General features: G+C 48.4%; 1 protein-coding gene across 1 annotated transcript; it reads left to right on the top strand.

The window, feature by feature from the left end:
- The first annotated feature begins 21013 nt into the window (after positions 1-21013).
- Positions 21014-96915, top strand: LOC129714580 (adhesion G protein-coupled receptor E5-like). Its single transcript, XM_055664302.1, has 21 exons — positions 21014-21496; positions 54439-54531; positions 55543-55686; positions 56221-56361; positions 58298-58435; positions 61037-61177; positions 62072-62221; positions 66603-66743; positions 68271-68338; positions 72064-72198; positions 74701-74878; positions 76551-76670; positions 77783-77955; positions 78928-79098; positions 82154-82357; positions 83333-83553; positions 88230-88296; positions 89903-89994; positions 90691-90859; positions 92082-92210; positions 95791-96915. The coding sequence occupies exons 1-21, from the start codon at positions 21472-21474 to the stop codon at positions 95818-95820; spliced, it is 2730 nt and encodes a 909-aa protein (XP_055520277.1). The 5' UTR covers positions 21014-21471; the 3' UTR covers positions 95821-96915.
- The last annotated feature ends 23085 nt before the right edge of the window (positions 96916-120000 follow it).

The following is a 120000-nucleotide window of genomic DNA, read 5'->3' as shown; positions in this document are numbered from 1 at the left end:
ATCCGGCTTCTGAACGGCCCTTCCATAAGCTAGGGTACTGTCCGATTCACCTCTACCCCATTGCGGACATTGGACTTTGTCTGTGGAACTGATGCGCTACTCCTGGAGCGGGGCCTAACAGCACTGCCCCGCGCGGCTTGGAATGGCTGCGGGACTCTGCGAGCGCACCCCGGGGTCTTTAACACCAAGACCCGGTGTGCGACCTCGCACCACCCGGCGCGGCTTTAATGGCCGCGGGACAATCGCCATCGCCAGCCGGGGGCTTTGACTTTGACTCTGACATCGGGGGGGGAGAGTGCAGTGGAGAGATAAGTTTTTTTGGCCTCCATCACAGCTATGTGATGGATGTTTATGTAAAATGTAATTATGTTGTGTCTGGGATCTATTTGTGTGTAATGTATGGCTGCAGAAACGGCATTTCATTTGGACCTCCAGGGGTCCAAATGACAATTAAATAGACTATTGACTATTGACTATTGCTGAGAACTGTATTCTGCACTCTGTATCTTCCCCTTTGCTCTACCTACTGTACTGGAGTTTGCCACTGATTGTATCTATGTGTGGTAGATCTGACCTGTTTGGATAGCGTGCAAAACAAAAGCTTTACACTGTAGCTCTGTACAAGTGGCAATAATAAACTTAAAGCATTGGTTTAAACCCATTGCATCATTCTCGTTTGCACATCATTAGAGTCAAGAATGTTTTATTGCCATATGTCCAAGACAGAACAATGACCTTCTTACTTGCAGCAGCACAATACAATATGTAAACACAGTACACTGGGCAGATAGGGTAGTGATGTTTAAGAGACTTTTGGATAGGCGCATGGATAAGGCGTGAATGAAATTATGTGCAGGCCGATAAGAGTTTGTCTTGGCATCATTTGTTCCAGTACTGCACAGTTCGAAGTTTTATGTTCTCTTCTCTGGCTACAGGGAGAACATGCAAACTCCACACAGACAGCACCTGAGCTCAGGATCGAACCCGTGTCTCTGGCGCTGTGAGGCAGCAGCTGTGCCGCCCCCTCCTGTCTTTTCCCTGGACATCAGTCTCCTATCTCTCTGTTACCAGCCTCATGAGGCCTCACCGCCGCCTATGCCGAGGCTCCCACTGTGGCACCGAGGCTCCTGCTGCCACCACGAGGCTCGCGCGTGTAGGATAGTGTTAGTGTGTGGGGATGGCTGGTCGGTGTGGACTCGGTGGGCCGAAGGGCCTGTTTCTGCGCTGTATCTCTGAAGTCTGAAGTCAGACAACATTGAAGTCCGTTAAATTTCGAATCAATTGATTGATGTCGTGCAAACTTCTTTGAAAATAATAATGCGTTTGTGAACACGCACTGTGTTTTGTTCTGTCGTGCTTGTGAGGTGTAACATTTGTCGGGGTTTGAGTAAGAACTGCCCTGTTGTGGAGACCATTCTGCTCACATTAGATAGTTGTATCCTCAGCATGTGAACCAAAGCAGCTAAACGTACTGCACTGTGGGTGTGTACATCACTTTGTGATCAACATCGTCCAGCTTAATCATAATCATATTCATAATCATACTTTATTAGCCAAGTATGTTTTGCAACATACAAGGAATTTGATTTGCCGTACAGTCATACCAATAAAAAGCAACAGAACACACAAAATACATTTTAACATAAACATCCACCACAGTGACTCCTCCACATTCCTCACTGTGATGGAAGGCAAAAGTTGAATCTCTTCCCTTCTTTGTTCTCCCGTGGTCGGGGTCCTCGAACCTTCCGTTGATGGGATGATCTTGGCTCCTGCAGCCAGCAGTTGGGCCCTCTGCACCGGGGCGATCAAGCTCCCGCATCAGGGGGTGGGGGGGGGGAGATCTTGGCTTCCCTGCGCTTGGCGATGGGACCCCTAGTCAGGGCTAGTCGAATGCACTTCGTATTGATCTTATTCCGATTCAAAACCGCAAAGAGGTAAATTGAACAAATGCATTATCTTGCAGTGAGCTAATGCATTCAGACTCTTCTGTAGCAACTCCAAAGGTTCATTTGGTTTGAGTCCAGATAGTGCTTCAGATTACACACATCAGCAAAACAGATCTCAGCATGGAACAAGATGCTGATTCAGCATGTTGAGCAGAGAATCTACAACCTGGAACTTGCCCAAGCCCACAATGCACGGGTGCCGAAAATGATGCCAGGACCAACTGCTACGGTGGAGCAGTGGTAGAGTTGCTGCCCTACAGCACCGGAGACCCGGGTTCGATCCCCACTACGGGTGCTGTCTGTACGGAGTTTGTACGTTCTCCCCGTGACCTGCGTGGGTTTTCTCCGAGATCTTCGGTTTCCAAAGCCGTGCAAGTATGTTGGTTGATTGGCCTGGCCTGAATGTAAATTGTCCCTAGTGTGTGTGGGGTAGTGTTATGCCCCTGTCCCACTTAGGAAACCTGAACGGAAACCTCTGGAGACTTTGCGCCCCACCCAAGGTTTCCGTGCGGTTCCCGGAGGTTGCAGGTGGTTGCCGGAGGTTGCAGGTAGTGGAAGCAGGTAGGGAGACTGGCAAAAACCTTCGGGAACCTCCGAAAACCGCACGGAAACCTTGGGTGGGGCGCAACGTCTCCAGAGGTTTCCGTTCAGGTTTCCTAAGTGGGACAGGGGCATTAGTGTGCGGGGATCGCTGGCTGGCGCAGACTCAGTGGGCCGAAGGGCCTGTTTCCGCACTGTATCTCTAAACTAAACAAAACTAACCAACTCTTATCTGCCTTCACATAACTCCATTCCCTGCATATCCATGTGCCTATCCAAAAGTCTCTGATATACCACTATCGTATCTCCCTCCACCACCACCCCTGGCAGCGCGTTCATGCCACCCCCCACCCTCTGTGTAAAAACTTGCCCCGCACGTCTTTAGAATTTGCCCCACTCACCTTAAAGCTATACCCTCTTAGGTCCTCTTAGGACCCAAGCAATCGTTCCAGGTGCGACAGACGTTTACCTGCATCTCTTCCAACCTCATCTATTGCGTCCGCTGCTCTAGATGTCAGCAGATCTATATCGGTGAGACCAAGCGGTGGTTGGGCGATCGTTTCGCCGAACACCTCCGCTCGGTCCGCAATAACCAAGCTGACCTCCCGGCGGCTCAGCACTTCAACTCCCCCTCCCACTCCGTCTCCGACCTCTCTGTCCTGGGTCTCCTCCATGGCCACAGCGAGCAGCACCGGAAATTGGAGGAACAGCACCTCATATTCCGTTTGGGGAGTCTGCATCCCGGGGGCATGAACATCGAATTCTCCCAATTTTGTTAGTCCTTGCTGTCTCCTCCCCTTCCTCAGCCCCCCTGCTGTCTCCTCCCATCCCCCAGCCTTCGGGCTCCTCCTCCTTTTCCCTTTCTTGTACCCGCCCACCCCCGCCCCCGATCAGTCTGAAGAAGGGTTTCGGCCCGAAACGTTGCCTATTTCCTTCGTTCCATAGATGCTGCTGCACCCGCTGAGTTTCTCCAGCTTTTTTGTGTAACCCTCTTAGGCTTTGATATTTCCACCCTGGGAAACAGGTCCGGATTGTCTGTCAGGGTGGTGCAGCGGTAGAGTTGCTGCCTCACAGCGCCAGAGACCTGGGTTCCATCCTGACGTCAGGTGCTGCCTGTTTGGAGTTTGCACGTTCTCCCCGTGACCGCGTGGGTTTTCTCCGGGTGCTCTGGTTTCCTCCCACATCCCAAAGACGTGCAGGTTTGTAGGTTTATTGGCCCTCTGTAAATTTCCCCTGGTAAATAGGAATAGACAACAGGTGCGGGAGTAGGCCATTCGGCCCTTCGAACCAGCACCGCCATTCAATGTGATCACGGCTGATCATCCACAATCAGTACCCGGTTCCTGCCTTCTCCTCATATCCCTTGACTCCGCTATCTATAAGAACCCTATCTAGCTCTCTCTTGAAAGCATCCAGAGAACCTGCCTCCACCACCCTCTGAGCCAGTGAATTCCACAGACTCACAACTCTCTGTGTGAAAAAGTGTTTCCTCATCTCCGTTCTAAATGGCTTATTCTTATTCCCCTTATTCTTCAACTGTGGTCCCTGGTTCTAGACTTCCCCCATCATGGGGAACATGGATGAGAAAGTGGGATAACAGAGAACTAGTGTGAATGGGCGATCGATGGTCGGCATGGACTCGATGGGCTGAAGGGCCTGTTAGCACACTGCATCTCTACACTAAACAAAACAGAGAGATTCAGGAAGGGAGTTGACGGAGTGGCTCAGACAGCTGCAGCCATGCGCCTGGGGCAGTGTTTAAGAGACAATAGCCAGAGAACAAAGGGTGTAAGGGCTAAAGGTTCCAGGCAGTGGGAGCGGCAATGGTTTGTCGGGAGTTGATGCGAAATTTGACTTCTCTTGTTTACTGTCTGTGGCTGCCCCTGGAACTTTGTACTTTACAAAGTTCCCCACTGGGTAATTCAGCAGGATTGTGGTCAGGTCATTCACCCACATTCTCTTTTCTAGGGCGGCACGGTGGCGCAGCGGTAGAGTTGCTGCCTCACAGGGCCAGAGAGAGACCCGGGTTCGATCCTGACCTCAGGTGCTGTCTGTGCGGAGTTTGCACGTTCTCCCTGTGACCGTGTGGCTTTTCTCAGGGTGCTCCGGTTTCCTCCCGCACTCCAAAGACGCACCTCACAGGCGTGAAGGTTTATTGGCTTCTGTGACTTGTCCCGAGTGTGTGTCGGATAGAATTAGTGTTAGGGGTGATCGCTGGTTGGTACGGACTCGATGGGCCGAAGGGCCTGTTTCCGCACTGCATCTATAAAGTATATCTCAGTAACGTCTCTTGTGGGTTAATTGGCTTCTGAAATAATTGCAAAATTATCCCCAGTGTCTAGAATAGATCGTTCCCTCCCACTCTCCAAAGACGTGCAGGTTTGTCGGTTCATTGGCCTCTGTAAATTGTCCCTAGTGTGAAGTATAATACCAGGGACCCGGTTTTGATGCTGACTATGGGTGCTGTCTGTGTGGAGTTTGCATGTTCCTCCTGTGACCGCGTGGGTTTTCTCTGGGCGATCGCTGGTCGGCGCGGATTCGGTGGGCTGAAGGGCCTGTTTCCGCGCTGGGTCTCTAAACTAGACTGTGCCAAGTGTATCCCACTCACAGCATGGATGCTGTTACTGAAACCCTGGCGAACAAAGAGCTAGAGGGGAGGAAATGTCCGCTGGTGACAGTTGGCACGCACTAACACTGCTTTGTGCTTTTGCATGAGAAAGCAGTGTGCTTGGAGATTTTGCAAGTCACAGGCAGCTGCAGGCCCCTCATATCCTGGGAGTTCCCCAGGCAACTAAATCCTGTTATTGCCTTCAAAGTGTCAGCTCAAAAAACATGTTCACCAAACTCTAATAAACTCAAGTTCATGGAGTTTCATCCTCAGCACGGTGGCGCAGCGGTAGAGTTGCTGCCTCACAGCGCCAGAGACATAGAAACATAGAAACATAGTCAATAGGTGCAGGAGTAGGCCATTCGGCCCTTCGATCCTGCACCGCCATTCAATATGATCATGGCTGATCATCCAACTCAGTATCCCGTCCCTGCCTTCTCTCCATACCCCCTGATCCCCTTAGCCACAAGGGCCACATCTAACTCCCTCTTAAATATAGCCAATGAACAGGCCTCAACTACCTTCTGTGGCAAAGTTCCAGAGATTCACCACTCTCTGTGTGAAAAATGTTTTTCTCATCACGGTCCTAAAGGATTTCCCCTTTATCCTTAAACTGTGACCCTTTGTCCTGGACTTCCCCAACGTCGGGAACAATCTTCATGCATCTAGCCTGTCCAACCCCTTAAGAATTTTGTAAGTTTCTATAAGAAATTACCTAACTTCTAGCGAGTACAAGCCTATCCAGTCTTTCTTCATATGAAAGTACTGACATCCCAGGAATCAGTCTGGTGAACCTTCTCTGTACTCCCTCTATGGTAAGACCTGTGTTTGATCCTGACTGCTGGTGCTGTCTGTACGGAGTTTGCACGTTCTCCCCATCCATGACCAAATGGGTTTCCTCCGGGTGTTCTGGTTTCCTCCCACATTCCAAAGACGTGCGGGTTTGTAGGTTGACACTAAATGCTGGAGTAACTCAGCGGGACCGGCAGCATATCTGGAGAGAAGGAATGTGTGACGTTTTGGGTCGACCCTTCTTCTCTCCCGTACACATGGTTGCACTGAGGCAGGACCGTTGAACCTCAGATCCGTTCTCCCGCAGTCCCGTGGTCTGGGTGATCTCCGGCCTGTTTCTAATGAGGGAGGAATATCACTGCGGGATGTTCTTGTTTGCCCACATCAAGCCAGCTTTGTAAAACATCTGCAGGCCACATGGTGAAACTCACGACACAGTCAATAGACAATAGACAATAGGTGCAGGAGTAGGCCATTCGGCCCAGCAACGCCACTCCACACCCCCACTCGCCTCTCTCACAGTTACCACCCTCCTCAAACACGGTGGCGCAGCGGTAGTGTTGCTGAATCACAGCGCACGAGACACGGGTTCCATCCTGACAGTGAGTACTTGTCTGTGTGGAGTTTGCACGTTCTCCCTGTGACCGCGTGGGTTTTCTCCGGATGCTCCGGTTTCCTCCCTACACTCCAAAGACGTGCAGGTTTGTAAGTTAATTGGCTTCTTTCAATGGTCCCCTAGTGTGTAGTTTAATGCTCATGTACAGGGTGATCGCTGGTCGGCGCGGACTCCATGGACCTAAGGTCCTGTTTCCACGCTGCATCTCTAAACTAAACTAAACTAAACTAAACCCATTGCGGGACACGTCATATTTCACAGGGATGGGTCACGGGTCCATCAGCATTTCACAGAGGGGTGAGACCACATCAAGATCCCCCCCCCCCCCCCCCCCGATACAGGAGCTAGATCGCCCCGACGCGGAGGGCCAGACAGCCGGCTACGGGAGTCAAGATCATCCCGACAACGGAAGGCTCGAGGCCCCCGACCGCTGGAGAACAAAGAAGGGACGAGATTGAACTTTTGTTCACCTTCCATCACAGTGAGGAATGTGGAGGGGTCACTGTGGTGGATGTTTATGGTGAAATGTATCTTGTGTGTTCTGCTGCTTTTTATTGGTATGAGTGGCTGGGCAAATAAAATTCCTCGTATGTTGCAAAAGATACTTGGCTAATAAACTATGATTGTGATTGTATTATTGTGTCGTGTCAAAGAGTGAGGGGTGTATCAGTGTTACAATAAGCACTAAGGAAGACATAAATAATCTGCCGGAAATAGCAGGGGACCGCGGGTCAAAGGAGTTGGAGGAATTGAGTGAAATCCAGGTTAGCCGGGAAGTGGTGTTGGGTAAATTGAATGGATTAAAGGCCGATAAATCCCCAGGGCCAGATAGGCTGCATCCCAGAGTACTTAAGGAAGTAGCTCCAGAGATAGTGGATGCATTAGTAATAATCTTTCAAAACTCTTTAGATTCTGGAGGAGTTCCTGAGGATTGGCGGGTAGCAAACGTAACCCCACTTTTTAAGGAGGGAGGGAGAGAGAAAACGGGGAATTACAGACCAGTTAGTCTAACATCGGTAGTGGGGAAACTGCTAGAGTCAGTTATTAAAGATGGGATAGCAGCACATTTGGAAAGTGGTGAAATCATTGGACAAAGTCAGCATGGATTTACAAAAGGTAAATCATGTCTGACGAATCTTTTAGAATTTTTCGAGGATGTAACTAATAGCGTGGATAGGGGAGAACCAGTGGATGTGGTGTATCTGGACTTCCAGAAGGCTTTCGACAAGGTCCCACATAAGAGATTAGTATACAAACTTAAAGCACACGGCATTGGGGGTTCAGTATTGATGTGGATAGAGAACTGGCTGGCAAACAGGATGCAAAGAGTAGGAGTAAACAGGTCCTTTTCACAATGGCAGGCAGTGTCTAGTGGGATACCGCAAGGCTCAGTGCTGGGACCCCAGCTATTTACAATATATATTAATGAATTGGATGAGGGAATTGAAGGCAATATCTCCAAGTTTGCAGATGACACTAAGCTGGGGGGCAGTGTTAGCTGTGTGGAGGATGCTAGGAGGCTGCAAGGTGACTTGGATAGGCTGGGTGAGTGGGCAAATGTTTGGCAAATGCAGTATAATGTGGATAAATGTGAGGTTATCCATTTTGATGGCAAAAACAGGAAAGCAGACTATTATCTAATTGGTGGCCGACTAGGAAAAGGGGAGATGCAGCGAGACCTGGGTGTCATGGTACACCAGTCATTGAAAGTAGGCATGCAGGTGCAGCAGGCAGTGAAGAAAGCGAATGGTATGTTAGCTTTCATAGCAAAAGGATTTGAGTATAGGAGCAGGGAGGTTCTACTGCAGTTGTACAGGGTCTTGATGAGACCACACCTGGAGTATTGCGTACAGTTTTGGTCTCCAAATCTGAGGAAGGACATTATTGCCATAGAGGGAGTGCAGAGACGGTTCACCAGACTGATTCCTGGGATGTCAGGACTGTCTTATGAAGAAAGGCTGGATAGACTTGGTTTATACTCTCTAGAATTTAGGAGATTGAGAGGGGATCTTATAGAAACTTACAAAATTCTTAAGTGGTTGTACAGGCTAGATGCAGGAAGATTGCTCCCGATGTTGGGGGAGTCCAGGACAAGGGGTCACAGCTTAAGGATAAGGGGGAAATCCTTTAAAACCGAGATGAGAAGAACTTTTTTCACACAGAGAGTGGTGAATCTCTGGAACTCTCTGCCACAGAGGGTAGTCGAGGCCAGTTCATTGGCTATACTTAAGAGGGAGTTAGATGTGGCCCTTGTGGCTAAGGGGATCAGAGGGTATGGAGAGAAGGCAGGTACGGGATACTGAGTTGGATGATCAGCCATGATCATATTGAATGGCGGTGCAGGCTCGAAGGGCCGAATGGCCTACTCCTGCACCTAATTTCTATGTTTCTATGTTTCTATGTTAAGCCTTGCTATATATTAGAGGACATAGAGGGCTATTTTAGAGTGTAGCTTTGCGGAAGATGTGATGTATGTGACCGTGTTACATTTGAGATTTTGATGGAGTCCAGAACCAGGGGCCACACAGTTTAAGAATAAGGAGTAAGCCATTTAGAACGGAGACGAGGAAGCACTTTTCCTCACAGAGAGTGGTGAGTATGTGGAATTCTCTGCCTCAGAGGGCGGTGGAGGCAGGTTCTCTGGCTGCTTTCAAGAGAGAGCTAGACAGGGCTCTTAAAAATAGCGGAGTCAGGGGATATGGGTCCCCTATTATGTAAAATAATATGTGTGTTATGATTGTGTTTATAATTTGTTTGGTTGATTTGTTGTTTGTCTTTTGCACAAAAGTCCGCGAGCATTGCCACTTTCATTTCACTGCACATCTCGTATGTGTATGTGACAAATAAACTTGACTTGACTTGACTTGACTTGGGGAGAAGGCAGGAACGGGGTACTGATCAACGGGGATGATCAGCCGTGATCACATTGAATGGTGGTGCTGGCTTGAAGGGCTGAATGGCCTACTCCTGCACCTATTGTCTATTGTCTATTGAGATATGATGAATGTGAAAGTCTTATTCCGTCAAAGTGAGATATGACAGTGTTAGGAAGTGTGTGGTTAGATCAGGGAGTTTATTTGAGGGAAGTGGGATCCAGCAATGCCAGTCAGAGACGTGGTGTATATCAGAAGGTTACCATGAGGGTTGTGAAGAGCCAGTGTCAAGGGAGTATCACAATGAGCAAGAGTCGAGAGTGTTTTATTGTCATTTGTCCCAGACAGAACAATGGCATTCTTACTTGCAACAGCACAGTAGAAAACATATCCTATACTGTAGACAATATAATAAATAAGAAAAAAAAGTTCAGTATATACACACATACTCACACATTTTAGTTTAGTTCAGTTTAGAGATACAGGGCAGAAACAGGCCCACCGAGTCTGCACCGACCAGTGATCACCCCGTACACAAGCACTATCCTACACACTAGGAACAATTTACAAAGTTTACCTGCCGATTAACCTATAAACCCCCCCGCACGCCATTGGAGTGTGGGAAGAAACCCGCGCAGGTCACGGGGAGAACGTGCAAACTCCATCCAGCCAGCACACACAGTCAGGGTGGAACCCGGGTCTCGTGCGCCGTGAGTCAGCAACTCTACCGCGGCGCCACCGTGCCACGCCACCAGTTCCTGGAAATATTCCAGCGCAAATGATACAGGAACATCCACACTCAAACACAAAGTTAGAAATAGCCATTGAATCATTTCCTGTATTTGAATGCAGTCAAAACAATTCGAGCAACCGCCTTAATAGGGGCAGCACGGTGGCGCAGGGGTAGAGTTGCTGCCTCACAGCGCCAGATACCCAGGTTCGATCCTGGCTACGGGTGCTGTCTGTACGGAGTTTGCACGCTCTCCCTGTGACCTGTGTGAGTTTTCTCCGAGATCTTCGGTTTCCTCCCACACTAAAGGCGTACAGGTTTGTAGGTTAATTGGCTTGGTATAAATGTAAATTGTCCCTAGTGTGTGTAGGATAGTGTTAGTGTGCGTGGATCGCTGAGATGAAGGCCCTATTTCCGCGCTGCACCTCTAAACTAAACTAAACTTATACAAGGAGCTCGAGACTGGTGCACAGACAGCCACCCCACGGTCCTTGACAGATCTGGGTCAGGATCCAGTGGCGTGGAGTCCAAGACGACCGGAGACCCTTTTCTGCTGCAGCCTTCATCCGCCTTCCCAGCCGTCGTGACGCTCCACTCAAGGTCAGCCATCGTCCTCCGCTGTTTCCGCCGTTGAGGTCTTGGTTGGATTGCTCTTTGTCAGAGACCTCCCCCTCGACCTTACCGCCATGGGTGGCCCGACCAGGAGCGTAGCTCCAGACGGCATCGCTCTCAGGATCTCAGTTCCACACAAGCTTCTCCACCACGACAAGGTGACAATCCACGGAGAAGCCCATGAACATATGAACGTGAAAATCGGTCAAATATTTGGAGACGAGCTTTAATATTATCTCTAAACTAGCTGTGACCTTCAGCAGAATGGATGAATTTCGCCGTTATCTCCTTATCAGCCAACATGACGCATTTTTTCTGTCTGCGAGGATTTCTCCTTACTCATTTCAGCTTTGTGTTTATAACGTCTGCTCCTGTCTGGTCCCCGTCCATAGAATCATCCATCAGCTGCCCACTGAGGTGATAGCCATCTCCGCTCTTCCGATAACGCAAGGATGTCCAGATGATTTAAATCAACAGAATCTAATCAGACGTTTCCAGATGACTCTGCGATTGTGGGCTGCATCAGTGAGGGGAGGGGAAGCTGAGCATGGAGGGTGAAGTCCACCACTTTGTTCAATGGCAATAAAGGCAAAATGTTGGAGTAACTCAGTGGGACAGGCAGCATCTCTGGGGAGAAGGAATGGGTGACGTTTCGGGTCGAGACCCTTCTTCTGACGAAGAAGGGTCTCGACCCGAAACGTCACCCATTACTTCTCCCCAGAGATGTTGCCTGTCCCGCTGAGTTACTCCAGCTTTTTGTGTCCATCTTCGGTTTAAACCAGCATCTGCAGTTCCTTTGTCGGGTGGTGTGGGCTGAATCACCTGCAGCTCAACAGCGACAAGACTAAGGAGTTGGTGGTGGACTTTAGGAGGAGAGGGACAGGGTCGCCTCCCCCGTGGCCTAACAGCGAGGATCGGCGCGGCCTTTCCCGGAGACGCGCCCGGGGCTCGGGGCTCCGCGGCGCGGGTGCAGCGTGGACTGTCCGCACGGAGCTGGGGCTCGCTGGAGGGGAGCGCTCCGTTCCGTTGGCCCGCAGCAGACGGCAGCCTGAAGCCGCGGTCTGCACAGCTCCAGCTGGCGCGGTGTCCGCAGCCCGGGATCCCTCGTGGGGGACCCGGAAAAGAAGAAGCTTCCACCGCCGGCCCGCGGCCATCTTCTACCGCGGGTCCGGTATGGACTTAACATCACCCCTGGACACCGCCGGCCCTGCAGACTGCGGTGCTACGGCTGCGACCCTTCGGCCGCCGGCCTGTCCCCTGTCTCCATCAATGGTGTGCATTTGCACTTTACCAAGTGTACCTGGACAGTAAACTGGACTAACACTGAGGCCCTGTACAAGAAGGGACAGAGCCACCTGTACTCTTTGAGAAGGCTCTGCTCCTTCAACATCTGCAGTAAGATGCTGCAGATGGCAGATTACAGGCACGGATCCCGCGTGGGGGGACCCGGTGGAGGAAGATTCCACCGCCGGCCGCGGCCAATGGGGTTCCGGTATGGACTTAACATCACCCCTGGAGGGGAGCGCCGACTACCACTTGGTGGTAGCCAGTGCCATCTTGTTCGCTGCCATGTGCTGGGGCAGCAGGGCGAAGGTCGCGGACACCAACAGGATCAACAAACTCATCAGGAAGGTTGGCTCCACCCTGGGGGCGGGGTTGGAGTTGGAGTTGGGTTCACGGGAGGTTGGTCTTGGAGGGGATGATGCTCCTCAAACTGCGGAGCATCCTGGACAATACAGCTCACCCCCTCCATGACACACTGGTCAACCTGAGGAGCACCTTCAGCAACAGACTGGTTCCACCAAGATGCAGCACAGAACGCCACAGGAGATCCTTTGTCACTGTGGCTATCAAACTATACAACTCCTCCCCCTTCTGTCGTGGGGTAGACTGAGACTGACTCCCCCCCCCACCTCTCCCCAATCTTTACGCATCCCCAATCCTTTCCACTCATCACTTTAATACATGTTTCCTGTATCTTGTTGTGTTTTGTGACTGTTGGCAGATCAACGTCCCTCCTGGGCTATATATAGTTCTGTCGTATTGTCTCGTCTCGTACCGTATCGCTTCGTAATTATCGACACATACAGGGGCTCAGGTGCTAAATTTCTGGATACAGACCTTGCTAGATTACTGTTACAACACGACCTACTTCATAAGATCATAAGTGATAGTAGCAGAATTAGGACGCTGAGTTTGAACCAGTCCGTTCACGGAGGTCGGATTCAGCCGCGGGACTTACCATCACCCGGCAGGGTCGCAATATCAGAAGCCTGGATCGCCTCAACGCAGAGGGAGAACAAGAAGGGAAGAGACAAGGACTTTAAGACTTTTGCCTTCCATCACAGTGCAGAGGTGCCTGGTAGACTCACTGTTTGGTGGATGTTAAATTTGTGTTAAGTGTGTGTTTTGTTATTTTATTCTATGTTATGACTGCAAGGTATACAATTTTGTTCAGACTGAAATGTCTGAATGACAATAAAGGATACTTTTATACTTTCATACCACTCTGCCATTCAATCATGGCCAATCTATCTCTCCCTCCTAACCCCATTCTCCTGCCTTCTCCCCATAACCCCAGACACCCATACTAATCAAGAATCTATCCATCTGCCTTAAAAATATCCACTAACTTGGCCTCCACAGCCTTCTGTGGCAAAGAATTCCACAGATTCACCACCCTACAAAGAAATTCCTCCTCATCTCCTTCCTAAAAGAACGTCCTTTAATTCTGCGACCTCTAGTCCTAGACTCTCCCACTAGTGGAAACATCCTCTCCACATCCACTCTATCCAAGCCTTTCACTATTCTGTACGTTTCAATGAGGTTCCCCCTCATTCTTCTAAACTCCAGCAAGTACAGACCCAGTGCCGACAAACGCTCATTCATGGGGTATAACACCTGGGCTATACCTGTTCTATTATACCTGGATAAGTGTTCAACCAAGAAAACCATGCCCAATGCCAAAGCAGTATCTAAACTGCCCATACATACTCATGCTAAAGGTAATAACTAACTTCATATACAGCCACTTTAACTCCCCTTCGTATTCCCACACTGACCTTTCTGTCCTGGGCCTCCTCCACTGTCAGAGTAACTGAGGCTCAACGCAAATTGGAGGAACAGCATCTCGTATTCACCTCAGCAACATAGCACATCAACCCACGCGGTCACGGGGAGAACGTACAAACTCCGTACAGACAGCACCCGTAGTCAGGATCGAACCCGGCTCTCTGGTGCTGTGTGGCAGCAACTCATATACAACCCAGCGTTGTCTCTATCACCAACTAACCCTGGCTTTCCCTCTCTCCATCTCTCCCCCACTCTAGTACTCTTACTTTTTCTGTCCTCTTGATTAAATATTGCCTCGTTGTCACCTTCCCCTCAGCTAACAGTGAGCCATTCTGACATTTTCCTTGGATCAACATCCCCTTTGTTCTCCCATTTTCACACCTTACCCATCCATATCTCCACTGTCTCCCTCTCCCCTGAGTCTGAAGAAAAGGGTCTTGACCCAAAACGTCGCCCATTCCTTCTCTCCAGAGACGCTACCTGTGCCGCTGAGTTACTGCAGCACTTGGTGTCTTAAATTGTAGTGTTCGCTCCTCTTTTCACAGATGCTGCCTGACCTGCTGAGTGTTTCCACTAGTTCCTGTTTTTATCTCAGATTTTCAGCATCTGCAGTTTTTTTAATTTCTGTTTTTGCATTGTTCTACTCGTGATCCTTGCGGTCCCTGCTAGTGAGTGACAGGATGGGACAGCCTTATTCCTTTAGCACTTTCCCAAATTACCAAATTCTTATTTAGTCTCAAGTCAAATATGTTTAGACTGGGAAGCCTCATTAAATGATTTATTAGGACTTCTGTAAATACAAGGCACTGATAATATTGTGCTATAGATTAATATAGATGTACTGGCCAATTTAGAGTCCTAACAAAGGGAATAAGGCCAATTGCAGTTGTAGTTTAGCTTAGAGATACAGCACGGGAACAGTTTCCATGCCGACCAGCGATGACCTGTTCACACAAGTTCTATATTATCCCACTTTCTCATCCACTCCCTACACACTAGTTGTGAGTTACAAAAACCAATTAACCTACAAACCCGCACAACCTGGATAGAGTGGATGCCAAGAAGCCAAGTCACATTTATTTATATAGCACATTTAAAAATCAACTCTCGTTGGCCAAAGTGCTTTACATTTGTTATAAGAATAGTATAAACAAACAAACTACATACATAAATACATATAGTCCTCACACAGAGGACGTCAAGAAAGGCTTGAGAGTAAAGATGAGTTTTAAGTCTTTAAAGTAGTCGATGGAGGGGGCAGTTCTGATGGGAAGGGGGATGCTGTTCCACAGTCTAGGAGCTGCAACCGCAAAGGCACGGTCGCCCCTGAGCTTATGCCTAGACCGCGGGATATTCAGCAGCCCCAAGTCGGCCGATCTGAGGGGCCTGGAGGTGGAGTGGTGGGTGAGAAGACTTTTTATGTAGGTGGGGGCAAGCCCATTGAGGGCTTTGTAGACATGGAGGAGAATCTTGAAGTTTACACGGAACCGCACAGGGAGCCGGTGGAGAGAGGCCAGGATCGGGGTGATGTGGTCCCTTTTTCGGGTGCCCGTCAGGAGTCTCGCTGCGGCGTTTTGGACCAGTTGCAGGCGGGACAGGGAAGATTGGCTGATGAACAGTGTAAAGGAAGTGGAGAGGATGTTTCCACTAGTGGAGGGAAACAAGCACCAGAGATCATAGCCTAAGAATTAAAGAATGTTCCTTCAGAGAGGAGATGAGGAGGAGTTTCTTCAGTCAGCGTGTGGTGAATCTGTGGAATTCTTTGCCGCAGTTGTCTGTGGAGGCCAAGTCAGTGGATATTTTTAAGGCAGAGATAGATAGATTCTTGATTAGTACGGGTGACTGGGGTTATAGGGAGAAGGCAGGAGAATGGGGTTAGGAGGGAGAGATAGATCAGCCATGATTGAATAGTGGAGTAGACTTGATGGGCCGAATGGCCTAATTCTGCTCCTGTCTCTTATGACATGAACATACTGTAGCTTTAATTCCAGTTGTGTAGGAAAGAGCTGCAGATGCTGGTTTAAATCGAAGGTAGACACAAAGCGCTGGAGTAACTCAGCGGGCCAGGCAGCATCTTTGGAGAGAAGGAATGGGTGACGTTTTGGGTGGTGACCCTTCTTCAGATTCAGATTCAGATTCAGATTCAATTTTAATTGTCATTGTCAGGTTCTTCAGACTTGATTAGTACGGAGATCAGCGTTTATGGGGAGAAGGCAGGAGAATGGGGTTAGGAGAGAGCAATAGGTCAGCCATGATTGAATGGTGTAGATTTGATGGGCCGAATGGCCTAATTCTGCTCCTCTGCTGGAGTAACTCAGCGGGGCCAGGCAGCATCTTTGGAGAGAAGGAATGGGTGACGTTTTGGGTGGTGACCCTTCTTCAGACTTGATTAGTACGGAGATCAGTGTTTATGGGGAGAAGGCAGGAGAATGGGGTTAGGAGAGAGGAATAGATCAGCCATGATTGAATGGCGTAGATTTGATGGGCCGAATGGCCTAATTCTGCTCCTCCTATCACATAGATATTATACAAGATGCCAAGAGCAACTCTTATCTGCCTGCAACTGATCTATATCCATTACTCCCCACTCTTTAGTTTCAGTTTCAGCTTTAGTGATGGGGTCACGAAAGAGCGTTCACCTCGCGCGCGGCTTATCTCCACCAATCTTTCCACCACCACGTACAAGAAGCACAAGAAAGACACCACTGTATGCAGATGCCGAGAAGTGTGTTCAGCTCCGGCTGAGCAACTTCAGATTCAGATTCAGATTCAGATTCAGATTCAGATTCAGATTCAATTTTAATTGTCATTGTCAGTGTACAGTTACAGAGACAACAAAATGCATTTAGCATCTCCCTGGAAGAGCCACATAGCAAATGATTTGAATAGATAATAATAAGTGTCTGGGGAGGGGGGGGGGGGTGATTAGCAGTCACCGAGGTACGTTGTTGAGTAGTACAGTGACAGCCGCCGGGAAGAAGCTGTTCCTCGACCTGCTGGTTCAGGCAACGGCAGCAGGAGAGACCTGTAGCGCCCTCCCGGATGGGTAGAGGGGTAAACAGTCCATTGTTGGTCTGGTGAGAGGTGTGAGAACGAAGCAAGGTCTGGCGATGCTGAGCGCCCTCCTACAAGCAGACAGCGCTTGCTTTGGACAGACTCATGGAGGGAGAGTGAGAAAACCCGGTGATGCGTTGGGCAATTTTCACCACCCTCCTGCAATGCCTTCCGGTCGGAGACAGAGCAGTTGCCATATCATACTGTGATGCAGTTGGTAAGGATGCTCTCGATGGTGCAGCGGTAGAAGTTCACCAGGATCTGAGGAGACAGATGGACCTTCTTCAGTCTCCTCAGGAAGAAACCTCTAATCTTGTGTGTGGATTCGATGAGAAGAAGCTTTCGAGATACAGCGCAGAAACAGGCCCTTCAGCCCACCGAGTCCGCACCGACCAGAGATCCCCGCACGCTAACACTATCCTACACCAGTTACATTTATACCAAGCCAAATAACCTACTAACCTGAGCTACAAAAAAATGCTGGAGAGAAACTCAGCGGGTTGTGAAGAACAAGGTGCCAGGGGGCAGCAAGCATGTATGGAGAGCCGAAGGAAATAGGCAACGTTTCGGGCCGAAACCCTTCTTCAAGATGATGGGGGGGACTGCATGTCGTTGGAGGTGCCAGAGAGGGAACTCTCGTCTGAGGATCGAAACCCACGCGGTCATGGGGAGAAAGAACGCTACCAACCGTTCCCGCACTAGAGAAGACGGCCGTGAAGACACCCGTCATGAGAAGTTCCTAGAACTGGCGTGCAACATGTACCACAAACACACCGCAACCACTCACGGCGTTTTCCGCGTGCCCAGTAAGTCACCATTGATCGGTCGCATCGGTGTCGATTATCTCTGCCTACTGTGAGGTCAGTCCAGCCCCCGCTGAACCCTGCGCGTCTAACACGCTCGACGCGGGCACGCTTCCCTTCGGTTTTTGCATAGACCTGGTTTGTTGATCCGTAGAACTGTCGTGGGTGTTGCGCGCCTCAAGTGCTGGTGTCATACGCCCTAATGACTCGAGATCGTGCTTTCTTTTGTCAAGGATGTGTCTCAGCGTTACTGTCATATTGCTGCTGGTCAATACATTGCCGAGTCGAGCTCACTGATGAAACTAGTAACACGTAAACAGCTCACCACTCTTGGTGTGTTCATTGACGTATGTCGTCATCGCTGCGAAGTAGCCCGTAGATAGAGCCATGCTCTGTCTGGGACTCACTAGACATGTCAGATCAGGAAAAACCACGCAGACTACAATGCACTCATTACAAAAATCATTTCTCACACAGCACTCATTTAAAAGCCCGTCACGCAACTCCGTCGCGGCAAAGCATCTCAGAAAGTCCGCGCCTAACACTGGACACGCAATCCACTAGTCGGAGCGGTCACAGGGAACGACGCAGACGATGCAGGATGGAACCAAGGACAGAGACACACTAAGGTATAAGTGGTCTACGGAAGCGAAGCCGCTCCGTAGGCGGCGTGGGTGCGTTCAGGGTGAAGCATCTAGTGGAGAACATACGAAACTGAGAACTTTCCCAGTCGGGACCCTTCATTTAGACCTGATTGTGGTCCGCGTGGAAGTGCAGGTAGACAACAAAGCTCGCGAGGGTCAGTGGATGAAGCCTAGCTGATGCATCAAAGTGTGATAAATGGGATGGATACGGATGAGGTTGGGGGGTGTTTTTTGCAAGGGAAGGAAAGAACTCTCAGTCTGAAGAAGGGCCTCGACCCCAAACATCATCTATTCCTTTCCTCCAGAGAAGCTGCCTGACCCTCTGAGTTACTCCAGGACTTTGTGTCTTTCTTTGGTCTAAACCAGCATCTGCAGTTCATTCCTATACACAGAGTTTTTTGATAGGCTGATGATTGGACAAAGGCCAGATGACAAGACAAAGGGTGTGAGATAAGGATGGAAGAGGTATGAATTGTGAAGCTCGGACTATCTTTAATCGGACTTTACTGGGTTTTATCTTGCACGAAATACAATGCAATACAAATGTATTTGTCACATGCACCAACTAAAGGGCCTGTCCCACTTGGGCGTCATTCATTCGTCATTCACGTGACAGGCCGGCAGTGACAGACGCACGACAGTCGCGTGAAAATCGTCTAGCAGTACGACAGTTGGGCGCCAAGTGCTCTGGAGAGCACTGCTTCTTTCGGGAGCCATTTGCGATGTTGTTCGTACTTAGTCCGATCTCCGTGGCAAGGATTTTCCCAGTGAAAAATTTTCAAAACTCGGCGTGCTTTATACCCGGGTTGTCACGTGGTGCGGCGCTCAAATGAAGCGCAAATGGCGCGCCGACGGTGTACGGGCGACGCATGGTTACGGACGTTGATGCACGGTGACGCATAATAAATGAGCATAGGCAATGTTCGTGCGTCATCGTGCGTAACCATGCATCACCACGCGTTACACATGCGCCGTCGGTACGTCAGCGTGCGCGAGGGATACATCACGCAAGTGGCGGGCGAGGATTTTGAGCATTCCAAAATCCTGGGGTGCCGCGCTTTACCGCGCCTCACCGTATACGCCGCCACACGCCATGTGCGTGTCACCACGTGCCAACCAATTTTTAGGATGTCGCGTAAATGATGCGCAAATGTCTCCCAAGTGGGACAGGCCCTTTGAGGCACAGTGAAATGAATTTGCCATGCAGCGATGCAATTGAAAAAATTATTCTCTTTACCATGTATCTGTACACTGTGGAAGGCTTGATGGTAAACACGTATTGTCTTTCTGCCTGACGGGATAGCAAGCAACAATAAAGCTTTTTCACTGTACCTACCTTCGGTACACGTGACAATAAACAAACAAAACCAACTAAACTCTAGATAGAGGAAGGAATGTAGGGGTGGGGTAGGAAAGAGGATGCACTTCAAGGCGGAGAAGGGAAGAAATGAAATGCAGGGTCCCCCCTCGAGATTCGGAGTGGATTCAGTGGCGTGGGCTGGTCATTTCCACGTTCATAATCCTGCGCACCTATGGCGCGGCGGCAGGCGGGGAGCGGAAGAGGGGAGAGGGGGGAGGACCCCGTGTTCGATCCGGAGGGAGAGGAAGTGTGGAACTTGCACGCTCTTCAGAGACAGTTACCTAGCGGGGAAAGAAAGTGGATTCCCCTCCCCACCCCCCCCCCTTCCCCCCCCCCACTCCTTCTCCTTCCCCTCTCTCCTTTAGGGTTCAGACTGGGGGGAGAGGGAGGGGGATGATAGGTGAGGGATCCCCCACCCCCCGGGAGGGCCGAGGAGCCCCCCCCCTCCCCCCCTCCCCCGTAAAGGGCCCCCCTCCCCTCCTGAGACCCCCCCTAGCCCCCCCCGCTTCTCCCCCTCGGTCGAGACCCCACTGGGAGGTAGGCAGGAGCCCTGCGAGAGGGGAGGCTGCCTCCACCCCTAGAGAGAGAGAGAGCCCCTCCCGAAGGAAGGTTTCCTCCCACACTGCAAAAGATGTGTGGATTTGCAGGTAAAATTGGCTCCTGTAAATTGTCCGTAGTGTGTGATTTTGAACTAGTGTACAGGGATCGCAGGTCGGCGCGCAGCCGATGGGCCGAATGGTCTGGTTTCCACGCTGTATCTCCAAACTAAATGAGGTTGTAAGCAACCCAAGTGGTAGCCTTGACAATAGACACTAAAAGCTGGAGTAACTCAGTGGGGCAGACAGCATCTCTGGAGAGAAGGAATAGGTGATGTTTCGTGTCAAGACCATTCTTCAGGCGAAGACTTGGTTCTGATTAAAATCTCCCCAGTCATAGGGGGAACCCCCTCCTTGGTGACTCACTGGTTAAGTTCCTCTCTCGCGCTAACTTCTGAAATCCTCTCGACTGCCACTAAAATTGTGTAAAATTGTCATAATCCAATAATGAGGATCAACTCAATTACACAAGAAATGACACAAAATGTTGGAGTAACTCAGCGGGACAGGCAGCATCTCTGGAGAGAAGGAATGGGTGACGTTTTGGGTCGAGACCCTTCTTCAGACTGAGAGTCAGGGGAAAGGGAAATGAGAGATGCAGTGGATGATGCAGAGAGATATAGAACAAATATATGAAAAATATATGAAATATGAAAGATTGGTAAAAAAGTCACAATGATAAGGGAAATATTGTTAGCTGTGGGCTAGATGAAAGTGAGTTACAGACAACGAGACTGAACAAGATGAGTAGTAGAAACTGGGTGGGGGAAGGATGGGGAGAGAGGGATGCAAGGGTTACTTGAAATTAGAGAAATCAATATTCGCACTGCTGGGTTGTAAGCTGCCCAAGCGAAATATCAATTGTTGCTTTTGTCAAATGAGTCGGGTGTTGGGAGTGAGTGCTTGGCTGCGTTAAACACTGTCCCACAGCTGTGCTGTGCCCACGGACTTCCTTCCTCATGTCATCCTCAGGACCGCTCGTCAATTCCCCTCCCCTCTCTAACATCTGCGGAGATTCCCCGCACTGATTGCACCTCTATTATTCATCGCGGAATCACAAGCTCATGAATCAAAGGATGATTCTTATGAAATACTCCGGGCTCCGACCTTGCTGCGAGCAGCTTCCTGGTTTCGTCATGGTTATAATGAGAGGATGTGGCGAGCAGCGATTTCATTTAGCACAGGCTGACTCTACAACAGTCTGACCCATACCCTCAGCAGCATGGCATGGAGAGGAGTCCTACTGGGTAAGTACATACAGTATAACTAATACTAAGGTGCCTTTTATCTAAAGATAGGTGTGAACACTGCAGTGTACCATACTATTGAAATTGTTTGCATAGTTTGTATATATTTGTTATTCTGAATAAAACTTACTTTTGAAGTAAAATCCCTGTAAGATTTACAGTAATCCACTTCCCCATCTGGGGAATAATTTTATCTTTCTTTTATTGAAACAAGGCTTCAAGGATAGTGGTTTAATTTTCGATTCACTGCCTTTGCTAATCCATTATGATACTGTATCAAAGGCACATCACTATTCTGAGCATTGGCTCAGCGGGTCTGATTTAGAACAGACTCGTTCTTTTAGATCTTTAAGTATTGTGGAGGCTGGAGTCTGTTTCCAAGTCGGGACAGCTGAGCTGGTGCTGAGAACAGTGAAGCGGATTTTGATATTCTAGAGATGGAGCGAGGATTTTCGACAAGAACGAGAGCAGTAACCAGGACATCGCTTGTTATTTGCTTGTAACTCGGCAACTAGTCGTGATCCGGAATTCATTGCCTTCAAAGTTTCGTGGAAGCAGATTACGAGGAAGAATTAAAGCACTTGGTGGAAAAAACAGAAAGAGCAAGCTGAAATAGCAGGGAAGGGAACTAATTTGCCAGCTCCAAAATAAATGCAAATCTGCTTTGAAATAAAAGATATTTTAATAATGATTTTAATATATGATTTTTCAGTGCTAGTTATTTTTGAGTTTAATTATTTATTGATTCGTCCTTTCTTTCTGTGTGTACGCAGATATAATTTGTTACAGTTTGAGTATTGAATAATATGCTAAGTCTGGAGTTTAAAAGGATGAGAGGGGATCTCATTGAAACATTTAAGATTGTTAAGGGCTTGGACACGCTAAAGGCAGGAAGCATGTTCCTGATGTTGGGGGAGACCAGAACCAGGGGCCACACACAGTTTAAGGATAAGGGGTAAGCCATTTAGAACGGAGACGAAGAAACACTTTTTCTCACAGAGAGTGGTGAGTCTGTGGAAATCTCTGCCTCAGAGGGCGGTGGAGGCAGGTTCTCTGGATGCTTTCAAGAGAGAGCTAGACAGGGCTCTTAAAAATAGTGGAGTCAGGAGATATGGGGAGAAGGCAGGAATGAGGAATGGGGTACTGATTGGGGATGATCAGCCATGATCACATTGAATGGCGGTGCTGGCTCGAAGGGCCGAATGGCCAACTCCTGCACCTATTGTTTATTATCTATTATCTATTTAATGGCAAGTAGTTAGGAAAGTGATAGACACAAAATGCTGGAGTAACTCAGCTAGTCACCTCTTCCTTCTCTCCCCCACACAAGGTCACCCTTTATTCTCTCATCGTCCCCCCCACACCGTGTCCCCATTCTCTTCCCATAGAAGGAATGGGTGACGTTTCAGATTGAGACCCTTCTGTTTAATGCCCTGCATTTCACTTCATCCACTGGCACATGGAGCAGATCTCTCCAGAGAGTGCTACTGGACACGTCTTGTTCTGTTGGCAGGGATCTTGCATTTTTTATGGTGAAGGACTTATAGTTTCCAAATCGCTGTTGTCACTTGGTGTAATGAAAAGCAACTGCAGATGCTGGTTTATACCAAAGATAGACACAAAAAGCTGGAGTAACTCAACGGGTCAGGCAGCATATGGAGGAAACATAGAAACATAGAAATTAGGTGCAGGAGTAGGCCATTCGGCCCTTCGAGCCTGCACCGCCATTCAACTCAGTATCGTACCTGCCTCATCCAACTCAGTATCCCCTACCACAAGGGCCACATCTAACTCCTCTTTAATATACCCAATGAACTTGCCTCGCCTACCCTCTGGCAGAGAGTCCGAGAAAAACTCTCGGAATATAGCCAAACCGAGATGAGAAGAACTCGACTACCCGCAGAGAGTGGCGAATTCCAGAACTCTCTGCCACAGAGGGTAGTTGAGGGCAGTTCATTGGCATATTCGAGGGAGTTAGATTTGGCCCTTATCTAATGGGATCAGGGGTATGGACCCCAGGTACGGGACTACTGAGTTGGATGATCAGAACATGATCTATGAATGGCGGTGCATCGAAGGGCCAAATGTCCAACCCCTGCAGAATTTTGTAAGTTTCTATAAGATCCCCTCTCAATCTCCTAAAAAAAAGTTCTTCTCATCTCGTTTTTAAAGGATTTCCCCCTTATCCTTAAGCTATGACCCCTGGAAACGGATGGGTGACGTTTCGGGTCGGGACCCTTCTTCAGTCATATGTTCATACGTTCCTAATTTACAGGAGCAGAATAAGGCCATTCAGCCCATCAAGCCAGAGGACATAGGTTTAATGTGAAGGGGAAAAGGTTTAATAGGAATCTGAAGGGTAACTTTTTCATACAAAAGGTGGTGGGTGCATGGAACAAGGTGCCGGAGGAGGTAGTTGAGGCTGGGACTATTTCAGTTTAAGAAACAGTTAGGCAGGTACATGGATAGGACAAGTTTGGAGGGATATGGGCAAACCTAGCAGTGAGACAAGTGTGAATGGTTAATGTTGACCGCTATGGGCAAGTTGGGCCGAAGGGCCTGTTTCTCGCTGTTTCGCTGATTGGACTTTGCTGGCTTTACCTTGCACTAAACGTTATTCCCTCATCATGTATCTATACCTTGTAAATGGCTCTATTGTAATCACGTATTGTCTTTCTGCTGACTGGATAGCACGCACGCAACAAAAGCTTTTCACTGTACCTCGGTACACGTGACAATAATCTAAACTGAACTGAACTGAGTCTACTCCGCCATTCAATCATGGCTGATCTACCTCTCCCTTTCAATCCCATTCTCCTGCCCTCACCCCATAACCCCTGACACTCATATTAATCAAAAATCTGCAGTCACGGTGGCGCAGCGGTAGAGTTGCTGCCTTATGCCCCTGTCCCACTTAGGAAACGTGAACGGAAACCTCTGGAGACTTTACGTCCCACCCAAGGTTTCCGTGCGGTTCCCGGAGGTTTTTGTCAGTCTCCCTACCTGCTTCCACTACCTGCAACCTCCGGCAACCACCTGCAACCTCCGGGAACCGCACGGAAACCTTGGGTGGGGCGCAAAGTCTCCAGAGGTTTCCGTTCAGGTTTCCTAAGTGGGACAGGGGCATTACAGCGAATGCAGCGCCGGAGATCCGGGTTCGATACCGACTGTGGGCGCTGTCTGTACGGAATTTGTACGTTCTCCCCGTGACCTGTGTGGGTTTTCTCCGAGATCTTCGGTTTCCTCCCACACTCCAAAGCCGAACAGATTTTTAGGTTAGGTTAATAAAAAATATATATATTGTCCCTAGCGGGTGTTGGTGTGCGGGGATCGCTGGTCGGCGCGGACCCGATGGGCCGAAGGGCCTGTTTCCGTGCTGTATCTCTAAAACTAAAAAGCTAAAACTATAAAAATATCCACTGGTTTGGCCTGATCCGTTCATTATCTATATTCCCCAGAGATGCTGCCTGACCCACTGAGTTACCAGGAATTTTGTGTCTATCTTTACCAGTTCCATTTCCCAGCCCACTTGTCATGTCTCTTCCTTCTGCAAGAAAGAATGAATCAATAAATAACCTGGCTCAAAAATAACTAACAATGAAACATGACATGTTTTGGACAAGAAACGCTATTATCAAAATAACCCCATTGTTCCACTTTGGTGCAGATGACAATTAAATGCTCTTGACTTTTGAACCTCTTGAGGTTTAGGTTTGTTAGTGTCAGATGTACTGAGTACAATGAAAGGCTTTGTTTGGCCTGATCAGACAATGCTACACATGGATATGGGTCTCGACCCGAAACGTCACCCATTCCTTCTCTCCAGAGATGCAGCCAGACCCGCTGAGTTACTCCAGCGTTTTGTATCTATACATAGACACAATCAGATGTTGTTGGCCTTTGCACATCCCATTTTGGGATTGTTTTTTGTTTAATATTTTTTATATGGATTGGTTTATTATGTTCTGCGTTTACAGATCTGTTGTGCTGCAGCGAGTAATAATTTAATAGTTCTGTTTTATTGGCACATTTAATAATTAAACATGCTTGACTCAACGTTGTAACGTGGCAACGTTGTATAAAAAGATACAGACTGTTCCTTCTTGTTCCCGAATGGTGCAGAATAATTCTAGACTAGTTTAGCTTATAATTGTCACTTGTACCGAGTTACAGCAAAGCCCCTGTCCCACTTAGGTGATTTTTTCGGCGACGACAGGCGACAAGGCTGTTTTGACATAGTTGACGCCTGTATGGTCGTGAGTCGTCTCCTCAAGCCGCCTAAAGAGTCGTAACGTTTTTTGGATGCCGCTGGATTTTGAAATGTTCAAAACTTTTCGACGAGTGTGGGCTTGACGTAGTTTGTCTTCTCCTGACGTAGGTGCTGTTGTAGGTTGTCGTCAGGTGACGTAGGTTGTCGCCAGGTGACGTTGGTTGTAGCCGGGTGAATTCCATTGGCAACTACCTATGTCAACTGGCGACAGGTACCGGCGACTGAATTCTCTTCAGTTGTCTCCGGCAGGGTCGTAGCTTGCCGCGGGTGGGCGTGGGTTGACTTTGGTTGTCATAGGTTGTCGCCTGTATGGCCATAGGTTGCCTTGGGCATAGTCGTAGGTGGACGTCCTAATGGGTCGCCGGTTGTCGGCAGCTTGCCGTAGCTTGACTTCGACGAGTTGGTTGGTTGACGTAACTTGTCGTAGACATTGTCGAAGGGGGGGTCCAGTTGCCGTTTTTTCAGGTGACCTGCTACCACTGTGACAGTCGCCAAAAAAATCGCCTAAGTGGGCAGGCTCTTAAAAAGCTTTTCTGTTACATACAATCCAGTCAGTGTAAAGACTTCATGATTACAATCAAGCCACCCACAGTGTACAGATACATGATAAACTTTACTGTGACAAGGCGGAATTAGGCCCTTCGGCCCAACAAGTCCTTGCTGACCAGCGATCATCCCGTACACCAGGGGCGGAAAACCCAGAGGACACGTCCCCCCCATGTTTTGAGAGGTGGGGGATATCCCCACAAAGTTTTTGTAATCCGGATTTTAAAACCCGGTGAAATCTCCGCTTTCCGCAAGACGGTGGCGGTGGGATTGATGATCGAGGGCGCCGATTGGACGTGAGAGACGTCGGTCAGCAGGCAATGGGGGCGGGACATGATAATTCAGCGTGGTGATTGGAGGAGGGAGGGGGGGTGGGACTGAGGATAGAGTGCGGTGATTGGAGGAGGGAGACGTGGCACAGACCTGCGCTTCATCCGCAGCCGGGGTCGAACCCGGCCGGGTCTCCGGCGCTGTCCCGAGTGCCCCCCCCCCACAGGTAGACAGAGAGGTCGGCAGCAAAGATCCTCCGCTATAGGGTCTTTGGTCGGGAGTCAGACGGGCGCGGTGCCCCCAGGCCCACAGCCAGCACAGAGAAGCAGCACTAAACCCAGCTCAACTCTGCCTGTCCCACCAGGTGAGCCTACAGCCCTCCCTGGACTTTGGAGTGTGGGAGGAAACCGGAGCAACCAGAGAAAACCCACGCAGTCACAGGGAGAACGTACAAACTCCGTACAGTCAAGCACCTGTAGTCAGGATTGAACCCGGGTCCCTGGCACTGTAAGGCAGCGACTCTACCCGCTGCACCACCGTGCCACCCTTGCGATAAAGGGAATAATGTTTAACATAGTTAGAGTAGAAATGCTGCTGTTGAAATAAAGATTTAAAAGAGTGGAGCGATTGCAATGAATAATGTAGATCCACATCTGGGAGGAGCAGGAAGAGACTCGCCAGGCTTGGGCGCCATCTTGCACGAAACGTTATTCCCTTCATCCTGTATCTGTACACTGTAAATGGCTCAAATGTAATCACGTATTGTCTTTCCGCTGACTGGTTAGCACGCAACAAAAGCTTTCCACTGTACCTCGGTACACACGTGACAATAAACTAAACTGAACTAAATGAAACTAAATGAAACTCAATTTGGACTGACGATGTTGGAGCGATATTGTGGCACGGATTAGCGGTCATGAGCTTACCGAGAGAACCAACTACCAGATCAAAACCGTGAGTGAGACAACAGAGGTGCAGGTTTGTCGTGAGGTTAGTTGGCTGAGGTTTGTAGCTACAAACCACACACCGGAAAGTGGATTAGGGCGCCAGACTCAAGGAGTGAAGTCCTCCCGTTAGAACCCGGGTATTCATGGGTTCGAATCCCACTCCTGACACCAGACGACCAAACAGCAGTAGGAAGGTTGGGGATAGCATCAAACAGGACATTAGGGATGCGTGTAGCAGAGGTACAGTGGTTATCGTCGGTGACTTCAATCTACATATAGATTGGGCCAACCAAATTGGTAACAGCGCTGAGGAGGAGGATATCCTGGATGGTTTTTAAAACCAATATATAGATGAACCAACTAGAGGGCAGGCCTCACTAGACTGGGTATTATGCAATTAGGAAGGATTAGTTAATGATCTTGTTGTGCAAGGCCCCTTGGGCAACAGTGACCTTAATATGGTGGAATTCTGCATTAGGATGGAGAGTGACACGGTTAATTTAGAGACTAGAGTCCTGAATTTGAATAAAGGAGACTTTGAAGATATGAGATGGAAATTGGCTGGGATAGACTGGCAAATTAGTTAAAGGGTTGACAGTGTAGATGCAATGGTGTAACAATGGAAGAACCGCATGGATGAACTCCAGAAATTGTTCATCCCTGTCTGGCGAAAAAATAAAAGGGGGAAGGCGGCTCAACTATGGCTAACGAGGGAAATCAAGGATAGTGTTAAATCCAAGGAAGAGGCAGATAAATTGGCCAGAAGAAGCAGCAAACCAGAAACTGGGAGACATTTAGAACTCGACAGAGGAGGGCAAAGGGGTTAATTAAGAGGGGGCGGAGGGGAAGAGCATGAAAGAAAGCTTGCGGGGAATATAAAAACCGACTGTAAAAGTTTTACAGAGGAGATAGTTGAGGCTGGGACTATCCCAATGTTTAAGAAAGGGCCTGTTTCCATGCTGTATCTCTAAACTAAACTAAACTGGGCTGCATCTACAACTCTCGGCAATTGGTCAGAGCTGTTCCCAAACCAAGCGGTGATGCAAGCCGACAGCATGGTTCCTCTGGTGCATCTGTAGAGGTTGGCAAGAGTTGCTGAGGTTCCTCATCGTCCTGAGGAAGTGGAGGCTTGGTTAGGCTGGCGGTGACGTCACATGGCGGGACGTGGTCTACACATGACTCAGTGACGTGGACATTCTGCGGAGAACGAGATCTGTATTTGGATCTCGCTACACGCCATCCAACCATTTCCAATCATCTTCTCTTCCCAGCCATTGCCTCTCCATAGACACAAGGAACGGGCGGTCACGGTGGCGCAGCGGTAGAGCTGCTGCCTTACAGCGAATGCAGCTCCAGAGACCCATTTTCTTTCACCTTCATCCCCTTTGATCTCTCCTTTTCACACTTTACCCTTCCATATCTTTGTGTCTCCCTCTCCCCTGACTCTCAGTTTGAACAAGGGTCTCATAGAAACATCGAAACTTAGAAAATCGGTGTAGGAGGAGGCCATTCGGCCCTTCGAGCCAGCACCGCCATTCATTGTGATCATGGCTGATCTTCCCCAATCAATAACCCATGCCTGCCTTCTCCCCTTGATTCCATTAGCCCCTAGAGCTCTATCTAACTCTCTCTTAAATCCATCCAGTGACTTGGCCTCCACTGCCCGCTGTGGCAGGGAATTCCACAAATTCACAACTGAAAACATTTTTTCTCACCTCAGTCTTAAATGGCCTCCCCTTTATTCTAAGACCGTGGCCCCTGGTTCTGGACTCGCCCAACATTGGGAAAATTTTTCCTGCATCTAGCTTGTCCAGTCCTTTTATAATTTTATATGTTTCTAGAAGATCCTCCACCTGAAACATCACCCATTCCTTCTCCCCGGAGATGCTGCCTGTCCCGCTGAGTTACTCCAGCATTTTGTGTCTATCTTCAGTGTAAACCAGCATCTGCAGTTCCTTCCTGCACGACCTATTTGTTCAATGTCCCTTGTTTGTGTCTCCCTCGCTGGTATCATGGTGCTCTCTATGTGGTGTTCCCACAGCTCAACCTATATTGAGTCCCAGACCTCACTTGAAAACACTGTTTATTTTCACATGCTGCATTAAGACCAGCACTCTCCATTTCTAGACACTCTCATTCAACCCACGTAAACAAGCCACAGAAATTATTAAACAAAGTCTTCATCTGCAAGTATATCTTATTTGTCATTGCAGATTTATATAAGAGATTAATTACATTGGCAGCAAACATTGTCATCCAGAGAAAGCCAATCTCCGTTATAAATGCCACATAGACATACAGTATTAAACTGCACAGTAACTTTCTCATTCAATGCACTAACTAGGGTTGCCAACTGTCCCGTATTAGCCGGGACATCCCGTATATTGGGCTAAATTGGTTTGTCCCGTACGGGACCGCCCCTGTCCCGTATTTGACCGCTACTACTCGGGTCGAGGAGACTGTCGGGTCTGAGCGTTGTGTCTGGCCCCGCCTCACCCGTCCCGGCGTAGTGCAGCCCATGGAGTGCAGCAGCAGCAGCAGCAGCGCCTCGCCCGTGGCCCCGTCGGTCGGCAGCCCAGCCAGCTGTCCGACCCTCGGACCTTCGCTTACCACCAACACCACCACCCCTCCTTCTCATGGCCGATCATCGGTTCATGAGTTGGATGGTGCGCCAGACTTTGTACGCACCCGGGCCAAAACTCCTCAGCTGGCCCGCCCAGCTGGGCTTTGTGTGCAGTCCAGCACCCGGGGCCAACTCATCATTCACCCAGCCACGGCCCAGCCGGTCAACGAATTGCCGTCGGGAATTTGTCCCGTATTTTGACCTTTTGTCCCTTAGTTGGAAGTGAGAAAGTTGGCAACCCTAGCACTGACCCATGAAGGCCACCATACCATAGCCTTCATAGTCATAGACTGATACAGTGTGGAAACAGGCCCTTCATCCAAACCTGCCCACACCGGCCAACATATCCCAGCTATATTAGTCCCACCTGCCTGCGCTTGGTCCATATCCCTCCAAACCTGTCCTATTCATGTACCTGAAGGTTTTTAATATGTAAACAGTAATCAGTCCATGAATATTGGATAGAGTGGATCTGATAGAGATTTCAAAGGTTTCAAAGGTCTTTTATTGTCACACGTACCAATTAAGGTACTGTGATATGCGAATTACCATACAGTCATACGGAAAACAAGCAACAATACACACATCTACATAAAAGTTAACATAAACATCCACCACAGCGGATTCCACACATTCCCCACTGTGATGGAAGGCAAAAAAGTACAATCTTCTTCCTCTCTATTGTCCCGCGGTCGGGGCAGTCGAACCATCCGTGGGGGCGATCGAAGCTCCCACAGCCGGCGGTCAAAGCCCCCCTTGGGGCGATCGAAACTCCCGCGTTGGGGCGATCGAAACTCCTGCGGCTTGGAGTTCCCGAAGTCGGTCTCTGACCAGAGGCCGCGGGCTCTGTGATGTTAAAGTCCGCAGGCACCCACAGTTGGAACTCCGAGGTCGATCCCTAGCAAAGGAATCGTGGGCTCCGCGATTGTAAGTCCGTCGGGTCCCCACGGTGAAGCTCACAAAATCGGTCTCCAGCAAAGGCCGCCAACTCCTTAATGTTAGGCCGCAGTTCGAACAAATCGCATCTCCATCGAGGTAAGAGATTAGAAACAGTTTCCCCCAACCCCGCACCCCCCATATAAAACAAGCTAAAGAACATGAAACACATACATTTAACACATACTATTAAAACACAAAGAAGGAAGGGACAGACAGACTATTGGCAAGGCAGCCATTGCTAGCGCCACCTGGTGGTGTTTACATTCAGGTGATCTCATAGAGGTCTACAGAATAATGAAAGGAATAGATCATGCAAACGCACAAAATCTCTTGCCCAGAGTAGACTTAAACCTTCGAGGTAGGATTTACGAGATGTGTTCATCTCTTAAACCCGAGGACCAGAGGACGAGAGCTCAAGGTGAAGGGGAAAAGATTTAACAGGAATCTGAGGGGTAACTTTTTCACACAAAGGGTGTGTGGAACGAGCTGCCGGAGGAGGTAGTTGAGGTTGGGGCTATCCCAACGTTTAAGAAATATTTACAGTAGATGAATACATGGATGGGACAGGTTTAGAGGGATATTGGCCAAACGCAGGCAGATGGGGCTAGTGTAGATGGGACATGTGTGTGTTATGTGTAGATGAATATGTGTGTTATGATTGTGTTTATAATTTGTTTGGTTGTTTTGTTGTTTGTCTTTTGCACAAAAGGCCGCGAGCATTGCCACTTTCATTTCACTGCACATCTCGTATGTGTATGTGACAAATAAACTTGACTTGACTTGACTTGACTTGACATGGTGGCTGTTGTGAGCAAGTTGGGCAGAAGGGGCTGCCTCCATGCTGCATGAGTGGAATTTTGATCTCTGCTTAGTTTTCATGTTCTCCCTGTGAGTGCATGAGTTCCCTCTGGGTGGAATAAACCACAGTGGCAATTTCCGTTGACTTACATGGATATGGAAACACTCCCCATAATAGCGGCGCAGAGGCACGGTAGGTAGAGCTGTTGCCTCATAGTACCAGAGACCCGGGTTCGATCCCAGCCTCCGGTGCTGTGTGTGTGGAGTTTGCACGTTCTCTCTGTTACATAGAAACATAGAAATTAGGTGCAGGAGTAGGCCATGGCTGATCATCCAACTCAGTATCCTGTACCTGCCTTCTCTTATGATTTACGAGGATGTTGCCAGTACTAGAGGGTGTGAGCGATAGGGAGAGGTTGAGTAACACAGAAACATAGAAACATAGAAATTAGGTGCTGGAGTAGGCCATTCGGCCCTTCGAGCCTGCACCGCCATTCAATATGATCATGGCTGATCGTCCAACTCAGTATCCCGTACCTGCCTTCTCTCCATACCCCCTGATCCCCTTAGCCACAAGGGCCACATCTAACTCCCTCTTAAATATAGCCAATGAACTGGCCTCAACTACCCTCTGTGGCAGAGAGTTCCAGAGATTCACCACTCTCTGTGTGAAAAAAAGTTCTTCTCATCTCGGTTTTAAAGGATTTCCCCCTTATCCTTAAGCTGTGACCCCTTGTCCTGGACTTCCCCCAACATTGGGAGCAATCTTCCTGCATCTAGCCTGTCCAACCCCTTAAGAATTTTGTAAATTTCTATAAGATCCCCTCTCAATCTCCTAAATTCTAGAGAGTATAAACCAAGTCTATCCAGTCTTTCTTCATAAGACAGTCCTGACATCCCAGGAATCAGTCTGGTGAACCTTCTCTGCACTCCCTCTATGGCAATAATGTCCTTCCTCAGATTTGGAGACCAAAACTGTACGCAATACTCCAGGTGTGGTCTCACCAAGACCCTACAACTGCAGTAGAACCTCCCTGCTCCTATACTCAAATCCTTTTGCTATGAAAGCTGGGTTCCCTGGGTGCTCTGGTTTCCTCCCACATCCCAAAGACGTGTGGGTTTGTAGGTTAATTGCTGGGGTTTGTAGGGTTTTGTAGGTCAATTCTGTAAATTGCCCCTAGTGTGGATGAGAAAGTGGGATACCATCAAGCCAGTGTGAACGGGTGATCGATGGTCAGCATGGACTCGATGGGTCGAAGGGCCTGCTACCATACTGTGTCTATAAATAAAGAGTTGCGTTCAACACAGGGGCATAGAGAGTAGAGAGACTTCCTCACATCTCCAGTGACTGAACCTTAATCCTGGCCTCGGCTGCTGTCTGTGTGGAGTTTGCACGTTCTCCCTGTGACTACGTGGGTTTTCTCTGGTTTTCTCCCACATCCCAAAGATGTTCGGATTTGCGGATTACTTGGTCACTGTAAATCGCCCCAAGTGAAAGAATCTTGAAGGGATTTAACGGCATGTGGGGAGAACAAAATACATTTAGTGTAGGGTTGGTTTTGAAGGGTGCTTGATGGGCCTGTTTCCATGCTGTACTGTCCTAAGATTAGTATCGGTGTCAGGGGTTAAGAGGAGAAGGCAGGAGAATGGGGTCGAGAGAGGAAGATGGATTGAATGACAGAGTAGACTTGATGGGCCGAATGGCCTCATTCTGCTCCAATCACATGAACTTATCACTTATGATGGTACATTAGAAAATATTCAACTATACTTAAGAACATTACCGCAAAAAACTCCTTCAAAACACTATACTACAGCACATTTGGTTCACAAAGCAATGAAATACATACTGTACAACATAAGTAACAGATACAGGAATATAAAGGACCATTTATCTTGTATCTGGTCATTATTTGTCTGAAGAAGAGTCTTGACCCGAAACGTTATCTGTTCCTTTTCTCCAGAGATGTTGTCTGACCCGCGGAGTTACTCCAGCTTTTTGTGTCTCTCATTGTTTAACAAGATTACAGGGTGATCTATTACCATAGGGTCAATTCCCTGCACTAACCACAGATCCCTTAATGCACAAGCATCTCTCACTCTCTGCTGTTGCCATGTTATCACTTCAACAGGCGTCGTTCAGAGTTGCTACTTCCTCTGCAATGGTGTAACAGGTCAAGATGCAATTGGGCACCACACAAAGTGCAAATAACCTGCTCCTCAACACCTTAAAGACAAAGGAATTAATAATAGACTTTAGGAAGAATAAAACGGACATGGTACCATTGACTATCAGAGGGGGCTGTGTAGAGAGGGTGGCGGATTTCTGCTTCCTGGGAATCCATATTGAGGAGGACCTGACGTGGAGCGTGAACACCACTGCGCTGCTGAAAAAGGTCCAGCAGAGACTGCACTTCCTGAGGGTGCTCAGGAAGAATAACATCACTCAGAGACTGCTGCTGTCCTTTTATCGGTGCTCCATTGAGAGCATACTAACATACTGTGTATGCGTGTGGTACACCAGCTGCACAGCAGCTCAGAGGAAAGCGCTCCAGAGGGCCATTGACAACGCCCAGAGGATTGTCGGCTGCCCTCTCCTTACCTTGGAGGACTTACACAGTTCCCGCTGCATCAAAAAATCCCAGAGCATCATAAAGGACATTTCCCACCCCGGACATTCCCTGTTTGAACTGTTGCCGTCAGGCAGACGGTACAGATCTACAAGGACAAGTACGAACAGACTAAAAAACAGTTTTTACCCCACTGCTATAAAAGCACTAAATGTAGCCGCCAAGGAACGCAGGGGCGATACAGACTAAGGGACTGTGGTAACTGTGAAATCGACAGAAGGATGGAGGGTTGGGTGTTTATGCGTGCTATTTTCGTGATATTTATTTTAGTTGTTTATCTTTTAATATTTTATCTTGTATGTATCGTTAGCTTTTAGAAATGTTTGAATGGTGCACTGACTGGCTGACATTTTTAAATTTCGTTGTACATGGTTCATGTTACAATGACAATAAAGAAACTATTCTATTCTATTCTGCTGGAAGAACTCGGCAGGTCGGGCAGCACCTGTGGAGGGAATGACCAGGCAACGTCTCGGGTCGGGGCCCTTCCTCACTCTGAACAAGAGTCCAGACCCAAAACATCACCTACTGTTGTGTAGGAAGGAACTGCTGATACTGGTTTAAACCGAAGGTAGACACAAAATGCTGGAGTAACTCAGCGGGACAGGCAGCATCTCTGGAGAGAAGGAATGGGTGACGTTTTGGGTTGTGACCCTTCTTCAGACTGAGAGTGGGGGTAGAGGGAGACTTAGAGATATGGAAGAAGGGTCTCTACCCGAAACGCCACCTATTCCTTCGCTCCATAGATGCTGCCTCGCCCGCTGAGTTTCTCCAGCATTTTTATCTACCTCCAATATTAACCAATTTGTTACGATTTCATTATTAAAACAATGTCCTCCCTGTGACCTGGGTTCGATTTTCTATGGGTGCTCCGGTTTCCTCCCACACTCCAAAGACGTGCGGGTTTGTTTGTTAATTGGCTTTTGTAAATGTAAATTGCCTCTTGTGTGTTGCATGCTAGTGCTGGAGTACAGGGTGCTCTATGGTAAGGTGTGGACTCGAAGGGCCTGTTTCTACGCTGTATCTCCAAAGTCTAAATCTGCTTGTTTATCTTGCTATTACATTCTTGCATTCTGCTTTGTATAAATTGGCTGTAGCTTGTCCCATACAAATAATATTGTTTATACTTTAATACGAAAGCAACATAAACTGTTGATGCTCTGGGCTGGATTGAGGAAGCCTATGTAAGTACAAGATGCATGGTCTCCTCTGCACTCAGTCCAACAGTTTTCAAACTACATTCTCATGCTTTTAATCATTGTTTATTGTGTTTATAATCATAATCATAATCATAATCTATTACCCAAGTATGTTTTGCAACATACGATGAGTTTGATTTGCCATACAGTCATACTAATAAAAACTAAAAAGCACCAAAACACACCAAATACATTTTAACAGGAACATCCACCACAGTGACTCCTCCACATTCCTCACTGTGATGGTTAAACTGATCAAAGGTTAGACATAGTGTGTTGGAAGGAACTGCAGATGCTAGTTTACACCGAAGATAGATATACAAAATGCCGGAGTAACTCAGCGGGCAGGCAGCAACTCTGGAGAGAAGGAATGGGTGACGTTTCGGGTCGAGATCCATCTGAAGACTGCGGCCTGTCCCGCTGAGTTACTCCAGCGTTTTGTGTCGATCTTGAGGGTTGGACATGTGCCAGGGCAGCAGAGACAATGTGCCACTCCTCAGTAAGGTACAGTGGGTGGCTCAAACCTCGTGGAAGGGGTAGAGTGTGATCTTGGGGAGATAGGTCAGCCAGAGGACTATAATTTGGGCTGTGACTTCATCCTCAGTTGGATCATGGAGTGAAAGTGATTCACGAAGAGAGACATAAAATGCTGGAGTGACTCAGCGGGACAGTCAGCATCTCTGGAGAGAAGGAATGGGTGACGTTTCGGGTTGAGACCCTTTAGTTTAGTTTAGTTTATATTAGTTTAGTTGAGAGATACAGTGCGGAAACAGGCCATTCGGCCCACCGAGTCCGCACCGACCCCTGTACATTAACACCCTTCACAACAGAATGTAGTTGAGGCCACAGTTCATTGGCTACATTTAAGAGGGAGTTAGATGTGGCCCTTGTGGCCAAAGGGATCAGGGGGTATGGAGAGAAGGCAGGTACAGGATACTGAGTTGGATGATCACCCATGATCATATTGAATGGCGGTGCAGGCTCGAAGGGCCGAATGGCCTACTCCTGCACCTATTTTCTATGTTTTCTATGTACAATTTTACATCCATGCCAAACCTATTAACCTACAAACCTGAAGAAGGATTTCGGCCCGAAACGTTGCCTATTTCCTTCGCTCCATAGATGCTGCCGCACCCGCTGAGTTTCTCCAGCATTTTTGTGTACCTTCGAACTTCCAGCATCTGCAGTTCCTTCTTGAACACAACCTACAAACCTGTACGTCTTTGGAGTGTGGGAGGAAACCAAGGATCTCAGAGAAAGCCCACGCAGTCACGGGGAGAACGTACACTCAAGCACCTCTAGCCAGGATCGAACCCGGGTCTCCAGCGCTGTGAGCCAGCAAATCTACCACACCACCACCTTTCTTCAGACATTCTATCCAGAAAATGCTGCCCGTCCCGCTGAGTTACTCCAGCATTTTGTGTCCACCTTCGGTGTAAACCAGCATCTGCAGTTCCTTCCGACACATGAATTCACTAAGCCCAGCCCCCAGAGTTAAAATCTCAACAACGTTTTAAAGAGGTCAGACAAACTATATTAGTATTGGCCCAGTCCCCAGATGAAGCTATAATACTTGAAATATCATATGTAGTGGTCTGATGCTCTTCCTGTTTACACTGGCCTGTGTCCAGCACTGAACTACTGATCAAAGCCTTCCAGTAATGCACTTGTGTTCCTTCCAGCTCTCTTCCTCCTGGGCATTTTGTCCTTCACTAAATTACTCAAAATCTATACTCACTGATCTGGGGATTAAGTTAAAAATCTGCAGATACTAAAACTTCAGACTTTAAAATTGGCTTCTTGGAAGGCAGCCGAGAGAGATACAGTAGAATTCTTTGCCACAGAAGGCTGTGGAGGACAAGCCAATGGATATTTCTAAAGCAGAGATAGATAGATTCTTGATTAGTACGGGTGTCAGAATTCTCTGCCTCAGAGGGCGTTGGAGGCCGGTTTTCTGGATACTTTCAAGAGAGAGTTAGATATGGCTCTTAAAGATAGCGGAGTGAGAGGATATGGGGAGAAGGCAGGAACGGGTTACTGATTGTGGATGAACAGCCATGATCAAATTGAATGGCGGTGCTGGCTCGAAGGGCCGAATGGCCTACTCCTGCACCTATTGTCTACTGTCTATTGTCTATTGTCTATGCAGATGGGGTTCATCAGCCTGGGAAGGATACTGAGTTGGATGATCAGCCATGATCATATTGAATGGCGGTGCAGGCTCGAAGGGCCGAATGGCCTCCTCCTGCACCTATTGTCTATTGTCTATTGTCTATTGTCTATTGTCTATTGTCTATTGTCTATTGTCTATGGGCAGATGGGGTTCATCAGCCTGGGAAGGATACTGAGTTGGATGATCAGCCATGATCATATTGAATGGTGGTGCATGCTCGAAGGGCCGAATGGCCTACTCCTGCCCCTATTTTCTATGTTTCCATGTTTCTATGTTGTGCACATGGATTTCAGTAAGGCGTTCGACAAGGCTCTGCATGGTAGGCTGCTCCAGAAGATTAGATCCTATGGGATCCAAGGAGAGATAGCTGAATGGATAGAAAATTGGCTCCATGGAAGGAAGTGGAGGGTGATGGTGGGAGGTTACATCTCGGTCTGGACGCCTGTGACTACTGGTGAGCCTCAGGGTTCGGTGCTGGGCCCGTTACTGTTTGTCATTTATTTCTTGTACATGTGCAAATGTCTTTTAAATTAAGTCTACAAAGTGATGGTGTGATTAATTTATTTGTGATTGTGGTTTTTGAGTGAACTGCAGGAGACGGAGAAGAATTGACATAATTTTCTTGGGATTTATTTTCCCTTGGGATTTATTAAATTAACATTATCCAGTTGACAAGGCTTGGATTAATTTGTTGCCCACTAGAGAAACTCTTTCCTTAAATCAGTTCGTCAATTTTTCTCTCTTCTTACAAATTGTCGACTTTACTGTATTTGGTGTGGCACGGTGGTGCAGCGGTAGAGTTGCTGCCTCACAGCTCCAGAGAACGGGTTAGATCCTGGCTACGGGTGCTGTCTGCACAGAGTTTGTATGTTCTCCCTGTGACCACGTGGGTTTTCTCCTGGTGCTCCGGTTTCCTCCCACACTCCAAAGACGTACAGGTTTGTAGGTCAATTGGCTTTTGTAAAAAATGTCCCTAGCATGCAGGACATAGAACGGGGTGATTGTTGGTCAGAGTGGACTTGGTGCAAAGCAAGAATTTCATTGTCCTATCTGGGACACATAGAAACATAGAAATTAGGTGCAGGAGTAGGCCATTCGGCCCTTCGAGCCTGCACCGCCATTCAATATGATCATGGCTGATCATCCAACTCAGTATCCCGTACCTGCCTTCTCTCCATACCCTCTGATCCCCTTGGCCACAAGGGCCACATCTAACTCCCTCTTAAATATAGCCAATGAACTGGCCTCAACTACCCTCTGTGGCAGAGAGTTCCAGAGATTCACCACTCTCTGTGTGAAAAAAGTTCTCCTCATCTCGGTTTTAAAGGATTTCCCCCTTATCCTTAAGCTGTGACCCCTTGTCCTGGACTTCCCCAACATCGGGAACAATCTTCCTGCATCTAGCCTGTCCAACCCCTTAAGAATTTTGTAAGATTCTATAAGATCCCCTCTCAATCTCCTAAATTCTAGAGAGTATAAACCAAGTCTATCCAGTCTTTCTTCATAAGACAGTCCTGACATTCCAGGAATCAGTCTGGTGAACCTTCTCTGCACTCCCTCTATGGCAATAATGTCCTTCCTCAGATTTGGAGACCAAAACTGTACGCAATACTCCAGGTGTGGTCTTACCAAGACCCTGTACAACTGCAGTAGAACCTCCCTGCTCCTATACTCAAATCCTTTTGCAATGAAAGCTAACATACCATTCGCTTTCTTTACTGCCTGCTGCACCTGCATGCCTACCTTCAATGACTGGTGTACCATGACACCCAGGTCGCGCTGCATCTCCCCCTTTCCCAATCGGCCACCATTTAGATAATAGTCTGCTTTCCCGTTTTTGCCACCAAAAAGGTTAATTGGTTTTGGTAAAAAAGAATTGTGTTTTGCTGGTGAACAGGGTGATCGCTGGACGGCACGGACTCAGTGGGACTCTCTAAAATAAACTAAACTAAACTCTATACTGTGTTTGGTCTTTTATTAGAAAATTAATGGTTTCAAAGTAGTTGAGTGTTTACAGTGATTGGGTTGGATAAGACTAATTATTTCCTCTGATGTGGAATCGGATATATATAGGAACATTAAGAGCTGGTTGTGGGACATAGTCCAGTGTCGGCGCTGCCCATGCAGCTGCGGCTCGTCTGCAGTCCGTTTGTTTTTCCTTTCTTTTTGTCCTGTTAAGTGAATGTTTTTAGTTTTAGTTTTACTTTATTTTTAGCTGTGTATATGTGGGGGTGGGGGAAACTTTTGATGTGGGGGGGGGGGGGGGGGTGGTGGGAGAAACCCTATCGAGTCTCCGTTGTTGTTGGGGCCTAACATCGTAGAGCTGGCGGCCTCCAACTTGGGGCTCCAGTCGCAGAGCCTGCGGACTCACCATCGCGGAGCTGGCCGACTTCGGAGCGCTGAGAGCTGCGGTGGCTCGCTGGCTCCGACCCGACTTTGGAGCTTCGGAGGCTTCGGCTGCAGGCCCTGTGGACGGTAACATCGGGAGGTCGTGGGTCCCTGGTGGGAGACCGCTTTTCGGAGCTCACGCAACGGCAACTGCCCCAGCCCGAATCGAGTGGTTTAAATTGACCCGGAACAGGGCCTTACATCGCCCGGCGCGGCTTAAACGGCCGCGGGACTTACGATCGCCTGCCGGGGGCCCTAACACCAAGTGCCTCGATCAGCTCAATGCAGCAGTTTGACTGCTTGACTGCAGGAGAAGAATAAAGAACAGAGAACAGGGAACAGGGAAGAGATAAAACCTTTGCTGATCATGGACTTTAGGAGGGCACATCATCCGAGGACGTACACTCCATTGAGGATAAATGGGGATCCTGTGGATAGGGTGAACTGTTTTAAATATCTGGGAGTCCACATCTCTGAGGATATGACATGGGCATCACACGCCTCAGCACTCGTGAGTAAGGCAAGGCAGCGCCTTTACCACCTCAGGCAATTGAGGAAATTCAGAGTGTCTCCGAGGATCCCCCAGTGCTTCTACACAGCGGCGGTGGAAAGCATCTTGTCCAGGAACATTACCATCTGGTTTGGGAATTGCTCTGCCAAGGACAAGAAGGCTCTACAGAGAGTAGTGCATTCGGCCGAACGCACTATGGGAACTTCACTCACCCCCCTGCAGGAACTATACAACAGGAGGTGCAACTCCAGAGCAAACAAAATCATGGGAGACCCCTTCCACCCCTGCAACGGACTGTTCCAGCTGCTACGGTCAGGCAAACGCCTCCGTTGCCATGCGGTGAGAACGGAGAGGTTGAGAAGGAGTTTCTTCCCAGAGGCAATTCGGACTGTAAACGCCTATCTCACCAGGGACTAACTCTACAGAACGTTTTTCCTTCCATTATTTATTATGTAAAAGAATATGTGTGTTATGATTGTGTTTATAATTTGTTTGGTTGTTTTGTTGTTTGTCTTTTGCACAAAAGTCCGCGAGCATTGCCACTTTCATTTCACTGCACATCTCGTATGTGTATGTGACAAATAAACTTGACTTGACTTGACTTGACTTGACTTGACTTGACTTGACTTGACTTTTGCCTTCCCTCACAGTGAGGAGGTGTTTGGAGATTCACTGTGATGGATGTTTATGTGCAATTGTGTTAATTGTGTGTTTTGTTCTTTTTGCTGTTATGACTGCAGGAATGAAATTTCGTTCAAAAATTTGCTTGTTGAATGACAATAAAGGGCTATTGAATCGAATTGAATTGATAGTCTTGCAAAGTCTGTGGAAATCTGGGCCTGCTCGCCAATTGATAAGGGGTATCAGGACAAGTTGAGTTTACAGGTCTCTGATGGGAAGATGTTTGTTGAGGTGAGATGTCCAGGAGCGTGAAGCAAAAGCAGCGGTTGTGAAAGAGGTTGGTGGGGCCATGTTAGGCTTTAGGCTTTAGAGATACAACATAGAAACAGGCACTTTGGCCCACTGTGTCCATGCCAACCAGCGATCACCCTATACACTAGCACTATCCTACACACTGGTCATCTGAGACCCTCGGACTATCTCTGATCAGATTATATCTTGCACTAAATGTTATTCATGTTATTTCCTTTCTCATGTATCTGTACACTGTGGACAACTAGATTGTAATCATGTATTGTCTTTCCGCTGACTGGTTAGCACGCAACAAAAGCTTTTCACGCTAGCTCGGTACATGTGCATCAGAAATCAGAGGACATAGGTTAAGGTGAGAGGGAAAAGATTTAATAAGAACCTGAGGGGCAACTTTTTCACACAGAGGGTGGTGGGTGGATGGAACGAGCTGCCAGAGGCGGTAGCCGAAGCAGGGACAACAGCATTTGGACAGGTACATGGACAGGAATGGTTTAGAGGGATATGGGCCAAATGCAGGAAGGTGGAATTGGAGTCGATGGAGGGGGCACCTCAATGCAAAGATAGACACAAAAAGCCGGAGTAATTCAGCGGGTCGGGCAGCATCTCCGGAGAAAAGGAATAGGTGTCGAGACCCAAAACGTCACCTATCCATGTTCTCCAGAGATGCTGCCTGACCCGCTGAGTTACTCCAGCACTTTGTGCCCATCTTCAGTCTAAACCATCATCTGCTGTTCCTTCCTACACATGGTGCAGTGGAACTTTGGCAAGGATTGAATAGCAAGGTTGGGTAAAGGCCGGAATGGGACCATCCCCATTCCTGGATCTAAATCCCACAACTAGCCTCTGAACTATGTAAAACGGGAAAAGCCCAAGCAACAATGAATACCCAATGAGGAAATGAAAATAATAACATCGGAAAGGAAGCAAGGAGTTACATAGAAAATAGATAGCATGCCGGCTGATATATATATTCCTGCACCATTGTGTACGTGACATTTATAAATCAGCGTGTCGGGAAGATTTTCCCTGGGGAAAGGACGGGAGCTGGCGTTCATTCCCATGGGAATTCCCATGGGAAGTTGGAATAGTGATGAAGATCCCAGTCAAAGACATGCAGCCAAACAAGTCAGTCTATAATGGTCAGGCATGCAAAGATTTCTATTTCTCTTTAGTCAAGTCTAGTCAAGTCAAGTCACATTTATTTATATAGTACATTTAAAAAACAACTCTCGTTGGCCAAAGTGCTTTACATTTGTTATAAGAATAGCACAACAAAACAAGCTACATACAAATATACATGTAGCCCTCACTCAGAGGACATCAGGAAAGGCTTGGGAGTATAGATAAGTCTTTAGTCTTGACTTAAAAGAGTCGCTGGAGGGGGCAGTTCTGATGGGAAGGGGGATGCTGTTCCACAGTCTAGGAGCTGCAACCACAAAGGCACGGTCGCCCCTGAGCTTATGCCTAGACCGCGGGATATTCAGCAGCCCCAAGTCGGCCGATCTGAGGGGCCTGGAGGTGGAGTGGTGGGTGAGAAGACTTTTAATGTAGGTGGGGGCAAACCCATTGAGGGCTTTGTAGACATGGAGGAGGATCTTGAAATGTATACGGAACCGCACAGGGAGCCAGTGGAGAGAGGCCAGGATCGGGGTGATGTGATCCCTTTTTCGGGTGCCCGTCTTTAGACTTTAGAGATACAGCGCTGAAAGAGGCCCTTTGGCCCACCCAGCCAGCGCCGGCCAGCGATCATCCCGCACACTAACACATAACACTATCCCACACACTAGGGACATTTTACAATTTTACCAAAGCCAATTAGCCTACAAACCTGTACGTCTTTGGTGTGTGTGGGCAGGAAGATTGTTCCCGATGTTGGGGAAACCAGGACAAGGGGTCACCCGCTTAAGGAAAAAACACGCAGAAGAGCCACGGGGAGAAATCTCTAGAACTCTCTGCCGCAGAGGGTAGTCGAGGCCAGTCCGCTATATTTAAGGGGACAGCAGGGGATCCAGGGCTAGGGAGAAGGCGGACTACGGGTCTCTGGCGCTATTGAATGAGGCTTGAGCAGCTGACTACCCTGCTGCCTACCTTCTGTGCCGCTCTCTTTGTTGGGAGGGAAACTTTAAAACCCACGGGCCACTGCAAACTCCGCAGGACAGAATGGCTAGTTCGGGTCTGTTGCTGATAGAATCACCCGCTGCGCCTCCGTGCCGCTTTATAAGGGCCACTCATAGAACAGAATAATTTATTTACATAGAAATCAGGATGTGAGCAAACCGGCCTCAAGGTCATTTGAAACTAGTTTGATTTATTTAGTTGCGTCCAAATCCCCGGAAACCAGCTATAGAAAGGTTTGTACTCCTGCGATCCGATCGATGGTCCAGAATCCAGCTGCTAATCCAGTAACTTAATCTCACCATCGTGGCTCTTAATTGTATAATATGTCACCCAGCAAGAAGACATGTTTATGTGTATCATCTTTCATACAGCGAGAATGATCTAATGGGGACCCAGTTCCCGTCTAATGGAGAACGTCATCCTTTTAATTTATCCTTGGACAATTTCTTTTGAGTACAAGATACTTTGTAGATTGTGCAGTGGGCTGGTGCTATAGACCTGCATGGGAAGGTAGATGCTCCTGCCCCCACAAGTCTCGGGCACATGGGGCTCGTCAGCCTGGGAAGGAGGTTCATCTAGGAGAGGGAAAACTCTGATTTAAAACCTCCACTGCTGCACCACCTTAAGTCAGGTGGCATCTGTGAAGGGAAATGGACAGTCGGCGTTTTGGGTCATTGTATTGTATTGTATTGTATTCAAATTTATTGTCATTGTCTCAATTTGAGACAACGAAATGAATTTCCCTTACAGGCAGTATCATTAAAAATAAAATAAAAAAAAAATAATAATAATAAAAAATAATAATAGATAAATAATAAAACATATTAACAATAAAATTGAAATTGAATTAAAAAAAAAAAAAAGCACAAACACGGAAAGTCCACGACACAACATAACATAAATGGCATCAAGGTGAGGATGGCACCATAGTCCAGCCAGCCTCCCCTCCGTGTTCATCTGTGGTCGGGGCCTTCCGAGCACCCGCAGTCGCCGCCCCGGGTGGCCCGATGTTCAGGCCCTCACGCCGGGCTGGTGGAACGCCGACGCCGAACCCCGACGGTGAGCGTCCTCCTCCTCAGCGGCCCGGACCTCCCGATCAGCCGCCTCCCGCTGCCGGAGTCTGCAGCTCCTGAGTCATGAGCCTTCTTTAGACTGATGAAGACCGTCTCCACACCGCTGCGCCATCGTGCCGCTGTGATACCATAAATAATAACGTGAGATTTGTATTAGGAAATAGCGATTAATCTCGAGCGACTCTATCATCCTCTGGTCAGATGCCCAAACCACTTCCATGCTCCACACAAGGTCAAAAGAGGAACCGAATATCAGTGATTATACAATATTCAATTCCGTTCATAATTATGTCCGTAATATGAGAAGTACCGGCAGGATAGACAGTCAGAAACATTTTCCCACAGTGGAACTGTCAAAGACTCGAGTTTGAGTTCAGTTTATTGTCACGTGTACTGAGGTCCAGTGAAAAGCTTTTGTTGCGTGCTACACAGTCAACGGAAAGACAACACACGATTACAATCGAGCCGTCCGCACTGCACAGATACAGGATAAAGGGAACTGCAGATGCTGGTTTATACCGAGTATAGACACAAAATGCTGGAGTAACTCAGCAGATCAGGCAGCATCTCTGGACAAAAAGACTAGCGAGCGTAGCTTTAAGGTTAGAATGGCAAAAGTTAAAAGAGATATGGAAGGCAGGTTTATTTATACAGAGGGTGGTGGGTTAGGGTTGACAACTGTCCCGTATTAGCCGGGACATCCCGTATATTGGGCTAAATTGGTTTGTCCCGTACGGGACCGCCCCTGTCCCGTATTTGACCGCTACTACTCGGGTCGGGGGGGACTGTCGGGTCGGAGCGCAGAGTCCAACCCTGCTTCCCCGTCCCGACGTAGTGCAGCCCGTGGAGTGCAGCAGCAGCAGCAGCAGCAGCAGCGCCTCCACTGCCTTGTGGCCATATCCAGTCATGGAAAACTCCTGGAGTAAACCTCAAGAAAATCCGGAGTCGGAGCCCCTAAGGCAGTTTGTCGTTGTCTACAACCTCAGCCCTCGGGCTCCTCCTCCTCCTTTTTCCTTTCTTCTCCCCACCCCCCATCAGTCTGAAGAAGGGTTTCGGCCCGAAACGTTGCCTATTTCCTTCGCTCCATAGATGCTGCTGCACCCGCTGAGTTTCTCCAGCATTTTTGTCTACCTCGGGTTTAGAGGGATAAAATGAGAGTCAAACGCAGGTCAGAGTAGGGAAATCTGAGCGTAATAAGAACCTGAGGGGTAACTTGTTGGTGGGGGTGTATGGGCTGCAGGAGTTGGGCCGAAGGGCCTGTTTCCACACTGTATAGCATTTTTGTGTACCTCAGGTTTAGAGGGATATGGGTCAAACGCAGGCAGGTGGGACTAGTGTAGAGGGGGCATGTTGGTCGGCATGGGCAAGTTGGGCTGAAGGGCCTGTTTCCACACTCTATAGGGCCTGTCATACTTGGCAATTTTTTCGGTGACTGCCGGCATCATTGACTGACGCATCAGCGGCGTGATTCGGCGTGACGCGACGTGATGACGTATTAACGCTGGGTGTTATTTCAAGTGTCGCAACATTTTTTTTGTCGCCGCTGGATTTAGAAATGTTTAAAATATGTCGGTGACAGTGATATGACGCCGGCAGTCGCCGAAAAAAATCGGCAAGTGGGACAGGCCCTTAAACCCCTGTCCCACGGTACGAGTTCATTCCAAGATCTCTCCCGAGTTTAAATAAAATCAAACTCGTGGTAAGCACGGAGAATGAACGTAGCGGGTACGTCGGAGCTCTTAGCGGCTCGTCACGCTAACGGCAGGTACTCGGGAAGACTCGCTAACGGCAGGTAAGCACGGGAAGACTCGTGAAGATTTTTCTACATGTTGAAAAAATGTCCACGAGAGCCCCGAGTACCGACGAGTGGCCATTACCGTAAATCTCCGAGTTCGAATCAGGGCAAACTCGGGGAGAGCTCTTGGGATGAACTCGTACCGTGGGACAGGGCTTATATGGCTCTATACAGGCTGCTGGACTAGAGCATGGTCTGCACCTTCCCCCAACACTATCTACTGAATCTCAGCATCATTTCACACCTAGTCACCCACCTTCCTGTCCCACGGACTGTCCACCTCGACAGTAGAAGTTGTGACTTCCTCATGGAACACAAGGCTTAGCCAACACGCATCTCACTCTGATGTATTACAGCCCTGAGCTGCTGGCACTTGCCGCAGGTATAGATGCTATGGGTCATCTTGTTTCCATCAGCTCCAGTTAAGATTCATCCAACCACTGCTATGCATGTCTAAATGTAATCTAATCGCGGAGATAATTTCATTTTAAAAATTAAAGTTGCACCGACGTACTTAGAACATAGAACCTGCCGTAGTTCAGTTCACCAGAGACAGACACAAAATGCTGGAGTAACTCAGCGGGACAGGCGGCATCTCTGGAGAGAAGGAATGGGTGCGTTTCGGGTCGAGACCCTTCTTCAGACCGAGAGGCAGGGGAAAGGGAAACGAGAGATATAGATGGTGATGTAGAGAGAGATAGAACGAATGAATGAAAGATATGCAAAAAAAGTAACCATGATAAGTCACAACACGGGCAGGTGGGATTATTGCAGCTGGGACATGTTGGCCAGTGTGGTTTAGTTGGGCCGAAGGGCCTGATTCCACACTGTATCACTCCATATAACCATATAACAATTACAGCACGGAAACAGGCCATCTCGGCCCTACAAGTCCGTGCCGAACAACTTTTTTCCCCTTAGTCCCACCTGCCTGCACTCATACCATAACCCTCCATTCTCTTCTCATTCATATGCCTATTCAATTTATTTTTAAATGATACCAATGAACCTGCCGACACCACTTCCACTGGAAGCTCATTCCACACCGCTACCACTCTCTGAGTAAAGAAGTTCCCCCTCATATTACCCCTAAACTTCTGTCCCTTACTCCATGACTCTATAATGGAACCAGGCCATTATAAAGAAGTGGGCTGGGTGAAAATGAGTTACAGACAATGAGACTGAACAAGGTGACTTGAAACTAGTACGATGACTTGGATGGGGAAGGTGCGGAGAGAGAGTGGGGATGGAAGGTTCTGGCTGGTTGTCCACTAGCTACAGTCCCATTGGTTACCACTGTATACTGCCTGTTTACCTCTGCAAAGGTCAAGCCACAAGCTTATGAGAGGTCAACAAACAATTACGCTAAGTTAGGCACGTCAATATTTAAACTCTCTCATTGACTGAAGTGTGCAAAAACCGCACTCTATGGTTGCCACTGAGTGGAACTACAAGAGCAAGTGTAAGAGGAGTCTTACGTCGGTGGGGGTGAATTAGTTTGGAGATACAGCACGCAAACAGGCCTTTGGGCCTACCCTGTCCACCCCGCACACTAACACTACACTACACACACTAGGGACAATCTTCCAGAAGCCAATTAACCAACAAACCTGTGGGTCTTTGGAGTGTGGGATGAAACCGGAGCACCCGGAGAAAACACACATTATCACGGGGAGAACGTACAAACTCCGTAGTCAGGATCGAACCCGGGTCTCTGGCGCAGTGAACCAGCAATACCGTTTCGCAACCCTTCTGTTACCAGGAGAATAGATTTTTTTAAAGAACCGGTACATTTGGATTTCTGGAAGGTTCCACATATAAGTCATAGATTCATAGAGTGATACAGTGTGTGAACAGGCCCTTCGGCCCAACTTGCCCACACCGACCAACATGTCCCAGCTATGCTAGTCCCACCTGCCAGCATTTGGTCCATATCCCTCCAAACCTGTCCAATCCATGTACCTGTCTAACTGTTTCTTAAACGTTGGGATAGTCCCAGCCTCAACTACCACCTCTGGCAGCTTGTTCCATACACCCACCACCCTCTGTGTGAAAACGGTACCCCTCAGATTCCTATTAAATCTTTTCCTCTTCACCTTAATGGGTGTAGGAAAGAACTGCAGGTTTAAACTGTTGTAACTCAGCGGGACAGGCAGCATCTCTGGAGAAAAGGAATAGGTGATGTTTGGGGTTGAGACCCTTCTTCAGACTGAGAGTCGAGGGGGGAGGAAAGTAGTGGCATGAAATGGTATGGAATAAATCAGAGCCAGCACTGACAACCAAGGAAAATGTTGTGTTATATTTTAGATTCCACGTAGAAAGTTGTATACCAGATTAGACTTTGGTCTCCTAATTTGAGGAAGGACATCCTTGTGTTTGAGGCAGTGCAGCGTAGGTTCACAAGATTGATCCCTGGGATGGCGGGACTGTCATATGAGGAAAGATTGAAAAGACTAGGCTTGTATTCACTGGAGTTTAGAAGGTTGAGGGGGGGATCTTATAGAAACATATAAAATTATAAAAGGACTGGACAAGCTAGATGCAGGAAAAATGTTCCCAATGTTGGGCGAGTCCAGAGCCAGAGGCCACAGACTTAGAACAAAGGGGAGGCCATTTAAGACTGAGGTGAGAAAAAACTTTTTCACCCAGAGTGTTGTGAATTTATGGAATTCCCAGCCACAGAGGGCAGTGGAGGCCAAGTCACTGGATGGATTTAAGAGAGAGTTAGATAGAGCTCTAGTGGAGTCAAGGGATATGGGGAGAAGGCAGGCACGGGTTATTGATAGGGGACAATCAGCCATGATCACAATGAATGGTGGTGTTGGCTCGAAGGGCAGAATGGCCTCCTCCTGCACCTATTTTCTATGTTTCTATGTAGACCGCGTGGGATTGGAGTTACTAGAATGACGTGGGTGGGGAATTGGTCATCGGATCGAAAGAAAGGATGTGACTGTTAGGACTCTATATCGCAACTTGGCTGAAGCTCAGCAGGGAAAGGGGAAACACAGTTAGTCTTGAGAAATGTGAGCTGATGTGCTTATTGACTGTCAGCATTAACAACCCCATGATCTGTGGGCCGAATGGCCTGTTCCGGTGCTGTACACTTCTATGTTGACACGATGAATTGATTCTGGGGAGATGATATGGTAAGTTGATGCATAGGCAACAATGTTAAAATATTGAAAACACCAGCAACAAAATTTGTGTGTATTAAAGTTCAAATTAGACAGGAGTTAGTAAATATTTGCATCAACTTGGTTGTAGAGGTTTGCATGCCAGCAGCGTAGCTGTTAGCCACAAGAATTATCACACATCCGGTGGCATTTCATACTGCTATCTGTACAGAACCCTTTCTCGGTCTGAATCAGTCTGAAGTGTTGAATCAGCAGAATAATGAAAGGCCTGGATAGAGTGGATGCGGAAAGCATGTTTCCACTAGTGGGAGAGTCTCGGACTAGAGGGCGTGGTAGCCCCAGAATTAAAGGACGTTCCTTCAGGATGGAGATGAGGAGGAGTTTCTTTAGTCAGTGGATGGTGAATCTGTGGAATTCTTTGCCACAGAAGGCTGTGGAGGCCACAAGTCAGTGGATATTTTTAAGGCAGAGATAGATAGATTCTTGATTAGTACGGGTGTCAGGGGTTATGGGGTTAGGAGAGAGAGATAGATCAAACATGATTGAATGGCGGAGTTGACTTGATGGGCTGAATGGCCTAATTCTGCTCCTGTCACATGACCTTATGAACAGTCGCTGGCATTCGAAGAGTTGAACAGTTCTTCTCTCTCCTCTCTCTCACTCCGGCAGAGGTGCCCGACACACCCCATTTGCCCACTCCCCCTAAGCTTATAGACTTATAGACTGGCACGGTGGTGCAGCGGGTAGAGTTGCTGCCTCACAGAGCCAGAGACCCGGGTTCGATCCCGACCACGGGTGCTGTCTGTATGGAGTTTGCACGCTCTCTTGGATTTTCACCGAGATCTTCGGTTTCCTCCCACACTCCAAAGACGTACAGGCTTGGTGTAAATGTAAAAATTGTCCAGTAGGATAGTGATAATGAAACTAAACTAAACTTAATATGTTGGAAGCTGAACCATCAGTTCAATCAGATAAAACCCCCTGCCCTCATTTAACCCTCTCGTAGAGTCATAGATTGAAACAGTGTGGTAACAGGCCCTTCAGCCCAACTTGCCCACACCGGCCAACATGTCCCACTCACACTAGTCCCACCTGCCCGTATTTGGCCCATATCCCGCCAAACCTGTCCTATCCATGTACCTGTCTAACTGTTTATTAAATGTTGGAATAGTCCCAGCCTCACCTACCTCCTCTGGCAGCTTGTTCCATACACCCACCACCCTTTGTGTGAAAAAGTTACCCCTCAGATTCAGATTAAATCTTTTCCCCTTCACCTTGAACCTATGTCCTCTGGTCCTCGATTCACCTACTCTGGGCAAGAGACTGTGAATCTACCCGATCTATCCCTCTGTTTCTTAAACTTTGGGATAGTCCCTGCCTCAACTACATCCTAGAAACATATAAACATAGAAAATAGATGCAGGAGTAGGCCATTCGGCCCTTCGAGCCTGCACCGCCATTCGATATGATCATGGCTGATCATCCAACTCAGTATCCTGTACCTGCCTTCTCTCCATATCCCCCTGATCCCTTTAGCCACAAGGGCCACATCTAACTCCCTCTTAAATATATCCAATGAACTGGTCTCAACTACCTTCTGTGGCAGAAAATTCCACAGATTCACCACTCTCTGTGTGAAAAATGTTTTTGTCATCTCGGTCCTAAAATATTTCCCCTTTATCCTTAAACTGTGACCTTGTTCTGGACTTCCCCAACATCGGAACAATCTTCCTGCATTTGGCCTGTCCAACCCCTTAAGAATTTTGTAAGTTTCTATAAGATCTCTTCTAAATCTTCTAAGTTGTAGCGAGTACAAGCCGAGTCTATCCAGTCTTTCTTCATATGAAAGTCCTGACATCCCAGGGATCAGTCCGGTGAACCTTCTCTGTACTCCCTCTACGGCAAGAATGTCCAGCCTGCCTGTCCAACCCCTTAAGAATTTTGTAATCGTCCTCTGGCAGCTCGTTCCATACACCCACCACCCTTTGTGTGAAAAAGGGTGCATTATGACTATAGTTTCTGACTTGTCATCAGTAAAACTACAGAGGAGTTTTTCTATGAATCATGTTACCAGCTCAATAGGGAACTTCCATGCCACAACTCTGAGAATTAGTGCCTACTGAACATCTTTCTTCTCCCTGCCCCCCGCCACCCCCCATCAGTCTGAAGAAGGGTTTCGGCCCGAAACGTTGCCTATTTCCTTCGCTCCATAGATGCTGCTGCACCCGCTGAGTTTCTTCAGCATTTTTGTCTACCTAATGAAGGCTTGTTTGATTGAACAGTCTTGACTCAAGCTCAAGTGGTATATTCGCAAAGTCTCCCTCCCGCTCCCCACAGTGGAGCTTGATAGATTCTCGATTAGTGAGGGCATCAAACATTACAGAACACAGAACAATGGGGTTGAGAGGGAAAGATTGATGAGCCATGATCGCATGGCGCTGCTGGAGTAACTCAGCGGTTCAGGCAGCATCTCTGGAGAAAAAAAGATGAGAGGTGTTTTGGGTCTTCAGGAAAAGTGTTTCCTCATCTCCGTTCTAAATGGCTCACCCCTTATTCTTAAACTGTGGCCCCTGGTTCTGGACTCCCCCAACATCGGGAACATGTTTCCTGCCTCTAGCATGCCAATTTGCACATGCACCAAGCCAATCCGCCTACAAGCCTCTACGTCCTTGGAGTGCGAGAGGAAACCGAAGATCTCAGGGAAAACCCACGCAGGTCACGGGGAGAAGGTACAAAGTCTGTACAGACAGCGTCCGTAGTCGGGATCGAACCCGGGTCAAAGTGTTTGGATTCTACTCCCAACCCACCTACTCTATCATGTTTATGTTTATAGATACAGCATGGAAACAGGCCCTTCGGCCCACCGAGTCCACGTCGACCATCGATCACCCATTCACACTAGTTCTATGCTATCCCAGTTCCCCAACCCACACTATAGGGGCAACTTACAGAAGCCAATCAACCTACTAACATCCACGTCTTTGGGATGTGAGGGGGAAACCGGAGCACCCGGAGGAAACCCACGCGGTCACGGGGAGAAAGTGAGATCTCTGTACAAACAGTACCCACAGCCTGTACGTGATGTATATCCTCCCCAAACAGTAATCAGGTGGCAGGAAGGAGCATACATCCTTGGTCGGCACGCTGCTGCAGCGGGTAGAGCTGCTGCCTCACATCGCCAGAGACCCAACTTCAATCCTGACCTCGGGTACTGCCTGTGTGGAGTTTGCACGTTCTCCCTGTGACCGCGTGGTTTTCTTCCCGGAGCTCTGGTTTCCTCCCACACCCCAAGACGTGCGGGTTTGTAGGTTAACCGACCCTCTGTAATTTGCCCCCTAGTGCGTAGGGAGTGGATGAGAAAGTGGGATAACATGGAACTAGTGCGAATGGGTGATCGATGGTCGACGTGGAATCGGTGGGTCAAAGGATAGACACAAAACGCTGGAGTAACTCAGCGGGTCAGGCAGCATCTCTGGAGAAAAAGGATGGGTGACGTTTCGGGTCAGAACCCTTCTTGGGTGTCAAAGGTCCAGTTTCAATCTAATGCCCCTGTCCCACTTAGGAAACCTGAACGGAAACCTCTGGAGACTTTGCGCCCCACCCAAGGTTTCCGTGCGGTTCCTGGAGGTTGCAGGTGGTTGCCGGAGGTTGCAGGTAGTGGAAGCAGGTAGGGAGACTGACGAAAACCTCCGGGAACCGCACGGAAACCTTGAGTGGGCCGCAAAGTCTCCAGAGGTTGCCGTTCAGGTTTTCTAAGTGGGACAGGGGTATTACAATTCAATTCAATTCTCACACTAAGGAGTGCAGGGCAGTAACTCTGGAAGGCAGTATTCTATGTGTTAATCAAGTAGGGAAGAATGATTACAAGAACAGATTTGTAGAATACATTTGTGATTGTTTCCTGAAATAACATGTACAGCAGCCGGGAGAGATGAACACAATGCTAGGACTCCGGTAATGGGTTCTGTGTCAAGTTTAATAAAAGACATCAGGGTTGGAGATCTCATGAGAAGATTACAGCACGATAGAACGTTGCAGTTAGCACGCGTAAGAATCTAGGCTCAGAACTCGGAGTATTTAACTTAATTGAGAGCATTTACAACGGAACAAAAGGAGAACTGGCTAAAATAAACACAGCAAATAGGCAAGATAAGAGAGTTGGCACACGGTCGCAAGTTTTAAAGAGGTATTTTAACCAGTAAACATGTTTGAATTTTTCCAAGAGTTACCAGGTTTCACGGGTACCTGCAGTTAGCGCCACGAGACCTGATATACCCGCCTCGCATCCCTCCCCACCCATCATCCATCCCGTAATTAGATTTAACTCCAAAGTTGTGTTGCACCATACTATCCTTGTAATAAATCAATGAATGGTCTCCATGTCTTCGAAAAATGCTCAGGTTTTTCTGCTAAGACAAGTCTAATATCTGGAAGTCCAGATACATGAAGAAGGGTCTCAAGCCGAAACGTCACCTATGCCTTCTCTCCAGGGATGCTGCCTGTCCGGCTGAGTTACTCCAGCATTTTGTGTCTATCTTCGGTTTAAACCAGCATCTGCATTTCCTTCCTACACCAATATCTCTTTTGTTTCCTAGGTCTCTATATCTATTTCACTTGGGATCAACATGTCACTTGTTTAACATGTGATGACGGATACATACCACGTGACGACAACAACACGTGTGTCGGTGAGTTTCAAGATTTGTTTTAAGATATGGTTTCCAAAAACGTCACATTATTCTCAGTTCAATCTTCATGTTCTAGAGTTGATGCCTTAGTCACCTTGAAACATTATTTTTTATTGTTGACCTGTCTGGGCTTGACTTTTAATTCAAATCACATAAAAGCAAGCCGGGCCTATCTAACTTCAGATGCACAACAGCCTGGATTACTCTCCCTCTCCCCCCCCCCCCCCCCCTCCCCCTCTCCCTCTCTCTCTCTCCCCTCTCTCCCTCTATCCCTCTCTCCCTCTCTCCCTCTCTCCCTCTCTCCCCCTCCCTCTCCCTCTTCCTCACCCTCTTCCTCACCCCATCTCTCTTTTACGGCTCGATTGTAATCATGTATTGTCTTTCCGCTGACTGGTTAGCACGCAACAAAAGCTTTTCACTGTACCTCGGTACACGTGACAATAAACTAAACTAAACTGAACTGAACTGAACTGAACTAGACTAAATTAAACTAAACTAAATCAAACAAGTGCTGGTTACTGAGAGAGTGACTGCATTAGATTTCTTCAGTCAGAGGGTGGTGAATCTGTGGAATTCATTGCCACAGACGGCTGTGGAGGCCAAGTCAATGGATATTTTTAAGGTGGACATAGATAGATTCTTGTTTAAGAAGGAACTGCAGATGCTGGAAAATTGATATACGTAAATGAAGAAGGGTTTCGGCCCGAAACGTTGCCTATTTCCTTCGCTCCATAGATGCTGCTGCACCCGCTGAGTTTCTCCAGTATTTTTGTCTACCTTAGATAGATTCTTGATTAGTGCGGGTGTCAGGGGTTATGGGGAGAAGGCAGGAGAATGGGGTTAGGAGGGAGAGATAGATCAGCCACGATTGAATGGTGGAGTAGACCTGATGGGCCGAATGGCCTAATTCTGCTCCGAGAATGTATGAACATTAGCTAAGATATTGCGTGGTGAATTGCACGAGAGGACGTCAGCCTGGGCTCTGCTCATAGCGTTTTCTCTCTGTCTCAGATAAAGATGAATGCCACGAAGGTCTGTGTGGCCCTAATGCAGCCTGCAGAAACACAATGGGAGGTTTCCACTGCAGTTGTATCAGGGGATTTGTCCCGACATTCAACCAGCCACTGAATAATAGGACAACATCCTTCTGTGTTGGTGAGTGGGAATGAAATGTCACTGTCTCTTGCTCAGGGCTGCGTACAGCCTCATTTCATTGTTTTGTACAGTTAATAGATAAAGGACAATTGACAATAGGTGCAGGAGTAGGCCATTCGGCCCTTCGAGCTAGTACCACCAATGATCATGTCTTAGTACCCCGTTCCTGCCTTCTCCCCATATCCCCTAACTCCGCTATCTTTAAGAGTTCTATCTAACTCTCTCCTGAAAACATCCAGAGAATTGGCCACCACTGCCTTCTGAGGCAGATAATTCCACAGATTCACAACTCTCTGGGTGAAAATGTTTTTCCTCATCTCCGTTCTAAATGGCTTAGCCCTTGTCCCTAAACTGTGGCCCCTGGTGCTGGACTCCCCCAACATTGGGAACATGTTTCCTGCCCTTGATGGAGGAGACTTGATGGGCCGAATGGCCTAATTCCGCTCCGAGAACTTGCGCTAAAATCAACTAAAGATGCTGCGTGAAGTGAATTGTATGAGAGAACGTCAGCCTGTGCCCTGCTCTCTGTCTCAGATAAAGATGAATGCCGTGACGGTCCTTGTGGCCCCCATGAAGCTTGCATTAACACATTCGGAGGTTTCCACTGCAGTTGTTTGAAGGGATTTCACCGGATATCAAACCAGCTGGAAAATAGGACGGTGTCCTTCTGCATAGGTGAGTGGGAATGAAAGGTCACTGTCTCTTGCTCAGGGCTCCATCCAGTCTCACGTCAAGTCAAGTCAAGTCAAGTGAGTTTATTGTCATGTGTCCCAGATAGGACAATGAAATTCTTGCTTGCTGCAGCACAGCAGAATATTGTCAGCATAAATACAGAACAGTTCAGTTCAATATACACATAAATAAGTGTGTATAATTTGAGTATAGGAGCAGGGAGGTTCTACTGCAGTTGTACAGGGTCTTGGTGAGACCACACCTGGAGTATTGCGTACAGTTTTGGTCTCCTAATCTGAGGAAGGACATTCTTGCCATAGAGGGAGTACAGAGAAGGTTCACCAGACTGATTCCTGGGATGGCAGGACTTTCATATGAAGAAAGACTGGATAGACTCGGCTTGTATTCGCTAAAATTTAGAAGATTGAGGGGGGATCTTATAGAAACTTACAAAATTCTTAAGGGGTTGGACAGACTAGATGCTGGAAGATTATTCTCGAAGTCCAGAACAAGAGGTCACAGTTTAAGGATAAGAGGGAAGTCTTTTAGGACCGAGATGAGAAAATCATTTTTTTACACAGAGAGTGGTGAATCTGTGGAATTCTCTGCCACAGATGGTAGTTGAGGCCAGTTCATTGGCTATATTTAAGAAGGAGTTAGATGTGGCCCTTGTGGCTAAAGGGATCAGGGGGTATGGAGAGAAGGCAGGTACGGGATACTGAGTTGGATGATCCGCCATGATCACATTGAATGGCGGTGCAGGCTCGAAGGGCCGAATGGCCTACTCCTGCACCTATTTTCTATGTCTATGTTTCTATAAGCAGATAAATTGCAATAGGCTGTTATAGTTCAGAGTTTGTTTGATGGCTAGTTTAATAGCCTGATTGCTATGGGGAAGTAGCTAATCCTGAACCTGGATGTACCAGACTTCAGGCTCCTGTACCTTCTACCTGAAGGCAGCAGAGAGATGAGTGTGTGGCCAGGATGGTGTGGGTCCTTGATGATGCTGGCAGCCTTTTTGAGGCAGCAACTGCGATAAATCCCCTCGATGGAAGGAAGGTCAGTGCCGATGATGGACTGGGCAGTGTTTACAACTTTTTGTAGCCTTTTCCTCTCCAGGGTGCTCAAGTTGCCGAACCAAACCACGATGCAACCGGTCAGCATGCTCTCTACTGTACACCTGTAGAAGTTAGAGAGAGTCCTCTTTGACATACCGACTCTCCGTAATCTTCTCAGGAAGTAGAGGCGCTGATGTGCCTTTATAAATGCATCAGTGTTCTGGGACCAGGAGAGATCTTCGGATCTTGTTTTATATAGCTGTTTAGTTTAGTTAAGTTTGGTTATGGTGGGTTAAGTTTGGTTTAGTTTAGTTTAATAGTTTAGTTTTGTGGTTTAGTTAAGTTTGGTTTGGTTTAGTTTAGTTCTTTACGAGTTTGCACGTTCTCCTCGTGACCGCATGGGTTTTCTCCGGGTGCCCTGGTTTCCTCCCACACTCCAAAGACGTGCAGGTTTGTAGGCTAATTGGCTTTGGTAAAAATTGTAAATTGTCCCTGGTGTGTGTAGGATAGTGCGGGGGGGATCGCTAGTCGACACGGACTCGGTGGGCTGTTCCCGCCCTGTAGCTCTAAACTAAACTATGTTTGGATGTGCGAAGGGCCAGGATTCAACCTGTGGCGACTGAAGCGCTCACTCTTTAATCAGCGGGTGGTGAATCTGTTGAATTCATTGCCACAGAAGGCTGTGGAGGCCAAGTCAATGGATATTTTTAAGGCAGAGATAGATGGATTCTGGATTAGAATGAGTGTCTGGGGAGAAGGCAGGAGAATGGGGTTAGGAGGAGGGATAGATCAGCCATAATTGAATGGCAGAGTAGACTTGATGGGCCGAATGGCCTAATTCTGCTCCTATCACTTATGACCTTATGACTCTTGTTCTATAGATATAAACGAGTGTGAGTCTAGCCCATGTGGGCCCATGGCTGCCTGTCACAACACTGAGGGCAGTTTCTACTGCTCCTGCAATAAAGGATTTGACGGTGATTGTAAATTAGCCAACTCCTCTATGTTGTGCTGCAGAGGTAAGCACAGTAATACCCTTGGCTACTGGGTCTTCCTCTTTCACCCGCTGCCTGGATCTTATCTCTTATCTCTTTTCCTGTTGCATCAGTAAAACTACCAACTCCATTTGCTCAAAGCCATTCAACACTTCATCCACTTGGGCGGTGTGGTTTATTAATATATCATCAACATTTTTTGTCAATAATTAAAAATAATATTTACAATACAATAAATCAAAACAGAACCCACCAATATAATACAAGACAAACAAATATCCGAAATAAACGACTATGCAACTGTGTTATTACCATATAACCATATAACAATTACAGCACGGAAACAGGCCACCTCGACCCTTCTAGTCCGTGCCGAACACATAATCTCCCCTAGTCCCATATACCTGCACTCAGACCATAACCCTCCATTCCCTTCCCATCCATATAACTATCCAATTTATTTTTAAATGATAAAAACGAACCTGCCTCCACCACCTTCACTGGAAGCTCATTCCACACAGCTACCACTCTCTGAGTAAAGAAGTTCCCCCTCATGTTACCCCTAAACTTCAGTCCCTTAATTCTCAAGTCATGTCCCCTTGTTTGAATCTTCCCTACTCTCAGTGGGAAAAGCTTATCCACGTCAACTCTGTCTATCCCTCTCATCATTTTAAAAACCTCTATCAAGTCCCCCCATAACCTTCTGCGCTCCAAAGAATAAAGCCCTAACTTGTTCAACCTTTCTCTGTAACTTAGTTGCTGAAACCCAGGCAACATTCTAGTAAATCTCCGCTGTACTCTCTCTATTTTGTTGACATCCTTCCTATAATTAGGCGACCAAAATTGTACACCATACTCCAGAATTGGTCTCACCAATGCCTTGTACAATTTTAACATTACAGCCCAACTTCTATACCCGGGTGGTGTTAGAATCCTTATTAAAGACACATTCCGCCCCCCGCGGTCCTGGAAATCCCCCGCGGTGCCCGTGGACAGCGCGTAGTCCACTTCTAACACCACCCGGGCATGGACGTTACCCCGGAATAGGGGCAGGCAGCCGGCTCGGGCAGAGCCCTCGTCTTCCTCGCCTGGCTTTAAGGTGATAGAGGCAAAGTTTAGAGGGGATGTGCAGGACACGTTTTTTTTACACAGAGGGTGGTGGGTGTCTGGAACGTGCTGCCCGGGGTGGTGTAGGCAGATCCAATAGTGGCGCTTAAGAGGCTTCTGTACAGGGGCATGGATATGCAAGGAATGGAAGGATATGGAGTATGTGCAGGCGGATAAGAGGTGGGCTTGGCATCATGTTTGGCACAGACATTGTGGGCCGAAGGGCCTGTTCTTGTGCTGTACTGTTCTATGTTCTATCAAACGTGAAGGAATTGTATTTGCATTATAAGGGCGGCTCGGTGGCGCTGCAGTAGAGTTGCTGCCTCACAGCGCCAGAGATCCGGGTTCAATCCCGACTACGGGTGCTGTCTGTACGGAGTTTGCACGTTCCCCTGCATGGGTTTTCTCCGAGATCTTCCGTTTCCCCCAACAAGCCAATGACGTACAGGTTTGTAGGTTAAGTGGTTTGGTATAAATGTAAATTGCCCCTAGTGTGTGTAGGATGGTGTCAGTTTGCGAGGATCGCTGGTCGGTGCGGACTCGATGGGCCGAAGGGCTGGTTTCCATGCTGTGTCTCTAAACTAAACTGAACTAAAATCAATTAAACTTAGGTGGACAAAAGTGCTGAGGAACTCAGCGGGTGCAGCAGCATCTATGGAGTGAAGGAAATAGGCAACGTTTCGGGCCAAAACCCTTCTTCAGATTGATGGGGGGGGGGGGGGGGGAGAAGAAAGGAAAAAGGAGGAGGAGGAGCCCGAGGGTTGAGGGAGAGATAGGAAGGGGAGGAGACAGCAAGGGCTAACAAAATTGGGAGAATTCAGTGTTCATGCCCGCAGGATGCAGGCTCCCCAAGCGGAATATGAGGTGTTGTTCCTCCAATTTCCGGTGTTGCTTGCTCTGGCCATGGAGGAGGCCCAGGACAGAGAGGTCGGATACGGAGTGGGAGGGGGAGTTGAAGTGCTGAACCACCGGGAGGTCAGGTTGGTTATTGCGAACCGAGCGGAGGTGTTCGGCGAAACGATCGCCAAGCCTACGCTTGGTCTCACCGATGTAGATCAGCTGACATCTAGAGCAGCGGATGCAGTAGATGAGGTTGGAGGAGATGCAGGTGAACCTCTGTCGTACCTGGAATGACTGCTTGGGTCCTTGAATGGAGTTGAGGGGGGAGGTGACGCTCAATTAAACTAAACTGAAATAAACTAAACTGAAATAAAATAAAATAAATTTAAATAAAATAAAATAAATTTAAAATATAATAAAATAAATTTAAATAAAATTAAATAAATTTAAATAAAATTAAATACATTTAAATAAAATTAAATACATTTAAATAAAATTAAATAAAATAGTATAAAATAAATTCAACTGTGAAGTTGCTTTTAGACCTGAATGTCTTGGTCTGGTTAGTTATTCAACATACTCATGTGTAAGAGGGAACTTCAGATGCTGGTTGACACTGGGGGTTAACATCACGTTATTCATCTCGTCCGCTTATCTATTATTCTTCATGTGTTGCAGATAAGGATGAGTGTCAGTCTGAACCGTGTGGAGATAACGCAGTCTGTTACAACACTATTGGGAGCTTCTACTGCGAGTGCGGTAAAGGGTTTTACACTGCAGAACACAGGTTCACCGACCCCAAGGAGTCTCAATGTAAAGGTGAGTCTAACCGCTGTCAGCATCTGCCCGCTCACTCGTAACATGAGGCCACCTCTCCAGTCCAGTTTCAGTTTATTGTCACCTGTACTGAGGTACAGATAAAAGCTTTTGTGTCGCGCTCTATCCAATCAGTGAAAAGGCTATACATGGTTTTACATTTGGTGTCACGGTGGCGCAGCGGTAGAGTTGCTGCCTTACAGCGCCAGAGACCCGAGTTCCATCCTGACTACGGGTGCTGTCTGTACGGAGTTTGTACATTCTCCCCGTGATCTGCGTGGGTTTTCTCCGAGATCTTCGGTTTCCTCCCACACTCCAAAGACGTGCAGGATTTGTAGGTTAATTGGTTTGGTGAAATTGCATAAATGTAAAATTGCCCCTAGCGTGTGTAGGATAGTGTTAATGTGTAGGGATCGCTGGTCGGCACGGACTAGGTGGGCCGAAGGGCCTGTTTCTGCGCTGTATCTCCAAAACTAAACTAAGCCAGCCACAGTGTACAAATACAGGATATAGGGAATAATAGGAATGAAATGCTGGAGTAACTCAATGGGACAGGCAGCAGCATCTTTGGATAGAAGGGATAGGCAACGTTTTGGGTCGAGATCCTTCTTTCAGTCTGAAGATGGGTTGAGACCCGAAATGTCGCCCATTCCTTCTCTCCAGAGATGATGCTGCCTGTCCCGCTGAGTTACTCCAGCATTTTGTGTCTAACCTCATGCTCCATATTCAGATGTCTATCTAGCCATGTGTCGATTAAACACTATCACCACTCCTGGCAGCGAGATCCAAGCCTTTTTTGATGTGATAACCTCAGCCATCAGGGCAGTGCTACACAATGGAGCTGTCGATGGGAAGAGTTTAGGGAAGGTTAATCCCTGCCTGTGTTTGCTCCGACAGACTATGATGAGTGCTACACCAGCCCAAACATCTGCGGCAGCAATGCCTCCTGCTACAACACAGAGGGGAGCTTCCACTGCCTCTGTGACAAGGGGTTCGCCCAACTGTCCGGCAAGAGGAACTTCACTGGCTACGGGGGCCGGTGCAAGGGTGAGCGATCATTCAAGAGTCCAGAGTGTTTTATTGTCATGTGTCCCAGACAGAACAATGACATTCTGACTTGCAGCAGCACAACGCAATATGGAAACAGTACACGGTAAACAGTATAATAAACGAGAAACACATGCACATGTATGTTGACTCACACACGCACACTCGCACACACACACACACACACACACACACACACACACACACACACACACACACATGGTCATGTATACACACCCACACACATGTATATGTATGTACAAACACACCCACACGCGCACCCACACACATGTATACACACACACATGTACACACACAAACACACACACTCACACTCGCACACTCACACACATACTGCCTGGAGAGGGATATATGTGTGTGCTCTTTCTTCTTTCTTTCTCTCTCTCTTTCTCTCTCTCTTTCTCTCTCTCTCTCTTTTCTCTCTTTCTTTCTTCTTTTCTTTCTTTCTTTCTTTCTTTCTTTCTTTCTTTCTTTCTTTCTTTCTTTCTTTCTTTCTTTCTTTCTTTCTTTCTTTCTCTTTCTCTCTTTCTTTCTTTCTTTCTCTTTCTTTCTCTTTCTTTCTTTCTTTCTTTTTCTTTCTTTCTCTCTCTTTCTTTCTCTCTCTCTTTCTCTCTCTTTCTTTCTTTCTCTCTCTCTCTCTCTCTCTCTTTCTTTCTTTCTTTCTTTCTTTCTCTTTCTCTCTCTCTCTCTCTCTCTCTCTCTCTCTCTCTCTCTCTCTCTCTCTCTCTCTTCTCTCTCTCTCTCTCTCTCTCTCTCTCTCTCTCTCTCTCTCTCTCTCTTTCTCTCTTTCTCTCTTTCTCTCTTTCTTTTTCTCTCTTCTTTTCTCTTTCTCTCTTTCTTTCTTTCCTTTTTCTCTCTCCCTCTCTTTCTCTCTGTCTCACCCCTCTCCCCCTCTCTCTCCCCCCTTCCTCCCTCCTTCCCCCCCTCCCTCCCTCGCTCTCCTTCTATCCCCCCCCCCCCAAGGGTGAGTTTTGTACCGTGTAGTGCAGTGTTTCAGGCTGCAGTGAGGTAGTGCAGCACCTTGTGCTTGCCTCCAGACGTGATTCAAAGCCGCAGCCATCTGCCTCAACCACCGAGACACAGCCGACACGCACTGTTTCATGATCATTGCACAAAACGCCTGCCACAAACCTCACAACAAGCTGCAGAAATGATACGGAAACCATGCAAACATGCAAACGAGAACAAATGCGACTCACAGTCCTGGTGTCAGCTGAACTTCTCTTTATAAACAAAAAGACACAAAGTTTTGGAGTACAAGACATCGGTGAGGTCTCATTTATCGTGTAGGAAGGAACTGCAGATGCTGGTTTACACCAAAGATAGACACAAAATGCTGGAGTAACTCAGCGGGTCAGGCAGCGTCTCTGGAGAGAAGGAATGGGTGACGTTTCTGGTTGAGACCCTTCTCCAGACTGAGAGACTGAGAGCATTTTGTGTCTATCTTCAGTGTAAACCAGCATCTGCAGTTCCTTCCGACAAATACATATTAGGTTTAGGTTTAGTGTTGTGGCCCGTGGCTTTCAGTCTGAAGAAGGGTCTCGACCCGAAACGTCACCCATTCCTTCTCCCCAGAGATGCTGCCTGTCCCACATTCATTGCGTTCAGTTTAGTTATTCTGCATTAGATTAGAATTAGATTCCTTTATTGTCATTCAGACCTTTCGGTCTGAACGAAATTATGTTGCCTGCAGTCATACACAGAACCAATAATAACAAAACATACAATAAACACAAATTAAACATCCACCACAGTGAGTTCACCAAGCACATCCTCACTGTGATGGAGGCAAAGTCTTAGTCTCTATTTAGAATAATTCTTGTAGTAAAGATGTTGTCAAGCTGGGAAGGTGTCGAAAATATTTACGGGGATGTTGCCAGGACTTGAGGGTGTGAGCTACAGGGAGAGGTTTGAGCAGGCTGGGACCCATGAATCCGAGAGAGCCCACCCCCCCTTTCATCAAGTGGACCTCTGAACGAAAATATGATTGCCTGAGGTCAGACAGGGGAAACAATAAGTAACAGAGAAACATACACTCGAAACACATTATAACACAAATTAACATCCACCACAGTGAGTTCCACCAAGCACATTCCCTCAACTAGGATTGGAGGAAAGCGCTGGAGGATGAAGGTGTACAAGATTAGGAGGTGCTGGTGGAGTCAAGGGATATGGAGAGAAGGCAGGCACGGGTTATTGATTTGGGACAATCAGCCATGATCACAATGAATGGCGGTGCTGGCTCGAAGGGCCAAATAGCCTCCTCCTGCACCTATTTTCTATGTTTCTATGTTTCTATGTTTCTATGAGGGGAAGAGATAGGGTGAGGACAACCACAGTGTATCGACACAGGACAAAGGGAACAAGATAATGTCCAGTAAAGTCCAATTAGATAGCCCAGTAAGGTAGATAGTAGGTAGACAAAATGCTGGAGAAACTGAGCGGGTGCAGCAGCATCTATGGAGCGAAGGAAATAGGCGACGTTTCGGGACGAAACCCTTCTTCAGACTGCAGAAGGGTTTCGGCCCGAAACGTTGCCTATTTCCTTCGCTCCATAGATGCTGCTGCACCCGCTGAGTTTCTCCAGCAATTTTGTGTACCTTCGATCTTCCAGCATCTGCAGTTCCTTCTTGAACAAGGTAGATAGTAGCTCAGGACTGCTCGCTCTGTAGTTGTTGATAGGGACTGTGGGCAATTTTACAGAAGCCAATTAACCTACAAACCTGCACGACTTTGGGAGTGTGGGAGGAAACCGGAGCACCCGGAGGAAACCCACGCGGTCACAGGGAGAACGTACAAACTCCGCACACACACACACACAGCAGCCGAGGTTGGGATCGAACCCCGGGTCTCTGGCGCTGGTGAGGCAGCGGCTCTACCCGCTGCGCCACTGAGCGCTGTGGGGCACCAGAGCGGCAACAGAACCAGGCAGACTGGTCCCAAACTCCGGGTCGAGATGCCCGAGAAGCGGTATCAACATCGACTAGCCTAACATCAAGTAACCCTTGCTTTCCCTCTCTCCCCATCCCCTCCCCCTTCCCAGTTCTCCCACCAGTCTTAATGTCTCCGACTACATTTTATCTCTGTTTGCTTTGTTGTCAACTTCTCCCAATTAACAATGATCTATTCTACATTTTCCTTGATCTCCATCCCCTTGGTCCTGTTTTCACACCTGACACTTCCTTATCTATGTACCACCCATTCCCTTGACATCAGTCTGAAGAAGGGTCTCGACCTGAACCATCACTCATTCCTTCTCTCCAGAGATACCGCCTGTCCTACTGAGCTACTCCAGCTTTTTGTGTCCATCTTCTCCTGAACCCTTTATCCATGTTTATCCCGTCTTGAATATCCACACTGTCTACCTTCAAGATACATTTGTTTGAACTCCATAGCCCCCTCCCATCATTGACTAGGGGAGAGAAATTGGTCAAAAATTAAGACAAGACAATTAGGGCAGCACGGTGGCGCAGCGGTAGAGTTGCTGCCTCACAGCGCCAGAGACCCCAGTTCGAACCTGACCTTGGGAGCTGTCTGTACGGAGTTTGCATGTTCTCCCCGTGACCGTGTGGGTTTTCTCCGGGAGCTCCGAATTCCTCCCAAGTTACTCCAGGTTTGTAGGTTAACTGAATGGAGACAAAAAAGCTGGAGAAACTCAGCGGGTGCAGCAGCATCTATGGAGCGAAGGAAATAGGCAACGTTTCGGGTCGAAACCCTTCTTCAGACTGATGGGGGGGTGGCGGGGAGAAGAAAGGAAAAAGGAGGAGGGGGAGCCCGAGGGCTGGGGGATGGGAGGAGACAGCAGGGCGACTGAGGAAGGTGAGGAGACAGCAAGGGCTAACAAGCTTGGGAGAATTCAATGTTCATGCCCGCAGGATGCAGACTCCCCAAGCAGAATATGAGGTGCTGTTCCTCCAATTTCCGATGTTGCTCACTCTGGCCATGGAGGAGACCCAGGACAGAGAGGTCGGATGGGGAATGGGAGGGGGAGTTGAAGTGCTGTCGGTTAACTGTCCTGGTGTAAATGTAAATTGTCCCTCGTGTGTGTGTGTGTGTGGTGGGATAGTGCTAATGTGCGGGGCTCGCTGGTCGGTGCGGACTTGGCGGGCCGAAGGGCCTGTTTCCGCGCTGTATGAAACAGATTTGTAACAGATTTCTTTGTTCATTGAATCGTTTATCGAGAGCCCGCAACGTTCAATATGCAGGGAACAATATTGGTATGTTGGTATCGAAGACAGGCACAAAATGCTGGAGTAACTCAGCGGGACAGGCAGCATCTCTGTAAAGAAGGAATGGGTGACGTTTCGGGTCGAGACACTTCTTCACAATATTGAAAATATCGGTTTCAACTCTCTTTCAGATATCAACGAGTGTCGATTGAGCCCATGTGGCCCCAATGCCAGCTGCAATAACACGGTGGGCAGTTATACCTGTGTCTGCAATCTCGGATACATTTCATCATCAGGGGGGAGCAGACTGAATCCTGTTGATGTCTGTGCCAGTAAGTACTTCACGATACACAGTTACTCCCCCCCCGCCCCCACCTCCACTTCCACTCTTACACAAGGGTGCAGGAAATATTAACTTTAGTTTTGTGCAGGAAGAAACTGCAGATGCTGGTTTAAACCGAAGCTAAACACAAAATGCTGGAGTAACTCAGCGGGACAGGCAACATCTCTGGAGAGAAGGAATGGGTGCCGTTTCGGGTCGAGACCTTTCTTTAATTTTGTTTAGTTTGTAGATAAAGGGCAGTTTAGTTTAGAGATACAGGGCAGAAACAGGCCTTTCGGCCCACCGAGTCCGCGCCGACCAGCGATCCCCGCACACTAACACAATCCTAAACACGCTAGGGACAATTTCGATTTTACCGAAGCCAATTAACCTACAAACCTGCACGTCTTTGGAGTGTGGGAGGAAACCTGAGCACCCGGAGAAAACCCACGCAGGTCACGGGGAGAACATAGAAACATAGAAAATAGGTGTAGGAGTAGGCCATTCGGCCCTTCGAGCCTGCACCGCCATTCAATATGATCATGGCTGATCATCCAACTCAGTATCCTGTCTTCTCTCCATACCCCCTGATACCTTTAGCCACAAGAGCCACATCTAACTCCCTCTTAAATATAGCCAATGAACTGGCCTCAACTACCTTCTGTGGCAGAGAATTCCACAGATTCACCACTCTCTGTGTGAAAAATATTTTTCTCATCTCGGTCCTAAAAGATTTCCTCCTTATCCTTAAACTGTGACCCCTTGTTCTGGACGTACAGTATGTACATCCAAAGACATACTGTACAGAACGTACAGGCAGCACCCGTAGTCAGGATTGAAGCTGGGGTCTCTGGCGCTGTGAGGCAGCAACTCTACCCGCTGCAAGACTGTGCCTCCCAAATGTTGTGATCCGTTCTTATCGGGAGATATTAGGCCAGGTGACTGGCAGAGTGCTGGGTTTTAAAAGGAGGATAATTCTGCTGTTATGTTATGCAGCATTCGCTGGGAACAGAAGTACAGCAGTCCCCGTGGGTCCGGATGTCTTCATGTTGGCTGCTTGCTACATGGCACTCGCTGTATTGGATTCCATTGCATTCACTGAATTAAACTTCGTCAGCAGACGACAGAGGCTGGCTGGCTGCCTTGCCCTTTATCACTTCCTCATTCAGTGTTAGGGGCGGCACGGTGGCGCAGCGGTAGAGTTGCTGTCCCACTTCAGCCCCTGTCCCACTTAGGAAACCTGAACGGAAACCTCTGGAGACTTTGTGCCCCACCCAAGGTTTCCGTGTGGTTCCCGGAGGTTGCAGGTGGTTGCCGGAGGTTGCAGGTAGTGGAAGCCTTTCGAAAAGGATTATTATATTACCAATTGTTATCTGCATCTCTCCATTCCCAGTTCTTATGACATTATCATGACTGGGGTATGTAGTTTTGTTACAAATTTGCTGATAGCTTTTCGATTTATTATTGGATTGGTGGGGAGTTTACTGGCGGAAGATACGACCATTCTGTGTGGATTCATCTCTTTGTTTGTCCCCAGAATTTGACTGTCCAAGCCCTGTTTCTGCCAAGTGTCCAGCAGTGCCCAAGGAGGTGGGACCAATACAGGTAAGAGGTCGCTCCTTAACACTTCTTTATTTAGACTTATTTGCCGGTGTGGATGTTATCTATTGATCGCCAACTCATTCTACCTGTGGTGGCGCAGCGGCAGAGGTGCTGCCTTGCAGCGAATGCAGCGCCGGAGACACGGGCTCGATCTTGACTACGGGTGCTGTCTGTACGGGATCGAACCCATGACCTGCGTGGGTTTTCTCTGAGATCTTCAGTTTCCTCCCACATTCCAAAGACGTGCAGGTTTGTAGGTTAATTGGCTTGGTGTAAATGTAAAAATTGGCCCTAGTGTGTTTAGGACAGTGTTAGTGTGCGTGGATCGCTGGTCAGTGCAGACTCGTTGGCCTGTTTCCATGCTGTATCTCTAAACTAAACTAAATTACCTGAGAAGGTGAGAGTTTGGTTTAGTTTAGTTTAGTTTAATTTAACCCAACACCTACACGCTCTGACCCTGAAAACTTCAAACAAAGCCAGAAATCTTGGGGTCATTATGGATTCGGATTTAAATTTCGACAGTCACATCAAATCAGTAACAAAATCGGCCTACTATCACCTCAAAAACGTAGCAAGATTAAGAGGACTCATGTCAGCTCAAGACCTAGAAAAACTTGCACATCCCTTTATTACTAGCAGGCTAGATTATTGTAACGGTCTTCTTGCAGGTCTTCCTAAAAAAACTGTCAGGCAGCTACAGCTTGTTCAGAACGCTGTTGCTAGAGTTCTAACAAAGACCAAAAAATTTGAACACATTACACCAATTCTTAAATCCTTACATTGGCTCCCTGTATGTCAGAGAATTGATTTTAAAATCCTGCTGCTCACCTATAAATCACTACATGGTTTAGGACCAAAGTATATCACTGACATGCTTCCACTATATAAGCCTTCTAGACCGCTAAGATCTTCTGAGACCAATCTGTTAGTGATTCCCAGAGTAAATACAAAACATGGGAAAGCAGGATTTAGTTACTATGCAACAAATAGCTGGAATAAACTTCCTGAAGATTTAAGACTTGCCCCAACTTTGACCACTTTTAAAATAAGACTGAAAACTTTGATGTTTACTTTAGCTTTCAGCTAAATCTTAACTACATTGCACTTTTAACATTTGCACTTTTTATAATGCATTTTTAATTTTGCTTTTCTTTTCTTTTACTTCTATTTTATTTCATTTTATTATTTCATTTTATTGTATGACATGTTTTTATGTGAAGCACTTTGAGTCTGCCTCGTGTATGAAATGTGCTATATAAATAAAGTTGCCATGCCTTGCCTTGCCTTAATTTAATTTAGCTTGGCTTGGTTTGGTTCAGAGATACAGCAAGGAATCAGGCCCATAGCATCTGATCTGTATGGATAGCATGCAAATAGATTTTCACTGTACCTGTATAAGTGGCAATGATAAACTTAAACCTGAGTAGACTTAACCAGATAACCATATAACCATATAACCATATAACAATTACAGCACGGAAACAGGCCATCTCGACCCTTTTAGTCCGTGCCGAAACACTTATTCTCCCCTAGTCCCATCTACCTGCACTCAGACCATAACCCTCCATTCCCTTCCCATCCATATACCTATCCAATTTATTTTTAAATGATAAAATCGAACCTGCCTCCACCACTTCCACTGGAAGCTCATTCCACACAGCTACCACTCTCTGAGTAAAGAAGTCCCCCCTCATGTTATCCCTAAACTTCTGTCCCTTAATTCTCAAGTCATGGCCTCTTGTTTGAATCTTCCCTACTCTCAATGGGAAAAGCTTATCCACGTCAACTCTGTCTATCCCTCTCATCATTTTAAAGACCTCTATCAGGTCCCCCCTTAACCTTCTGCGCTCCAAAGAATAAAGACCTAACTTATTCAACCTTTCTCTGTAACTTAGTTGCTGAAACCCAGGCAACATTCCAGTAAATCTCCTCTGTACGCTCTCTATTTTGTTGACATCCTTCCTATAATTGGGCGACTTAAGACTTTAGAGATACAGCATGCAGACCTCTGAACGAAAAGCCTATGCTGATCACAATTAAGACGTCCACAGTGTACAGATACAGGATAAAGGGTATAAAATTTAATGCAAGACAAGCTCAAAATACTGGAGTAACTTAGCGGGTCAGGCAGCATCTGCGGAGAAAAGGAATAGGTGACGTTATGGATCAAGACTCTTCTTCAGACTGAGAGTCAGGGGAGGGGGACGGAAGAGAAAGGGAAGAAAAAACTGACCCGAAACATCACCTATTCCTTTTCCCCACAGACCCGCAGAGTTACTCCAGCACTCTGTGTCTATCAGTGGTGTAAACCAGCATCTGCAGTTCCTTCCTACACATTGTGAAATATAAAGATAGTTCGCAGGTCTCCCATTGAGGTGGATGGTAGGTCAGGACTGCACTCCAGCTGGTGAGAGGAGCATTCAGTTTTGTTCCCCATCAAAGTATGTTAAAGGAAATTTAACAGGTGCATCTGTTTAGTGGAAAGGTGGGTTCCAAAATGAAGGTGCGTGCGGCTTGGAATCTGCCCGAAGGGTTGGCATGAGAGTTGGTGTGAGTCATTTATCATTCAGCTGCTCTGGAAGTAAGTCCAGATGTTCATCTAACTGTATGTTTTGCAACATACAACAGTACAGCACTGCAAGAGGCCCTTCAGCCCACAGTGTCTGTGACTAGCAGGATGCAGAAGGCAATTAACCTACCAACCTGTGCGTCTTTGGAGTGTGGGAGGAAACCGGAGCGCCCGGAGAAAACCCACGCAGGTCACGGGGAGAAGGTACAGACAGCGGCCGTGGTCAGGATGGAACCCGGGTCACTGGCGCTGTGAGGCAGCAACTCTACCGCTGTGTCTCCTTGCTGCCCTAGTGTGAGGTGTATAATGGATGTAAAGTGGGATAACATAGAACGGGAGATCGATAGTCAGCGTCTGGAGAGAAGGAATGGGTGACGTTTCATAGAAACATAGAAACATAGAAATTAGGTGCAGGAGTAGGCCATTCGGCCCTTCGAGCCTGCACCGCCATTCAATATGATCATGGCTGATCATCCAACTCAGTATCCCGTACCTGCCTTCTCTCCATACCCCCTGATCCCCTTAGCCACAAGGGCCACATCTAACTCCCTCTTAAATATAGCCAATGAAAATGGCCTCAACTACCCTCTGTGGCAGAGAGTTCCAGAGATTCACCACTCTCTGTGTGAAAAAAGTTCTTCTCATCTCGGTTTTAAAGGATTTCCCCCTTATCCTTAAGCTGTGACCCCTTGTCCTGGACTTCCCTAACATCGGGAACAATCTTCCTGCATCTAGCCTGTCCAACCCCTAAGAATTTTGTAAGTTTCTATAAGATCCCCTCTAATCTCCTAAATCTAGAGAGTATAAACCAAGTCTATCCAGTCTTTCTTCATAAGACAGTCCTGACATCCCAGGAATCAGTCTGGTGAACCGTCTCTGCTTCAGGTCGATACTAGATGGGCTGAAGGGCCTGTTTCCATACTGTATCTCTAAACTGAACTATACTAAACATCGGCCTGAAACGTTACCTATTTCCTTCGCTCCATAGATGCTGCTGCACCCGCTGAGTTTCTCCAACTTTTTTGTATACTAAACATAGAACTACTGTCGTGTGTACAGGTGATCGATGGTTGGCGCGGACTCGATGGGCTGAAGGGCCTGTTTTCATGCTGTATCTCTGAACTAAACTGAACCTTTTGGCCGCATCTTTTCCCTGTAGACGGGTGGGTCTGGCGTGGAGTCGGCGGGGGCAACAGACGACCCGTTTTGCTCCATCATGGGCTCTTTGCAGCAACACAGTGTGTGTGAAAGGTTACAGAGTGAAGAGGACTTCGACCCCGAGCAGCATTTCCAGGTGAGCAGAGTCGGGGCACGTGCTGGGGATCTGGTTCTGGGGGGGCTGAGGCGTGTAACAAGAATTGGCTGGAGCGGGTTGCCAAGGTGGGGAGGAAGCTGGAGCTGTGGAGGCAACGCTCCCACTACATAACCGGGAAAGAATTTGGTCATCAGGTGCTTTCGGGGTTGCTGTACTTGGCGTGAGTGTGGCCTGTCCCTCCCTCCAACGCCACAGGGATCACCCGGGCCGTCTTCCAGTTCATCTGGGGGTCGAGGATTCACTGAGTGCGACGGGCCACAATGCACAAGTCGGCAGACAACGGGGGTAAAAGTGTGCCCAACGTCGCCCTCACCCTGATGGCCACCTTTGTGTGTGGCTGCATCAGGCGGAGTGTAGAGCCAAGGCACGTGGGCACTAAGTGTCACTACCTGCTGAGGTTCTACCTGTCCCCGGTGTTGCGAAGGATGGGCTTGGCGCAGATGCCACGCAATGTGCCAGTCAGCTGGACATTGCCGCCCCATCTGTCGTCTGTGGAAAGCTTTTTCCGGACCAACACCTTTGACCACAAGTCCATCGGGCAGTGGTCAGCACGGAATGTCCTGCAGGCACTGCAGGGAAAGGACTCGATGGATCCGGTGGCGTGGTTCCCAGAGCAGACTGCCCAGCTTGTCTGGCAAAATGCCTCATCGCCAGAACTCACCAACAAGCACCAAGACCTGGCTTGGCTGGCGGTGAGGGGAGCCCTCCCAGTTAGATCCTTCCTGCACCGTCGGAACCTCACCACCAGCTCACGCTGCCCCCGGGACGGTTGCGGTGGAGAGGAGACGGTTGCCCACCTCTTTGCAGAGTGTGGATTCGCAAAGAGAGTCTGGAGAGGTCTGCATTGGGTCCCTGGAACGGTTTATTGGGAACAGCTCCGTCACAGAGGACTCTGTGATTTACGGACTGTTCCCAGGGACACATTCGGAGACTGACATCGAGTGCTGCTGGAGGGTCATCAACTCGGTGAAAGACGCCCTTTGGTCTGCCCGAGCGTTGTTCACCACCCAGCAGAGCGAGATGTCCGTCGTGGAATGTTGCCGACTGGCCCACTGCAGACTGCAGGAGTACGTGCTGAGGGACGCAGTGAAGCTTGGTGCAGCCAACGCCAAGGCTCGGTGGGGGAGGACCACAGTCTAGGGTCCTTCCGCTGCTGGACATGGGGGGGCATGGTCTGGTGGAGACACCCCTCAAAACAAGGGATGGGACATCACCCCAGTGGGCCACATGAGTGGCAAGGGTGGGCGGCAAATTTGTGTAATTTGTTTAAACAGTATTGAATGTATGTACAGCCTCCGAGAATGTTGGCTGCAGTCTTGTAAGGATCATGTATTGGATGTATTTAATTCTCCAATAAAGTATAATTTGAAATAAAATTAAAAAAAAGACAGATTCTAATCACCTGCATCCTGTGAGGATCAACACGGGCCCTGGATGACTTGTCAGGGCCCAGTCAGCGGAAATACTGCACACAATTACAATCAATCTGTCTGCAGTGTATAGATACAGGATCAAGGGAATATCGTTTGGTGCTGTACTGAGAACATTCCACGGTCTAATGTTCACTGTCTAGCACAGACATTGAGGGCCGAAGGGCCTGTACCTGTACTGTTGTATTCCACGTTCTAATATTCACTGTTTAGCACAGACATTGAGGGCCGAAGGGCCTGTTCCTGTACTGTACTGTTCTATGTTGTAATGTCTGCTGTTTAGTACAGACATTGAGGGCCAAAGGGCCTGTTCCTATGCTGTTGTATTCCACGTTCTAATATTCACTGTTTAGCACAGACATTGAGGGCCGAAGGGCCTGTTCCTGTACTGTACTGTTCTATGCTCTAATGTTTGATGTTCGGCACGGATATGGTGGGCCGAAGGGCCTGTTCCTGTACTAACCATATAACCGTATAACCATATAACCATATAACCGTATAACAATTACAGCACGGAAACAGGCCATCTCGGCCCTACAAGTCCGTGCCGAACAACTTTTTTCCCCCTTAGTCCCACCTGCCTGCACTCATACCATAACCCTCCATTCCCTTCTCATCCATATGCCTATCCAATTTATTTTTAAATTATACCAATTAACCTGCCTCCACCACTTCCACTGGAAGCTCATTCCACACCGCTACCACTCTCTGAGTAAAGTTCCCCCTCATGTTTACTCCTAAACTTCTGTCCCTTAATTCTGAAGTCATGTCCTCTTGTTTGAATCTTCCCTATTCTCAAAGGGAAAAGCTTGTCCACATCAACTCTATCTAGCCCTCTCATCATTTTAAAGACCTCTATCAAGTCCCCCCTTAACCTTCTGTGCTCCAGAGAATAAAGACCTAAATTATTCAACCTATCCCTGTAACTGTACTGTACTGTTCTATGTTCTAACGTTGCTGTTCAACATGGGCACTGTGGGCCGAAAGGCCTGTTCCTGCTCTATGTTCTAAACAGTACCGCCTGTACTGATGGAAGCGCTTGCTCCTGCAGAGTATCTCATCGTTCACCGCTCGGCTGATGGGGAACGGTTCCCTGCTGGGCAACATGGACCGGGGGAAGCAGCAGGAGGCCTTGGCGTTGTCTCTACAGACGGTGGAGAGCTCGGTGATGGCCATGGTCTTCACGCTGGCCAGCGAGGAGAAGAAGAACATGTCCTTCGGCAACATCGGTAAGGAGTGCGGGCCAAATGGTCAGCACTGGCTCTGGGCATCAGGATCATCAGGAAGTTGGAGTTGGAGTTGGAGTTGGAGTTGGAGTTGGAGTTGGGTTCACGGGAGGTTGGTCTTGGAGGGGAGGATGCTCCTCAAACTGCGGAGCATCCTGGACAATACAGCTCACCCCCTCCGTGACACACTGGTCAACCTGAGGAGCACCTTCAGCAACAGACTGGTTCCACCAAGATGCAGCACAGAACGCCACAGGAGATCCTTCTTCCCTGTGGCCATCAAAGTGTACAACTCCTCCCCCTTCTGTGGTGGGGTAGACTGACTCCCCATCACCCCTCCCCAAAATTTGCATATCCCCAATCCTTTCCACTCGTCACTTTAAATTAATTTTTCATATATCCTGTCCGAATCCGACCTTTCCGTCCTGGGCCTCCTCCATGGCCAGAGTGAGCCCCACCGTAAATTGGAGGAGCAGCAACTCATATTTCGCTTGGGTAGTTTACACCACAGCGGTATGAACATTGACTTCTCCAATTTCAGGTAGTCCCTGCTTTCTCCTTCCACTCCCCTTCCCAGCTCTCCCACAACCCACTGTCTCCGCCTCTTCCTTTCTTCTTCCTGCCACCACCCCCCCCCCCCCACATCAGTCTGAAGAAGGGTCTTGACCAGAAACGTCACCCATTCCTTCTCTCCAGGGATGCTGCCTGACCCGCTGAGTTACTCCAGCATTGTGTGTCTACCTTATTTTCACTGTCCTCCTAATTAAATATTACTCATTGTACACCTCGTTGTCACCTTCCCCTCAGCTAACAATGAATGAACCATTCCGTTTTCCTTCAACTTCATCCTCTTTGATCTCTTGTTTTCACACCTTATCCTTCCTTATCTCTGTGTCTCCCTCTCCCCTGGCTCTCAGTCTGAAGAAGGGTCTCGACCCGAAACGTCACCCATTTCCTTCTCTCCAGAGATGCTGCCTGTCCCGCTGAGTTACTCCAACATTTTATCTACATACAGTATATATGAGACTGTTGGACAAGACATGGATAGGGATGGTTTAGTGGGATGAGGACCAATTGTGGGAAAATGGGACTGAAAATCAAAACAAAAATCTGCAGATGCCAGAAATCTGAAACAAAGACAGAAAATACTGGAAACGCTCAGGAGGTCAGGCAGTAACTGTGGAGAGGGAACCAAACTGTGGAGAGGGCGGCACGGTGGCGCAGCACGATAGTTGCTGCCTTACAGCGCCAGAGACCCAGGTTCGATCCCGACTACGGGTGCTGTCTGTACGGAATTTGTACGTTCTCCCCATGACCTGCGTGGGTTTTCTCCAGGTGCTCCGGTTTCCTCCCACATCCCAAAGATGTGCGGGTTTGCAGGTTAATTGGCTTTGGTAAAATTGTAAATTGTCCCTAGTGTGTGTAGGATAGTGTTAGTGTGCGGGGATCGCTGGTCGGCGCGGACTCGGTGGGCCGAAGGGCCTGTTTCCGCTCTGCATCTCTCTAAACTAAACTAAACTAGACCTAACCTAACCTAACCTAAACTAAAATTAATCTAATCTAACCTAACCTAAACAAAGCCAGCGCAAGCTTCCCCCACAGTCACGCGCACTGCGCCCCGCACCCCGTAGACCCATCGCCCCCACCCTCACCGTCCCCTCTCTCTCTTCGCCAGAGGTCGACATGGAGGTTCTCCGGGATGGCAACGTTTCGGCTGCGGAAACAGCCATGCTGTCGGCCAATGGCAACCGGATGGAGGTTCCCTGGCGGGCGGTCAGCCAGGGGGCAGATCCCGGTAGGACCCTCACTAACTGGGTGTCACGGGCAGGGGGCTGGGCAGGACACACGTGCTGACGCAACATCGGCCTCTCCCTCCTTCTCCTCTTCTCACCCCTTCTCCCTCTCCCTCTCTCTCCCCATCCCTCTCTCCCTTCTTTCCACGCCCTTTCTCCATCCCACTCTCCCTCTCTCCCACCCACCCTCCCTTACTCTCTTGTTCCCTCCCTGAGGTTTCTCTGGTCTGGGGCTTTCCTACCCTGGGGTGGAGACTCTGGCTGAGTGTGGGTGCTGTGTATGCAGGTGCTGATGGGTAGGGTGGGTGTTGACCGGTGCCATGGGTGCAGTGGGTGCAGTGTCCGTGTTAATGCGGGTGCAGTGGGTGCAGTGGGTGCAGTGGGTGCAGTGTCTGGGGTACTGGGTGCAGTGGGTGCAGTGGGTGCAGTGGGTGCAGTGTCCGTGGGTGCAGTGGGTGCAGTGGGGGTGCAGTGGGTGCAGTGTCCGTGGGTTGCAGTGGGTAGTGCTGTGGGTGCAGTGGGTGCAGTGTCTGTGGGTGCAGTGGGTGCAGTGTCTGTGGGTGCAGTGGGTGCAGTGTCTGCGGGTGCAGTGGGTGCGGTGTCTGTGTGAATTGCGGGTGCAGTGGGTGCGGTGCAGTCCGTGTAATTGCGGGTGCAGTGGTGTGCGGTGTCCCGTGTTAATGGGTGCGTGGGTGCAGTGGGTGGGTGCAGTGGTGCAGGTCCGTTGGGTAAGTGTGCGGGTGCAGTGGGTGCAGTGGTGGGTGCGTGGTGCAGTGTCCGTGTTAGTGGGTGCAGCTGGGGTGCAGTGGGTGCAGGTGGGGTGCGTGGGTGTGTGTAATTGCAGTGGGTGCAGTGTCTGGTGCAGTGGGTGCAGTGTCTGTGGGTGCAGTGGGTGCAGTGTCAGTGGGTGCAGTGTCTGTGGGTACTGCGGGTGCAGTGGGTGCAGTGGGTGCAGTGTCCGTGGGTGCAGTGGGTGCAGTGGGTGCAGTGGGTGCAGTGTCCGTGGGTGCAGTGGGTGCAGTGTCCGTGGGTGCAGTGGGTGCAGTGTCTGTGGGTATTGCGGGTACAGTGGGTGCAGTGTCTGTGGGTACTGAGGTGTGCGTGTCTGGGACAGGACGTGTTGGCGTTGCACTCATCGCCATGTCGCACGTGGCCTCAGTGATGAACGACTCGCTAGACGGTGAGGGGCGACTGCATCTCAACTCTGATGTCCTGACGGCGGCGGCCACACGGGGAGGGGCCCGGCCCCTGGTGGAGCCCCTCAGCCTCACCTTCCACAACGACAAGGTCAGCACTGCGCTCCCACCCTGGCCTACTCCACCCCAATCTAACCCAACCCAACCCATCCCATCCCATTCCATCCCGCCTTAGACATAGACATAGAAGATTGGTGCAGGAGGAGGCCATTCGGCCCTTCGAGCCAGCACCGCCATTCATTGTGATTATGGCTGATCGTCCCCTATCAATAACCCGTGCCTGCCTTCTCCCCATATCCCTTGACTCCACTAGCCCCCAGAGCTCTATCTAACTCTCTCTTCAATCCATCCAGTGACTTGGCCTCCACTGCCCTCTGTGGCAGGGAATTCCACAAATTCACAACTCTCTGGGTGAAAAAGTTCTTTGTCACCTCAGTCCTAAATGGCCCCCCTTTATTCGAAGACTATGGCCCCTGGTTCTGGACTCGCCCAACATTGGGAACATTTTTCCTGCATCTAGCTTGTGCCGTCCTTTTATAATGTTATATGTTTCTACAAGATCTCCCCTCATCCTTCTAAACTCCAGTGAATACGAGCCTAGTCTTTTCAATTTCCTCATATGACAGTCCTGCCATCCCAGGGATCAATCTTGTGAACCTATGCGCCCCACCCAAGGTTTCCGTGCGGTCCCCGGAGGTTTTTGTCAGTCTCCCTACCTGCTTCCACTACCTGCAACCTCCGGCAACCACCTGCAACCTCCGGGAACCGCACGGAAACCTTGGGTGGGGCGCAAAGTCTCCAGAGGTTTCCGTTCAGGTTTCCTAAGTGGGACAGGGGCATAACTCCAGCACTTTGTGTGTATCTCTGGAGAACGCGGCTTGGTGGGAAAGGAGAGATGGTTCCTCAGCACGGAATAGGGGGATGGAAGGGGGATGTTGATATTGTTTGCCGTTGATAATGGGGCAATAACGGTGGGTAGATCAGTGCTGACTTGATGGGCCGAATGGCCTAATTCTACTCCTATTCATTGTGACTGTATGTATCGTCTCCTCTCCTCGTCCAGACCATGAAGCCGCGGGTGGAGGTGGTGTGTGTGGCTCTGAATCACACGAGGGCTGGCAGTCACTGGTCACGCCAAGGGTGCAGGCTGATGAAGACCAACAGCACCCACACCGTGTGCCAGTGCTCACGGCTGACCAGCTTTGCCGTGCTGATGGCCCTGTACGAGACGCAGGTACGCGACACGGTGACCACAGCGGTGACCCGACCATGCATCCCGTCTCCCCGAACACGGCTACCCCCCCCCACTCCAGCCCACCCCACCCTCCTCACCCTACCCCACCCCTCCGCACCCAGCCCAGCCCACCAAACCCAACCCAACCCACACCACTCCCAACCCACACCACCCAACCCAACCCCCCCACCACCCTACCCAACCAACCCACCCAACCCCCAACCCACACACACCCCAACCCAACCCCACCTCAACCCCACCCCACCCACAGCCCAACCCCACACCCCACCAAATCCAACCCAACCCACCCCACGCCAGCCACACCCACCCAACCCAACCACCCCAACCAAACCCAACCCAACCCAACCCCCACCCCACTCCCACCCCAACCCCTCCCCACTTCACCCAAAACCCCACCCCCTCCAAACCACACTCAACCCAATCCCACCCACCCCACCCCACCAACCCCCCCCCACCCCACCCCCCCCCACTCCAACCCCAACCCCCCCCCTCCCAACCCAACCCTCCACCCCACCACACCAAACCCAAACCCTCCCCCCCCCCCCCCCCACCCACACCACCACCCAACCCAACCCCACCCCCACCCCCAACCCAACCCCAACCCCAACTCCACCCAACCCAACCCCACCCCCACCCCTCCCACCCCACCCCCCCCCACCCCCCACCCAAACCCCCCCCCAAAACACAACCACCCCAGCCCACACTACCAAACCCAACCCAACCCACCCCACCCCACCACCACCCAACCCCACCCAACCCAACCCCACCCAACTCAACCCAACCCAGCCCCTCCCCCACCCACCCCTCCCCCACTTCACCCAACCCAACCCCCCCTCCACACTCAACCCAACCCTACTCAACCCCATCCCTCTCCCACCACCCAACCCTCCACCCCACCAACCCCAAGCCCCAAACCCAACCCAACACCACTCCAACCCATCCCCCCACCCTACACCCTACCCCAACCCCACCCAACCCAACCCCCCCCCCACTCAACCCCAACCCCCCCACCAACCCCCCACCCCATCCCTGCCCACCACCCCACCCTACCCCACCCCACTCCACCCCTTCCCCACCCAACCCAACCTCTCCCCACCCCCTCCCCATCCTCACCCCTCCAACTCCACCCAACCCATCCCCACCTCTCCCAACCTAAACCCTCCTCACACCTCCCACCCCACCCCTCGGGTTAAGTCAGCATCTACAGTTCCTTCCTACACATTCCATCTGCTGAATCCTTAGCCCCGGCATTCCCTCTCTTCTCTCTCTCTCTATTCCTCCCCCGCCCAAGTCGCACCAGCTTCTCGTTCTCACCCAACAAACAGTTAACAACGGCCCGTTTCCTTCATCATCGTGACTTCATTGCATATCTTTCATTCATTGTTCCTTATCTCTCCACATCGTCATCTATATCTCTCGTTTCCCTTCTCCCTAACCAGTCTGAAGAAGGGTCTCAACCCAAAACGTCAACCATTCCTTCTCCCAAGAGATGCTGCCCGTCCCGCTGAGTTACTCTAGCTTTTCGTGTCGTCTTCTGCTGAATCATAGAAAACATAGAAACATAGAATTAGGTGCAGGAGTAGGCCATTCGGCCCTTCGAGCCTGCACCGCCATTCAATATGACCATGGCTGATCATCCAACTCAGTATCCCGTACCTGCCTTCTCTCCATACCCCCTGATCCCCTTAGCCACAAGGGCCACATCTAACTCCCTCTCTAAATATAGCCAATGAACTGGCCTCGACTACCCTCTGCGGCAGAGAGTTCCAGAGATTCACCACTGTCTGTGTGAAAAACGTTCTTCTCATCTCGGTTTTAAAGGATTTCCCCCTTATCCTTAAGCTGTGACCCCTTTTCCTGGACGTCCCTAACATCGGGAATCTTTATCCATGTTTCTCCCTCTCTATCGCCTCTTGAATATCCACACTGCCACCTAGTGTTCTATCATCTACAAACTTTAGGCTTTACTTTAGAGATACAGCGCGGAAACAGGCCCCTCGGCCCACCTAGTCCGCACCGACCACCGACCACCGAACCATATAACCATATAACAATTACAGCACGGAAACAGGCCATCTCGGCCCTACAAGTCCGTGCCGAACACCTTTTTTCCCTTAGCCCCACCTGCCTGCACTCATACCATAACCCTCCATTCTCTTCTCATCCATATGCTTATCCAATTTATTTTTAAATGATACCAACGAACCTGCCTCCACCACTTCCACTGGAAGCTCATTCCACACCGCTACCACTCTCTGAGTAAAGAAGTTCCCCCTCATGTTACCCCTAAACTTCTGTCCCTTAATTCTGAAGTCATGTCCTCTTGTTTGAATCTTCCATATTCTCAAAGGGAAAAGCTTGTCCACATCAACTCAGTCTATCCCTCTCATCATTTTAAAGACCTCTATCAAGTCCCCCCTTAACCTTCTGCGTTCCAGAGAATAAAGACCTAACTTATTCAACCTTTCTCTGTAACTTATTCAACCTTTCTCTGTAATTTATTCAAATCGTTTGCTATGTCGCTCTTCAAGGGAGATGCTAAATGCATTTCGTTGTCTCTGTACTGTACACTGACAACGACAATTAAAATTGAATCTGAATCTGAATCTGAATCTAACTTAGTTGTTCAAACCCAGGCAACATTCTAGTAAATCTCCTCTGTACTCTCTCCATTTTGTTGACATCCTTCCTATAATTGGGCGACCAAAATTGTACACCTTACTCCAGAATTGGTCTCACCAATGCCTTGTACAATTTGAACATTACATCCCAGCTTCTATACTCAGAGCACTATCCTACACACAATAGGGACAATTTACAATTACACCAAGCCAATGAACCCACAAACCTGAATTGTCTTTGGAGTGTGGGAGGAAACCAGAGCACCCGGAGAAAACCCACGCAGTTCACAGGGAGAACGTGCAAACTCCGTACAGACAGCACCCGTAGTCAGGATGGACCCCGGGTCTCTGGTGCTGTGAGGCAGCAACTCTACCGTGCTGTTAGGATGCTCACCCTGTTATTCTTCTTCCAGGACCCCTGGCATCTGCGCAACCTCAGCCTGATCTCCTACATTGGGATCAGCATCTCCCTGGTGTGTCTCTTCATTTCGTTCGTCACCTTCTTGGCTTGTCAGGCAATCCAAGGCACACGGACCACCATCCATGCCCACCTGTGTCTCTGCCTCTTCCTCGCTGAGCTCTTGTTCCTTGTTGGCATCTCACAGACCAGCAACAAGGTAAGCTGTCACACTCATGCAGTATAGGGTGATTTCACCAAATGTCAAATGAGCGTAGATCCCCCCTCACGTGACCGAAAATTTTAACTGGTCACATCGGTACATGTTAGTGAATGGGGAAACTCGCACTTTCACACCCGTTAAAAACATGGAAAACGGCCGATTTTTGAGCTGAAATTTTCTGTGCTAGTCGGGGTGACCGTGAAGCACAGCGACCTAAATTAAGTTAATAATGCCTTACTTTTGATGAAACGCGATAATTCCCGATATTTTGGATCTTTAAATCTCCACGGCAAATGTCCGCTGTTCACTTCCGCTGTTTTCCACCTTCAGTTCCCTCTTGTAATTACCTTACTTTCTATCTTTTTTTTGCCTGCAAATTTGGTCGCTGTGCTTCACGGACCCCGACAGCACAGAAAATTTCAGCTCAAAAACCGGCCGTCTATGTTTTTAACGGGTGGGAAAGTGCGTATTTCCCCATTCACTAACATGTACCGAAAACATGCTGGAGAAAATTCAACGTGAGGGGGGATCTACGAATTTGAAGGGTTTCGGCCTATAGGGAAACTGCAGCGCTATTTCCTTCGCTCCATAACATGCTGCTGCAACTCGCCGGAACAGGCAGCATCTCCAGAGATTTTTAGTGACGTCTCCTTCAAGATTCTCCATCAACCCCCCATCAGTCTGAAGAAGGGTTTCGGCCCGAAACGTTGCCTATTTCCTTCGCTCCATAGATGCTGCTGCACCCGCTGAGTTTCTTCAGCATTTTTGTGTACCTTCGATTTTCCAGCATCTGCAGTTCATTCTTAAACACATCCCAAAGACGTGCGGGTTTGCAGGTTAATAGTGTCAACGTTAGATGGCCATGAGGAGAGTTGTCCCACCCTGTGTTGGTAGTGAGCGTTGGGGATGTCCGTTCTCATGTTGGTGTAATGTGGGGGAATGCTGTGTTCACGGAGTCTCTCTGCCCTCCAGGTGCTGTGTGCGGTGGTGGCTGGATTCCTGCATTACTTCTTCCTGACTGTCTTTGCCTGGATGTCTCTGGAGGGAGCCCAGCTCTACCTGATGGTGGTGAAGGTTTTCAACGCCGGCTGCCTGAGGAAACGCCACATGTTGCCCGTCGGCTACGGGCTCCCGCTGCTAATTGTCGGCATCTCCGCCGCGGTGTACCGGGAGGGCTACGGCACCCCCAAACAGTGAGTACCGCCGTCTTAGAGCGAGCAACAGCGCCGAACGGCGGCACGGTAGAATTGCTGCCTCACAGCGCCAGAGACCCGGGTTCAATCCCAACCACGGGTGCTGTCTGTACGGAGTTTGCACGTTCTCCCCGTGACCCGCGTGGATTTTCTCCGCGATCTCCGCTTTCCTCCCACACTCCAAAGACGTGCAGGATTGCAGGTTCATTGGCTCCTGCAAATTGTAAATTGTCCCCGCAGTGTGTGTGTGTGTAGGATGGTGTTAGTGTGCGGGGATCGCTGGTCGGCACGGGCTCGGTGGGCCGAAAGGCCTGTTTCCGTGCTGTGTCTCTAAACGAAACTAAACATTTGGAGAAATAGATGGATGGGAAAGGTTTAGAGGGATATGGGCCAAACACGGGCTGGTGGGACTGGTGTGTAGATAGGGCATCTAGGTCGGCATGGGCGAGTTGGGCCGAAGGGCCTGTTTCCGTGCTGTGTCTCTAAACTAAACTAAACATGTGGAGAAATAAATGGATAGGAAGGTTTAGACATTCCAAAGACGTTTCCTTGACTACGGCTTAATAACCACGAAAAAACTAATTCTCAAATTCTGGAAAAAGATAACGGTTCCTACAATGAAGATGTGGATCACAGAAATGACCGAGACACTACATTTAGGAAAAATAAGGCTTGTTTTGGCTGATAAATCTGACCAATTCTCCAAAACATGGTCTCCTTTCACTGAATTTCTTTAAGAATAGAATGGGCAAACACAAATTTAAAACTGATGCTTGTGATGGGGGGGGGGGGGGGGGGGGGGGGGGGGTGGGGAGGGGGGGGATAGTGGAGCATATCTCTGTCTTTTTTATTTGTCTCTCACTTCTTCGGCAGTTCAGACGTCTTCTCTTCTCTCTTTTTTGTATATTCTCGTCATTCTTTCCTTTTTACTATTTTTTTCCCCCCGATTCACTTATCAGTTAATAAAATGTTAAAAATGAAGCTGTACAAAAATTGTATTATTGTTAAATAAATGTTTAAAAAAAAAAAGAAAGGTTTCGAGGAATATGGGCCACACACGGGCTGGTGGGACTGGGGTAGATGGGGAATCTAGGTCGGCATGGATGAATTGGGCCGAAGGGCCTGTTTCCGTGCGGCGTGACTCTACGACTGTACGTGTGTTTGCTTTCTCCGTCTGGGTAGAGATTCTGCAACTTGCAGCAGAAACTCTCACTCGAGGTTTTACTCAGAATGCGGAGATCTGACCTAGCAGCAGCAGCTACAGAAACCACACCATGTGAGGAGGAGGTGATCTAAATCTCCGCACGCTGCCTCAGACGCCCCCGCTCTGGGCTGCCATCACTTCCTTCCTGGCAGGCTGTAGCGCTGGGCCAGCAGAGAGACGGCCCCCAGTGTCCTGGCCCTTCCCCCCCCCCAACACCGTGCAGTTCGTGTTGGATCATGCCGCTTGATACAGTTTATAACAAGAGGAATTGAATATAGGAGCAAAGAGTTCCTACTGCATTTGTACAGAGCCCTAGTGAGACCACACCTGCAGTATTGTGTGCAGTTTTGGTCCCCTACTTTGAGGCAGGACATTCTTGCTATTGAGGGAGCCCAGCGTAGGTTTACACGGTTAATTCCCGGGATGGCGGGACTGTCATATGCTGAGAGAATGGAGCAGCTGGGCTTGTACACTCTGGAGTTTAGAAGGATGAGAGGGCATCGCATTGAAACATATAAGATTGTTAAGGGCTTGGACACGCGAGAGGCAGGAAACATGTTCCCGGTGTTGGGGGAGTCCAGAACCAGGGGCCACACAGTTTAAGAATAAGGGGTAAGTCATTTAGAACGGAGACGAGGAAACACTTTTTCTCACAGAGAGTTGTGAGTTTGTGGAATTCTCTGCCGCAGAGGGCGGTGGAGGCTGGTTCTCTGGATGCTTTCAAGAGAGAGCTAGATAGGGCTCTTAAAAATAGCGGAGTCAGGGGATATGGGGAGAAGGCAGGAACGGGGTACTGATTGGGGATGATCAGCCATGATCACATTGAATGGCGGTGCTGGCTCGAAGGTGCTGGCTCCTGCACCTATTGTCTATTGTATATTGACAGAGCAAGCCCTCAGCGATCCATCCACAGTGTGCTCTGTACATGTTCTACATGGACATTCTGGGCTGAAGAGAATGCTCCTGTGCTGTACTGTTCCACAGTCAATGTAAACCAGGACAGGAGTCGGGGCTGTTAGTTAGTCTTACTGACTGGGTCAAAGGGAGAGGCCATTCAGCCCCGGGGCTTGTTGATTCTGGATCTAATACTCTCTCCCTAGTCTGGTTCAGTAAACCACTGAGTTGAACGCTGGAGTCCAAACCCTTCGATATTTGTACACAAGACGGTGGGATCTACGCACTCCAGCCCTGAGCAGCCTGGCGCAAACAGAACGGAAGGAAAGACAACCAACACGCCCTAACATAGAAACATAGAAACATAGAAATTAGGTGCAGGAGTAGGCCATTCGGCCCTTCGAGCCTGCACCACCATTCAATATGATCATGGCTGATCATCCAACTCAGTATCCCGTACCTGCTTTCTCTCCATACCCCCTGATCCCCTTAGCCACAAGGGCCACATCTAACTCCCTCTTAAATATAGCCAATGAACTGGCCTCAACTACCCTCTGTGGCAGAGAGTTCCAGAGATTCACCACTCTCTGTGTGAAAAAAGTTCTCCTCATCTCGGTTTTAAAGGATTTCCCCCTTATCCTTAAGCTGTGACCCCTTGTCCTGGACTTCCCCAACATCGGGAACAATCTTCCTGCATCTAGCCTGTCCAACCCCTTAAGAATTTTGTAAGTTTCTATAAGATCCCCTCTCAATCTCCTAAATTCTAGAGAGTATAAGCCAAGTCTATCCAGTCTTTCTTCATAAGACAGTCCTGACATCCCAGGAATCAGTCTGGTGAACCTTCTCTGCACTCCCTCTATGGCAATAATGTCCTTCCTCAGATTTGGAGACCAAAAACTGCACGCAATACTCCAGGTGTGGTCTCACCAAGACCCTGTACAACTGCAGTAGAACCTCCCTGCTCCTATACTCAAATCCTCTTGCTATGAAAGCCAACATACCATTCGCTTTCTTTACTGCCTGCTGCACCTGCATGCCTACCTTCAATGACTGGTGTACCATGACACCCAGGTCTCGCTGCATCTCCCCCTTTCCCAATCGGCCACCATTTAGATAATAGTCTGCTTTCCCGTTTTTGCCACCAAAATGGATAACCTCACATTTATCCACATTATACTGCATCTGCCAAACATTTGCCCACTCACCCAGCCTAACAAAACGATCGCCCTTATAAACCCCTACACAGTGGCGTGAAAGAACAGGAGAATGCAACCCCTACAAACCAATCCTAGCGTCTATTCTGCACGCATAAAACAAAGTAGATACATATCCGGTGAGGTAACCCCTGTGGAACAATCACAGACACGGAACAAGGGTCAGTGTATTGAAACGTAAAGGGGCTGTCCCACTTGGGCAACCTAATTGGCGAGTTTAGAAGAGTTTGAAAAATTGACATGTTGAAGACCTCCTTCAACTATGTTGAAGACCAGTTTCGACTAAGTTCGGGAAAATTGGACACCGAACAGTGGAGAGTGAAGAACGACCACCTTCGACCTCCCTTCGACTATGATGAAGACTCTCATCGACTACCCTCGATTACCTACGACTAACATGCCGCCCTACCACGACTAAACCTACGAGTATCGATTTTTTCCATGGCGACCTTTTTTCACTCGCGGGCATTTTTTAACATATTTTAAAAAAACACCGCGACCTAGCTGAGGCCTCGAGTACACGGGGACTACTCTCGAGCATGAAGGAGAGTTATAAAGACTTCCTACGACTTTGTGTCGACCACGCTGCCAGTATGCGTCAAGTGCTAACTCACTAGAACTCGCGGATTAGGTCGCCCAAGTGGGACAGGCCCTTAATACTCATCCAGACTGAGTGGCGACAGGTGGGTCACATGTGCAGAAGCTTCCTGGAGCTTCCTCAGAGGTCCAGACTTCATGGTGACAGCTTGGTCATATGGGCCTCCAGCACCTTGCAATGTATTGCCACTGTCGGTGAAGCCCAGTCTGTCACTGGCCCCTGCCATTTCCCAAAGTATTCTCTGCATCCCTGCATATCCACAGGCTAGCAGAGGCCAGTGGGCCGAGTGGCTGGTTTCTCTCTGTACATACATGATGTATCGGCAAGGCCAGCGGCGTAATCAACGACTGCTCTCTAGTTACTGATAGGATGGTTCAGTTGCCTGATAATAGCTGGGGAGAGACTGTCCCTGAATCTGGAGGTGTGCGTGCGTTTTCACACTTCTGTACCTCTTGCCCGATGGGAGAGGGGAGAAGAGGGAGTGACCAGGGTGAGACTGGTCCTTGATTGTGCTGCTGGCCTTGCCGAGGCAGCGTGAGGTGTAGATGGGGTCAATGGAAGGGAGGTTGGTTTGTGTGTGTGATGGTCTGGGCTGCGTCCACAACTCTGTGCGGTCTTGGGTGGAGCTGTTCCCAAACCAAGCTGTGATGCATCCAGATACAATTGCTTTCTGTGGTGCATCTGTAGAAGGTCTCTGCATCAGATGCAGGGAAACCCGGCCTGCTGGAGAAGTGGCCTCTAACAGTCTGTCTCCTTCCCTTTGCAGCTGCTGGTTGTCCTTGGACAGGCATTTCCTGTGGAGCTTCCTGGGCCCCGTGTGCACGATAATACTGGTGAGAGGCAGGCAGGGTGGTGGGTGTATGGTGGTGGTGGTGGTGGTGGGGAGAGGGGCCGCACAGGGCTATTGGGAACCACACGCTGAAGATGGGTGGAATTGGGGAAAGGATTCACCTTGGGGTGGAAAGGTCTGGGGGAAAGGTGTACAGTTTTGGTCGCCTAATTATAGGAAGAATGTCAACAAAATAGAGAGAGTACAGAGGAGATTTACTAGAATGTTGCCTGGGTTTCAGCAACTAAGTTACAGAGAAAGGTTGAACAAGTTAGGGCTTTATTCTTTGGAGCGCAGAAGGTTAAGGGGGGACTTGATAGAGGTTTTTAAAATGATGAGAGGGATAGACAGAGTTGACGTGGAAAAGCTTTTCCCACTGAGAGTAGGGAAGATTCAAACAAGGGGACATGACATGAGAATTAAGGGACTGAAGTTTAGGGGTAACATGAGGGGGAACTTCTTTACTCAGAGTGTGGTAGCTGTGTGGAATGAGCTTCCAGTGAAGGTGGTGGAGGCAGGTTCGTTTTTATCATTTAAAAATAAATTGGATAGTTATGTGGATGGGAAGGGAATGGAGGGTTATGGTCTGAGCGCAGGTATATGGGACTAGGGGAGATTATGTGTTCGGCATGGACTAGAAGGGTCGAGATGGCCTGTTTCCGTGCTGTAATTGTTATATGTTATATTTATATGGTTAAAGGCCTAGAGACGGGGTCTGGATCGAGGGGGGGGGGGGGAGGAAAGGGTCACATGATGAGTTCTGGGAGAGGGGGAGGTTCACATGATGGACAGGGTAATCATGTGATGCGATCGTGTGACACGCCTGATCATGTGATTGGGTGATCATGTGACAGGGGGAGATCTTAAGGGGTTGGACAGGCTAGATGCAGGAAGATTGTTCCCATGTTGGGGAAGTCCAGAACAAGGGGTCACAGTTTAAGGATAAGGGGGAAATCTTTTAGGACCGAGATGAGAAAGTCATTTTTCACACAGAGAGTGGTGAATCTGTGGAATTCTCTGCCACAGAAGGTAGTTGAGGCCACAGTCGTTGGCTATATTTAAGAGGGAGTTAGATGTGGCCCTTGTGGCTAAGGGATCAGGGGGTATGGAGAGAAGGCAGGTACGGGATACTGAGTTGGATGATCAGCCATGATCATATTGAATGGCGGTGCAGGCTCGAAGGGCCGAATGGCCTACTCCTGCACCTAATTTCTATGTTTCTATGTTTCTATCACAAGATGGGCCGTGATCATGTGACATGAGAGGAATCACGTGACAAGGGCGTTCTCGTGACGACTGGGCCTGGGAGAGATCACATGATGCGGCCCGATCATGTGATGAGCAGTGATCACATGGTGGAAGGGTGATCACATGACTGGGTGGTCACGTGATGGGAGAGGGGTCATGTGATGGGGAAGTGACCACATGGGGAGAGTAGTCGGCATGAGCCAGTAGGGCTGAAGGGCCTGTTTCCACACTGTATCCCTCTATGACACGAAGGTGGAGTAGCTCAGCGGGACAGGCAGCGTCTCTGGTGAGAGTGGATGGGGGACAGTGGGGTTGGGAACCTTGTTCAAGGGCCGATTGTAACTGGTTCTCTCCACTTTCAGATCAACATTGTGTTCTACTGCATCACGCTGGTTAAGCTGGCAAAGAGGATGTCCACTCTGAAGAAGGATAAGACCCCACTGAAGAAGATCAGGTAATGGATGCTGCCAGCGAGCGTTACATTCCCCTCTTGTGGCCCCACAGGCCCTTTGGCCCATCAGGTGCATAGCATCTCTCTACCAGAACATCTTGCTAGCGTTTGACGGCACTGGGCCTGTACTCACTGGAGTTTGGAAGAATGAGGGGGGACTTCATTGAAAAGTACCAAAGAGTGAAAGGCTTGGATAGAGTGGACGTGGAGAGGATGTTTCCACTAGTGGAAGAGTCCAGGACTAGATGTCACAGCCTCAGAATTAAAGGACGTTATTTTAGGAAGGAGATGAGGAGAAATGTCTTTAGTCAGAGGGTGGTGAATCTGTGGGATTCTTTGCCGCAGAAGGCTGTGGAGGCCAAGTCAGTGGATATGTTTAAAGGCAGAGATGGTGCTCCAAAATTGCTCACAATATTCAAAATGTGGCCTAACCAGCACCTTATAGAGCCTCAACATTACATCCCTGTTTTTGTATACAAGGCAGAGATAGATAGATTCTTGATTAGTACGGGTGTCAGGGGTTATGGGGAGAAGGCAGGAGAATGGGGTTGGAAGGGAGAGATTGATCAGCTGATGATTGTATGGCGGAGTAGACTTGATGGGCCGAATGGCCTAATTCTACACCTATCCCTATGACCTTATAACCCTAATCACCTCTCTGTTGTTCATAACCTCCTGACGTTCCCGCTGCATCTCCAGATCCTTCACACTGGCGGCAATAGCTCAACTGTTCCTGCTGGGATGTACATGGATATTTGGGATTTTCCATTTCCGGGAAGAAACCATTGCCATGGCTTATATATTCACCGTGATCAACAGCTTCCAGGGAATGTTCATCTTTATCCTCCACTGCCTCCTTAATAAACAGGTACGAACGCAGCGCACTTCACTGTAACACTGATACACCCCTCACCTCCTTCGGCCCACCGATTCCACGCCGACCATCGATCGCCCGTTCACACACTAGTTCTATGCTATCCCACTTCCTCATCCACTCCCTGCACACTAGGGGGCAATTTACAGGGTCAGTTAACCTACAAATCCGCACGTCTTTAGGATGTGGGAGGAAACCAGGGCACCCGGAGAAAACCCACGCGGTCACAGGACATTCAAGATTCAAGATTCAGGATTCAAGAGAGTTTATTGTCCTGTGTCCCTGACAGGACAATGAAGTCCTTGCTTTGCTTCAGCACAACAGAACATATAGGCATGACTACAGAACAGATCAGTGTGTCCATATCTATATTACTAAAAGTAAGATCTTGACTGCTTTTGACTCACTGCGATGTGATTTCCCAGAGAATGCCGCCACTTACGGCCGTCATTTTTGGCCACCTCACTCAGAGCTTCCACCGCCGGACTGGACCAGAGGATTTTTCCCATCGATGAAAAATCAGAGGGATATTAATGTTTTTTTTTAAATCGCCATTCTCTCTGCTGCCCAGTCTCTCTGTTGGGTGACCAGCCCTCCCGTGTGATGCTGGGACCCAACGGGTCCCACTTAGTCTAGTACCATTATATAAATATATACACTTACTCTACCTCAGTACACGTGACATTAATAAACAAAACTAAATTCCACATAGACAGAAGCGGAGGTCGGGATCAAACCTGTGTCTCTGGCGCTGTGAGCCAGTGGCTCTACCCAATGCGTTACTGAGGCGACTGCACCGTCTCAGAATGCCTTGCTCTTCGAATAGAGTGCATTGTTTCAGAAACTTTCCCAGTGCCAGAGACCCGGTTTCGATCCCGTCTACGGGTGCTGTCTGTACGGAGTTTGCACACTCTCCTCGTGACCTGCGTAGGTTTTCTCCGAGATCTTCGGTTTCCTCCCACACTCCAAAGACGTGCAGGTTTGCCGGTCAATTAGGTAGATTGTAAGTTAATTGGTAAATGTAAAAATTGTCCCTAGTGTGTGTTAGAGAGTGTTAGTGTGCAGGGATCACTGGTCGGCATGGACTCGGTGGGCCGAAGGGCCTGTTTCCGTGCTGTATTTCTACACTCTACTAAATGGAAACAAGAGGAAGGAAGGAGAATGCAAATTCTGACCTTTATTCTGCTTTGCATTATTTTGCATTTTATATTTTTAGGTACGGGAGGAATATTGGAAATTTTTCACCGGAATCCTCGGCTTAAAGGGCCCGCACTACTCTGAGTTTCCTGTCAGCTCCTCTGTACCTTTGTGCAGCTTACAGCAGAGGCACCCCTCCATCAAGCAGGTTGGTTTCCTCCCAAGAAATGACAGCCACAGATTACAGAGATGGATCAATGAATGTATGAATGAATCTCTACTGCAGAATTAGACAGACACAAAATGCTGGAGTAACTCAGCGGGACAGGCAGCATCTCTGGAGGGAAGGAATGTACAAGTGTCAGGGGTTACGGGGAGAAGGAAGGCAGGAGAATGGGGTTAGGAGGGAGAGATGGATCAGCCATGATTGAATGGCGGAGTAGACTTGATGGGCCGAATGGCCTAATTCTACTCCTATCACTTGACCTAATTCTACTTTCATTTATGATCTTCTGAATGTGTGATGTTTCGGCTCGAGACCCTTCTTAAGCCAAGTCACAGAGATATTCTTTGTTTTGCAATACCCAAGGTATGCAAAGGGATGCTACATAAAGGGCGTCGACAAATTCACAAAGTATTCCGCACCAGATTCTCCATTGTCCTCCTCCTCCCCTCACGACGGTTCCCACACGCCGGGACCTCCTGTCTTCTCGCGGTGCATCCATCCTTTGGCACCCACGTGACCCGTCCTCGATGACCGGCGCCCTCATCAACCGCCGCACCGACCACGGTTTTAGTCACACAGGCCCTTTGGCCCACACCGACCAGTGACCACCACTATCCTACACACACTAGGGACAATTTACATTTATACCAAAGCCAATTAACTTTCAAACTTTTCTGGATTGTGTGGGGAAACCGGAGTACCCGGAGAAAACCCACGAGGTCACAGGGAGAATGTGCAAACTCCATACAGACAGCACTCGCTGTATCTTTAAACTCAACTAAACTTGATGTGAGTGTGTGTGTATATAAATATATATATGTATATATATAATATATATATATATATATATGTATATATATATATATATGTGTGTATGTGTGTGTATATATATGTACATATATATATATATACACATACACATATATATACATATATATATATATATATATATATATATATATATATATATATATGTATATATATGTATATATATATATATATATATGTATATATATATATATATGTATATATATATATATATGTGTGTGTATATATATATGTGTGTGTGTGTATATATATATATATATATATGTATATATATATATATGTATGTATATATGTATATATATATATATATATATAGGCAGAGAATTCCACACTCACAACTCTCTGTGTGGAAAAGTGTTTCCTCATCTCCGTTCTAAATGGCCTACCCCTTATTCTTAAACTGTGGCCCCTGGTTCTGGACTCCCCCAACATCGGGAACATCTTCCTGCCTCTAGCGTGTCCAAACCCTCAATTTGGACCATCATGAAAAATCAGAGGGTCAGGCAGCTTCTCTGGAGAACATGGACAGGTGACGTTTCAGGTCGGGACCCTTCTTACCGACCATCGATCACCCGTTCGCACTAGTTCGATGTCATCCCACTTTCTCATCCACTCCCTACACACTAGAGGCAATTTCCAAGAAGGCCAAATAAATGGTAATCGTTTTCCCAGGGTCCATCACTAGAGGGCGCAGCTGTATGGTGAGAGGGGCAAAGTTTAATGGAGATGTGTGGGGCAGGATGTTTACACAGAGGGTGGTGGGTGGGTGCCTGGAACACGCTGCCAGGGGTGGCGGTGGAGGCAGATACGATAGTGGCATTTAAGAGGCTTTTCGATGGGCAGGAAGGAACTGCAGATGCTGGTTTAAATCGAAGCATCTCTGGAGTTAAGGAATGGGTGACGTTTCAGGTCGAGACCCTTTTTCAGACTGACTCTCCTTCAGTCGACCAATGTTGGCACGGACATTGTGGGCTGAAGGGCCTGTTCCTGTGCTGTACTGTACTGCGTTCTATGTTATAGGAGAAGGCAGGCAGGGTTATTGATTGGGGATGATCACAAATCACAATGAATGGCGGTGTGGAAAAGGGCCGAATGGCCTCCTCTCCGTTCTATGTGGTTCTACTCCCTGTCCTATATTCTTATTTGTCGCCCCTTTCTCAAAACTCCCCCATCATCACAGGAACAGTACTTCACTGAGAGTCTAGCGATGTGTGGAAACAAACCCTCAATCCCAACTCAGCGGGTCAGGCAGCTTCTCTGGAGAACATAGACAGGTGACGTTTCGGGTCGGGACCATTCTTACAAACCTGTCCATCGATCACCCGTTCTTAAACTAGTTCGACTGTCATCCCACTTTTCCATCACCCACTCCGTCTGTGTGAAAAAGTAGAGACAATTTCCATAAATCTTTTCCAAATCACTTTGAACCTAAGTCCTCTGGTCCTCGATTCCCCTACTCTGGGTAAAAGGCTCTGTGCATCTACCCGATCTATTCCTCTCATGATTTTATACACCTCTATAAGATCTCCCCTTTCATATCTCACCCAGTACATCTGTAATTATCAGCTGCATGCGTGTAGTGAAATGTTTTTATCTCATGGTTCAGCATTCGAGGTCAGTCCCCAGAGTTGTGAGGAAACAACTTCACTCGCAAACGTTGCTGCCCCCTGGCCTAGTTTAGACAATAGACAATAGGTGCAGGAGTAGGCCATTCGGCCCTTCGAGTCAGCAATCAATGTGATCATCTCTGGATTATCCCCAATCAATGACCCCGTTCGAGACCCTTTTTCATCCCCTGACTCTCTATCTTCAGTCGACCAATGTTCACTTGACATTGCATCCAGAGAAGGGCCTGTTCCTGCTGGCAAGAACCTGCTGTACTGTACTACGTTCTATGTTATGGGGTGAATCACAGATTCCTCGTCTCCGTTCTAAATGGCTTACTCCTTATTCTGAGGAAAGATTGAAAAGACTAGGCTTGTGTTCACTGGAGTTTAGAAGGATGAGGGGGGATCTTATAGAAACATATACAATTATAAAAGGACTGGACAAGCTAGATGCAGGAAAAATGTTCCCAATGTTGGGCGAGTCCAGAACCAGAGGCCACACAGTCTTAGAATCATTTAAGACTGAGGTGAGAAAAAACGTTTTCACCCATAGAGTTGTGAATTTGTGGAATTCCCTGCCACAGAGGGCAGTGGAGGCCAAATCACTGGATGGATTTAAGAGAGAGTTAGATAGAGCTCTAGGGGCTGGTGGAATCAAGGGATATGGGGAGATGGCAGGCACGGGTAACCATATAACAATTACAGCACGGAAACAGGCCATCTCGGCCCTCCAAGTCCGTGCCGAACAACTTTTTTTTCCCCTTAGTCCCACCTGCCTGCACTCATACCATAACCCTCCATTCCCTTCTCATCCATATGCCTATCCAATTTATTTTTAAATGATACCAATGAACCTGCCTCCACCACTTCCACTGGAAGCTCATTCCACACCGCTACCACTCTCTGAGTAAAGAAGTTCCCCCTCATATTACCCCTAAACTTCTGTCCCTTAATTCTGAAGTCATATTGATTGGGGATAATCAGCCATGATCACATTGAATGGCGGTGCTGGCTCGAAGGGCCGAATGGCCTCCTCCTGCACCTATTTTCTATGTTTCTATGTTTCATAATAGACAGGCAGGCTGTCCACACGTCTCTACCTCCTATCTCTTTTACTCTTGTTTCAGAAGACCAGCAGCAGCTTTGCCTTGGATTAGTGTACATCTTCTGACAGCGCTGGAGGGGATGGACTTGAAGCACTTTATTACGATGAGTTTACCTTGTGGACTTCGAATGTGAATCCCACTGTGGATACCACACCGTGACGAACTGTGGCCGGAAACCTTCAGGGATTTAGTTTCTTCCACCATTCCTGTTGGGCCGGGAAGGTTCAGTTTAGTTTAGTTTCGAGATGAAGTGCAGAAACAGGCCCTTCGGCCCATCGAGTCCGTACCAACCAACGACCCCTGTACACAAACACTGTCCTACACACACCAGGAGCAATGCACAATTACACCAAGCCAATTAACCTACAAACCTGCACGTCTTTGGAGTGTGGGTGGAAACCGGAACACCCGGAGAAAACCCACGCAGGTCACGGGGAGAAGATACACACAGCACCCGTGGTCAGGATTGAACCCTGGTCTCTGCCGCTGCGACTCTACCACTGCCCCACCGTGCTACTGGTCCATTGCTGAATTTGGGAGGAACACCAGGAGCTGGATGCTGAGAAGAAGATGCACGCGCAAGGTGCCGGTTCAAAGCCGGAGGTCTATCCTAGGACACAAAGCTGGAGTAACTCAGCGGGTCAGGCAGCATCTCCGGAGCAGAGAAGTCTCGGGTCGAGACCCTTCTTCAGATCTTCAGCTCCATCCTGAAAGACCTCCCACTGCTGTTGCTCCATCCAGGTCACTGAACAATGGTGGCGGCAAGGCGGTAGAGTTGCTGCCTCACAGCGCCCGAGACCCGGGTCCCATCCTGACCACGGTTGCTGTCTGTACGTTCTCCCCGTGACTGTGTGTGTGTGTGTTTACCGCTGGCATCTCCGCTTGAAACTGTAAATTGTCCCTAGTGTGTGTAGGATAGTGTCAGTGTGCGGGGATCGCTGGTCGGCACGGACTCGGGGGGCCGAAGGGCCTGTTTCCGCGCTGTATCTCTAAAGTGCAAGTGTGCGATGTTGTGCAGTGATGGTTCAGCACCCAGCGAATGGCTGATGGATTTACCGAGACGTGGCAACACCTAACGGCTTCCGCCCAGCGAGCTGGGTGTGGTGGAATGCTGTTATGTGTTCCCCTCATCTGTCTCTGCTCATCTCAACCTTGCCTCCACATTGGCATCTGTGCAGAGGGAGGTGGAGCAGCCCGCCAGCTGTGGCCACACCAGCCAGTGGTCTTGTGGTATCGCCAGTGTAAACTGGAGGGAGGGAACCCCCGTGGCCATCCAGCTGTGGGTCAATGGCCCCAGTGTAACACTGGCACAGGGCAGTGATCCCCAGTGTAACACTGGCACAGGGCAGTGATCCCCAGTGTAACACTGGCACAGGGCAATGGTCCCAGTGTAACACTGGCACAAGCAGTGATCCCAATAACACTGGCACAGGGCAGTGATCCCCAGTGTAACACTGGTACAGGGCAATGGTCCCAGTGTAACGCTGGCACAGGGCAATGGTCCCAGTGTAACACTGGCACAGCTGGTCAGTGATCACAGTGTGTGTAACACTGGCATAGGTCAATGGTCCCACTGCAACTGGCACAGCTGGGCAGTGATCCCAGTGCAACACTGGCACAGGGCAGTGGTCTTCACTTGAACATTGGCACAGGGCAATGGTCCCAGTGTAACACTGGCACAGGTCAATAGTCCCAGTGTAACGCTGGCACAGGGCAATGGTCCCAGTGTAACGCTGGCACAGGGCAATGGTCCCAGTGTAACACTGGCACAGGGCAATGGTCCCAGTGTAACACTGGCACAGGGCAATGGTCCCAGTGTAACACTGGCACAGGGCAATGGTCCCAGTGTAACACTGGCACAGGGCAGTGATCCCCAGAGTCTCACTGGCACAGGGCAATGGTCCCAGTGTAGAACTGACTATTGTAAATGTACTGTTCAAAAAGTAGACATATGTTTGTAAATAAAGGGATTAATCGTGCAATTCATCACATGTGTTTAAACTATTTGTGATTTTAAAAAGGACCTGTTTCCATGCCGTATCCTTAAAGCTAAAGCTGAGTTTAACTGGCTGGTGACCCAGGTCCCTTTGGGCAGGAAGGAACTGCAGGTGCTGGTTTAAACCGAAGATAGACACAAATGCTGGAGTAACTCAGTGGGACAGGCAACATCTCTGGAGAGAAGGAATGGGTGACGTTTCGAGTCGAGACCTAAAAGGTCTCGACTCGAAAAGTCACCCACTCCTTCTCTCCAGAGATGCTGCCTGTCCCACTGAATTACTCCAGCATTTTGTGTCGACTTTGATCCCATTATTGTCTATCGGGGCAGTGAGTCTCCCACTCTGGGACATCAGTGGACGGCACGGTGGTGCAGCGGGTAGAGCTGCTGCCTCACAGCACCAGAGACCCGGCTTTGATCCTGACCACGGGCAGGACTTTAGCAGGACACAGGTTTCAGATGAGAGGGGCAAGATTTAAAAGGAACCCGAGGGGCAACTTTTTCACACAGAGAGTGGTGGGTGTATGGAACGAGCTGCTGGGGGAGGTAGTTGAGGCTGGGACTGTAACATTGATGACATTTGGACAGGTGTATGGATGGGAAAGGTTCAGAGGGGATCATCAGTTCATAAGTGATAGGGGCAGAATTAGGCCATTCGGCCCATCAAGTCTATTCCGCCATTCAATCATGGCTGATCTATCTCTCCCTCCTAACCTTCACAACCCCTGACACCCGCACTAATCAAGAATCTATCTATCTCTGCCTTAAAAATATCCACTGACTTGGCCTCCACAGCCTTCTGTGGCAAAGAATTCCACAGATTCACCACCCTCTGAAAAAAAAAATCCTCCTCACTCTCTTTCCTAAAGGAGCATCCTTTGACCTCTGGTCCTTGGTTCTCCCACGGGTGGAAACATCCTCTCCACATCCTCTCTATCCAAGGATAGGGGCCAAACGTGGGCAGGTGGTAGCAGTGTAGATGGGGCATCTTGGTCGGCATGGGCATGTTGGGCCGAAGGGCCAGAGTGAGCACCACCGGAAATTGGAGGAGCAGCGCCTCATATTCCTCTTGGGCAGTCTGCACCCTAGCGGCATAAACATTGAATTCTCCAATTTCCGGTAGCCCTTGCTGTCTCCTCCCCTTCTCAGCTCTCCCTCAGCCCTTGGGCTCCTCCTCTTTCTTTCTCCATTTTTCTCCCCCCCCCCATCCTACATCAGTCTGATGAAGGGTTTCGGCCCGAAACGTTGCCTTTTTCCTTCGCTCCATAGATGCTGCCTCGCCTGCTGAGGTTCTCCAGCATTTTTGCCCACCTTCGATTTTCGAGCATCTGCAGTTGCTTCTTAAACAGTTTCTGTGCTAGTTGGTTCTAGATGCGTCACTGCCTCTAATTATGGCTTTGGACATGCGGGCGTGGAAAGTGCCTCCATTATTTAACCGCTGGCATCTCGATTGTGCATGGTGCTGTGGCTCTTGCTTCCCTCCGCAGTCTGTGTTGCTGCCACCGCTGGGTCTACCCACCACCGAGGTTGCCCGGGTCACGCCCAACCAGAAACTCAACTGGTGGAGCCACAGCAATACCAAGGTAGAGGCTGAGGATGAGTGTGGTGGGTGACTCACCTCCCGACAAGACACGGGCTCTCCACCATCGAACCATCATGTGACAATAACAAGCTAAACTAAACTAAACTCAATACTATAGGCACAACCGGGGTCTCTGATACTGTGCAGCAGTGGGTCTACCGAATACCCCACTGTGCCGCCAGAGAGATGAGTGATGAGATCCCATGGTGGAAATCCAGAATGAAGAGATGATGGAGAATGGGCTCCACTGATTAGTTTAGTTTACTACAGAGATACAGCGCGGAAACAGGCCCTTCAGCCCACCAAGTCCGTGCCGACCAGCGATCCCTGCACATTAACACTATCCTTCACACACACACACAAGGGACAATTTACATTTATACCCAAGCCAATTATACTCGCAATTATACTGGGCTTGTACACTCTGGAGTTTAGAAGGATGAGAGGGGATTTTATTGAAACATACAAGATTGTTAAGGGCTTCGACACGCTAGAGGCAGGAAACATGTTCCCTATGTTGGGGGAGTCCAGAACCAGGGGCCACACAGTTTAAGAATAAGGGGTAAGCCATTTAGAGCGGAGACGAGGAAACGCTTTTTCACGCAGAGAGTGGTGAGTCTGTGGAATTCTCTGCCTCAGAGGGCGGTGGAGGCAGGTTCTCTGGATGCTTTCAAGAGAGAGCTGGATAGGGCTCTTAAAGATAGCGGAGTCAGGGGATATGGGGAGAAGGCAGGAACGGGGTACTGATTGGGGACGCCATGATCACATTGAAATGCAATGCTGGCTCGAAGGGCCGAATGGCCTATTGTCTATTGTTTATAATTAACCTACAAACCTGCACGTCTTTGGAGTGTGGGAGGAAACCGAAGATCTGGGAGAAATCCCATGCAGGCCACGGGGAGAACGTGCAAACTCCGTACAGACAGCACCCGTGGTTGGGATGGAACCCGGGTCTCTGGCGCTGTGAGGCAGCAACTCTACCGCTGCGCCACCGTGCCACCCTTCTCAGCACCATCGAGGGGTGGGCACTAAATGCTGTCCTAAGTCTTGATGTCCACATCTTTATGCAGTGAATCGGCAGAAAGTGTGTACTTCAAGAACCTGGAGCGGGCCATTGCCATATGTACCACCAATGGAACAAGGGCATTCTTACTTGCAGCAGCACAACAGGCCTGTAAACCCACCTCATAGATAATCTTTGGGTCCTTTTACAGCAGTGAATGAGAGGTTTTTGATTAGTGAGGGTGTTGGGGTTATGGGGAGAAGGCAGGAGAATGGGGTTGAGAGGAGAGATAGATCAGTCACAATTGAATGGCGACTGCCCACCATCTAACCAGGCAGGTCACAGGGAGGAAGGTACAAACTCCGTACAGACAGCACCAGTGGTCAGGATCGAACCTGGGTCTCTGGTGCTGTAAGGCAGTGACTCTACCGCTGCGCCACCGTATTCAAGAGCCTGATGGCTGTCGGGAAGAAGCTGGTCTTGAAGGTAGACAAAAGTGCTGGAGAAACTCAGCGGGTGCAGCAGCATCTATGGAATGAAAGAAATAGGCAACGTTTCGGGCCGAAACCCTTCTTCAGACTAATAGGGGTCCTGAACCTGGATGTTACAGTTTTCAGGCTACTCCCGATAGCAGGAATGAGATGAGATGGTGGCCAGGGTGGTATGGGTCTCTGATGATGCTGGCTGCATTTTTCAGGCAGCGACTCCTGTAGATCCCTTCGATGGTGGGGAGGTCAGTACTGGGCTGGACTGGTCAGCGTTCACCACTTCCTTTCAGTCTGAAGAAGGGTCTCGACCCGAAACGTCGCCTCTTCCTTCGCTCCATAGATGCTGCCTCACCCGCTGAGTTCCTCCAGCATTTTTGTCTACCTTCGATATTTCCAGCATCTGCAGTTCTTTTTTAACCACTTCCTTTAATCTTGTTCGTTCCTTGAGTTAAGTGTGAGTTGTCACCTGCTCCATTGTATTCTTGGAAACAAGGCTACAGTTAAACCACAGACACACAAATGGCCTTTTAAAAATGCATTGTAGTTACTAATGTTATCCGAGGTTCATAGTTCTTTAATGTAACATATACAGACATACGGTGAAATTATTATTTTTTGGGTACAGTTCAGTAAAGTATTGCCCTACCTCTGCACAATCCCCGATTAGAAACATAGACAATAGATGCAGGAGGCCATTCGGCCCTTCGAGCCAGCACCGCCATTCATTGTGATCATGGCTGATCGTCCCCTATCAATAACCCGTGCCTGCCTTCTCCCCATATCCCTTGATTCCATTAGCTCTATGTAACTCTCTCTTAAATCCATCCAGTGATTTGGCCTCCACTGCCCGCTGTGGCAGGGAATTCCATAAATTCACAAATCTCTGGGTGAAAACGTTTTTTCTCACCTCAGTCTTAAATGACCTCCCCTTTATTCTAAGACTGTGGCCCCTGGTTCTGGACTCGCCCAACATTGGGCACATTTTTCCTGCATCTAGCTTGTCCAGTCCTTTTATAATTTTATATGTTTCTATAAGATGCCCACTCATCCTTCTGAACTCCAGTGAATACACGCCTAGTCTTTTCAATCTTTCCTCATACGACAGTCCCACCATCCCAGGGATCAGTCTCGTGAACCTACGCTGCACTGCCTCAATCACAAGGATGTCCTTGTTCTCCAGAGGTGCTGTCTGACCCGCTGAGTTACTCCAGCTATCTCAGCGCAGGTGCGGCTTGCTGCCGTTACTGAGCGGCAGTGTACGCCTGGCAACAGGTGTCTGGGCCCGTGGACGGTTGTGACTGGGAACCAGAAAGCGTGGGAGAGTGTGCCACTGAAACCCACCATCAAAACCACCTCCGCACCCCGAGAGGCCAGGACGCTGCAACCCTGAACAGGAGAGGCAGCTGTAAAAGATACACTGACATCTTGTCTACAACATTGAGCCAGATTACTGCTCAGTTTAGTCTGACGAAGGATTTCGACCCAAAATGACACCCATTCCTTCTCTCCTGAGATGCTGCCTGTCCTGCTGAGTAATGCCCCTGTCCCACTTAGGAAACCTGAATGGAAACCTCTGGAGACTTTGTGCTCCACCCAAGGTCTCCGTGCGGTTCCCGGAGGTTTTTGTCAGTCTCCCTACCTGCTTCCACTACCTGCAACCTCCGGCAACCACCTGCAACCTCCGGGAACCGCACGGAAACCTTGGGTGGGGCGCAAAGTCTCCAGAGGTTTCCGTTCAGGTTTTCTAAGTGGGACGGGGGCATTACTCCAGCATTTTGTGTCTACCTTCAGAAAAATACCTTGCATCTGGTTTCTGGTGCATCTGTCAGCTGGAGATTCGTGGGCGGTTATGTCATAAGGTCATAAGTAATAGGAGCAGAATTAGGCCATTCGGCCCATCAAGTCATACAATGAGACCGAAGCCAATGAACCCACAAACCTGTACGTCTTTCGAGCGTGGGAGGAAACCGCAGCATCTGCAGTTCTTTCCTAGTGTTCAGTTTTGTTTAGTTTAGAGATACAGCGTGGAAACAGGCCCTTCAGCCCACCAATTCCGTACTGACCATCGATCACCTGTCCACTAGTCTACCCTACTAGCAAGGAGAAGATTGCCAACCAGCAATCCCCTTACACTAACACTATCCTACACACGCTATGCCAACTATCCCTAATCGCCCCTTGCCTTCCTGAATACAGGATCACCACTGATTATCTGCCACCCTTGGTTCCAGAGTCTTATCCATTTTGCCGGAACTGCCTATTTCCCAATAACACGTTCTCCCAATGATTCAATGACTGTCTGCAATTCCTCAACAAACTAGACAATCCATGGACCAAGATTGGGACGACCTTCAGGCATCAGACCATCACATAAACCAACCTCCCTCCCATTGACTCCATCTACACCTCACGCTGCCTTGGCAAGGCCAGCAGCATCATCAAGGGCCAGTCTCACCCCAGTCACTCCCTCCTCTCCCCTCTCCCATCAGGCAAAAGGAAAGATAGATCAACCATGATTGAATGATGGAGAGGACTCGATGGGCCAAATGGCCTAATTCTGCTCCTATCACTCATGAACTTAGGAAGATGTGGAAGTGTGAAAACGCACACCTCCAGATTCAGGGACAGTTTCTTCCCAGCTGTTACCAGGCAATGGAATCATCCTACCACAACCAGAGAGTGGTCCAGAGCTACTATCTACCTCATTGGAGACCATCAGACTATCTTTAATCGCACTTTACTGGACTTTACCTTGCACTAAACATTATTCCCTTTATCATGTATCAGTACACGGTGGACGGCTCGATTGTAATCATGTATTGTCTTTCTGCTGACTGGGTAGCACGCAACAAAAAGCTTTTCACTGTACCTCGGTACACGTGACTGGAGAATCGAAGGTTAAACAAAAAAGCTGGAGAAACTCAGCGGGTGCAGCAGCATCTATGGAGCGAAGGAAATAACTAAACTAAACTAATCTAAACTAAACTAAACTAAACTAAACTAAACTAAACTAAACTAAACTAAACTAAACTAATCTAAACTAAGCTAAACTAAACTAAACTAAACTAAACTAAACTAAACTAAACTAAACTAAACTAAACTAAACTAAACTAAACTAAACTAAACTAATCTAAACTAAACTAAACTAAACTAAACTAAACTAAACTAATCTAAACTAAAAACTAAGCTAAACTAATCTAAACTAAACTAAACTAATCTAAACTAAACTAAACTAATCTAAACTAATCTAAACCAAACTAAACTAAACTAATCTAAACTAAACTAAACTAATCTAAACTAAACTACTCTAAACTAATAAACTAAATTAAGCTAAACTAATCTAAACTCAACTAAACTAATCTAAACTAAACTAAAAGAGAAACACTCAGCAGGTCGGGCAGCGTCTGTAGAGAGAAGTTGACGGGAGTATATGCTGATTTAATGAGGGTAATTAACCAGTGGTCAGTGAGGTTGCCAGTTGCCGAGGGCTACAACAGGCCCAGTGAGGGGATGGGCTCTCCAGTACGGACACTGGCCTCCACTGGGCAGTGTCTGAGACCACAGGCAGAGGGCAGTGTGGGGCTGGGATGGAGAACTGGGGGGCACGGTGGCACAGCGGGTAGAGTTGCTGCCTCACAGAGCCAGAGATCCAGGTTCGATCCTGACCACAGGTGCTGTCTGTACGGAATTTGTACGTTCTCCCTGTGACTGTGTGGGTTTTTTCCAGGTGCTCCGGTTTCCTCCCACATCCCAAAGACGTACATGTTTGTAACCATAACCATATAACCATATAACAATTACAGCACGGAAACAGGCCAGGTTTTTGTGGGTTAATTGGTCCTCTGTAAATTGCCCCTACTGTGTAGGGAGTGGATGCAATAGTGGGATAACATAGAACTAGTGGGCGCGGACTCGGTGGGCCGAAGGGCCTGTTTCTATGCTGTATCTCTAAACTAAACTGACCTTGTCCTTGTCACCACCTCTACATTTATGTCTCTAGTTGTTTCTTGCTGTTCTCTTCCTCCTCTCTCTGGTCTCCCATTCCCTCTCTCCAATCTCTCACTCATTTTCTCACTCCCTCTCTCTCGTCTCTCGTTCTCTCTCTCACATTCTCTCATTCCCCATCTCTCTCATCTTTCACTCCAATCTCTCTCTCTCTCTCTCTCTGTGTCTCAGTTTCTTACTCTCCATCAGTTCCTCCCTCACTCCAATCTCTCTCTCCCTCTCGCCCCCGCCTCTCTCAGTCCCGCTCTCCCCCTCTCAGTCACTCACTCCCTCTCTCAGTCTTTCACTCCCTCTCTCCAATCTTTCTCTCTCTCGCCCAGTCTCACACTCCCTCTCTCCCGTCTCCATGCCCTACTGCTGGCCAGACCCATCTCAGCTCCCGTGCCCAAACTCAGCCCAGGTGAAGAATTTGAACAGCTCCGATCACAAAGCCCCAGTAGCAGAATTTAGTTTCAGATTAAATTCCCCAATGTTGGGGGAGCCCAGAACCAGGGGTCACGGTTTAAGAATAAAGGGTCGGCCATTTAGGACTGAGATGAGGAAAAACATTTTCACCCAGAGAGTTGAGAATCTGTGGAATTCTCTGCCACAGAGGGCAGTGGAGGCCAATTCATTGGATGTTTTCAAGAGAGAGTTAGATTTAGCTCTTGGGGCTAAAGGAATGAAGGGATATGGGGAGAAGGCAGGAACGGGGTACTGATTTTGGATGATCAGCCATGATCATATTGAATGGCGGTGCTGGCTCGAAGGGCTGAATGGCCTCCTCCTGCACCTATTTTTCTATGAAGAAGAAATCCACACAAAGCTGTACCACAGGGGGGAGGGGAACGGCTAATACACAAAATTATTGAGTAAAACCACAGGAAACATGAGAGGAAAGATCTCCGCTGTCAGCTCAAATCTCTGATGTTCAATTGCCCAGTGACTCTACACAACTGTGACCAGACTGGAGTGTGCAGGAAGGAACTGCAGATGCTGGTTTACAATGAAGATAGACACAAAATGCTGGAGTAACTCAGCGGGTCAGGCAGCATATCTGGAGAGAAGGGATGGGTTATCTCTCGATTTCACACCTTACACTTCCTTATCTCTCATTTCCCTCTCCCCTGTCTATCAGTCTGAAGAAGGGTCTCGACCAGAAACGTCACCCATTCCTTCTCTCCAGAGATGCTGCCTGCCCCGCTGAGTTACTCCGGCATTTTGTGTCTGTCTTTCGAGTGCAAGGCAAATAGACGGCTCGGATCCTGGGTGAAAGAAGGAATTACCCAGCTGGGTTGCTTGCGTCCGGATGGCATGAACGTTGAATTCTCCCAATTTTTCTAGCCCTTGCTGTCTCTTCCCCTTCCTTAACCCTCGAGCTGTCTCCTCCCATCCCCCCGCCCTCGGGCTTCTCCTCCTCCCTTTTTCCTTCCTTCTCCCCCTCACCCCCCATCAGTCTGAAGAAGGGTTTTGGCCCGAAACGTCACCTATTTCCTTCGCTCCATAGATGCTGCTGCACCCGCTGAGTTTCTCCAGCAATTTTGTGTACCTATTACCCATTCATTGTTCAATTCACAGTTTGGATAATTATCAAAGAGCTGTTCAGTTTCTGAAACCCACCTCAGAAGCCCCTGTTGTAACATTCGATGCAGCTTTGTAGGACTTGCGGATTTGGAGTATTCACGGTCAGGTCGGGGGGGGAGTTCCCCCACCCCGCCACGGGTACCATGTAATCCCGTGCTACCCGCTCCGTGGTCGGATAGTCGGCGATTAAACCGTCTCCCCCACCTGGTTTGCCAGGTGAGGAGGGGGCTGTGGACCCCCAGCAGGACCAAGAACAAGACCTGGATGAGCTTCTAGCGAGCCAACGGCCATCCACACTTCAGTAGAAGTTGCGATCAGATTCAGATTCAGATTCAGAAAACTTTATTGTCTGTCGTAACAGCAAATCTTCTTTGACGTGGCTCAACATACAGACAGGACAATGTACTGATAAGCAGTCATACAACACAGATTTCTGCGAGCACACACAGTGTGTATCGATCTTAAAAACAAATATAAAGATTAAAAACTGTAAAAATAGACAAGATAAAAGTTGTGGATACGTGTAAAATGACAATGCGTCAGGGTTAATTTGTCCATTGTTCATTTTTTATTTAAGCTGTTTATGGCTATGGGTATGAATGAGTTTTTGTGGATGTTTTTCTTGGATAGGGGGACTTTATATCGGCGGCCTGATGGCAGAAGTTGGAAAGACTTGTGCAGGGGGTGGGTGGGATCCTGTGTAATGAGGTTGGCTTTCCTTTTAACTGCCTGGGTGTGGAGTACTGATAATTGATTTTGAGTTTTGCCAGTTATTTTGCTTGCCTGATTGATGATCCGGGAAAGCTTTGATTTGTCTTTGACAGAGGTGAGGGTGAACCAGGATGTGATGTTAAAGGTGAGTACAGATTCTATAAGTGATTTATAGACAGCTGTTAAAATGTCCTGTCTGACATCAAAGCTCCTGAGTTTCCTCAGCAGGAACAGTCACTGTCGTACACGGCATTGTAAGGTACGATGAGAAAACACACACACCAAAATCCTAGACTTCCAGCGGAGGAAGTCCGCAGGAACTGGATGTGTGGTGCGCCCGTCACCGTTCCCGTCGAAAACCAGCGCCACTGCGTTGCTAGTCAAGGGCCAGTCTCACCCCGGTCACTACTTCTTCTCCCCTCTCCCATCAGGCAAAAGGAAAGATAGATCAACCATAATTGAATGATGGAGTGTAAACTCGATGGGCCAAATGGCCCAATTCTTCTCCTATCACTTTTGAACGTATGAGCTTATGAAGGTACAGAAGTGTGAATACGCACACCTCCAGATTCAGGGACAGTTTCCTCCCAGCTGTTATCAGGCAACTGAATCATCCTACCACAACCTTCAAATTCCTGGGCGTGCACATCTCTGAAGATCTTTCCTGGTCCGAGAACACTAATGCAATTATCAAGAAAGCTCATCAGCGCCTCTACTTCCTGAGAAGATTACGGAGAGTCGGTTTGTCAAGGAGGACTCTCTCTAACTTCTACAGGTGCACAGTAGAGAGCATGCTGACCGGTTGCATCGTGGCTTGGTTCGGCAACTTGAGCGCCCTGGAGAGGAAAAGACTACAAAAAGTAGTAAACACTGCCCAGTCCATCATCGGCTCTGACCTTCCTTCCATCGAGGGGATTTATCGCAGTCGCTGCCTCAAAAAGGCTGGCAGTATCATCAAAGACCCACACCATCCTGGCCACACACTCATCTCCCTGCTACCTTCAGGTAGAAGGTACAGGAGCCTGAAGACTGCAACAACCAGGTTCAGGAATAGCTACTTCCCCACAGCCATCAGGCTATTAAACCTGGCTCGGACAAAACTCTGATTATTAATAACCCATTATCTGTTATTTGCACTTTATCAGTTTATTTATTCATGTGTGTATATATTTATATTATGATATATGGACACACTGATCTGTTTTGTAGTAAATGCCTACTATGTTCTGTGTGCTGAAGCAAAGCAAGAATGTAATTATCCTATACAGGGACACATGACAATAAACTCACTTGAACTTGAACAGAGGGTAGTCCAGAGCTACTATCTACCTCATTGGGGACCCTCAGACTATCTTTAATGGGACTATTGACCCATTGACCATTGACCCATTGACCTTTGAACCATTGACTGTTGAACCATTGACCTTTGAACCATTGACTGTTGAACCATTGACCTTTGAACCATTGACTGTTGAACCATTGGCCTTTGAATCATTGACCTTTGAACCATTGACCTTTGAACCATTGACTGTTGAACCATTGACCTTTGAACCATTGGCCATTGACCTTTGAACCATTGACCTTTGAACCATTGAACATTGAACCATTGACTGTTGAACCATTGACCATTGAACCATTGGATTCCCATCTCCAACATCGGAACCTTCATGGGACAGGGAAGAAAGGGTGAACTGGATAGAAGGGAGAGCTTGCATCTCATTGCCTGGGGACAAGGGGGTGCTTTCAGTGAGGAGGTGTAGGCTGTGCAGAAGCCGAGAATAGTTAGCAAGTTCCCCAGCCAGCACGGGTCCCACGAGGATTAGTTGCAGTCCCGCTGGTTGGAAATACCCGTTGGTCAGGGTGGCAGGGACCCCCCCAGCTCTCCTGAGGAAGGTGCCAGGCTGCTGGGTTTTACCAGCGATCCCCTGTGGCTGTGCACTAACTCTAACCTCATCATGCAGACAAACAAGTTACAAGGGAATAAATGAGTGCGGTTACAGAAAGGTGGATTCTCAGACCCAGTTATAGAGTCACATAGTGTGCAAGCAGGCCCTCCAGCCCAACTTGCCCACACCGGCCAACATGTCCCACCTGCTTGCATTTGCTCCATATCCCTCCAAACTTGTCCTATCCATGTCCCTGTCTACCTGTTTCTTAAAGGTTAGGATAGTCCCAGCCTCAACGACCTCCTCTGGCAGCTTGTTCCATACACCCACCACCCTTTGTGTGAAAAGGTTACCCCTCAGATTCCTATTAAATCTTCTCCCCTTCACCTTAAACCTATGTCCTCTGGCCCTCGACTCCCCTACTCTGGGCAAGAGACTCGATCTATTTCTCTCCTCCTACCAAATGGTGGCAAAGGCAGGAAACAGAGCGGGCAGTCTTTGTCCCTTCAACTGGCCCCGTGTTATCTCTTTGTGCCTCTTCTGTCCTTATCTCCTTATCTCACATTATTTTCATAAGTTCAGAAGTGATAGGAGCAGAATGAGGCCATTCGGCCCATCAAGTCCACTCCGCCATTCAATCATGGCTGACCTATCTTTCCCTCTCAACCCCAGCCTTCCGCCCAGTCTTCCTCATAAGTTCAAGTTCAAGTTCAAGTTTGAGTTTACATTTATTGACACTTTAGCAACCCTAAAATGAACACAGCACAACATGATAGAATTTACCATGAACATCCCCACAGGGCGGGGTCAACCTTCCCCACTGTGAGGGGAGGCAATAAAAGTTGAGTCCACTTCCACATAGCCCCTGATACCCGCACATTCATAGCAAAAGGATTTGAGTATAAGAGCAGGGAGGTTCTACTGCAGTTGTACAGGGTCTTGGTGAGACCACACCTGGAGTATTGCACACAGTTTTGGTCTCCTAATCTGAGGAAGGACATTATTGCCATAGAGGGAGTGCAGAGAAGGCTCACCAGACTGATTCCTGGGATGTCAGGACTGTCTTATGAAGAAAGGCTGGATAGACTTGGTTTATACTCTCTAGAATTTAGGAGATTGAGAGGGGATCTTATAGAAACTTACAAAATTCTTAAGGGGTTGGACAGGCTAGATGCAGGAAGATTGTTCCCGATGTTGGGGAAGTCCAGGACAAGGGGGGTCACAGCTTAAGGATAAGGGGGAAATCCTTTAAAACCGAGATGAGAAGAACTTTTTTCACACAGAGAGTGGTGAATCTCTGGAACTCTCTGCCGCAGAGGGTAGTTGAGGCCACAGTTCATTGGCTATATTTAAGAGGGAGTTAGATGTGGCCCTTGTGGCTAAAGGGGATCAGGGGGTATGGAGAGAAGGCAGGTACGGGATACTGAGTTGGATGATCAGCCATGATCGTATTGAATGGCGGTGCAGACTCGAAGGGCCGAATGGCCTCCTCCTGCACCTAATTTCTATGTTTCTATGTTTCTATGTCTAATCAAGAATCTTTTTGTCTTTTCATCTCTGGTTTTTGTCCGACCATCTGCCCACCAGCCCCACCCTCCCATCATCTGTATTCAACTATCACTCACCACTCTTTGTCCTGCCCCCTCCTCTCTTCCAGCTTTCTCGTCTCCCCACCACAATCAGCTTGAAGAAGGGTCCTGATCTGAACCATGCCCGATCCGTGATCTCCAGAGATGCTGACTGACCCGCTGAGTAACTCCAGCACTTTAAGCCTTTTCATTTAGTTTAGCCTAGCTTAGACTTACAGAGCGGAAACAGACCACTCAGTCCACTGAGTTCCCTGTGTACTAGCCCTATTCCACACACTAGGGATAATTTACAATTTCCTTGCGAGAGGATTTGAGTGTAGGAGCAAGGAGGTCCCACTACAGTTTTTTTTTAAATTATTATTATTATTTTTTTAATTCAATTTCAATTTTATTTTTAATATGTTTTATTATTTATTTATCATTTATTTATTTATTTTCTTATGATTTTGTTTATGATACTGCCTGTAAGGGAAATTCATTTCGTTGTCTCAAATCGAGACAATGACAATAAATTTGAATACAATACAATACAGTACAGGGCCCTGGTGAGACCACGCCTGGAGTATAATGTGCAGTTTTGGCCTCCTAATTTGAGGAAGGACATTACTGCTATTGAGGGAGTGCAGCGTAGGTTCACCAGGTTAATTCCCGGGGTGGCGGGACTGTCATATGCGGAGAGAATGGGTTGACAACTCTCTGGGTGAAACGTTTTTCCTCATCTCAGTCCAAAATGGCCGACATCTTATTCTTAAACTGTGTGACCCCTGGTTCTGGACTCCCCCAACATTGAGAACGTAACCTGTCTAATCCCCTAAGAATTTTATATGTTCCTATAAGATCTTCTCTCATTCTTCTACATTCTAGTGAATACAAGCCCAGTCGATCCATTCTTTATGGCCTTTTGGCCAACATGGCCTTTTGATGTGTCCTCTGCAGAGATGAGACAGGCCAGTGTGGATGAACTCATCACTTGTGTTCCTCTTGTTGTTGCAAAACACAATCTTATTTTGTCTCGGAAACCCGCATGTTTATAGCAGAGAAAGGGACTTTCAGTTCTTGTACACAGTTGGCTGATTGTGACATTGTCTCTCCCTGAAGGCCGGCTTAACCTTGGATCTGGGGCGGCTGGTGATAAGATGTACTCCCTCTTCAGCAGAATGTACTTTTTCCTGTGGGAAATGTTCGCTGAAACTCTGGTCAGCGATGTCCGACTCCCAATCCTCTCCCCTCATGAGTCATAGAGTCACAGTGATACAGCGTGGAAACAGGCCCTTTGGCCCAACTTGCCCATGCCGTCCAAGGTGCTCCATCTACATTAGTCCCACCTACCTGCGTTTGGCCCACATCCCTCCATATCCTATCCATGTACTGTACCTGCCTACGTGTTACTTAAATGTTGTGACAGAACCAATCTAAGAGAGACAGAAGCGTGAAAACGCACACCTCCAGATTCAGGGACAGTTTCTTCCCAGCTATTATCAGGCAACTGAATCATCCTATCACTAACTAGAGAGTGGTTCTGAGCTGCTATCTACCTCATTGTAGACCCTAGGGACTTTCACTAATCAGATATTACTGGACTTAAAGGCGTGTCACACTTTCACGACCTATTTCACGACCTCTGCTGAGTTTGTATAATCCTGATCTTCCAGCCTACCTCAGCGTGGACTCTGCACTTTTTCATGTCAATAAGTGAAAGGAGCTGAATTAGGTTTCTATGGTTTGGTTTGGTTTAGATTAGTTTAGTTTGGTTTTGTTGAGTTTAGTTTCTTGTCACTTTTAGTTTATTGACTCATACTTGCAGCATGGTCGTCACGGGGTCGTAGGAGGTCGTAGGGAGGTCGTAGGTAGGTCGTAGCAGGTTGTGATGCTAGTCGTAGGTACATTTTTCATCAAGGGCCTGTCCCACTGTACGAGCTAATTCAAGAGTTCCCCCGAGTTTCCCGTGATTCGAACTCGGAGAATTACGGTAATAGCCGCTCGTAGGTACTCGGGGCTCTCGTGGACATTTTTCAACATGTTGAAAAAACTTCACGAGCTTACCGCGTTTCCCGAGTACCTGCCGTTAGCGTTACGAGCCGCTAAGAGACGTCCCCGAGCTCCGACGTACCCGCTACGTACATTCTACGTGCTTACCACGAGTTTGATTTTTTTTTTTTTAACTCGGGAGAGCTCTCGAATTACCTCGTACAGTGGGACAGGCCCTGGATGAAAAATGTCCACGAGTAAAAAAGGTTGTGAATTAGGTCGTGAAAGTGGGTCAGGCCCTTTAAACTTACACTGAGTGTTATTCCCTTTATCATGATGCCGTGGGCGGCTCGATTGTAATCGTGTATTGTCTTTCCGCTGACTAGTTAGCACGCAACAAAAGCTTTTCACTGTACCTCGTTACACGTGACAATAAACTAAACTCAACAAAACCAAACTAAACTAATCTAAACCAAACCATAGAAACCTAATTCAGCTCCTTTCACTTATTGGCATGAAAAAGTGCAGAGTCCACGCTGAGGTAGGCTGGAAGATGAGGATTACACCCGAATTTATGGGAGGACATTTCAGAAGTCTGATAACAGAGGGAAATAATCCGGATCATGGGAAAACAGGAGTGACCAGGATCCTTGATTATGTTGGGTGCTTGGCCAGGGCAGCAGGAAGTATAGATGGAGTCCATGGTGGGGAGTCTGGTCTATGAGATGGACTGGGCTACATTTACAACACTTTGCAATTTATTACCGTCTTGGGCAGAGCTGTTCCCACAAAATGTGGTGATTTAGTCAGGGGGTGGTGAATCTGTGGAACTCATTGCCACAGAGGGCTGTGGAAGGCCAAGTCAGTGGATATTTTTAAGGCAGAGATAGATAGATTCTTGATTAGAACGGGTGTCAGGGGTTATGGGGAGAAGGCAGGAGAATGGGGTTAGGAGGCAGAGATCAGCCATGGTTGAATGGCGGAGCGGATGGGCCGAATGGCCTAATTTCAACTCCTATAACGTGAACTTGTGATGCAACCCCATTGTGGAGGGGAGGATTGTTTAGAGATCCGGCGTGGAATCAGACATTTCAGTGGTGATTGGGCTGTGAATCAAGTGGGCCACATCATCTCGGAGGGTAGCAAGCTTCTTTGAGCTGTTCCAGCGACATATATCAGTGCAAGTGCAGTGTTCCATCGCACCGCTGACTGGGAACTTGGAAAGGCCCTGGGGAGTGAGAGGATGAGTAACTTATCACAGGCGTGATTTGCATTTGACTTGTACTGGTGGCCACTGTGTTTACGTGGCAGCACAGATTCACCACCCTCTGGCTAAATAAATTCCTCCTCATCTCCTTCTTAAAGGAATGTCCTTTAATTCTGAGGCTGTAACCTCTAGTCCTAGACTCTCCCACGAGTAATGATGAGAAAAACATTTTTCACACAGAGAGTGGTGAGTTTCTGGAACTCTCTGCCACAGAAGGTAGTTGAGGCCAGTTCATTGGCTATATTTAAGAGGGAGTTAGACGTGGCCTTTGTGGCAAAAGGGATCAGGGGGTACGGAGAGAAGGCAGGTACGGGATACTGAGTTGGATGATCAGCCATGATCATATTGAATGGTGGTGCAGGCTCGAAGGGCCGAATGGCCTCTACTCTGCACCCATTTACTATGTTTCTTTGTTTCTATGTTTAGTGGAAACATCGTCTCCACATCCACTCTATTTGGGCCTTTCATTATTCTGTACGCTTCAATGAAGTCACCCCTCGTTCAAGTCAAGTCAAGTTTATTTGTCACATACACATACGAGATGTGCAGTGAAATGACAGTGGCAATGCTCGCGGACTTTTGTGCAAAAGACAAACAACAAAACAACCAAACAAATTATAAACACAATCATAACACACATATTCTTTTACATAATAAATAACGGAAGGAAAAACGTTCAGTAGAGTTAGTCCCTGGTGAGATAGGCGTTTACAGTCCGAATTGCCTCTGGGAAGAAACTCCTTCTCAACCTCTCCGTTCTCACCACATGGCAACGGAGGCGTTTGCCTGACCGTAGCAGCTGGAACAGTCCGTTGCGGGGGTGGAAGGGGTCTCCCATGATTTTATTTGCTCAGGAGCTGCACCTCCTGTTGTATAGTTCCTGCAGGGGGGTGAGTGAAGTTCCCATAGTGCGTTCGGCCGAACGCACTACTCTCTGCAGAGCCTTCTTGTTCTTCAATCATCGTTCTTCTAAATTCCAGCGAGTACAGGCCAATGGCTGTCAAACACTCACAATACAGTGTCTCACAACTCCAGTGGACCAGGTTTAATGCCCACTACCGACGCTGTCTGTGCGGAGTTTGCATGTCCTCCTTTGACCAGGCGGGTTGATCCTGAAAGTTTTGGTTTTCCTCCTAAGCTCTCCAAAGGTCGGGTGAGTTTGCTGGTTGCTGTACAGTTGCTGGCAAGAGCGCCTCTAATGCTAACCCATTCATCCCTGGCTGTGATGGGTTGGAGCTAAGCCACATGGCTGTGAATCAGTGCATACAGTAGCTGTCTTTATAATGAACATAGCCACCATTGTCCCTTCAGTTCTCTTTATCATCAGTACATACAGTGGGCATCAAGCCCAGTCCAGAGCTTGCAGTGGGCTGTTCCTATCAATGAGGGTGGCACAGCAGTAGAGTTGCTGCCTCACAGCTCCAGAGACCCAGGTTCGATCCTGAGTACGGGCGCTGTCTGTACAGAGTTTGTACGTTCTCCCCGTGACCTGCGTGAGTTTCTCCAGGGAGCTCTAGATTGTTATCTTGTATAGACTGGTTAGCACGCAACAAAAGCTTTTCCCTGTACCTTGGTACACCGTGGACTGTCACCTTGTCGGGGTGGAGAAGCTTGTGCGGACCTGAGATCCTGAGAGCGATGCCATCTGGACCTACGCTCCTGGTAGGGGCCACCCATGGCGGTAAGGCCGAGAGGGAGGTCTCTGACAAAGAGCAATCCAACCAAGACCTCAACGGTGGAACAGGCGGAGGACGATGACTGACCTTAGTGGAGCGTCACAACGGCTGGGAAGGCGGATGAAGGCGGCAGCAGAAAAGGGTCTCTTGGACTCCATGCCACTGGATCCTGACCCAGATCTGTCAAGGACCGTGGGGTGGCTGTCTATGCACCAGTCTCCCCACGTTAAACAAAGTCACGCACAGGCGTCCTCCAACCCTGGAGACACCCATGGTTGGCCATGACCGAAGGGGGTCGAAGAAGGTACACGTGACAATAGACAATAGACAATAGGTGCAGGAGTAGGCCATTCGGCCCATCGAGCCAGCACCGCCATTCAATGTGATCATGGCTGATCATCCCCAATCAGTACCACGTTCCTGCCTTCTCCCCATATCCCCTGACTCCGCTATCTTCAAGAGCCCTATCTAGCTCTCTCTTGAAAGTATCCAGAGAACCGGCCTCCACCGCCCTCTGAGGGGAGAATTCCACACTCACAACACTCTGTGAGAAAAAGTGTTTCCTCGTCTCCGTTCTAAATGGCTTACCCCTTATTCTTAAACTGTGGCCCCCTAGTTCTGGACTCCCCCAACATCGGGAACATGTTTCCTGCCTCTAGCGTGTCCAAGCCCTTAACAATCTTATATGTTTCAATTAGATCCCCTCTCATCCTTCTAAACTCCTGAAACTCCAGAATAAACAAGAAATAAACAAGGAATAAACTATACAACGGAACTCCTCCTGCACTCCAAAGACGTACAGGTTTGTAAGTTAATTCTCTTTGGTAAAATTGTAATATTGTCCCTAGTGTGTGTAAGATAGTGTTAGTGTACGGGGATCGCTGGTCGGCACGGACTCAGTGGGCTGAAGGGCCTGTTTGCATGCTGTATCTCTAATCTAAACTAAACTCACTACACAGCAACTACCCAGACTGAAGTGTGCACACCCCCGCAGTTAGTGCGGAAAGCTAAATATCAGGTTGCAGAAAATGTTAAAACAAGGTTTAAAATAAATCAGATGCTCTGGTTTCCTCCCACATCCTGAAGATGTGCAGGTTTGTAGGTCAAATGGCTTCTGTAAATTGTCCACAGTGTGTAAAATAGAGCTAGTATGCGGGGTGATCGCTGGTCAGTACGGTCTCAGTGGGCCGAAGGGCCTGTTTCCGCACTGTATCTCTAAGCTCAACTAAAACCGAACTACCCCATCATATCTAGGTAGACTCTGGACGTCTCCCTGAGCGTTAGTGTTGGATTCAAGAGATGGGTCGAGTCGGAAGCTACGTCTGACGATTCTGACCAAAGGTCTCGACCAGAAACGTCACCCATTCCTTCCCTCCAGAGATGCTGCCTGTCCCGCTGAGTTACCCCAGCTTTTTGCGTCTATCTTCTGACCATTCTCTACGGTTTTCTATCCCTACACCAGTGCTGCATGTGTACAGTCAATGTTCTCCCCTGATAGAAGCAGAAACTAGGAATATACCACCTGCTTGATGGGCCGAATGGCCTCCATCGTTGGTATAAGATTCAAGGGCAGAAACGATATTGAGGTCTTGCAGGAAGTGTCTGATTTTGTTAGATGAGCTTTTATCATCAACACTTCTATAGATAATAATCATCATTTCATTGCAAAGAGAAAATGCAGTTCCCTCCTGAACAGATTTATACCTGCTTGTCTCAAACCTCTCTAATAATGCCCCTGTCCCACTTAGGAAACCTGAACGGAATCCTCTGGAGACTTTGCGCCCCACCCAAGGTTTCCGTGGGGTTCCCGGAGGTTGCAGGTGGTTGCCGGAGGTTGCAGGTAGTGGAAGCAGGTAGGGAGACTGACAAAAACCTCCGGGAACCGCACGGAAACCTTGGGTGGGGCGTAAAGTCTCCCGAGGTTTCCGTTCAGGTTTCCTAAGTGGGACTGGGGCGTTCTTCTACAGATGCACTGCAGAAAACATACTGTGGGGATAGAAATGCTGGGGCAACTCAGCGGCTGAGGCAGCATCTATGGAGCGAAGGAATAGGTGACGTTTCGGGTCGAGACCCTTCTTCAGATTACTGTATGTTAGTTTACTTTATAATCGAGGGTCGGTTTGGGAACCACTCTGCCCAAGACAAGGAGGAACTGCCGAGGGGTGTGGATGGGACACAGTGTATCACACAGACCAGACTCCCCCGCCATTGACCCCATCGATGCTTCACGCTGCCTCGGAAAAGCAGCCAATATAATTAGTAGCTTACACAAAAAAGCTGGAGAAACTCAGCGGGTGCAGCAGCATCTATGGAGCGAAGGAAATAGGCAACGTTTCGGGCCGTTTCGGGCCGTTTCGGCCCGAAACGTTGCCTATTCCCTTCGCTCCATAGATGCTGCTGCACCCGCTGAGTTTCTCCAGCTTTTTTGTGTAACCTTCGATTCTCCAGCATCTGCAGTGCCCTCTTAAACATAATTAGTAGCTTGTCTTACACTGAACAATCCTTCTTAGCCTAGCTTAGAGATACAGTGCGGAAACAGGCCCTTCGGCCCACTGAGACCGCACTGACCAGCGATCACCCCGCATACTAGCTCTATTTTACACATTGTGGACAATTTACAGAAGCCATTTGACCTACAAACCTGCACATCTTCAGGATGTGGGAGGAAACTAGAGCATCTGATTTATTTTAAACCTTGTTCTAACATTTTCTGCAACCTGATATTTAGCTTTCCGCACCAACTGTGGGGGTGTGCGTACTTCAGTCTGGGTAGTTGCTGTGTAGTGAGTTTAGTTTAGTTTAGAGATACAGCATGCAAACAGGCCCTTCAGCCCACTGAGTCCGTGCCGGCCAGCGATCCCCGTACACTAATACTATCTTACACACACTAGGGACAATGTTACAATTTTACCAAAGCCTATTAACATACAAAGCTGTACGTCATCTCCCCGCTCCTATCGGGCAGAAAGTACAGAAGGTTAAAATTGGGCACCGACAGATGCAGGAACAGCTTTAAGGGCGGCACGGTGGCGCAGCGGTAGAGTTGCTGCCTCACAGCGCCAGAGACCCGGGTTCCATCCTGACTACGGGCGCTGTCTGTACGGAGTTTGTACGTTCTCCATGTGACCTGTGTGGGTTTTCTCCGGGTGCTCCGGTTTCCTCCCACACTCCAAAGACGTACAGGTTGTAGGTTTATTGGCTTTGGTAAAATTGTAAATTGTCCACAGTGTGTGTAGGATGGTGTTAGTGTAATGGTGAGTAATGGTCGACGTGGACTTGATGGGCCGAAAGGTCTGATTTCACACTGTATCACTAAACTAAAGTAAACTAACATACAGTAATCTGAAGAAGGGTCTCGACCCGAAACGTCACCTATTTCTTCGCTCCATAGATGCTGCCTCACCCGCTGAGTATCCCCAGCATTTTTATCTACCTACAGTAATCTTAGTAACTAACGTACAGTAACTTAGCTAAGCTAAACTAAACTATACTAAACTAAACTAAATTTAACTAAACTGAACTAAGCTAAGCAATGATAATTAAAACTAAATTGAATTGAGCTCAACTAAGCTGTTAAACTAAGATAAACCAAGATAAACTAATCCAACCTAACCTAAACTAATCTAATATAATCTAATCTAAACTAAACTAATCACATCTAAACTAATCTAACCTAGAATCTGTGGAATTCTTTGCCACAGAAGGCTGTGGAGGCCAAGTCAATGGATATATTTAAGGCAGAGATAGACAGATTCTTGATTAGTGCGGGAGTCAGGGGTTGTGGGGAGAAGGCAGGAGAATGGGGTTAGGAGGGAGAGATAGATCAGCCATGATTGAATGGCGGAGTGGACTCGATGGGCCGAATGGCCTTATTCTACTGTCTTATGACCTTCTGAACCCTCCTGCCCGAGGGATTTTCCATCTTCCTTCAACTGGTAAGAGTGCAGGGAAGATTTATGAGGATGTGTAGGACTTTATTCCTTGGAGCGCGGGAGGGTGAGGAGTGTATACGATCAAGTTGGGAATTGATAAGGTGAATGCACGTCTTTTACCCAGAGTAGGGGAATGGAGAACCTGTGGACACAGGCTTGAGGTGAGAGGGGCAAGATTTAATTGGAACCTGAAGAGTAACGTTTTCACACAGAGGGTGGTGAGTGTATGGAACGAGCTGCCAGAGGAAGTAGTTTGAGACTGGGAATATAACAACATTTAGTTTAGTCTAAGGTACACAAAAAAGCTGGAGAAACTCAGCGGGTGCAGCAGCATCTATGGAGCGAAGGAAATAGGCAATGTTTCAGTCCGAAACCCTTCTTCAGACTTAGTTTAGTCTATACTGGTTTAGTATATTATTGTCACGTGTACCGAGGTACAGTGAAAAACATTTTTTTGTTGCGTGCTAGTTAGCGAAAAGACAATACATGATTACAAAATCAATCCGTCTCTGCCTCAGAGGGCGGTGGAGGCCTGTTCTCTGGATGCTTTCAAGAGAGAGCTAGA

Source organism: Leucoraja erinacea, chromosome 39 (genome assembly GCF_028641065.1).
Source record: "Leucoraja erinacea ecotype New England chromosome 39, Leri_hhj_1, whole genome shotgun sequence".
In the NCBI taxonomy this organism is placed as follows: Eukaryota; Metazoa; Chordata; class Chondrichthyes; order Rajiformes; family Rajidae; genus Leucoraja; species Leucoraja erinaceus.
The sequence above is the reverse complement of the archived record's forward strand: the minus strand, read 5'-3'. Positions and strand labels throughout refer to the sequence as shown.

What these genes read in the sequence shown, in the direction of transcription:
- LOC129714580 (XM_055664302.1), top strand. Translation starts at nt 21,472, where the DNA reads ATGGCATGGAGAGGAGTCCTACTGG. An exon ending in GACAACATCCTTCTGTGTTG is followed by an intron (nt 55,687 to 56,220) that starts GTGAGTGGGAAT and finishes TCTCTGTCTCAG; the next exon opens with ATAAAGATGAATGCCGTGAC. An exon ending in TCACCTTCCACAACGACAAG is followed by an intron (nt 77,956 to 78,927) that starts GTCAGCACTGCG and finishes CTCCTCGTCCAG; the next exon opens with ACCATGAAGCCGCGGGTGGA.